General features: G+C 40.6%; 1 protein-coding gene and 1 long non-coding RNA gene across 9 annotated transcripts; one reads left to right on the top strand and one right to left on the bottom strand.

The window, feature by feature from the left end:
- Window positions 1–43395: 43395 nt before the first annotated feature.
- Window positions 43396–48614, bottom strand: LOC143653230 (uncharacterized). The gene is made up of 3 exons (XR_013161181.1): window positions 48239–48614; window positions 45049–45232; window positions 43396–44825 (listed from the first exon to the last, which is right to left on the bottom strand). It is a non-coding gene; the product is annotated as an uncharacterized LOC143653230 (long non-coding RNA).
- Window positions 48615–48682: 68 nt separating this feature from the next.
- XPNPEP1 (X-prolyl aminopeptidase 1) lies at window positions 48683–111919 on the top strand. 8 transcript variants are annotated; one of them, XR_013161736.1, is made up of 22 exons: window positions 48683–48838; window positions 57236–57324; window positions 66489–66613; window positions 81105–81168; window positions 82347–82451; window positions 85232–85324; window positions 85634–85777; window positions 87480–87575; window positions 92488–92569; window positions 93987–94197; window positions 95723–95812; window positions 96386–96436; window positions 98742–98800; window positions 98980–99057; window positions 100927–100998; window positions 101598–101658; window positions 103139–103208; window positions 104795–104968; window positions 106629–106705; window positions 107935–108033; window positions 110684–110828; window positions 111369–111478. XR_013161736.1 is itself a non-coding variant. In XM_077125973.1 (22 exons), the coding sequence occupies exons 4-22, from the start codon at window positions 66497–66499 to the stop codon at window positions 111495–111497; spliced, it is 1872 nt and encodes a 623-aa protein (XP_076982088.1). In that variant the 5' UTR covers window positions 48683–48838; window positions 53147–53182; window positions 57236–57324; window positions 66489–66496; the 3' UTR covers window positions 111498–111919. The 8 variants fall into 8 exon arrangements, 7 of the variants coding, with proteins under 7 accessions (XP_076982088.1, XP_076982087.1, XP_076982086.1 ...); XM_077125973.1 differs by lacking the exon at window positions 110684–110828 and adding an exon at window positions 53147–53182 and having other exon boundaries at window positions 111369–111919; XM_077125972.1 differs by lacking the exon at window positions 110684–110828 and adding an exon at window positions 50394–50517 and having other exon boundaries at window positions 111369–111919.
- The last annotated feature ends 32260 nt before the right edge of the window (window positions 111920–144179 follow it).

The raw sequence follows: 144179 nt of genomic DNA, 5'->3' as shown, positions 1-144179 counted from the left end.
TTCCCTTAATGTAATATTTTCAAGGTCCATCCATGTTGTAGTGTGTATCAGCACTTGATTCTATTTACAGCCGGATAATATTCCATTGTATGTAAATATCATATTTTGTTTAACTGTTCATCTGTTGGTGGCACCTTTTTTGCTATTGTGAATAATGTTGCTATGACCATTGGTGTGCAAATATCTGTTCAAGTCCCCTGATTTTTTAAAATTTTATTTATGTATTAAAAAAATTAACAACGAACAAGATCTTTTTAACATATGATCATTCCATTTTACATATATAATCAACAATTCACACTATCATCACATAGTTGCATATTTATCATCATGATCATTTCTTAGAACATTTACACCAATTCAGAAAAAGAAATAAAAAGACAATAGAAAAAGAAACAAAATGAAAACAGAAAAAAAAGATTATTATACATACCATACCCCTTACCCCTCCCTTTCATTGATTACTAGCATTTCAAACTAAATTTATTTCAACATTTGTTCCCCCTATTATTTATTTTTATTCCATATGTTCTACTTGTCTGTTGATAAAGTAGATAAAAGGAGCATCAGACACAAGGTTTTCACAATCACACGGTCACATTGTGAAAACTATATCATTATTCAATCATCATGAAGAAACATGGCTACTGGAACACAGCCCTACATTTTCAGGCAGTTCTCTCCAGCCTCTCCATTGCATCTTGAATAACAAGGTGATATCTACTTAATGTGTAAGAATAACCTCCAGGATAACCTCTCAACTCTGTTTGGAATCTCTCAGCCATCGACACTTTGTCTCATTTCACTCTTCCCCCTTTTGGTTGAGAAGGTTTTCTCAATCCCTTGATGCTGAGTGTCAGCTCATTCTAGGATTTCTGCCCCACGTTGCCAGGAGTCATGTCCCACGTAGACAGGGAGAGGGTGGTGAGTTTGCTTGTTGTGTTGGCTGGAGAGAGAGGCCACATCTGAGCAACAAAAGAGGCTCTCTTGGGGGTGACTCTTAGGCCTAAGTTTTAAGTAGACTTGACCTATCCTTTGTGGGTTTAAGTTTCATATGAACAAACCCCAAGACTGGGGGCTCAGCCTATAGCTTTGGCTGTCCGCACTGCTTGTGAGAATATCAAAAATCCAACTTGGGAAAGTTGAATTTTCCCCCGTTTTCACCATTCCCTGAAGGGGACTTTGCAAATACTTTTCCACTTACTGATCAAATCACTCTGGGATTCATCGGGGCATCACTCTGGCAAGTCCCCTGATTTGAATTCTTTTGGGTCTATACCAAGAAGCAGGATTGCAAGGACATATGGTAATTCCATGTTTAATTTTTTTTGATGAACCACCAAACTGTTTTCCATAGTGACTGCACCATTTGATAGGTATTTTAAGTTAAATAAAATAATGATTAAATGAATGCTCTGAATGCAATGCTGCAGTGTGCACTGGTGTTCAAAGCTACACCCTCACCAGACCTTCCCCAAAGTGACCTCGAAGTGACCTGTCACCTGGCCGCAGACAGACACACCTGGTCACACATGAAGCTCTTGGCTTCTAGATACTTATCTCTCTTCTTTTTTTCTTTGTCAGAGTCACCTTGGTGCTTCTCATACTCTCTGGTTCATATTGTTTATTACAAACATCAGCAGCCTCAATTAAATTTCAGGAATCAAATTCACCTGCATGAATATTTTTTTCTTCAGAGATAACAGTAAATGTGATTTATTTTCAACATCAAAATTGATCCCCCCAAGGGACAACCCTTGCTGAGTGAAAGAGAGTAGATAGATTCATGGTTTGCCAAACAGTAAGTTTTATTTGCTCAGATTCTGTACAGTCTTGTGCAAACAGGTTCTATGTGCACAGGCAAAGGCAGGCTCCAAGAGATCATTCAAAACAAGAGCCAGCCCATGGCAAAATACACCTAACAGTGCTCGCAAAGAGATCAAGCTGTCAGGACATCTGAACTCCCTTTTACATTCAGCTGAGCATTTTTAAAAAAACACCTATTAACTGTCAGATACTGTATCTCTTTGTATAATATCATTCCATATATAGAAAACTCTTATATTAACTTTAAATCTCTGTAAGTAGAATATTGTGATAATTCAGGTAGATACCAACCTGTATTTGACTATTTCACTAACCGTGCAAAAAGGATTTACTATGCCAATTAATAGGTCACCAAGTTTGCCCCCAAAAATGACTTAGGTTAATAAACGATTTTCAGGACCACTCAAATGCTTTAGAAAGGCATGTTTAGGCTTTGAGATGGAGTCACTAATTGATCGATTGATTAATAATGTTGAGTGTTTTGCTAATTAAAAAACATTCTTCTAAATGCTATGTGGTATCCTGGATTCAATCTGAACAGAAAAAGGATATTAGTGGAAAAACTAGTGAATTCTGAATTAAAAAGTGTTGAATTTACTTGATAGTAAGGTATCAAAGTTGATTTATTAGTTTTGACAAAAGTACCATGGTAATGTAAGGTGCTAATATTAGGAAAAACTGGGTAAGGAGTAGATGGGAATTCTCTGGACTGTCTTTGCAACTTTTTTGTAAATGTAAAATTATCCCAAAATAAAAAGTTTATTTAAAAAAATGTTTGCGAGAAGGCATTTGACAAGATTCAACATCCTTTCCTGCTGAAAACACTTCAAAAGATAGGAATACAAGGGAACTTCCTTAAAATGATAGGGGGAATATATGAAAAACCCACAGCTAATATCATCCTCAATGGGGAAAAATTGAAAACTTTCCCCCTAAGATCAGGAACAAGACAAGGATGTCCACTATCACCACTATTATTCAACATTGTGTTGGAAGTTCTAGCCAGAGCAATTAGGCAAGAAAAAGAAATACAAGGCATCAAAATTGGAAAGGAAGAAGTAAAACTATCACTGTTTGCAGACGATATGATACTATATGTAGAAAACCCAGAAAAATCCACAACAAAATTACTAGAGCTAATAAATGAGTACAGCAAAGTAGAAGGCTACAAGATCAACATTCAAAAATCTGTAGCTTTTCTATACACTAGTAATGAACAAGCTGAGGTAGAAATCAAGAAACGAATCCCATTTACAATCGCAACTAAAAGAATAAAATACCTAGGAATAAATTTAACCAAAGAGACAAAAAACCTATATAAAGAAAACTACAAAAAACTGTTAAAAGAAATCACAGAAGACCTAAATAGATGGAAGGGCGTACCGTGTTCATGGATTGGAAGACTAAATATAGTTAAGATGTCAATCCTACCTAAATTGATTTACAGATTCAATGCAATACCAATCAAAATCCCAACGACATATTTTTCAGAAATAGAAAAACCAATAAACAAATTTATCTGGAAGGGCAGGGTACCCCGAATTGCTAAAAACATCTTGAGGAAAAAAAACGAAGCTGGAGGTCTCGCGCTGCCTGACTTTAAGGCATATTATGAAGCCACAGTGGTCAAAACAGCATGGTATTGGCATAAAGATAGATATGTCGACCAATGGAATCGAATAGAGTGCTCAGATATAGACCCTCTCATCTATGGACATTTGATCTTTGATAAGGCAGTCAAGCCAACTCACCTGGGACAGAACAGTCTCTTCAATAAATGGTGCCTAGAGAACTGGATATCCATATGCAAAAGAATGAAAGAAGACCCATCTCTCACACCCTATACAAAAGTTAACTCAAAATGGATCAAAGATCTAAACATTAGGTCTAAGACCATAAAACAGTTAGAGGAAAATGTTGGGAGATATCTTATGGATCTTACAACTGGAGGTGGTTTTATGGACCTTAAACCTAAAGCAAGAACACTGAAGAAGGAAATAAATAAATGGGAGCTTCTCAAAATTAAACACTTTTGTGCATCAGAGAACTTCATCAAGAAAGTAGAAAGACAGCCTACACAATGGGAGACAATATTTGGAAATGACATATCAGATAAGGGTCTAGTATCCAGAATTTACAAAGAGATTATTCAACTCAACAACAAAAAGACAGCCAACCCAATTACAAAATGGGAAAAAGACTTAAACAGACACCTACCAGAAGAAGAAATACGGATGGCCAAGAGGCACATGAAGAGATGCTCAATGTCCCTGGCCATTAGAGAAATGCAAATCAAAACCACAATGAGATATCATCTCACACCCACCAGAATGGCCATTATCAACAAAACAGAAAATGACAAGTGCTGGAGAGGATGCGGAGAAAGAGGCACACTTATTCACTGTTGGTGGGAATGTCAAAGGGTGCAACCACTGTGGAAGGCAGTTTGGCGGTTCCTCAAAAAGCTGAATATAGAATTGCCATACGACCCAGCAATACCATTGCTAGGTATCTACTCAAAGGACTTAAGGGCAAAGACACAAACGGACATTTGCACACCAATGTTTATAGCAGCGTTATTTACAATTGCAAAGAGATGGAAACAGCCAAAATCTCCATCAACAGAAGAGTGGCTAAACAAACTGTGGTATATACATACGATGGAATATTATGCAGCTTTAAGACAAGATAAACTTGTGAACCATGTAATAACATGGATGGACCTAGAGAATATTATGCTGAGTGAATCCAGCCAAAAACTAAAGGACAAATACTGTATGGTCCCACTGTTGTGAACGGACATTCGAGAATAAACTTGAAATATGTCATTGGTAACAGAGTTCAGCAGGAGTTAGAAACAGGGTAAGACAATGGGTAATTGAAGCTGAAGGGATACAGATTGTGCAACAGGACTAGATACAAAAACTCAAAAATGGACAGCACAATAATACCTAATTGTAAAGTAATCATGTTAAAATACTGAATGAAGCTGCATCTGAGCTATAGGGTTTTTTTTTGTTTTTGTTTGCTTGTTGGTTTGTTTGTTGTTGTTGTTTTTTACTATTACTACTACTTTTATTTCTTTTCTTTATATTAACATTTTATAGCTTTTTCTGTTGTGTTGCTAGTTCCTCTAAACTGATGCAAATGTACTAAGAAACAATGATCATGCATCTATGTGATGATGTTAAGAATTACTGAGTGCATATGTAGAATGGTATGATTTCTAAATGTTGTGTTAATTTCTTTTTTTTCTTTCCGTTAATAAAAAAAAAAAAAAAAAAAAAAAAAAATGTTTGCACAGCCATGGAATCTGGTTCTCCAAGAACTCCTAGTAGCAACAATAGAAACTATTCCCTGAGCCCACACTCTGGCTGTGTCATTGTCAAGTGCCCCCAACGCATGATCTCAGCAATGTTCTGAAGTAGGTATGATTATTGCCCTCATTTTTACAGATGAGAAAACTATAGCTCAGTGTGATTAAGCAACGTGCTCAAAGACATATAGATAATAATTGATGGTGTCAGAATGTGACACGGTCTAATCTCAAAGCCTAAAACCTCTCAGCAACTCCATGCCTACACAGCCTTGCCTCTCCTAATTTTAGTTCTCCGTGTAAAAGAGAATTGTGACTTTTTCAGATCGGCCCTCCTCTTTCATTTGATTTGGCGAAACATGTGAACCCAATAATTTGCACTGCACCTTTGAGTGAATCAGGGAATCATTTTGAAAGCACCCATGCTTAACAGAAGGTCAAATCCTCCATTCTTCTACATTTTCAAATTGGGCTGTACTTTTCCTGGAGATGAGGGCAGGGAGGAGGGGCTGGGACTGGCCTCTATTCCAAGGAGCGTGGAATGCTTTCAGAGCAAAGCAAGTGGTTCTGCCCCATGACTTCCGTCTTCTTTTGCTCATCATGTGCTTACCTTGGGATGCTGGGCCTGATGCCTGCAATTCTCCCAGCAGATTCCATTTAGGCCTTAGCTGTGGATGGCTTAATCGGAAATGGAAGAGAGTAGTGAACTATGGAAGTTAGCCTGGTTCAGGGGCCAAGAATGCCAGCTCTGCATGCAGAGGGAGCAACTGGCTGCCATAACAATGTTACTGGAGAGGCCCTAGAATGCTCTCTGTCTCCAAACCTCACTCCCACTGGTCTAGCCAGGTGCCTGAGATTCCCTCATTCCTGCTACCTGCACCGTTTGCCGTGGCACCCACATGCTCATGGCCTCCTTGAGATGCTGCTCAGTTACATTTCTTGGCACATCCCATGGGTCTCTGCACACTGACCGGGGCTTGGATTGGCTTAACTTTGGTTTCATTTAACCCATCATTCATTCATTTGTGAAGGGACACGAGTATTATGCAGCAGGATTCCCACTCTTTTCTCTCTTCTTGCCAGCCAAAGCGTGGGACCGTGGCTTCCTGAGCCCTTTTCCCGGGACTATCTCAAGGTAGGACCAGAAATCTGCGTTTTAGACAAATGCTCTGGGGGTTCTGATACATGAGGAACCACACTTTGAGAAACATGAAGCTTCCAGCCCGTGTGAATCATTTCTCTCTGAAAACAACCCTGTGATTGCAAGGCTAATGGCTCTTTGGGTTTTTTCAATACAGGATCAGAAGGGATAGGGGTAAAGAAGGAAGAGGCATATGTATATTTATTTTTAACATGTTTTATTGTGAAATATAACATATATACAAACAAGCAATACATTTCTAAGTACATTGTAATAAGTAGTTATAGAACAGATTTCAGAGTTTGGATTGGGTTTCAGTTCCACAATTTCAGGCTTTTCCTTCTAGCTGCTCCAGGACACTGGAAACTAAAAGAAATATCAATCTAATGATTCAGCAGTCATACTCATCTGTTAAATTTTATCTTCTCTTTTATAACTCGTCAGAAGAGGCATATTGACTAGTAGTAAAGAACTTTTGAAGGAGTTTTTGTGAAAGAAGCACAAGGATAGCAGCAGACTATGAGGGAAATACATGAGAGAGAAACAGGATATAAAGAAATTATCACTCTGCACCATATATCCCCTTCATGGTTTCCAGAAAATGCAGATAAAGGACAAGAGTTCTGAATTTTCTTCCTGGTAGCCAGAGAGTATTTCTCTGACCAAGACTTTTGCCTACTCTGAGACTGGACTATACAGTCCATAGCTTCAAATATGATGTGTGTATTCAACCCCAACCCCTCTGTCTCTCCTCACCTGCCCCCTCATCACCCTCCTTCTAGGTCTGGATTCTGCTCCCAGCACTGTGCTGAGCTCTGGGGCGGAATCTTCATTGATCTTCTGACTGCCAAAGTCAATGAACACTTCCAGGTCTTATCTTCCCTAACTTCTCTGCAGCACTTGTCTCTTGGCAACACTCTAACGCCTTGCCTTGTCCCACTGATAATCCACCAGCTTCGAGATCTCAGGTCCTTTTTATTCAATATTTATTTAATTCTCACCAACCACTCCATGAGGGAGGTTTTAATTCCCACCTCACCCCTAGTTTTGGTAAATGAGGAAGCTGGCTCAGAGTAATTAGTAATTTAGCTAAATACTTAGAGCTAGAAAGGGAAAGAACTAAGATTTAAATTTAGATCCAGTTGATTCTAAAACGGCTTGTATTGTGCCAGTGGCTTCAGCTTTCAGATTTCATGGACTAGATAACATTTAGAAACCTTTTGAGGAGCCTATATAGAGTTGCCAAATATGTGTGTGCACGTGTGTGTGCATGTGCGTGTGGGATCTTTAGGACACTAAAAAAATGACCAACTGCAATATATCATCACTATAAATTAATTTAAAAAAAAGATTCCAGAAATGTACTGACATGAAAGTATCTCTATAAGATCTTATTAATTGAAAAAACATGTGGACTGCTACCTGCTTTATTAAAAATAAGCATCAATAAATGTAGCTGCTTTTATATGCATAGAATATTTCTTGAAGGATAAGAAATCAGTAACACTGGCTGCTTCTGAATTTGGGAACTAGAACTCTGGGGTGGGGTATAATCAAGATAGGCAGTCTTTGTGCATTTTGAATTTTATATGAGGTAAATAAATAAATCGAAAATAAATATTCAAAGGAAAATATTAATACCACCAATAAGATATGCCTGACATAATCATGAAATAATTTGAAAAAATTTAGCTTTGCCCTATTCTTCTCTTTTTGACACAGGTTGGTGAGAACCCTGTCATGTCTGATAGTCCCCTTTGGGCTGACCCTACCTGATAACAGACTAACCCTCCACCCCCCTCAGTAATAACCCTCCAGGGATGCATGGCAGTGGTGTCCTAAAGCATTACCATACCTGTGAGCAGAGGCATCCCTCTTAGTGGTTACTTCTAGATGCTGCACAGTCAAAACAATTTTCCCATCATTAGAGGATAAACAGGGGGATTGGGTCTGGCCCGAGTCAGCAGCCTGAGATGAGGAACCTGGGATTGAGCAGTTTCTCTCTTGCAGCAAATTCTTGAACTTGATTGCACTTCAGAATTACCTGGGACATCTGTTAGATTTAACAGTTTCCCAAGCCTTCTTCCAGAGGCTTTATCTGAAGATAGGGCCAGAAATCCGTATTTTAAATAAGCATCTTTGGGGGTGAGGATGGTTTTGATGCACCAGGGACCACACTTTGAGAAACACGAAGATCCTAGAATATGTATCCTTCCAGACCAAGAATGATGTCTTGAGTTTTATTGTTAATCTGAGTTTTTCAAAAAAAAAAAAAAAAAAAAAAAAGTGGAAGACTTCAGTGACAGTCAAAAGTCAAGCAAAAACAGTTCCCCTCCCCCACTACGCCAGAGGTCAAACAGGATGTGTCTCAGATGGAGTCCACTGATGCAAACAGGATCTGGAGAGAAATAGCAATTTTTCCTTTTCACTCTGAACCTCTGTCTGACCAGTTCCGGAAACAGCCCTGATTAGAGCGTAATTGATTTGGACTGGCGAGCAGAGCAGCCAGGCCTGTACACTGCCTTCCTTCCCGCGCAGTACATGCTGTGCAGTATCATCTGACTCTTTACAGCATTAAAAACAATATGATATGACATCTGCTGGTTTCCTAACAACGTTTGCAAACTAAGTGAGATTATCTAGTCAATGAGCGTGCCAATCATACTTCAGAGAAACAGCAGGGTATTTCCATCTAGTTCCTAGCGACAGCAGACCAAGTCAAAGCATCTTTGTTGCATAAATATTACCTTTTGGGTCACACAGGATTTGGGGTCTTTTGTTGGTCAGGAAATGATCACGTATTATTTTCAAAGCTGAATCAGTTATTCCAGTTGAAACAAGGATTCTAAACAGTTTGCTTTTTTTTTTCTTCCATAGCACAGATCACAGAGTGACTATAATTCAGATTTATCAGGGATCAAAAAGACAAACTAAATAAACTAAACAAAACAGAAAAACCACGGGGCCAGAAAGCTGGGAAGAAATGCATTCAAGTAAGAGAAGAATTCCTGCGAGGATTTTTTTGTTAGCATATTAGGCTCCTTACTTTCAAGTAGTTGTTTCCTTTTTTTGCCACAGCCTATGTTAGGACCCCACTGAATTGCACATGGGCCACCAACCAACCAAGCAATAAGTGCAGTCCTGAAGCATCTCTTAGATCCACATCATAAATTCTATTTCCTGAATTTATTGTAATTTATTCCAAGATTTGGTCCACACAATCCAGTTATCCAGATAACTGAGAATAATACCAATTACAGTAAATAGGTGTTGCATGTGACTTCACAGGAAAGAGCAGTTATTCTGCTGAGAGATATTCAGCTTTATTCCATAGCTCCAAATGGCTTAAGTTTACCAGTTGGCTCTTTTATTTTGTAGACCTGGAAACAAATGTCTGTTTCATCCTCGAAAGACAGACATTTCATCAGATAATAATTTATTGGTTTTGTTTTTTAATGATACAAAATGAATGCACCTCTGACCCCTTCTATTTAAACATCTTTTTTTATGGATAATTTCAAGCATCATATGTGGAAGTGGAGAGAAGAACATAATGTTCCCCGAGCTTAAACAACTATCACTTATGGCCATTGTCCAGCCCTGGATTATTTTGAAGTAAATTCACATCATAATTTGATCTGTTCAGAATGTATCTCTAAATATTCTTTTAGAAACATGAACACAAAATCATCATACTCAAAGAAATTTATATTACTTCCTTAATATCAACCAATATCTAATATCTACTGATTTTTTTAATGCAGAAATCTTACAGAAAGTCATACTTTCTGTAATGAAATCTCAAAATTCCTGCATTGCTACAGAAACTGAATGATCTCCCACCCACCAAATCTTCCACTGGCAAGGGTGCTCAAGAATCATATGCACAAAAGTTCTTTCAAGAGCTTGAGACTGAACTCACGTTTTAAAACCTCCCTGGCTGCAGAGACCGGGTTGGATTCTCCAGATCTGTTGACTTTGGTCTGGATGTTTATCCATTCATTTCTCAGACCTCCAGTCGCTTGTTTATCTTGGCCATCCCTTTCCAGCCCGAGACTTCCCACACCCTGCCATCTGGCATCCTCTCTGGTTTCATTCCCACAGCCTCAGCTCTGAGCAGAAACCTCAGCAGTAAACCAGATCCTATAAAAGGTCCAAGTTCTGGACACATGTTTCTGTACCAAAGTCCCCCTGAAGCAAAGAAGGGGGCAGAAAGGATTTTTGGAGGAGATTCTCATGGTTCATTACCAAAAGAGCAACTCTTTTCATTGTTAATCAATAGATTTCTATTTAGTAAATATCTCTTTGATGACTGTTATCTCATTGTGATAACCTTAGAAATGAGACACATTGGCTAATATCAAGTGTCAGAACTACAAACTGCATGTTTCTTTTTTTTTAACCGTGATATCACTGAACATTCAACTTGTGTTCTTAAACCTATAAATTGCTCTAGTCAAGATAGCAAAGCTTTTAGTTATTGAGACAAAATTTATTTAGCTTCACAGGGCATTTTGGACAATACAGGAGAGCTCAAATTAATTCCATGCAAATTGAAGCAGCCAACTTATTGATTTTTGGCCAATAAGTCCATGAACCATTTCCTAAAAGTGCCTCCCACTTTCCGGCTGTCCTGGGAAACTCCCCTGACTTGTCAAACTTACTGGTACTTGAAGTTTCAACTGAACATCCAGGCCAGAGCTCCCTTCTCTAAGTTACAACAAGACTGACTCCATCCCCACCAACATCTACCAATTCCTGAGAATTTAGGATGTGCCGGTGTTAAATCCTTAGTGTACTATCTCATTTAATCCTTATAACATCTCCAGGAGAAAGGAGCTATTAGCTTCAGCATTTTATGAATGAGGATGAAAAGAAGAAATTAGGTAAGCACCTAAGGTCACAGGAGCCATAAATAACAGCTGGGCTCTATGGCTCAGAGTGCCTCCCCCAATCTTTAAACTATATTGCCTCAAAAAAAAAAAAGTCCACATTCTCTGTAATGTCCAAAATAGGCAAATCCAGAGACAAAGGGCAGATTAGAGGTTGCAGGGACTGGGAGGTATCAGTGGGGGCAAAGGGGAGTTTGGTTGGGGAACAGTTGCTAATAGATATGGGTTTCTTTTGGGGGTGATGAAATATTCTAGAATTAGATAGTGGGGGTTTGAATTAGATAGTGGGGGGTTGAATTAGATAGTGGATGTTTGTACTAAAAGCCACTGTATTGAATGCTTTACAGTGGTTGAAATGGTGAATTAGATTTTATTTGAATTTTATCTCAATTAAGAAAAGTCATATGCTGCCTTACATTGTCAGTGATGTGTTTCTGTGTATGCTCCCTTTTCTTAACTTAGGTTATGCAAAACTGTCAGGATGGTATCTGGCAAATGTAAGTGCTTGATGCTTGGCATGGGTTAGTTATTATTATTGCCGTTGTTGTTGTCAGTAATTATTTACAGTGTGACCCACAATAGCCTCTCCTCCAGGCTACGTCCTTTCACAGATGCAGAAGCACAAGGGTCTGGTCTTACTTTGACAGATTTAACCAGTAAAAATATAAGATGTAATACTTGGGACATACTTACACTAAGAAACAGTCCTTGTTTATCTGAAATTCAATTTAACTACGTATCCTGAATTTTATCTAGTTGAGGGACTGGGACTTAGCAATCAAGAGAACGGAGGAGAAACGAGCCCAGCACTATGGAGCAATAGGGTAGGACCATCCCCTGCTAAACCATATGGAGCTGGTTAGCCGTGTTGGAGGAGCAGGGAGGAGGGAGTGTGCAGTGGGTGCTGGGGCAACCAACAGGGCTCCACAGAGCAGGTGGGGCGTCCGAAACTGGCAGAATGGGGGATTTCAAAGCCTTCTGAGCCACAGGAAGGATGACTAGAACTAGAATTATACCAGGTGATTTCTAATGCTTTTTTTTTTTTTTTTTTTTTTTGCATAGGCAGGCACCGGGAATTGAAACCAGGTCTTGGGCATGGCAGACGAGAACTCTGCCTGCTGAGCCACCATGACCCACCCACCAGGTGGCTTCTAAAATGCACTTACTATAGGAATGAATTAACAGGAACAGAGCTGGAAGAAGAGGTACACCTTTAAGTTGTTTTTGACCGTGCACAGAACAGTAAACCATGCATGATATTAACCCAGATTTGGTCTGAGTAGCAAAGTTCCTGCAACGCCAGAAGCTTCCACGTTCCTGGTCGCCTATTGGGGAAAGTGGAAGGAGCACAGATCTAACTTCTGAGACCCCATACACCACAGGGAAAAGCAGTTTAGACGTGCTGGGGAATGGGGTAAGTATGAGCTTCATTGTGGAACAGAAAACGAAATATAACTGCTGTCTTGAGAGATGCTCCTTTCAAGCAAAGGTGCTGCTCTAATCCTTTCATTTGGAGACGTGCAGTTATAAACAACCCAATGAGGCATTGCAGAGAGAGCATTTATTCCATGCCTCTATGTGCCGTGTACTGTAAATACATGCTGTAATTTAATTCCCTGATTAATCCTATTTCATATTATAATCCTCATTTTATAGAGAAGGAAAGAAAGGATTAGAGAGAGTAGATAATTCACTGTAGGTCATACAGTTAGCAAGTGGTAGAGCCAGGATTTGAACTTAAGTCGGCCAGATTTCAAATCCTGTTCTCCTTCTCCTTTATCACCCTGATGCAAGTGAGTTTTCTGCCAGTCATTTGGTAGGAAATTCCCTCCTGTCCTCCTCTATGTGACAGTGTTCTCACCCAGTGAACAGATTTCTTCCCGCTTGCGTTGGCTACTGGGCCTTCCTTTTGATTGTGGGCAAGTCAGGAAGTCTTCACTCCCATCTTTGATACCTTGGGAGGGCAAATTCCCTGGCGCTGTCTTCTGGATCCCTCAGGTGTCTTTTTCTTGGCCAGGGTCTGACAACACTGAAGCCCCCTAAGGAGCCTCAGTCTGGTTAGTGACTACAAAGGACCTCTTCCCCGCAGGTCCTCTGTATTTGGTGTCTCCATCACAGAAAGGAGGGGGATAAAAATGCATCTAATTAAAGGCCCTTTCCAGGTGCAGGGAACAAAATCCAGGCAGCTTGCAGGCCTGGGCAGGCTAGCTGTTAGCTGTTGCAGATGTGTAGAAGGAGACGGCTGACGACCCAGAGTAGAGGGAAAGACACTTTGTACTGTAAGAGGAAAATGTTGAAGTTGAAGGGCTAGGAAAACAATCTATCTAATTTATTGGAACATGTTTTCCTAGCAGATTTGGGTTAGAGCCGCGCTTGCCTCCTGCAGGGATTTGTGACCTCATCCTTTTTTCCCCACCTTCCCCAATTGTAGCTATAGGGTTTTCCCATTATAACCTAGCATATGGTTTGCAGCAGGAACTGTGAAATCCCAGGAATGAGTGGAGGCTCAGGTTTCAGACTCAGAGAGACTCAGGTGAGTATTAAGGAATGGCCTTTGTTTCATATGAAAACGGAGCTGAAGAGAGTGTTTAGTGACCTCTTGGTTCAGAATGAGATCATTAATTCTCCAGAAACTCCCACCAGTTTGCTGGGCCACAGAATAATAAATACACTGGTTTAAATTACAGATTTTCTTTCCTTCTTTTAAAATAGGGATTTCCTCCCCACTAATCCAAAATTTAAAGCAAACCAAAAATCCCAGAACACACACACACATGCACACACATGCACACATACAAACAATCCCAATTCTCCCTCTTCACCCTTTGACCCTCCCTTACTCTTTTTTTTAAATCTTAAATTCAATGCTGTGGGAAAATTAATATGTTTGAGAAGCTAAGAAAAGAGGAAGATGGGTCATACCCCGTGCATAAATGTACACGGAGTATCTTTGGATAAGCTACAGGCCAAAGATTCTCACTGAGTGGGGCGTGGATAGGGTCAGCATATCAGAATTCCTGAGATGGTCAGAGGGAAGGAACTAAGATGAGGTTTTTCATTTCTCAAAAAGCATTGAGGAGGAAAAAAAAAAGAAGAAGAAGAAGAAAGGTTGAGAAACTGGCTTAGGCTTTTCCATTTCAAGATCAACAAAGTAAAGCTCTGCTTTTTTAATGACCAGTTTAAGAGCAAGGCAAATGGTGGGGTCTTCTTGGAACTCTTGGTCATAGCACTCTCTGGACTCCCAGTGAAATCAAAGGCCATTTCCCCCTTCCCCTTGTCACGGGGTGAGCTGGGAATCTCTTATCTCACAACCCTGGCCTGAGAACACAGCCTCCGGAGCCAGACTGCCTGGATTTTATCCTGGCTCTTCCACTTTCTCATCAAATCTCAGATGCCATTGACTATAAGACACATTATTTTATTTTAAGCATCTCTGAGAAAGTAAAAGGTGCCAGTGAAATTACAGCCCAATGCTAATGCACCATTGATGGTAAGATACATCCCAGTTTCAGTGATATTAAAATGTGATGCAGATTTTGTCTCAGAATTGCTGACATATATACCAGTTTAGGTAATTTAATCTTTTTTTTTGACAAACTCGCGACGTTTCATCTTCCCCATTTAAAAAATGAGAAGAATAATGGTACCAACCTCGGGGCAGTTATGAGGATTCAATGAGTTGGTTTATGTAAGAGGCTCAGAACATGTCTTGGCCCATAATAAGCCCTCAATGAGCTACTATTATTCTTCAATACATACCACTCAAATTGACAAATACTTGCTCATTTGAAGTGTGGAGGATTTTATGGTTATTTCTGTTAGGGGGTAAAAAAACCAGCATGGTGACACCCACGTATGTTGCAAACTGTGATTTTTGAGAAATACAAGTGGGCCATATTGGGAGGGTGGTAACTGCAAGTATCTCTCTGCTTTGGTCTCTGGGTGATTTCTTCAAGTACACACTGGTTCCCAAAGAAAAGTGCCTGGCTTGTCTTGTAACTGTTCCGTAGTGGGAAGAGGTTTTGCATTCATGATACTCTTGTGGATTATTTTTGCCAAGTTCTTTGTTGCTCCAAGCACTTCCTGGACTCATCCCAGCCATAGGAGGATTCTGACCTCAGAGGATGCTAGGCGGGTTTCGATAGAGACAATCCATGCTATGCGGGAACCAGATGGTTCCACACAGCATGCATTGTTATTTCACTCACAAAAAGTCAGAAACAAGCTGATTTGGCCATTTCAGGCCCAACGGAAAATGAACAACCCTATCTTGATATGCAGACCCAGATTGATGCAACTCAGCTTTGTAAAGAGATCAACATAGGTGTAAATGTGAATTCCTCAAGTAATCCCTGGTTGGACTTAGATGATTCAGAAATAAAACCCATCAGGGCAAGGCTCCAAGTCCAAATACGTTTTCCAGTCTTTTGAAAACTCTTGCATTTTGTTGTTGTCCTTAGCCTTCTGTTGACTTTAATGTCCTCCTGAGGTTGGTGAAGAAACATATATTTGGATCGTTAGAATTTGATCTAGCTGGCACTAATTTAATGGCACATGGCTGTTTTTACACCCAACTAAGTTTGATCAGAAAAAAGAAACTGCGTGGGTGTTGGCACACGGGGGCTTAGGATGCCTAGCTCCAAGGTTTGAGAAAAAGCACGATAGGGAGTAAGGAGATTTAAGCCTTGGCTCTTTTGGGTGACCCAAGGGTCTATTTTCACCATTGTCTGGTTCTCAGATTCCTCATTCCTACTAACACTGTATCTCTGTGATATAAGGAATTTAGTAAATCTCTGGTTTGTTTGGACTCCATTAAATCCCATCATACAGAAATGGGCATTGGAGTTCTAGGATTAGTTACAGAACTGATCTTGAACCATTTTTCCTGACTCACCTTACATTTGACCTCGTGACCTGACCTCAACTTCTGGCTTATTTTTTTGCTTATGAGATTGCCTCTCCCATCAGCTCTACATTTCCAGTGTTTCTCTCCTAGATGGCTGTAATTTACATTTTATTTTTTTGGCTCTGGCTACTGTTTATTTGCCTGAATAAAGCTTCCTCTGATCTGCTTCCAACTCTGAGACCTCACAGATTGACCCAGAGGGACCTGGACAGGTATGAATGAGGTCAGGTAGATATGTGCACAAATGTCAGCATGCTCCTGGCCTCTAGGGTTTCTGCCTTTTTGCTGTAACAGCGTTCTTGCCCTACATATTTTTGCTCAGAAATCACATTCTTGACCTGGTAGTTCCATACTTTTACGAAGGGTTAAAAAAACAGCCAGGCTCATTGCTGTCCCCTGGGTGTTGTTTTTCTTATTCATGTCACAGGAGACCTGTGGTTAGAGGAGGACATGTTTGTTAATTAAATAGGAGTGTGTATAATCACGCTTTGCTTATTCACAAGGGTAATTTTAAAAAGTAAGCACAGTTGTATGTGTGCACGTGTGTGTAAAGTTATTTCACAGCAAATGTTTGCAAAGCTCTTTGAGATCCATGGAGAGAGGCTGCTTGGCCGATGCCAAAAATTATTAGAAGTACAGACTTTGCTATTGTTGGATGTGCTCTGGGAGACTCTTATCATGTAACAAGTGTTTGCCTTTATAAGGGGCACCTCGCAGGAATTCTAGGGCATGTTATGACCTCAGCGTATTGCCCATCTGGCAAGGTCTTCAGAGTTTCTTCTGTGGTTTCTCAGGCTGTGGTGTGTTTAAGACATTTAAATATTTTGCTCTCCCTTGTCGTCTAGCAGAGCCAGGCTGGGCTCGTGTTATAGAACACCAGCTCCTCACTCTGTTATGAGTAACTTCTAAGGAGGAGGCAGCAGGGGAGCAAGGCACCTGCCCTTTGCCAACCCCTCCGTGCTTTGCCAGTGCACCTGCAGAGAGCTCTGAGGGCTTAGCCTGGAAAAGAGACTGCTTATTATGTTTCATTGTTTGAGATGACACAGGGCCTTTCTGGGACAAGCCAAACTGAAAAATCTCTAGCCTTTTTTCCCTGGCCAGGTTTTATCCAAGGTCTCCAGGGCTCAGGGATCATTAAGCAGCTGCCTCACTGAACCCCTGCCTTTCACTCTCACCTGCTTTGAGAAATCTGATCAATCCAGATAGAGTCATAGAACATTTTAAGGACATTCCCGGAGATCAGTGTCTCAACAGCTTGTAGGGTTAAACTGGGGAGGTGTCACATGTTGGTTATGCCTCAGTAGCACTTGTCCAAGGGCCAAGCCTGGCCTATTAGTGTTCCAAGACAGAACGAAGTTTCATTACTATATTTCAAAGTATAAGACAGGCATCATGTATCCCCCAACTTCCTTATTATTGCTGAGGTTGGAGAGGGTTTTAGGACCCTTTCTGTTGAGATGGAAAACCCAATTCAAGTAGGTTTAAGTGAGGAAAGAAATGCATTGTTTCACCTAATTAGAAAGCCCCAGGGTAGGCTGGCTTTGGGGGTGGCTGGCTTCCTGGCTCAAATGAGGTCACCAGGACTTGGTTTCTCTCCATCTCTAGACCCGACCTTCTGTTTGATTGGCTTCGTTTTCAGCCTCCAAGTGGTGGGCTTCAGCAGTTCAGACGCCCCCTTGTGGTATCAAGATGACGGCAAATGTTCCCGCCTCTATAGCATAAAGTATGGATTGGCAAACTTTTTCTGTAAAGTTGCCAGATAATACATATTTTAGGCTTTGGGAGACATAACAATCTCTGTTGCAACTACTCAAATCTGTCGTTATTGTTATAGGGCAAAAGCAGCCCAAGGCAATATGTAAATGATTGAGAATGGCTGTGATGCAACAAAACTTAATTTATAAAAGCAGGTAGAGGGTCATATTTGGCCCCCCAGGCTGTGGTTTGCTGACTTCTGATACTACAGAGTTGTTTTTGGAAAAGTTCAGCTTCCCTTGAAACTGGATATGGCCATGTGCCTGAGTTTTAGCCACGGGATCATGAGTAGAAGTGATATAGACCATTTCTGGGTTAAAGCTTTTAATAAGCATGTACATCCCTTCACACTCTCTTTAGCTTCGTGGTTGAATGCAGATAATGAGGACGTTGTAGGAAGTGGTAGAGCCACAGGATAAAGGAGTCTGATTCCTGAATCACTTTATGGAGGATAACCACCCACCTAGTAAGGTACAGCTGCCTCAGACTCTTATGTGAATGGGCAAATACATTTCTACTGTACTTGAGTTTTTTTTGCACCATCTACTTATATTAACTTATAGAGAAACTGGTGTCAGAAGGGGAGTGCTAATATAACGAACACCTAAAATACGTGATACTAGCTTAGTAGTTTTGCAATGGGAGACAAGTTAACAGAGTAGGCTGCAAAAATGCTGACCCATGTTCTACAGTGACAAAATATTTGTTCGAAATGTTGCTTGCAGTCATTTGGAATACAGACTGTTCTAGTTTGCTAGCTGCCAGAGTGCAATATACCAAGAACAGAATGACTTTTTAAAAGGGTAATTTAATAGTTGCCAGTTTGCAGTTCAAAGACTGAGATAGTGTCCCAATTAAAACAAGTCTATAGACATGTCCAATTTAAGGCATCCAGGGAAAGGATACCTTGGTTCAAGAAGGCCAATGACGTTCAACATTTCTCTCTCAGCTGGAAGGGCACATGGTGAACATGGCGGAACCTGCTAGCTTTCATGTGGCTCTACCAAAAAAAGAACTCTCTCCAAAACGTTTCCTCTTTTAAAGGATTCCAGCAAGCAACTCCACTTTCAGTGGGTGGAGACACACCTTCATGGAAATCATCTAATCAAAAGTTACCACCCACAACTGGGTGGGTCACATCTTCATGGAAACAATCAAAATGCTCCCACCCAGCAATATTGAATGAGGATCAAAGGGCATGGCTTTTCTGGGGACCACCGCAGATTCAGACCGGGACACAGACCAAGTAACAACTGAGCCTGTAGTTCTAGAAGAGGTCAGTGGAAAGAGACAGAATGTTACTGTGTGTTAGAGTTTTGAGTTCCTTGCTGCATATCCTAAGTTATTATAAGGAAAATAAGATTCCTGGCATGAATTGACTGGTAGTGAAGACAGTCCCCAAATTTGAAAAAGCCTAACAATTAGGGACACCAAACATAAGAAATAAGACTGGGAAAAAGGAAAGAAAACACAAAGTTTAGAGAGAACAAAAACCCATTAAAAATGCTCGGTTAAATTTAGGACCTCAACCCTGCAGCTAAGCTCAATTTAAGGGTACAGGCTTTTCATTCATGCCTGCCTATTGTTCAGATGGCCTCAAGTCCATTGAGAAAAAATCTTGGAGATAAGGGAGCAAATAATTGGGTTTTAGAATATGTCTAGGAAAGATCTTTGTGTGTGGTTAATGGCATTGGGATTTATTAGAAGCAAATCACTGAGAAGCTGACTAAATTTTTGAGGGACTTGTATTACTAAAGAAGTCACAAGCTTGTATGGAATAATCTTCTATTGGTCACACCTTACTCTTGTGTCCTAAATCCACAGGAGCAGGAAGTGGGCTATGCAGTGTCCAAGGAGGGCACTCCAGAAATGGCCGAAAAGGATAATGGAAAAGAAAGAATATCTCAAAGAGTGTGGAGTCATGGGTCCCAGAGAATGGAAGGCGCTCCACCCAGAGAGTAGATTCAGGGACCAAACAAGGAACTCACCCTGTCCCACTCCCTACTGCCAGGCATTCTTTGCACTGCCTATCCAACGGGGTACCATAGCTGCTAGTAACCAAGGGACTGCTGCGTTCTCCTCCACCCCGTCCACACCCATACTTTTTCTTTTCAGACCAAAGACCTCATTTTATTGGAAGGCATTTATCATTTAAACACAATAAATAGGGAAAGATTTATAGAGTCTAATGATACTATGTTATGGTACAAGGTACTTTATAGAGGTAAGATACAACAGCTGTTAGAGAATAATGGGTGAGTTTTTCTTTTAATTGCCCCACAAAGTGAACAGTCAAGAAAATCCATAAACCTATCCCTTTGGCATGCCAATATTTTAAAGATTTTCTCCCCTTGCCCTCCCTGCATGTGTGAATAGCAGAAGGTGCTACAGCACCATGCCATACTGCCCTGAGATAACCTTTTTGGTTTTAAGCAATATGACAAACAGATCACAACTCTTCAAAGCATGGCACGCACCAACCCCCCAGCAGCGTGTTTCAGTGCAAAACGTCAATTAGCCCCCAGAGTGCTTCTTTCAGACATAAGCAGAGGCAAATTTTGGCTCAACAGGTTGCTTTCCATGCAGGTAGACCTGGGACATGGAAGGGTGCCATGAGTGTGCTTTGGGGCAGCAATTGACCACTGTGCTTTAAGCTTCTGCAGATGACCACGCCTACTTCTCTGTCCTGTCACCCACAAACCTGGGAGGACAGGCGTGGCCAGCTCTTCACATTCTCTCATTGCTTATCTCCTGTTTCCAGCCTTCTTACAAATGATGCGGTGGGCAGGAGGACTAGCACCAGGGAGCTTCTTCCCAGCTGTAGCTGGACAGACACCATTCTGGCCTCAGGCTGTGATCTATGGCCTTTATAGTCTGATCCTGATCCCTGAGCTGTTACCCACTGGAGATTCTAATCTAGCAGGGCTGGGGTGAGTACCATGTGGTTTTGATGAGCAGCTAGTCTGGGAACCTCAAAATACAGCAACTGTTGCAAGGACTTGAGAGTCAGGGAGACCTGGGTTCTAGTCCCAGCCTGTTTCCTATCTGGCTGTGCAACTTGTGGAATTTATAAAATCTTTCTGGGTTCCAGCTACACCATCCATACAAAAAGGACAGTACCCCATAGGGTTAGTATGGAAGAATTAATTAGGACAATTGATAACAAGTTCTACATCAAGTTTTTATACTTTGTGTCTGATGCAAACTAACAGCTAAATAAATATTATTATCATCATCATCATCATCTCGCATTCCTTCCATCCCCAGTGCTAAAATGGGAGGCTAGGATTGTTATCGCGTTCTTAGAAGAAGGAGCATATAGGGCCTGCTCCTTTCCAGCAACCCTACCTCACCCTCATTGGCTTGTACAAAAATGTCAAGCCACTAATTTTGTCTGTGATAGTAACTGAATTTATTAGCACCCACCCTGCCTTTTTCAGCAGGTGAACTGAACACAGATCTTGCACTGCTTCTGACACTTGGATGTGCATGCCAATTCCCTAAGGATCTTGCTAACATGCAGATTCTGATTCAGCAGGTCTGGGGTAGGACCTAACACTGCATTTCTGACAAGTTTAACACTGCAGGCCAAAGCTGTTGGTCTGCAGACCTTGAGCAATAAGAATCTAGAGTTCATATGCAAATACAAATTCCTGCATCCCATCTCAGACCGCGGGATCCTAATCTCCATGGGAGAGGCCTAAAAGCTGTTATGTTTAATAAATAAATGGAAAACTATTATTTGAGAGTCAAATTAACACTGGTCTAATGGTTAAGGTCAAGAGTTGGCAAACTTTTTCTGTAATAGGCCAGGTAGTTAATAATTTAGGTGTTTGTAGGCCTTATGGTTTTTGCTGCAACTCCTCAGGTCTGTCATCGCAGATCATCTACCATATCTTTTTAAATGGAAGTTTCATTGCAATTATCTATTCTCTGCACCACCTTGGTAGGGTGGCTGTGTGTAAGAGGGGTGGGGTCTTTCAGTTAGTGGCTTGCAGGACCATGTAGCCACATAGAGACCTGAGTGAGAAGAGAGTGCATCCTCAAGCGTCCTGGACTTTGAGCTGGATGGAGTGACTGACTGGGACTTTGGCTTGTCTTCCTCGAGGAGAGCATGAATGCAGTTTCTACGTGGGAAGAAGGGTGCAAATGGATGTTTAGTGTCCAGCAGAGCAGACTGTGATACACTGACAGCCATTTCCTAAACATCTGCTTCCTCTTCTTCTTCAGCACAGAGCTGAACCTCACTTCCTGGGCCGCACACACAGGAAGGGGTGGCTGTGAGTGAGTTGGGGCCAAGAGGATGGGAGCCGGTGTGCCCCCTTCCTCTCATTCCCTCCTGCTGGCTGTGAGGCCCTCGGTCCTGGGCAGCCACAAGAGGGAGGCAGCCTGGATCATCACATGGAGGAGAACAGCCTTCAGACAGTGGTGTGAGCGAAAAATAAACGTCTGTTGTTTTTGAGAATTATAGAATTTTGTGTACTTGTTCCCACAGCTTAGTCTACTTAATTAATACAAGAGGCAATATGGTGTCTCTCTCTCTCTCTGTCCCCTTAACCCATTTTGCAGACTGGCTTTCCTTGCTGTTTCGAATGTAATCAGATGTTACCTACAGCCTCTTTTTCTCTACATTAAATTGGAATAAACTCCCAATTCCTTGTCCAATGAGGGTCCAAGGTGCTCCTAATATGTCTCTGAATTCCCAGTGGAGCTTCTTTTCTTCTGAATTTCTTTTCCTCCCAAGTTCTTGGGCTCGTATGGTCTCCATTCTGTTCAGCAGTGACCAAATATGAAATACAGGCTATTTTTTGAGTTACACATACACAGACACACACATACCTCACTCACATAGATCATTTACAAGTATGAGAGATTGTATTGAGGAATTGGTGAGGGAGAAATAGAGGAAGATCTTACAACTGCAGCAGAGCAGACTTCAGATGAAACAGGTGTCACCATTCTTAAGCCACCCAAACCCAACCACTGGTGAGTTTTTTGCTGGCCCTTCATTTCTCCTAGACCCAACATGTCTCCCTATTTTTCACTCTTCTCTCTATCTTTTTCTCTGACCTTTAGTTGTACCGAGGACCAGACAAAATCTCTTGGAAACTGTACCATGGGCAGAGTAACAATTTGGCACCCTGGGAAGACTATTAATTGGGTGTCTTTCAAATCAATATGTGGAAGGGAGGCAGAGACTTACCAGGGCCACATGGGGAGAAAGCAAAGGAAGGGGACTGCGCTCAGCGTCTTCCTGCTATCCCAGGCAAGGCTGCTCCAGCCCCCAAACATGCACACCTCACTTAGTAAAATAAAAGAATCGCATTTGGCATGACCCATCCTCCATAGAATTGCTATTGTTGTTTTAAGCCAACTCTCTGTTTTTACGCAACCCCCCAGGGGCTCACCACCAACCACATGTAGCTTGTCAAAGTATCTATTACAAACACACCCTTCTCTTTCTGAGAGACGTTTTGGCACCTCCAATTTCCCACTTCCTTTATATTTCCAGTGACATTTCTATCACCCTAGTGAGGTTTCACTACTGTACATTGGCACCCCAGGCCGTGGCTCCCCAGTCTCTTCCTAATGTAACTTTGCTCAACTCTTGCTCTCGTTTTAGGAGAAAAATGAACAAATGTTTTCTTTTGTTTCAAGCAGGGTTGCCTCTTCCTCTGATGTCTCAGCACCAACTTATATTTGTTATTGAAGGATTCCCTAAGCGTTGTATCAAGGTACGTCCCAATATAAAGATACTTCTTTCCCTAAAATGAAATCTGATGCCAGTTGGCAAATCGTAAAAGTGTTTTTCATCTTGTTGCACATGCACATGATGGAATATGGTCATGGTAGCCTGCAGGTAAATTGACTTCCAACTCCAGGGGGACTGTTAGGTACAGTGATTCAAGTTACACAGTCAGCACTTCTAGGGTCACCTTTCACATCATAGTCTATGTGATTGCTAATCCTAAGAGCTGTGCAGTCTATGACTTGCAGAAGCCTGTGCTACAAATCCTTTCTCTCCAGGACAACTGTGCTGGTTTGAAAGGATATATGCCCCCTAAGAAAGCCATGTTTTAATGTAAATCCCATTTCGTAAAGATAGAATAATCTCTATTCAATACTGTATGTTTGAAACTGTAATGAGATCATCTCCCTGGTTGATGTGATTTGGTTAAGAATGGTTGTTCAACTGGATTAGGGGATGACAGGTCTCCACCCATTTGAGTGGGTCTTGATTAGTTTCTGAAGTCCTATAAAAGAGGAAACATTTTGGAGAATGAGAGATTCAGAGAGAGCAGAGAATGCTGCAGCACCATGAAACAGAGAGTCCACCAGCCAGTGACCTTTGGAGATGAAGAAGGAAAACGCCTCCCGGGGAGCTTCATGAAACCAGAAGCCAGGAGAGTAAGCTAGCAGATGACGCTGTATTCGCCATGTGCCCTTCCAGCCGAGCGAGAGAAGCCCTGACTGTGTTCACCATGTGCCTTCTCACTTGAGAGAGAAACCCTGAACTTCATCGGCCTTCTTGAACCAAGGTGTCTTTCCCTGGATACCTTTGATTGGACATTTCTGTAGACTTGTTTTAATTGGGACATTTTCTCAGACTTAGAACTGTAAACTAGCAACTCATTAAATTCCCCTTGTTAAAAGCCATTCTGTTTCTGGTATATTGCATTCCAGCAGCTAGCAAACTAGAACAACAACCATCCAACTAACTAACATTTCATACTTCCAAATATATGGGAGAGAACATTTGATCATCTGTTTTGGGTCAGTTGTCCATTTCTGATATGCTGTCCAATCACATATTGTGCAGACTGGAAACGTCATGTTGTAGAAATATGGCTCTAGAGCCTCACTCCTTTTGGATAGCCTATGGAGTGAAGTAGGAAACAATTCTCAGAGAAAGGAGTTAGGCAGTGGGTAGATACCTCAAAATGTGGCTTCTGCTAAAAGAATTTGGCAGTGCCAAGGGCTAGCGACAGAAAAGATGAATAGCCAAAGGGTGCACATGAATGTAATCTCAGCAATGTGTTTCAGATTGAGAGTTATGAGTGGATTATGAAATAAATGTAGTGGGTCACACTTTTTAAAAAAATGCATAAAATGAAATAAAAGAGATTAGAAAATATCAACATGCAAGCCAACTTGTAAATAAGCATTGTTTTGTGAAATTGTGTTTTAGTTATTTTAATGCACATCCTGCGTCATTATGTAAAATGCAGATTGTGGTGCAAAAAAGATCAAAAGCCTCTGGTCCAAAATAAACTGTGCCCTGACCTGCCAGTGCTCAGGTTTGATGTAGCCTCTTTCCTTGGGGATAGTGATCATAGAGGGTCTCTCTAACCCTTGCCTCTACAATTGTTCCCTCAAACTTGCTTGATCTTCTTGGCTAACTCTTTGTTTTGAAATTTTTTCTTGCTCCACTCATCTGGGTCTCATACTTTCCTCTCCTCAGCTCCATACTCAGTTGCAACTCTGGGAAGCCCATCCTGGTTAGCACCCACTCGCCAGGAAAGGAAAGTTGGGCAAATTGCTGCAGTCTGAATTTCCAGATCCAGCCTTCTCTTACCCACTCAACAGTCAATCTAACCCCTCCTTGCTTTTTGATCCATGCTTCCCTTGGCAGGCAGTATGGTCAGAGTCTCCACCTACAGAAGTAGGGCTTCTGGTTAGTCATATTCATTTGGGTTCAGTATTCTGATGGTGTATAGTAAGTTGCAGAGACTCACTTGCTTCCTGAACTGCAGCTTTTGATTACCTCCAGCCACCTTTGCCCAACTGACACCACTAGGTTTTCAGTTAAACTTTCCTGCTCTGTGCTCTCTTGTGAAAGAATTCTGTGATGCCTAATCTTGTAAGGTGAATTGTACTTAGGTCTGGACTCAGGCCCACTCACCTACTACTTCTTCTATCTGTGCATGCCTTTTCTGGAATTCTGGGCTTACAAATCCTAGTTTCTGATACGTGCATCTAGTTCTTTGGTTCTGGTTACCAGTTTGGATATCCTGGCCTTAGCTCTCTTGCCTACTCTCTTTTTTGAACTGGCCAAGCCTCAAAAGGGCATCCTCAATTCCTCCTAAAGGGCCCTAATCACATTGGGTTGCCAGATTTGATGAATAAAAACACAGGATACCCTGTTAAATTTGAATTTCAAATAAGCAAAAACTAATATTTGCATGCCTCATGTAATATTTGGGACATATTTATACTAAAAAAAAACGCTTCTTTTTTTATCTGAAAGTCAAATTTAACTGTGCATCCTGTGCTTTACCTGGCAACCTTATAACCACAGTTCCTTGTTGAGCAAATGGTTTCAAGCTTTTCCTTATGCATAGATAGGTAGTCACATTCTGAACCGTAGGACCCCACCCCACCCCACCGTGGTCATAGCTGACTGGATCAAGGATGAGCACTTGACCCAAAGGCAGCTAGTCCATAGGCTGCCTGGTTCACAGTTTTGTCAAGAAAAATAATAACTTGGCAAAAAGATAATAAGAAAGATAATAGTGATGAACCAATCAGATGTTCTCCCTCAAGAGTGTGACCTCAATAAGAGAAAACGGAGAGTCAGTTGCTAGGAGGAATAGCAGCCAAAAGCCAAAAGCTACACTGAGAGGAAGAAGTAAGTAGGATTCATGAAACTGCAGAAGCCACGCATGAGGGGATGTGGGGCAAGGAAAGCAGAGTAGAGGAGTTGGTCGGTAGCAGCGTAACTGAGAGATTAAGATTGAAGGGATGATTATGATTGCTGAATCACTATATAGATATTCCTTTTTGCTTTCTGGTATATTGGAGTAGATAGAGGGAAATCACTGTACTGTAATCCAGCTGCCTTGATATCTGACAATGATTGTATAACCTTTATCTTATACCTTGGTGATTGTAAAAACCTTGTGATTGACCTTCATTTGTTCCCATTTATTCAGTTTTTGACTTTAGAATCTTGTGATCACTAAAGACGGTCCCTAATGTTTATTAATGAAGAGTCTTGGGCCTGCCCAGAACTATCCCACCTCAAGTCCAAAGTTATCCTGACAACTAAAACTGGATCTAATGAAAATGGGCCTGCCTGACAGGCAGAGTAGCTTAGACTTGAACCTATAAGTGACCTTTACCTCATTGTAATACTAAAAAATCATGCCCATAATCATATTAAGGCCACTATTTTCTCACATACATTCTGTGTAATCAATTTGCACATGTTTAATAATTAAATCACCTCTAATTATATCATGTGGACCCATTGTGCTTATTATCTTAAATGCCCATTTTTTTGATTCTATGAAACTATTAGAATTACTGCAGTTCATGAAGACAGATTTTTGGGCTAATGGGCCATCTGGTCTCCTGCTTTCTGCCTGGCAATAAACTCTTTCTCTCTTCACAACCCCAGTCTCAGGAATTGGTCATTTGAGCATGTGGGACAAAAGAATCCATTACCTTTGTCCAGTAATAGCAGCAGGAGAAGTAGAAGGAGAAAGAAAAGAGTCAACTCATGATAATGACTGGAGACCAGTAAGCACAGTTCTGAGGGGCTGAGAGATAATCGGGCAATTTGAGCCATGACCTTCCAGTTCTCAATCCAAGAACTCATCTCTCCCTAAGGCCCAGCCGGACCATGGTTCCTTTTCTCCCTGTGCAGTGTGGTGGGTCAGGTTTCCTTTGGTTCACATGAGAAGCCTGACTACCCAGCTGACTTATCTTCCTTATTTCTATTTCTGTCCTTACAATGAATCTCCATAATTTCTGGTAAAGAGTTAGCCTAACAGAAATTGAAGCACTCTCAGCCCCACTTATGCTCTTCAATACTCCCAGCCCGGAGAAGGGGATTTGCACCCCAGCCTCGTCTTTTACTGCCATGAACATCATTGATAATGAAGCCTGCTGGAATCAACCTGGATTTTGGTACCTGTACTTCTGCCTCTGCAAAATCTCCATTCTGGCATCTTCCTGTCACCATCTACTGAGTGCCCAGCACAGTACCTGATGCATATCTAGAGCTCAATGAATGCAGGCAAGGATGCTCTCCATCTTATTTGGCTGTGGGGTAGAAGACTTAGCAGCTGAGTGTGTGAGTTTCAACTCTGCAACCTCCTACCTATGTAACCTCCTGCAAATTACACAGATCCTCGAAGCTTACATTTTTCCTCTGCAAAATGGAGCTAGTATTATCTACCCTTCATGGCTGGTATGAGGTTTAAAGTAGCAGATGCATGATATGCCCTCTAAAATCTTGCTGCTGAGTATGGGGGAAATAGCATTTTACATAAGCGCTGCATTTTATAAAACTTCATATAAGTAAAAAAATAAAGCAAACAAACAAATCGCATGATGCAAGACTCCTCCTAGTAAGGGACAGCAGCCATTTACATTGGCCAGCTGGCAAAAATAAGCAGAGTTAACAATTCACTGGGCTTTCAGGTTGAAAATTTTGACAAAATTTTAAATATTTGCATTCTTTTCAAAATTAAAAAAAAGAGTCTTTATTACTGCTTTCATATTATACTCTCTTAAATATGCCCACATCAAAGTTATTCACAATGCCCCTGCACTGAACTCCATTATTTGAGAAGGAAAAAGATAAAAAAAATTCACTCTGTAAAGCAAAATGGATGATACTTTATAGTCCTGCACAGCTGCAGCTTCCAGAATCACATTAGCCTCTGGATCTGCTCAGCATTCAGTCTGGAATTTTTAAAATGTCATAACAGTGTGCTTTCAAAATAATATGCTCATGCACCCCCACCCCCAAGTGTGTAATATTGTCAGGATGTTTTATCTGGTGCCATTTATCTTGCACATGACAAATCCATTTCCCCAGACAAACCATCACACATGTCCACCTTGTCTATAAATTTTGAATCTTGACATCTATGGTATTACCATCTGATGTTCAGATTGGCCTGAGTTGGGCATAATGAGGGGGTAATGTTTTTAAAGAATGAAGGGGATATCACTGTTTTCTTCCTGATGGGTCCCTTTGGAAGAAAGTGATGTCAGGGAATGCTAGTCTTGACCCTGCTGGAGAGAGTCCTAGATTCTCTCTCCAGGTTACTAGGAGATTAAGCAGGCCCTATCTGTAAGCATCTGCACCTCTGGGAGTGATAACAAGGTCACTCTGTACTTAGTTTTGGCTTTATAACACATCTGGCATTGATAGAGTTTCTTACTTTCTAAAGTACTTTCCTATTTATGATCTCATTTCACCCACACGGAAGGAGGAAATGTTGCTGTTTAGGACAAGCAAACCTTAGTTTCCCCTGGTCTGTGGCCGGGCAAGTCACTTTCCTTTTCAGGTTCATTTTCTCATTTATAAGGTAGTTTAACAAGCTTTTGACTGCTTAGGGTTGTATAAGTGCAAATGTGCCCTTAGGTTGAGCCAGGAAGTGCTTTGGGAAATACAAAAAGCTATAAGCACAAATGCATTTTGATGGCAAACAGTTATTTACAGGCCCTGGAAGTTTCAGAGCTGGAAGGAACCTAAGAAATAAGAGAAAAGAGAAAAGAGGTTTCACCTTTTATCTTAGGAAGGCACACAGACCACTCACAGTCAGAGCAGGACCTACTATCTTGGTAGGCTCAAATGTTTGGTTTCTCACTTCAAGAAATACCTGAACTGAATGCCCTTGCTGGCACTGGCTTTTTCTCTACCCCATTCTCTTCTACTCCAGAAAGCTTGCCGGTATGCACGTGAGAGAGATGTTATTATAAGGGTAATGTTGATTTCATTCTAACTTATTTTTCAAAAATAATAAAACTCAGGATTCTTATATGCAACAAAACCTAATTCAAACTGCATCAAGCAAAAGATGAAATTTATTGACTTTTATAATAAAATAATATCCGGGAGCAGATGCTTCCGTTATGGCTGGAACCAGGGGCTCAAATGGTGTCATCAGGACTTTGCGTATTTATCCATTTCTTTGCTCTACTTTTCTTTGTATTGACATCATTTTCAGACAGGGTCTCTTTAGGAGTGACAGATAGCTGCTAGCCTCCTTAGACTTACATCCTCAATGCTTAGCATCCTCTGTGGAAAGAGAAATTTTCCTAATAGTCTGGCATAAGTCCTGGGGGTAAGACTTGCTAGATTGACTTGGAATCACTGCCCCCATCTCTGAACCAAACACTGTGTTTAGGTCAAGGAGATTTGCCAATTAATCAGCTGGGACTGTTATCTTGAATCTCTCTCTAGAGCCAGAATGGGAGTTTGGAAGGTGGAGGTGGGGTCAGCCACGTAAGACCAAGAGTGGGTGGGAGGTGTTCTTCAAAGGAAAATTGAGGGGCTGATACCAGACAATAGGAGAATGGTCCCTGGGTGGGCAAAATCAGCAGATGTTCACTTCATTAAACATCATACGTGGACAATTATTAGTAAAAAAATTATATTGGACACACCTTACAAATGGGTTGTGATTTACCAGTATGCTAGAACAGTGTGGTTGAAAACCTCTGATCTACTTAATTCTCCTCATTTAACAGATTTTATCGTAACTTGGTAAGTTTATTTTGGCCATAATGAGTTGAAGAAGATTTGCAATTTTGTGATATTAGCACCTCATTAGAGGTTTTTGCATTGTAAAGAGCCAACCCATGGACTGTTCTGCAAGTTGCCTGAGAAAGAATTTGCCCTTCCAAAGGTGAGGAAGGGATTATTACTAAATCCTGCTTTCTATAGATAGCCATTAGCAGCCTTATTTTTTGATTAGGAGAACAAAACCTTTCCAAATGTAATAACTCTGATTTTCCAACTTTTTCATGAACCAAGGACAGCAGAAGGAAGAGTAAGTTTTATCACCTGGGTTTAGAGACAAAGAAATTGAAATAAAGAATCAGACTCTCAGGTGTAGGCGGAGTGGTTAGTGACTTCCATAGTGTGATTTCAAGTATTCCACAAGGTCCTGCTATTTCTGGAAACCTCTAAAAAATGCAGTTTCTGCTATCAGAGTCATAGTTGAAGTGCTTTCTTAGCGAAATGTGTATCGTTTAACTGGATTGAGGCATAACATTATCAGAAGGCCACTGCACAATTAGTGCATTTTTTAGGGGTCAGTTCAATTCAACCGATAGTTATGGTAGTTATTAAAGACCTATCACTAGCTATATGACTTAGAGGGCTTTGGGTTGCAAGTAATGGAAACCTTCATTCAAACAGTCTTAAAATACAAAAGGAATTTATCGACAAGCCCAGTGTAAAGTGGCCTTCCGGTGAGGCTTGATCCAAAAGTTCAACAATGTCACCAAGGGCAGTTTATTCTTTCTTTTCAGACTTCCCTTGTGTCTGCTTCATCCTAAAGCTGGCTGTCTCATGGCCATAGGATGGCTGCCAGATGTTCTGGGAACTATGAAGCTTCCTTTTTTTACATTCATCAGGAGAAAAGCAGCTGTTCAAGGAGTTTATAAGGGTGAGAAAACATCTCACATCTCACTGGTTCAAATTAGGTCATGTACTGCCTAACTATAAACCAATTACTGCAGCTAGGAGAATGGGAAATGCTGATAAACAAGGACCATGCTCAGCATCATCTCCCCCAGATGCATATGAGCTACGTGGGTGAGGGTTTTTTCCTGAATGGAAATGCATGTTCTGTCAACAGAATGAAGGGGAATAAATGTATATATGCATCTGTGTTAGGTTGAATTATGCACCCAATTTAGACATATTCTTAATCTTAATCCACATCCCTGTGTACTCATTGTAAACAGAACTTTTGAAGATGTTATTTTTAGTTAAAGCATGGTCTTACTTGAACCAGGGTGGGCCTGAATCCATATTGCTGGAGGCCTTATAAAGAGAAAGTCAGAGGGAGGTGCCAGAAGCAGGATGCCAGTGGAAATCCAGAAGAGAAGGGACGGGACATCACCACGTGAAGGACAGAAGAGGTTCAAGCTAAGGAACTCCAAGTACTGCAGCAAGTCAGCACCAGAACACTGCCAACCCCAAGAGGCATCAGACCTTCTTGCCTCCAAAACCATGGAGCCATAAACTCCTGCTGTTTAAGCCAACCGATGTGTAATATTTGTCATAGATCTCAGGTAAACTAAGATCTTAGAAAAGGTGGCCTTTACAAACGAATAGACTGGTACTGGATATTCCTAAATACAGCAAGGGAATCAATTTTCAAGGAGAAGAGTGGATGATTTTAATTGGGCACCTGTTGAGTTGGAAGTGAATGCAGAATATCTAGGCAATGCTTTTGATAGAAATAAGGACCCAGATATCAGAAATTCAGGTTTGGGCTGGCGATATAGATATGAGAGTAAAAATCATGACAGTAGAGGTGAGCACTGAGGTATAGGTGCAGAATGGGTGCCCAGGGGTGGTGCAGGGTGAGCAAAAAGGAGCCCTGATAGTTACAAAAGTGGGAAGAGAAGGGGGAAGGTCAAGGGGCTCAGAGGAATACAGAAAATACTGTATCAAGAAGGTCCAGGGAGAAGAGCATTTTATGAAGAAGTCATCTCAGAGGCCAAGTAGACGCAGGGTCAGCAGTGTCTGTTCACTTTGGTCATTGGCAGGTCATTAGTGACCTCTGTGGAGGTATGCAGAGTGGTGGAGGGAAGGAATCAGGGGGTACAGAGTGGGATATGAGGCAACAGAGGCCTACGGTGATCACATTCTGCAGAGCCTGGCTGTGGAGGCCAAGGGGATGGGAAAGAGGGCAGAACTGAGAAAAGAGGGAGAAGTCTACCTTTTCCCCAACCAGGTTTAGCTTTTTTTTTTATTCCCTTCAGGCCACTTAACCTGTTAATGCTCCCCTCTCTACACAGGGAGAGAGGGTATGGGCATAAGAGGAGGGGTCTGGGGTCTAGTGCAGAATGCAGCCCATAGCATATAGACCCAAAATATTTCTTCCTCCTCCTAGACTGGGTGAGACTGCTGTCACCCCTGGGGAACCATCTGCAGCAGGCCTGGGTATCTGGGTAACTTCCTGCTTTTCCCCTCTACCACTAGCCACCCAAGGCATCTTCAAGCTGCAGCTTGTGCACCTGGGTGATAGTGGTGTCTCTGCTCCTCTCCACCTCCCACCTCACCATAAATGAAGGTCCTGCAAACTCCATGCAAGGACCTCTCGGACTGCCTAACCTGTAGAGTACTTGACCTCATGTCCATACCCTCTCCCTCCCACTTGCAAATTAACCATCTGTTTCAGAATCCCTGTTTGGCCTGTGAGTAAATCTGATAAAGCCCCTTTATCTCTTCTGTCTTCCTTTCTCACAGGATCCAGGTTCCTTCTCCTCTCTGTAGCTGACAGGGCCCCTGCTGACCCCTGCTGTCATTGCCTGCTCCCCAAGTAAACACCCTCGTCTGGTGGGGCAGAGCTTAAGGACAAGTTATGGTGACAGGGCCTCTGTCTAAAGGGTCCCTGGCCCTGGCTTCTTCTCTTTCAGCCTCTGTTGTTCAGGCATCACTTCAGAGCACTCCCAGTGAGAATGCTTCTGAGGCTTAGAGAAGGGAAGGGAGAGCTCTTGGATTTACAGGAATCTTACAGTTAATACCTCTAATTAGCACGCAGAGACACCACTGCTCCTGCTGGCTGCTGCACTGCAATCACCTCTCTGCAGTCCCTCAGACCTGGGCGTTTTCTGGAACTGTGAGCCTCTTCTGACATGCAAGAAGAGGACTGGAGGAACTTGCAGGAAGGCTGCGGAGGACTTTAAGTACTCAGCTTGGGCTAAAGACTGCCCTCATCTGGGCCCTACATACTGGCTTCTGGAACTGGAGAGATTTAGCTTCTTCCTTGGAATCCACACCCCATCCCATATCTCTAGTGGAGACACCAGCAGCTCCTTAGGGTTCAAGTGCTCCAGGGCTTGTGTTCCATTGCTGCCTATTTTAAGCCAGCATTGATTTTAGCAGGAATTTATTGAGACCTACTTCTTCTGTGCTCAGTACTTGAACCAATCCAAAAGTAGACTTTTTCCTACCTTTAATTCCCTCCTCACCTTATACTAATGATCCAGCTCCAAAGAGATGCTATTTAAGTGTAAAGTAAGTGTAAAAATTCAGTTTCTCAGTCATAAAAAGCCATAGTTTAGATGCTTAATAGCCACATGTGGCTAGCGGCTACTACATTGGGCAGTGTAGAATTAGCTGTTTTACCATGCAGGGATTTCAACTGGGCGGTGTCTGCCTGAAGTACTAGATGCCAACTTCAGAGAATAGGTCTGGCTCCAGCTGGCATGGAATAATAGCAGAATTAGGTAAGAGAGGAGGGCCAGGGTTCAGAAGTAGGAATGAACCTGGCACATTGTGAAAACCCCAAGGAAGAGAGTTCCTTTGAGGGATGGAGGAAGATAATTATCATGCTGATGATAACAGATGCAGGGACAGAAAACCAGAAGAAGCCTTCCACCCGCATCTCCCCTTCTCTTGGAGTCTCAATCCCAGAATATCGCCCTTCACAATTTACCCTGCCCCCCTGGGAGGAGAGTGCCCACTGGGCCTTGGGTTCCCAAGCTCAGCTGAGCAGTTTGGCATCACACTGTAGTTGTTCACTCCATTTGAAAACAATGCTGGCAGTGGACTGGGCTGGAAATAATCTGGCTGATAAAATGACCTATGACCTTCCAGCCTTCTTGGCTTTGGCAATCTGGTCTCTGAACCTGCTATTCCTGGGGAATGGAGAGGAGCCCAGGAGGCAGAACTGCCTGAGTTCAAGCACTGGCTCTTCCATTCACCAGCCACGTTCCCATGGGCAAGTAGTTTCACCTCTCTAAGCCTAAATGCGCCCATCAGTGTAGTGCTTATCGCCGTCTCACATTCTATATAATTATTTCGATATCTGTCTCTCCTACTAGAATGTAAACTGTGCGTGAGCCAAGACTTCTATTTGCTTTCTGCTCTATCACCACTACCCTGAATAGTGCCTGACACACAGTAGTACTAAAAAAAAAAAAAAAGCTAAGTACACAAATGAACTCAGAAGTTATCTGGTGTTTTGGCTCTGCTGCCTCTCCTTTTTAGATTCTCAAACCCAAAAGTTCTTATCTTACCCTCTTTCTAATACTACATGACATTACCTAGCTAGACATTTGTCACATACAAGATCTGTTTGTAGGTGATTTTTTTTTAGATGGGGGGATAGGTGGGTTTGCAATTTCTCCATTTCTGCCCTGAGAACCTGGGCTTGTGGGTGGAGAGGAAGGGGTTACATTGGCTGAAACATGGTTGGTTCACTTTTGGGTGAAGCTGGAATAAATGAATTCCCAAGTTTAATAACCACTCAGCATTCTGCTGTGAGGTAGAGGCTGGGCTGTGTCTTCTTTGACTCCTCTGTGGGGCTCAGAAAAGTAGGTACTTAATAGATACTTAGTAGGTACTTAAAAAACAATGCCAGAACCAATATACTGAACAGGCATTCAGCAGATATTTAATAAATACTATTTATATATTTATTTTTGGCATGTGCAGGCTCTGGGAATCGAACCTGGGTCTCCAGCATGGCAGGCTAGAATTCTGCCACTGAGCCCTTAATAAATATTATTAACCAATCTTCCTTATGTATTCTGTTCACTGCTCTTCTCCACCAGCTGAGCTTTGTGAAGAAGTGGTTATTTCTCTAGCTTTGCATACCTAACCTTGGATACCAATGTTTCTTGGAGAAGGAAAAAGTCCTGAGTAGCATGGATTCTTTGTGCTATCCACACATTCATTGCTTTATTCAATAAAATTGAGCATCTATTATGTATTGGGCCTCTGCTAGGCCTGAGAGGTAGTGGGGGACAAGAATGAGACAGCTCTTGCCATCAGGGGACTTGTAGTTGAGGAGGGAGTCCAGGCATAGATGATACCATGTGGTTGGCAGGGTAGGGATAGCTTTCTCATGAATGGACACTTTGCCTGAACTCTGAAGATGGTAGAAATTAGCCAGGTGAAAGTGTATATTGGGGCAGAGGTGAATAGAGTGGGGTGAGGAAGTGTCATTCTAAGAGAATGGGATGTGCAAAGATCCTGAGGCACAATGGAACTTGTCTCCTTTGAGGAACTGGGGGGGAAGGTTAGAGCCCTGTGAGAGAAGGATATGGATGAGGTAGAGGGTTATTCAGAGCCTGTTCTGCACAGCAGCTTAAGGTTTTTAGACTTTTAAAGCTGTCTGCAGTTGACTTGCCCTGGGAATTGATGATCATTATTTTATAATAAAAAAATGTCTTTCAAGATTTTTAATCAAGAACCTTTTTTTCATCACTTCACACCCACACCATTCCAACCCCAACTAACTTCAAAGAAAAGAAGAGAGACCTAGCTGGTGATGAGGTCATACGATAGCAATTTTTTGTTTTGCTCTCCTTTCATTTAAGAGCAGCTCTTCCTTTGCTCTCACTTCCTTAAGCCCCTCATAGGCCTCTTTGTGCAAAAGAGCTGGGGGGAGGCAAGGGGACAGGTTGTTTTTACAGCTGTGCTGAACTCCAACTCCAGAGCTGTCCACCCCACTCTGCACACACTTGGGTGACTCTGGCAAACAGGGAAAGGATGTAAATCATGCCCTCCCACATGTGTTCCAAGCTCATTAAGTAGTGGGCCAAAAATGCCAGGAAAGGTGACTCTTTAGCATAACAGTGAGCCCTACCCCATGGGCACACCTACCCTGGTATCTACAGATGTGCCTTGCTTTATACAATATAGGCATTGACAAAACCTTAGATGATGGGACCACATGCTGACCAGGGCCACCAACTCATCTAACGGAAGAGGAAGCTGCTTTTTTCAAGTTAGTGAACTAGAAGTTTTTCAAGGACTTCTCCATTATTTGACAGTCCATTATTTTATGGAGATGTGTAGAGAGCAGATTTTTTAAAGGCACTGTGGGAACTGAGCAACAATAATAAAGCCAGCGTTTACTGTGGTCTACACTACACACGCAGTGCAACGTGCTGTTGTTGTATTCTTTCATTTAGTCTTTGAACTAACCTTCAGAGGCAGGTATTCTTTGTACCACTCTACAGACGAGGCTTAGAGAGGAACAGCAAGTTGCCCAAGATTTCACAACTAGTAAGTGGCACAGCAGGAATTTAAACTTGGAGGTAACGGAGGTTTTGTGCCCTCTAAGGACTAAAAGCTTATGGAAACTTTAAAAATGGACAGCTTGCTTTTCACACCCAACCTGAGTCCATGGATAGCAGTAATCGAATTGAAGAGCTGAGATGCTGCAGAGCAAAGTGCACTAGATGGTACTTTCTGGAAACAAGTAGGGCCCAGCTCCTTGCACCCGGGAAGTGAAGGCCCCGAACTCCCAAGGCGGCACATTGCTCCCAGACTTTCTCATTGTGGGAAATTGTGCTCTAAGGCAGCATGCCCTTTTTACTTCTCTTCGAAATCTGCAGAGGTCTTTCTGCATCTGCTGCTTGTTTGGAGAATTTAGGCCAAAGGGAGGCCCACAGAGACCCCACGGCTTCCTTCTCACTCCCCTTCTCAGGGAACTCTGGTGTTCCTACTTTGATCATCCGCCTTCCTGATAAACCCTCCAAGCCTGCAAAGATCTCAGTTGCCTCATCATGTCTGTTTGCTGTTTGTCTCTCCCAGTTTCTCTCTTTTAACCTGGGCCATGCAGAGTGAGGACAAATATACAAACACCTCATGCAAATCTCAATAATCTGAATTAAGAGGCCCAAATTCAAATGCTTTCAACATCTAGGCAGCAGTATGATGAGTGAAGCCCCCTGTGTGGATTCTGGGCAGTACTTCTCAACTCCAGCCTGTTTGTTACAGAATTGAAGCAGGAACCATGGGCCCAATGCTAATATATATAAACGCACACACACACATATATATAAAAAATTTATTTAAAAAATTTTTTAAATACCTGTAAGTTAAGCTAAACACATCTATGGGTTAGAATCAGCTCAAGAGTATGCAATTTGCAAACTTTGCTCCAGGTTTTTCCCTTGAAAATGAGTTTTATGCTGGCAATTACCAAGGTATCATCTACTTCTGCAGTTTGCTTGGTGTGTGTATAGATGCAACCTTTTACTCTTGAAATTACAACTGCCTCCATGTTCACTAAGCACAGCTGGCTGAGAGACTTGGGGTGAACCAACAAGGACAATAGAGGGAAATCAGAAGACCAGGCTTCCAGTCTTGTTCTGCAATAAACCAGCTGTGTGCCCTGTGCACACAAATCTCTTGGTCTGCATCTCATCTATAAAATGAAGGGATTGGTGAGAGAATAGTTAGGAATCCTTCCAGTTCCAAAATTCCACAAATTATAGCTTTAATTTAAATACTTGAATCACATTATTTGTTTGTATCTAAAATATCTAGACTAGATCCGTAGAGACTCAGGTTTAAGCCAAACTGTGAAACAAATCTTATTTACAAGGGTGTAGGAGGCTTTTTTTCTGTGAAATTTTTTTTTTTGCATGGGCATGCACCAGGAAATGAACCTGGGTCTCTGCATGGCAGGCAGAAACGCTGCCTGCTGGGCCACCGTGGAGGGCCCTTAAAATTTTTTTAAACATAACAACATACAAACACGAACATTCTTACCATATGATCATTACATTCTCGGTATAAAATCAGTAACTCACAATATCATCACATAGTTGTATATTCACCACCATGATCATTTCTTAGAACATTTGCATCAATTCAGAAAAAGAAATAAAAAGAAAAAACAAAAAAACCTCATACATACCATACCTCTTACCCCTCCCTCTCATTGACTGCTAATATTTCCATCTACTCAATATATTTTAGCTAAAGGAGACTTTGAAGTGTAATTTTTCTAATGGCTTCCCTAAAAAGAGAGGCTAAGTAAGAGTTCCCTCTAAAATTAAATGTCACTCTACTTCCCCAATGGCAAAAGCCATTAGGAATTTCATTTGAAATCTAAGAAACGTTGATGGAAGAAGGAGAAGAAATACAGTGATAAAGAATAAGGGTAGGCAGGGATGTGGAAAATCAGAATCTTCCTTCATTGCTGGTGGGAATGTAAAATGGTTTAGCCACTTTAGAAAACAGTTTAGCAGCTCCTCAAAATATTAAACACAGAGTTACCACACGATCTAGCAAATCAACTCTGAGGTATTCAGCTAAGAGAAACAAAACATATATCCACACCCTTGTACATGAATGTTCATAGCAGCAGTATTCATAATAGCCAAAAAAGTGGAAACAACCCAAATGTCCATCAACTGATTAATGGATAAATACAATGTGGTATATCATACATAGAGTAGCTTGGCAATGAAAAGGAATCAAGTACTGATATGTGCCACGTTATGCTAAGCGAAAGAAGCCAGTCACAAATTGTATAATTCATTTTATATGAAATGTCCAGAATAGGCAACTGTGTAGAGATAGAAGGTACATTAGTGCTTGTCTAAGGCTGACATTGGGGTACTTGGGGAGTGATGGCTTCTGTATGAGGGGTATATTTTCGGGGTGATAAAAGTATTCTAAAATCGATTGCTGTGATAGTTGCACAACTCTGTAAGCACTGAATTGTACACTTTACATGGGTGAATTTCAAATGAATATTGAATTATATCTCTGGGCTGTTTTTAAAAAAAGAATAGTAAAGATAAGAAGAATAGTTAAATGACAGGATGGGTGAACACAAAGTCAAACAAAGGTTAAAGGAAAACAGGAAAAGAATGTTACATGATTAGGTTAAGATACTAATATATCTTTTTAATGATACTCACTTTATTCTGAGAGGGGGCTGTTTTTTAGCAGGCAAATTGTGTTCAGGGAAAGGGATGGTAAACAATAAGAAATAGAGATTTTCATTCTGGGCTGTGGTCCTAAGTACTAAGTTGTTTTTCTGAGTATTTTTATGTAGTGTTTTGTAGCTCAGGCAGCCTGTTACTCTGTTTTCTGACTCCATTTGTTTGAGTTTGGCTGGTTTGAGTTAGTAATGAGGATGCATTATGGCAAGGGACACTCATGACATCAATACCGACAGGGCTGCCAAAATTCTGGGGGCCCTGCCAAGCCTCATGAGCTGCCCCAATGCCTTGCAAAATTCAAACTACAAAACAGAAAGAATGGACGACTTGCTAGCTTGGTGCTAAGCCTGGGGGGGATTATACTTTTAAGTGCCAAAAGTGAAAAAATTCTGGCAAGGAGTAGTTACTTTAACTCAGTTGCAAAGGTAATCTCAGTGCAGTTGAAATCCAGGCCATGCTTTACAGATTCCTTAGGAGAAGGATTCACAAAGTCAGCTGTCTACTGGAACTTGGCCCATAAAATATAAGAGTCTAAGTGGTCAGATGAAGGGTTCCTTGTCCCAGCAAAAGGGGCAACTCTTGCTATGTTCCTCCTGCATGTTGCTGCTGAAAAGAAAGGACCAGTATTACCAAAAAAAAACCTTCTGATTTTTTAAGAGGAGCTGAAGATATGGATTTTTAAATTGTGAAGTCTTCCTTTTCAAATATTGGCATCTAATTAGAATAAAAATAATACAACCCACAGAATGAGTATAATATTTGCCAATCATATATCTGGTAAGGGTCTAGGATCCAAATATATCAAGAACTCTTACAACTCAACAGTAAATTTAATAACCCAATTTAAAAATGGGAAAATTATCTAAATAGATATTTTTCCCAAAATATATACAAATGACCAGAAAGCACAGGAAAAGATGGTCAACATGATTAGCAATCAGGAAAATGCAAATCAAAACCACAGTGAGATACCACTTCACATCCACGAAGTGGCTATAATAAAAAGTACAGATGATAAGTGTTGGTGAGGATGTGGAGAAATCAGAATCCTCAAACACTGCTGGTGGCAATGTACAATGGTATAGCCACTTTGGAAAACAGGTAAAATATAAGGGTCACCATATGACTCAGTAATTCCACTCCTATGTATTAAATACTTAAGAAAAATGAAAACATTGTGGCCACACAAAGACTTGTACATGAATGCTCATAGTAGCATTATTTATAACAGACCCAAAGTGGAAGCACCCCAAATATCCATCAACTGATGAATGGATATTCCATGCAGTAGAATATTAATTGGCAATAAAAAAGAATCAAGTACTGATACATGCTACAACTTGGATGAACCATGGAAACATTATGTTAGTGAAAGAGACAAGTCATAAAAGACTACTTATTATATGGTTCCATTTATATGGAAATGTCCAGAACAGGCAAATTTATAGAGACATAAAGTAGATTGGTGCTTGCCTAGAGCTGGGGGTGCTAGGGAGATAGGTGCAGTGACTGCTAAAGGGGTGACTTTGGGATGATGAAAATATTCTAAAATTGGTTGTGGTGATGGTTGTACGACTTTGCGAATATACTAAAAAACCACTGAATTTTACATTCTAAATGGATTAATTGTACTGTATGGGAATTGTTTCCCAATAAAGCTGTTAACAACAACAACAAAAAAATACAGTGAGGGCCACACTGCCAGGCTTCCAACTTCAAGTCTTCTGCATAAGACCTCTTAGGAAACCAGAGAAGAGGATGCACAGTGACACCTATTTAGTAGCAGAGCCTGGGCCAGAACTTGTCTCTTGACTTTGACCTCTAGGCTGTGATTCCTCTGCTCAAAGTCCAGTATTCAAGGCACAGCTAGGAAGGGACTATGAGAAGTCAACATCATGAACCGCTGGATACAGTCCATTCCCTTTTCCACATTTTGAGAAGGGGATAAATTATAGTAAAAAGGGATAGTCCTTAAAGGAAATGACAACCAGGGAACTTCCTTGAGCCTTTTTCCTATAACATGGGAGGGTCTACATGTTTCAGAGAACACTTTGTATGTTTCTCATTCATTTACGCTTAGCTCATCAATATGTTGTTAGTGCGAGAATCACTTGATGTCCAAGAAACCCTCTGGGCCTCTTCAAGTTTTTTTTTTTTTTTTTTTAAATGTGAAACAGAGAATTGAACTTTGCCAAGAGTAAATGGAACTCAGATATCAAAAGGTCTGAGTTCAGCTTTTAGTGAACACAAAGGGTGAGTGGATTCAGAACTGAGCCAAATGCATTCTCCTACCCTTAATTTACAGTACATTACTTTGGCAGATCCTACAGTCCTGAAAGTTGGCATATCTTCTCCCATTCCTTTTTAGGGTGTAACCACAAACTAATCTTATAGTTAACTTTATAAAAATAAGAAAAGAACTTGGCCATATTATAACAATTTAGGTCATCCTTACTAATCGCTGCTCTTATAACTACCAATGTTATTAGAACAGATTGAAATGTTTGACAAGGCTAAAATTCCCTTCTGCAGTTGTAACTCTGATCGCTTATAAGAATCAATATTTTTTTAAATTCTTTCATCTGAAGATTTATCAAAGGCGTTGTTGCTCCCTGCTCCAAAAATGGTCAGGCCAGCAATCAGTTCTGAGGTTGAATACTAGAGGGCTAATATTGTTTGTAGTGCTCAGATTTGGAGGATGGAACAGATTTTTTCACTGTGCCTTCAAAGGAGAAAGGGTGAGGGAGATGATTAGTACTTTGAGTTTCCTTTACTTTTTTTTTTTAACTTTTTATTTTGAAATACATTCAAATTCACAGGACATTTGCAAAAATAATACAAACCTCATACAGAGAACTCCAACATATCCCACTCTTCACCCCAGATACTTACATCCGCCAATTCGCCAGATAATTCTATCTATCTATCTGTTTGTCTGTCTGTCTGTCCATCCGTCCATCCGTCCATCCATTCATCTGTCCACCCATCCACCCACCCATCCATCCATTTATCCATGTTTTGAACATCTGAGAGCAGGTTGCACACATCATATTCCTGGAACACATAATACTTCAATGCACAGTTCCTATGAAGAAGGATATTCACTTATGCAATGTAAGTGCAGTTATCAAGTTTCAAGAAATTTATTATTGATATCAAGCTTACATTCTGCAGTCTAATCTTTTCTAATGTCCCAATAATATCTCTTTGAGCCTTTTCTTTTCCATCCTTAGGTTTCATCCACTTTTCATATAATGCATCTAATTGTTATTATTGCTTTTCTCTCTTCCTTCCTTCCATAATTCCTTCCCTCCCCTTTCTTCCTCCCTCCTTCCCTCCCTCCCTCCTTCCCTTCCTTTCTTTGTTTCAATTGTGGAAACATATATACAACATAACTCTTCTCACCCCAGCCCTTCCCAAGCACATTCAGTGGGATTAATCACATTTACAATGTTGCAGAACCGGCACCACCATCCGTTATTAAAACTTCCCTTTCATCCTAAACAGAACCCTTTGCTTATTTTGCATTAATTCCTTATTGTCCCTGTTTCCACCCCTTGTAACTTGCCCTCTACTTTCTGTCTCTGTGAGGTTACATAGTCTCAGAGATTTTCTTTGTGGTTACCTTGGGACTTAAATTTAATATCCTAAATCTATAACAATCTCAATTGCTTTGATACTAACTTAACTTCAATAGCATACATGAACTATGTTCCTATACTCCTTCATCCCCTGACCTTTATGTAGTTCTTGTCACAAATGACATATTTATACATTACGAGTCCGAAACCATTGATTTATCATTACATTGTATGCATTTTCCTTTCAGATCTGTAGGAAGTAAAAAGTGGAGTTACAAACAAAAAACATAGTAGTACTGGTATTTATATTTATTCATAGAATTAATTGTCTTTACTGGAGATCTTTTTTTCTTCATATGGCTTCAGTCAATTGTCTAGTGTCCTTTCTTTTCAACCTGTAGACTTTCCTTTAGTATTTCTTGCAGGGCAAGTCTAGTAGTGACAGACTCCCTTAACTTATGTTTATCTGCTAATGTTTTAATTTCTCCTACATTTTTGAAAAACAGTTTTGTAGGATATAGAATTCTTGGGTGGCAATTTTTTACTTTCAGCACTTTAAATATGTCTTTCTACTGCCTTCTTACCCTCATGAATTCCAGTGAGAAATCAGCACTTAATTGTATTAAGATTCCTTGCACATAACTCATTGCTTCTCTCTTGTGGCTTTCAGAATTCTTTCCCTATCTTTGGCATCCACAGTTTGAATATGACATGGCTCGGTGTGGGGCTATTTGGATTTATCCTGTTTGGAGTTCACTGGGTGTCTTGGATGTGTACATTCATGTCTTTTGTTAAATTTGGGAAGCTTTCAGTCATTGTTTCTTTGATTGTTCTCTCTCTTTTTCTTCTCCTCTGGGCCTCCCAGAGTGTGTATATTGGTTCGCTTGATGGTGTCCCACAGGTTCCTCTGACTCTGTTCACTTTTCTTCATTCTTTCTTCTTTCTGCTCCTCAGACTTGATGATTTCAATTGTATTATCTTCAAGTTCACTGATTCTCTCTCTTCTGCCAGATCCATTTTGCTGTTGAATCCCTCTAGGGAATTTTAAATTTCTGGAACTGTATTCTTCAGCTGTTTGCTCTTTCTTCATAAATTTCCATCTCTCTATTGATATTGTTATTATGCTCATCTATCACTAGGTCTTTGAACATATTTTCTTAGCTCTTTGGGCTTATTTAGGACCATTTCTCTCAATGACTTTGTCAAGGATAGCCTGGATCTGAGCCTCATCCTTGATGGTTTCTGATGCTTTTATCTTTTTCCCTGCCTATGCCTTTGCATCATATTTCATTGTATGTTTTATAATATTTGGTTGAAACTACGGCTTTTTGATATTTTAATTCCGAGGCATTTATTCCCTAAACTTGCATCCAGCTGCTATTATGACAGGGATTTCCTTGAATGCCAGGAGCTAACAAAGAAACAAAAGAAAGGAAAAATAGAAAACACCTCTCCCAGCCCTTGCAGTCTGACCTGTGAGCCCTATCCTTCAGAACTTATCCATATAATGACTTCAGAGAACAGCTCCAAGTCAAAGCATAGGGGCCTCCCTGGTTCTTTTCTGTGCACTAGACTTGTCTTGGTACTAGGACTTCCCCTGTTTATGCAGATAGGAATGTTACCTCTTTCTCAGGAAACAGTTTCCTCAGGTTCAGGAGCATTACTCTGTGTGTCCCACAGCTAGCAGTCCCTTGCCTCAGACAGCAAGACCTGACTCTTCTCCCACAATGTCCTGTAGGAGAACTCTATGAGCTACCTTTTTATAGGCAGGGCAAGTTCTAGGATAGTGATCTCTCAGGCCCGCCACCAGACAAATCGGACCAGACATACATGCTCCCATAGAATGCACAAGGATTACTCTCTTCCCTCTGGAACCAGGACCAGGGACCCACCCTGGGAGCTCTGTGCCCAAAAGGGGTAGGGAAGGGACCAGCCAGGGTGCCAGAAGGTCCTACCACTTTAAAGCAGCCTTTTCCTTGACTCAGTCAGTGCTCATTCTGTTACAGAAGTCCTTTAGCTGGCTTTTTTTTTTTTTTTAAGCTTTGAGAAAGATGTTTCTGCCAATTCTTGTTGGTTGTTGAAAGTTTCTGTGGAGGGATGGGGCCCAGAAACATCTCACTCCACCATCTTCTAAGTTTCCTTTTAATAAAAACATTTGCAAAAGAAATGAAGAGGCAGAGCAAAATTAAAATCACCCCAAATTCTGCCATCTAGAGATAACCATTGTTAACAGTTTGTGCATCATTTTCTTTTTATTCTAAAAAGTATATATATATAAATCTGTATCTCTATGTTTATAGATATATATGTATCTATAAAAATTAAATATGTTGTTTTGTAATCTAATATTTCCATTTATTATTTCATGGTTGTCTATATTAATAAACTTATATCTTCATGTATAAAATTCACTTGTACAGATGGAACATAACTAGTTCAACGAGGAATCTTTTGTTTGCAAACAAAGGCAAACCCATGTCAAACTGACTGAAAAACAAAAGGGAAATTTTGGCTGACCTCTGAAAAGTCTAGTGGGAGATCTGGCTTAAGGTGTGGCTGGATTTAGGGCTCAAATAATGTTATGATGTTTCTGCTTTTTTCCTCCCTCTGTTCTTTTTTCTGCTGCTTCAGTGCCATTCTGATGTTGCATGCACAGGCAGCAGTTCCAGAGTGTTTGTATCCAGGTTCTGGCCTGGCAGAGGAGGACAAGGTTCTGCTCCAGCACTCAAAGCAAAAATCTCTTTGCCTTGCATTAGTCCCCTAACAATCTCTCTTAGCCTATCGTTGTGGTTTATGCCTGGGTCATATGATACATGCCCGGAATCTGAGTGTCTCACCAGCATAATATAGACCAAGGATGGGGGAATGAGGAAAGCAGAGTGGAAAAGAGTGGTGGATCCACAGAGGGAAATGGTCACAAGAAGGAGCTGAATGGATGTTGGATGGCCAAAATAACAGGTTCAGTTGTACATTTAGAGCTTGTTTCCACCTTCTTCACATGCCTGGCTACATCTAAGGCCCACCCAGTTTGAATTTGAATGATGAAACTGGGTTTTTCCTCTTTTCCACTGCATGCACTAGAAGTTGGATGAGTGACCTCTAGGGTCCCTTATGATATAACTTAGTGATTTTGTTGGAGACAGGAATCCATCCCACTGCCTGAACGTATGTGGCAGTGTCACCACTTACTAGCTCGTGGAATCCTGGGTAAGTGATCAATCTCTGTAGGCCTCCTCCATCAGTAAAATGAGGACTTTGGTCATTGGTTTGTTGTGGGCCAGGCACAGAGTGCACAGTAAATATTAGTAAGTATCACTGCTACACCCCTTAATAGATATCAGGGCTCTACCTCTTAATAGATATGAGGACCGCCAGAGCCAAGAGAGAAACTTGACCTCAGCAGTATTCTCACTCTCTAGAGATAATTCAGTTCAACTTCTCAAGCGGGGGAGAGGGAAGCTTGTGGTTATCCTACAGATAGGAATTCAAATAAGGTTCCGGGAACACAAAAAATTTCTCTTTCTCCCCTAAAGCCCAGATGCTGTAAATTCTGAGCCAACGCCTCTTCTCTTAGCGTGATAACAAAATATCTGTCCCCTTTAGGTCCCACCTATATATCTCTTTGGTCTCTCCTTTACTCTCTCACAACTTGCTCTTTTCTACTGTTAAAAGAAAAACTTTCTAGCAACACAAAAATTAGCAGTTCACAGCTTCATTGAGCTATTTCCAATTTACAAGAGAGGGGTTTTCTAAATGGGGGAGGAGAGATATTTGGTTAGTATAGCATACTTATCCCTTTTTAATGGGCTATCTCTACCAGACCAAGATGAGCTAAGCATTAAACGTTGCAAAAATTGTAACTTTGTTGGGACTGCTCTGCTCTGGAAGAAATTCCTGTCCTTGGTCAGTTTTTATCTTTGAAAAAGCCCCTGTCATGTCTTGGAAAGGGGCCACTCCGGGCAACTCCCAATGCAGGTGGTCGTTTTATTTTTATTTAACACCACCATCTCTCAGATTAGGGCTAGAACCAGTCATTCCACTAATCCTCTTCTTCTTTTTGGCCCCATAAATTTGGGGAACAAGGAACAGAGTCCTGCTGCTTTTCAAGGAGCCATATTTTTTAGTTCTTTCACACTTTTCTTACAGGGTTTAATTTGGCTTGTCAAAATGTGCTATAGGGTCTAATTTAGCTTGTCTAATTTAGCTTTTCTGAATTGAATAATGCTTAGAACTCTGAATTCTTGTAGGCAGCAGAACCTATTTGATTTAGGTATGGATTCACATTTTTAAAAATGTGGCTACTTTAATTCAGCAAATATTTCTTAAGTGCTGATTCTGTGCCAGGTGCAGTTTTACGTACTTAATGATGAACTGGAGAGCCACCATCCCTGCCCTTAAGGAGCGCACATTCTGGGGACATTCATTAATGTAGAAAATATGTATTGAGAATGTACTACCTCATTATTCATTGTTCATCATTAAACAAAATAGGCACAATCCCTGCACTGATGGTCATGTGGGACACAATACAAAAAACAAATTTTTAGCATGTTAAAAGAGGATAAACGCTATGGGCTAAAAAGGAGCAGGGTAAAGGGGATTAGGAATATATGCAAATATTTTAACAGTTTTAAATATGGTTGTCAAGGAAGGCCTCATTGAGGTGCTATGTGAGCAAAGACTTAAAGGCAAGGCGAAGGCCAGGTGAGGAAATGAGCCCCCACATTTGGGGGAAGAACTTTCCAGACAGAGGAAAGAGCAAGTCCAAAGGCCCAGGGCATAAGGGTGTCCAGCTTTTCCAAGGACTAGCAAGGAGGTCAGTTTAGCTGGAGCAACATGAGCAAGGTGAAAGCAGCAGGAAATGAGGAACCATGGAAGAAGTGCTGAGCAGAGAAGTAACGTGATCTAAGACTTCACGGGATCCCTCTGGCTGCCGGGTTAGGCAAGCCTATATGGGCAGGTATAGGGTGGCAGCAGGGAGGCCAGGAAGCGGTAAGTGACACAGACCGGAGGGGTGACAGTTGGAGGTGGTGAGAAGTGGTTGCATGACGGATCTATTTTGAAAACAGGGCCAAGACTTTCCAGCTGACCGCATGCGGGGGATATAAAGAGAGTCGGGAGGCCTCTCAGATTTTTGGCACGAACCTCTGTAAAAATGGAGTTGCCATTGACTGAGACCGAGAAGATTTTGGTGGAGCAGGTTTTTGTTTTGCTTTGGTGCGTTGGACTAGGGGTTCCGTCTGGCAGGTTCAGTTTGACCTGCCTATTAGCTATCTAAGTGGAGTGGGCACCTGCGTTTTAAGGCTGTCTGGCGAAATATTTTGGGGACATTTCTAAAGCCCTCAGGGCCCTGTCGAAGTCCTTCCAGAACTGGCCGCGTCGCCCTCCTCTCCGGTCTCCTAAAGGCCGGGACATCCCTGGGCCAGCAACTCGGGCCGCCACCGCCTCTTCAGCCAGGTCTTTGGAGAACGGCGAGAAAAAGCAGCAGTAGGGACGACGCGCCGCCGCGCGGCGACCTTTGTCTCGGACCCCGAGCCCGCGGCGGGTGCGCGGGGCCGCAGCGTGAACTGACGTCACAGAGGAGGCGTGGCCGCCGCCGGGCGGGCCTCTGAGCCGCGGCCTGGTTGTGCGCGGGCTTCTCTCCCTCCCGCCTTGGATCGGTGATCAGCTGGTCTGCGCTCCCCTGACGTGGGCCGGAGCACGTCACCGCCGAATGGCAGCCTCCAGAAAGCCACCGCGAGGAAGGTGAGGGCAATCTGCCGGGGAGCCGGCGTCCGGGCAGCGTGCGGCCCGCCGGGCCCGGACGCGCGGGTGGCATCCTCCAGGGCAGGGACTAGCCGGTGAGGAGCGGCCGGCCGGCGGGAGTCGGGCGAAGACCCGGGCGCGCGGGAGCCCCCGGAGCGGGAGCTGGGGGAGGGAGCCATGCAGCCCGGCAAGTTATGGTGCGTTTCCGGCGGGGCCACGGGCACCACCGAGCAGCCCGAGCCCGGTCCTCGGCGGAATGTATCTTCGGTGCTGCCCCGCGCGGCCCGAGGGAACAGTGGTCATCGCCCGGCCCCCGGCCCCGCAGGAAGGCCCTGCTGTTGCAGGAAGTTGATCCCTCAGGGCCCCTCCTCCGGTCGGGAGAGGTGGGCGAGCCCCTCTCGTCGTCTCCTTTCCCCGAGAATCTAATCCTCAAGTTACAACCCTGACATACTGACACCTGCTATTCGCCTTAGTGATCTGTCACCACCACAGCGAGAGCAGCGAGACCTTCCCCACCCACATGATTTCAGAGACCGTGTAAGGGAATATTTTGGCATCATCTCCAGGAAAATCCCACCAGTAGCTTGCCCAGGGCTCTTCCTGGGCACAGGGAGGTGAGAAGGAAATTTGGCATTTGCACCCCCCTCCCCCAACGGGTCTGACTTTAAACACGTTTCAGCCAGTTTTCACCCCTAGCAGGGTATACTTCTCAGAGCTGCTAACAAAACAGTAGACTAAGAGACAAGATCAGAGTTCACAAAGGCCTAAGCCAAACTTCTAGGCAATCCACATGGGGTCACCTAACCTTCAGCCAGTTGAGAGCTGAATGAACACAATTAGCAGCAAGGCCAGGTTCACTTGCTAAAGACAGGCCATGGGTGTGCATGTGTTTGTGAGTGGACAGATCCCAAACAGACACTGACCTGTATTTGATCTTGCTACAGCATGTTAGGGGTAGCAGAGAACCAGATCTGCCCTGTGGAATGGTGTGGTGAGGTGTGACAAACCTCTGTGAGGAAGGAGCTGCCTGTGAAGTGCTGACAATAGGTTCAGGCTAATGGATAATGATGTGTTAGGCTTTACATGGAGAGGCAGCCTATGAGGACCAACATGGTCTTTGCTAGATTCACAGAATCACAGGTCCCAAGCCCTGGTGGATGAGCAGATGAGAGTCACATCGACCATGTGGACAGAAAGTGGAGAAGGGGTGTTCTCCAAAGAAAAACCAAGGTGCTCTTATCAAAAACAAGGAGGGATGTCTTGCCTGGGTAGTCAAAGATAACACTTACCCCAGCCTGGAACATGTTCCATTCTACCCTTATCTCACCTCGCTAGGCATGATTGGTCCTTGTCTTGCCCTGTTCTAAGTGCTAAGTGTGCATGACTCTCATCATGGACTGGGAGGGTACTTAAAGGTGGGTGGGTGATCTAGCACCTAGCTGGGATTTCTTAAAAAAAAAAAAGAGGCAGAAAATTGGGTAGTTTGTGGCAGTTTTAACATAGCCATTTTATGAAAGACTGAACAAGAATTCCTCTTTCCTTCTATCTGCCTCAGCACTCATCATGATCTTAAGACAGTGCAGGCCAAGAAAGTCCTGGGAAAGGAAAGAACACTGTGCTGGAAGGTTGGAGGCTTTGCCTCATTCTAGCTCTGTCACCAACTAGCTGTGAGGCCTTGAGTAAGTCACTTGATCTCTCTGTTTCTTAGTCTCTTTGTCTAGAGGAGGGAGTTGAGTTGAATGGTCCCTGAGGTCCATTTTTTTCTATTTCTGATGCTCAATAGCTGTGCTTTGACTGAGAGCCTGTTAGTGTATCTGTCAAAGTGAAAGAAAGATGAATGGATCTTGGACTCTACAGAGACCAGGTGTGACAGCAGCAGAATAACTGATGTTCAACTACTTGATGGCTCCTTTGATCCTGCAGGAAGGGAAAGGTGAAGGTGATGCTTATTTGGAAAGCTTGAGCTCACCTATTGAGAGACCTGGTTTCTGGTCTTGACTTTATAGCTACTGAGGTTGTTTGGCCTGTGGTGAGTTATCTTTATTTCCTTTCCTGTAAAATGAATGAATAATATTATTTCTAGTACTAGAGAGCATTAGAGAGTCCCTCCACCTCTCAAGTGCTTTGTCTGGACCAGTCATTGGGACAAGTTAACTTTGAATTTGTAGGGAAACTAACTTTCTTGGCTCACCATGCTGCAAACTTATGAAGTCAAAGGAATATCGAGTGAGAATATGTTGTTTGCTTGTTCAAGAAAAATAGAAGTCTTATTTTTAAAAATTTATAACAGCTTTATTGAGATGTAAGTCACATATCATACAATTCACCTATTAAAGTATACAGTTCATTGGTTTTTAGTATATTCACAAAGTTGTACAACGATCATCAGAACAAATTTCAGAACATTTTCATTATCCCCCCAAGAAACCCCATACCCTTTTGTAGTCACACGCTATTTTTCCCAATTCCATTTCAACCCTAGGCAACCAGTAATCTACCTTCCGTTTCTATTGATTTGCCTTTTCTGGACATTTCATATAAGTGAAATCATACAAGTGGGTTTTTTTTGTGACTGGCTTCTTTCACTTAGTATAATGTTTTCAAGGTTCATCTATATTGTAGCATGTATCACTACTCAATTCCTTTCTATTGCCAAATAATATTCCATTGTATAGATAGACCACATTTATTTATCCATTCATTAGTTGAGGGACATTTGGGTTGTTAACAATTTTTTTTGGATATTATGAATAATCCTGCCATGATTACATTTACAAATTTTTGATCTCTCTTAGCCACTGAAGCCTTATTTTATTATACTTCTTATCCCCTTTTTGGTCAGAAAGGCTTTGTTGATCCCAGGGTACCATGGCCAGACTTATCCCCTGGAATCAAACCCCATGTTGTCAGGGAGATTTTCACCCCTGAATATCATGTCCCGCATAGTGGTGAGGATAATGGTTTTCCTTGCAGAATTGGGTTTAGAGAGAGAGGCCACATCTGAATAACAAAAGAGTATACCTGGAAGCAATTCTTAAACCTCATTATAGGTAGTCTTGGTTTCTCCACTACAGAAATTAATTTCATAAGGGAACAAACTTCAAAATCAAGGGCTTGACCTATTTTCTTGGGAGTTCCCAATGGTTGTGAGGGTACCTGGGGTTTCCCAAATGGGAAGGTTTATTTATTTATTTTCTTCAGACCCTCAAGGGACTCCACCAATACTTTTTTTTCTGTCTCTCTCTCTGTTTTTTTTCACAGGCAAGTAGTGGGAATCGAACCTGAGTCTCCGGTATGGCAGGGGAGAACTCTGCCTGCTGAACTACCTTGGCCCGCCCTCTACCAATACTCTTTAATTTTCAGCCCACTGTAGCCTCAGATATATCCTGGTATTACATTAAGCTATACAGAATTACAATACCTCCTTCCTGTTCTGGACTGCAGAACAGGAGTTTAAACAACCCAGGAGTTTGGATTGTTTAAATGACCTATCCAGACAGGTTGATTTAGATTGTATGTTACAGGAAATTTGGGTTCTAGACCTAATAAACCTCCCTGTCTTTGGTCTCATACAAATGAGATGAAGGTCTATATTATATACATTGTATCTTCTACCCAGTGTTCTGATTTACCTTAGTCCCAGCCAGATTGGCTTCATTTTTATCTCTAATTGAATCTTGATCTCTTTTTGGGTGACTTCAGTTATTGTGTATAGCTATGCTAAGTTTCAGGGCTGCAGCACTCCACTTCTGGGTCTTTTGTATCACAGAGTTACAGGGAAATATCAGCTGATGCACATATAGCTTAGTGTCTCAGAATCTAGAAATACACTTACAACTTCAGACCAAGTGTGGCTAAGGTCATGATAATATGTACTTCTATTTTCTTATAAGAGTTTTATAGTTTAGTTCTTATTTATGTAGGTGATCCATTTTGAGTTAATTTTTGCCTAGGGTGTGAGATAGGGCTCCAATTTCATTCTTTTGCAAGTAGATATCCAGTTGTGCCCACACCATTTGTTGAAGAGACTTGCTTTTCCCATTGAATGGTCTTGGTACTGTTATGGAAAATCTGTTGGCTGTAAGAGAGTTTATTTCTGGACTCTCAGTTCTATTTCATTGATCTATACGTCTGTCCTTATGCAGTACCACACTGTCTTGATTACTGTAGCTTTGTATTAAGTTTTGAAATTGGTAAGTGGGAGCCTTCCAACCTTGTTTTTCTTTTTCAAGATTGTTTTTGGGTCCCTTGCATTTTATGAATTTTAGCATCAGCTTATTAATTTTTATTTTTTTTTTGCGTGGACAGGCACCAGTAATTGAACCTGGATCTCCGGCATGGCAGGTGAGAACTCTGCCTGCTGAACCACTGCGACCCATCCCAGTGTATTAATTTTTGATTAGAAGCTAGCTGGACTTTTGGTAGAGACTATATTAAATCTATAACTCAGTTTGAGGAATAATGCCTACTTAACAATATAAAGTCTTCTGATTCATAAACAATGAATGTTTTTTTTTTTAAATTTTTTTTGCTCTTCCTTAATTCCTTTAAATAATGTTTTGTAGTTTTCAGAGCATAAGTTTTGTACTTCTTTTATTAAATTTATTCCTAAATATTTTATTCTTCTTTTATATTATTATAAGTGGAATTTTCCTAATATCATTTTTGGGTATTCACTGCAAGTGTATAGAAATACATGTGATTTTTTTACAATTGGTTTTTTGTAGATTAATCAAAATAAAATTTGATTTTTGTATATTGTTTTTGTATTCTGCTTAACTTACTTATTAGTTCTAATTTTTTGGGGTGGATTCCTTAGGATTTTCTACATTCAAGACAATGACATTTATAAATAGTGGTAATTTTACTTCTTTTCTTATCTGGATGCCTTTTATTTCATTTTCTTTCCTAACTACCCTACCTAGAACCTCTAGTACAATATTGAATAGAAGTGGGGAGAGCAGATATCCTTGCTTGCTCCTGAGATTAGGGGAAGAACATTTAGTCTTCCAGCACTAAGGATTAAATTAGCTGTGGATTTCATAGATGCTCTTTATAGTTTGAGGATAGTCTCTTTTGGTCTGTGGAGTACATTATCATGAAGGGCTGTTGGATTTTGTCAAATGCTTTTTCTATGTCTGTTGACATAATTGTGTATTTTTTCCTTTTATCCTATTGACATAGTATATTAATTGCTTCTCATATGTTGAACCAACCTTGTATTCCTGGAACAAATTTCCCTTGGTCACAGCCTCTGATTCTTTTTTTTTTTTTTAAATTTTTTTTCTTTTTTCTTTTTATTTTTTTACATGGGCAGGCACCAGGAAGCGAACCTGGGTCCTCTGGCATGGCAGGCAAGCGTTCTTGCTTGCTGAGCCACCATGGCTCACCCTCTGATTCTTTTTATGTGTTGCTGGGTTCGGTTTGCTAATATTTTGTTGAGGATTTTTGCATCTATATTTTTAAGAGATATTGGGGTGTCTTACTTGTTAATGAAAGAGTATATTGTTGCCCTAGTAGATAACATTTCTTTCTGTCAAGCAAAACTAAAGCAGCAGCCACTTGATAATACACCTGGACTGACTGACAGAAATGCCTTGTCTTCTGGTTCTGGCCATGTCGTAGACTGAGCTAACAAGGTCCCCTCTCCCTCTACCAACACGTAGAAAAATTATTAAATTATAACAAAATTACCTTTAAGTTCATAGCCAAGTAAAATCTGAAGTCCTTTCTGTGACCTACAGTAGGCTCCTGGTACGTCTCCAGCCTCATCTCCTAACTACTCACCTCCTCATCCCCCCAACACCCACAAACACACCACACTGGATTGCTTGCTTTTCTTCAGCCATACCAGGCATACTCCTGCCTCATGGTCTTGCATTTGCTGTTCTCTCTCTAGACATCTACATGGCTTGCTCCCTCATTTTTTTCAGGTCTCTGCTCAGATGTCATCTAAGAGAGGCTTTCCCTCTCTACTCACTTCCCTGACACTATCTCCCCTTGTCCTGCTTTCTTTTTTACTGTTGTTATGGAACATGTATTTACTGCCTGACATACTGAATACATGTTTGTTTCTTGTCAGTTGCCTCCCATGTGAACTTCTTGAGGTCAGACATGTTGCCTGTTTTGTTCACTGCTATGTCTAGAACCGGACCTTGTTTATATAAGATTCTCAGTAAATATATATTGATTGAATGAACTTGTAAAAAAGGTAAATTTTCAGGTGCCAGAAATTAAGAGATAACTTCATGTCTGAATGGTTCACCTAATCATATGAGCCTAGGGAGGTTCTCAGATGCAGATGGAGGTCCTCCTGTCTGGTATCCAGGACCTCAGACTGTTCCCAAAGGGGGCAGGGGACTTTTTTTTTTTAATTAAAATTTTTTTTTAAACATACACAAACAACGGACATTCTTACCATATGATCATTCCATTATTGGTATATAATCAATAACTCACAATATCATCACATAGTTATATATTCATCATCATGATCATGTCTTAGAACATTTGCATCAATTCAGAAAAGAAATAAAAATAAAAAAGAAAAAATTCATACATACCATACTATTTACCCCCTCCCTTTCTTTGATTACTAGCATTTCAATCTACTAAATTTATTTGAGCATTTGTTGCCCTATTTATTTATTTTTAATCCATATATTTTACATATCTGTCCATAGGTACATAAAAGGAGCATCAGACACAAGTTTTTCACAATCACACCGTTACATTGTGAAAGCTTTATCATTGTACAGTCATCTTTAAGAAACAGACTACTGGAATACAGCTTTACATTTTCAGGCACTTTCCTCCAACCTCTCCATTATACCTTAACTAAAAAGGTGATATCTATATAATGTGTGAGAATAGCCTCCAGCATAACCTCTTGACTCTGTTTGAAATCTCTCAGTCATTGACACTTGATTTTGTCTCATTTCTCTCTTTCCCCCTTTGGTCGAGAAGGTTTTCTCAATCCCTTGATACTGAGTCCCAGTCATTCTAGGATTTCTGTGCCATGTTGCCAGGAAGGTTTACACTCCTGGGAGTCATGTCCCATGTAGAGGGGTGGAGGACAGTGAGTTTACTTGTCTCTCTCAGTTGGCTGAGAGAGGCCACATCTGAGCAACAAAAGAGGTTCTCTGGGCTTGACTCTTAGGCCTAAGTTTAAGTAGGCTTAGCCTATCCTTTGTGGGGGATAAGTTTCATATAAACAAACCCCAAGAATGAGGGCTTGGCCTATTGCTTTGGTTGTCCCCACTGCTTGTGAGAATATCAGGAATTCTCCACATGGGGAAGTTGAATTTTTCCCCTTTCTTGTCATTCCCACAAGGGGACTTTGCAAATACTTTTTTATTCACTGTTCAAATCACTCTGGAATTAATTGGGGCATCACTCTGGACAAACCTACAAAATCTCATGTACTGCTCAAGGTTTGATATACTTATGGTGTTCAATTAAATTGTCCATATAAGTTATATTAGGAAGTGCACTAGTCAAAATATAAATTTTGTACCAAATAAACATATTGCTTTAGTCTCACACATAAGTTAAAGTTTTAAAATATTAATTACCATCTATTTTCAACACCCTGCAGTATTGACATTCCTTTGTTCTTCCTTATGCAAAAACATTTTAAAATTTGTACATTTTGTACTATCATTGTACACTCTAGGCATTCCTAGATTATACCATCTCAGTCTTTATTGTCTATCTTTCCTTTGGGCAGGGGACTTTTGTAAAAATCTTTTAGCTAGGAAATTAGTGTAAAAATTAGTCTTAGAAGCAAACAGCAGTGACAATAATGCTTGTACAATCCAGGCCATGTGACATTATAATAAATAAAATAGTCTTCGTCTTAGTAAGCTCTTAGTGAAAGATTAGAAAATACACAAGAAAAGAATCACCAAGAAAGAAAGGCCACAGATAACAGCAAACCTGAGGATGATGTCCCAAGACTTTTGAATGGAACAGTCTGAAATAAATTATGAAATAAGTACTTAAAATAATTAAAGAGCTAAAAGAAGGAATAGAAACAGTAAAAGAATAAAACATTGTAAAGAAAGAAGAGACAGATTTGAAAAAGAACCGAATAGAACCTGTATAAGTGAAAAATGGCCATAAAAATAATCTTCACAGACTAAACAGGAAATTAGACATACGTGAAGAGAATTCATGAACTGGAAGAGAATTCAGACCTGAGAAAGTTTGCTTGTCATGATAATGTTTTACCTGCCAATGTTATCTGAAAGTTACTTATTCTGGCACTGATATTGGGGTAAGGATTCTTCTGGTTCGGGAGAAAAATGGCTAAGTAAGTTGATTTCCTCTCTGAGTAAGCTTTGTCACATTTACTGTGGTCAAAGTCTGCAACGTCCTGTTCTTTCTCTTCTTAAGGGCGAATCACCAGGATTTTCAGCTGAGAAATTTAAGAATAATTGAACCTAACGAGGTAACAGATTCAGGAGACCCTGGGTTGAAAACAGGTAATAATTTTGCCTATACAGTAGGTGGGACACCCCAAAAGGATTTCAGGTACCCTCCTCCTTCCCCAAGTTGGGAGAGAAGAGAGGGTAAGGAATTATCATGGCTGAGGGTGAGGGAGGTGTGTATCTGGAAATAAAAGACAGTTTGTTCTTTGGCTTTCTGGTTGGTTACTGTTTCTATATGTTTGCCACCTTTTTAAGGTAATAAGCTAGAGAATTGGATTTTTTTTTGCAATTCTTATTAGAATTCTTTTTTTTTGTGTATGTGTGTGATTCCTATTCTGGAGGTGGTGGGGTGGAAGCGATAGGTTATTATTGAAAAAGTACCATTTTAGTTTTTCTAATTTCTGATATTGTCCTTTATTGACTGATAAACTTTCAGTCGTGTCATCATAAGATTATTAGATGAGAAAATTTTATATTTTTGTGTTTTTTAAACTGAGTGTACATTTGGGAAAATTTTTATGGGGAAACATTTCTGGGACCATCCTTTTATTCCAGAGCTGGTTATTTGTTGAAGAACAAACAAATTACTCAAAATTCAGCCAGAAACCTGAATTTTGAGTAAGTTGTGTATTACTATATTTCTAACTCATGTAAACCAGGGCTTTTCTATGGATTACTTCCTTTCAATTAAGTGAAAAATTGACCCTTTGAAGCAAGTAAGAAATTGTGACTATTTAATCTCTCTTCAGAAGATCAAGACTGTAACTGCATGCAATTTTACATTCTTTCTTTAAAAATGTAGATGTACCCAACACATTTTTTTTAAACTTTTTTTATTGTATAATATGACATGTATACAAAGCAAAGAAAGAATAGAGCAGTAATTTTCAGAGCACTCTTGAGCAAGTAGTTACAGGACAGATCCCACAGTTTCTCATGGGTTACCATACCATCATCTCAGGTTTTTCCTTCTAGCTGATCTAGAATATAGGAGTCTAGAAGGAATAATATTTTTTTATTATCACAGTCGACTTTTTTTTCTTTTTTGTGTAAAATAACGTATATACAAAAAAGCAATAAATTTCAAAGCACAGCACTCTTAATTAGTTGTAAAACAGATTTCAGAGTTTGTTATGGGTTACAATTCCTCAATTTCAGGTTTTTACTTCTAGCTGTTCTAAGATACTGGAGCCTAAAGGAAATATCAGTATAATAATTCAGCAATCGTATTTGTTTGTTAAACCCTACCTTCTCTGTATAACTCCACCATCACCTTTGATCTTTCTGTCCCACTCTTTAAGGGTATTTGGGCTATGATCATTCTAACTTTTACATATTGGAAGGGGCTGTCAATAATGTGGGGTAGGGAGGCTGGGCCCTCTAGGTTTCAGGAATTGTATCCGACACATTTTTGGGTCATATTAGAGGGTAGGAGAAGAAGACTGTAGAAGAAATGGGTAAAAGGGGAAGGAAGGAAAGGGAAAAATTGATAGTATCTTCAAATTTAGAGTTGAAAGATAATTTTTCCTTCTAGTTCTCCCACTTGTTATATATGAGGAAATAAAAGTTTAGGAAGCTATAGTTGTCAGAGGTTGAAGATCCCAGCTGGAGACTGGAACCTACTTGTTTTAATTTGGTTGGCCTTAGAGCACTTTAAACATGTATTATCTCCCTTAGTTAAAGTGGTGTAATAGGGCATGGACTTGGGAATTGGATAGACCTTGGATTCTTATTCCTCATGATCGAGCTGACTTGGGCAAGTTTTTATTTTTTAATATTTTTATTGAGATATCGTTATGTATAATACAGTCCATCCAAAGTAAACAATCAGTAGCTCTCAGTATCATCACATAGCTATGTATTCATCATCATGATCATTTTCAGAACATTTGCATCACTCCAGAAAAAGAAGTAAAAAAAAAAACAAAACACATACATTCCATACCACTTACCCCTCCCTCTCATTGACCCTTAGTATTGCAATAAACTCAATTTTTTTTTTTTTACCCCTTATCCCCTCCCTACTATTTATGTATTTTTTTGTCCTTATTTTTTTACTCATTTGTCCTGGATAAAGGGTCCATCAATCACAAGCTTTTCATGATCACACGGTCACATTGTAAAAGCTGTATTGTTATACATTCATCTTCAAGAATCGAGGCTACTGGGAATACAGCTCAACAGTTTCAGGTACTTTCTTCTAGTCACTCCAATATACCATAAACTACAAAGGAATATTTATATAATGCATAAGAATAACCTCCAGGATAACCTCTCAATTCCGTTTGAAATCTCTCAACCATTGAAACTTTATTTAGGCTCATTTCTCTCTTTCCCCTTTTCACAAGAAGACTTTCTTATTCTCTTGATGTTGGGTCCAATATGGGTCCTGGGAGTCATGTCCCACATTGCTAGGGAGGTTTACTCCCCTGGGAGTCATGTGCCACGTGGTGTATGTGGAGGAGGGCAGTGAGTTCACCTTCCGAGAGAGAGAGGCCACATCTGAGCAACAAAAGAGGTTCTCTGAGGGTGACTCTTAGGCATAATGATAAGTAAGCTTAGCTTCTTCTTTGCAGGAGTAAGTTTCATAGGGTTGAACCCCAAAATTGAGGGCCTGGCCTATTGAATTGGTTGTCCCCACTGCCTGTGAGAATATCAGGAATTGCCCAAAAAGGGAAGTTGAATATTTCCTCCTTTCTTTCCAGTCCCCCAAGGGGACTTTGCAAATTATATTTTATTTTCTGCCCAGATTCCTCTGGGATGTATCAGGGCACTATACTAATGTGTGCAAACCAACATGATCTTACTCCCTATTTAAGATTCTGTGTAATTATGGTATTTGAATAAACTGACCATACAAGTTAAATTAGATAATGTTCTACTCAAATATAAATTTTCCACCAAATAAACATGTTTTCCTTTGGTCTTACACAGAAGTGAAAGTTCTAAAATTTAGACCATATCATCCTTTAACCTGTATTCTGATTTACTTTTGTCCTATCCAGATCAGCTTCATTCATATCTCTAGTCAAAGTCTAATCATTTTTTTCAACTTTTTAAACAGTTGCTCTGTGGGCTAATGCTGACATTTCATAGCTTCAGAATTCTAACTCTGAGTCTCAGGTGTCACATAAATACCCGAGGTTCCAGGGAACGACCAGGTTAAACACAAATAGCTCAGCATGTCAGAATTTAGAAATAACAGTTACCACTCTGGAATAGATGTGACTGCTGTAAGAGCTTACAGTCTAGGATCCTTAACAGTAGCCCCCAACCTGATAACTCATGCTTTCGACTTCAGTTCTCCATGTTTGTATATTGTAGTTAGTCCATATGAGTGAGGCATGATAATATTTCTGTTTTTGTTTCTGACATTTCATTCAACATACTGTCCTCAAGTTTCATTCACCTAGTTGTATCCCTCACAACTTCGTTCCTTCTTGCAGCTGTTTAATATCTAGTGTATGTATATACCACAGTACCCCCTTCCATTCCTCAGTAGATGTACCCTTAGGCCACCTCCATCCATTACAAATCTTGAACATACCAGTGTGTGAATGTCCATTCATGTCCCTGCTATTAGTTCCTCCAAGTATACACCTAAATATGGGGTTGCAGGATCATATGGCAGCCCCACCCCTAGTCTCCTGTAGAACCACCACATTGCCCTACAGAGGGGTGCACCACTCTGCTTTCAACAGTGAATAAGTGCATCTCTTTCTCCACGTTTTCCCCAGCACTTGTATCTCTCTGTTCATTTTTGAACAGTTTTATTTGCATATCATCTAAGTAGAACTTTGCTGGTTCTGGGTATAATCACAGAGCCATGTCTTCACCACCACAATCTATATGAGGACATTTCCTTTTCTTCTGCAAAGAATCCCATACCCCTCCTCAATATCCCCTGCTTATTGACATTTAGTTTTGGCATATTGCTTTTGTTACATTCAATGAAAGTATATTACAATGTTATTGTTAATTATAAACCTTAGCTTGCATTGATTGTATTTTTTTCCTGTAAACCATCCCATTTGCAATACCTTGCAAACGTTGACATTCATTTGTTCTCCCTTATGCAAAAGAATTCTTGTATTTGTACTTTTAATCACCATCATTGACCTATCTAGGCTTTATCCTCTACCTTTCCTTCTGGTGTCATATATGCCCCTAGCCCGTCTTCCTCAACCATGGTCAGATTCTACTTCATTCAGTGTACTTATATTATTGTGCTACAATCAGATAGTATTGTGCTATCCATTTCTGAATTTTTACAGTCAGTCCTGTTGCACATTCTGTACTCTTTCAGCACCAAATGCCCAGTCTCTACCCTCTTTCTATCTCCTGATAATCTGTGTTCTTAACTTTAACGCTCAAAGTTTATTCATTAATGTTAGTTCATATTAGTGAGACCATACAGTATTCGTCCTTTTGTTTCTGGCTAATTTCACTCAGCTTAATTCCCTCAGGGTTCATTCCTGTTGTTACATGCTTCATGATTTTATTCTGACTTACAGCTGTGTAATATTGCATTGTGCATAATGCTATAAACATTGGTGTGCATAGTCTGTTTGTGTCCTTACCTTCAGTTCCTCTGAATATATACCAATTAATGGGATTGCTGGATCATATGGCATTTTGTACTTAGTTTCCTGAGAAACTGCCAAACTGTTGGGCAAGTTTTTAATTCCTCTTAACTCTTGTTTCTTTATCTGTTAAATGGTAATAGTGATACTTCCCTTGGAAGGATATTGTGACAGGTAATCACTAGTGCATGTAAAGCCTCTGGCCCTCACTCAGCTGTGGGACAGAGTGAAAAACAGCCATCTCTAAAGCTGTTGACCCTGGAAGAGCAGCTTGGCATCTGTGCATGTGTTAAGATGCTGAAATCAGAATAAGCCAGCCCCTTCTATTCTTATATCAAGGCATGTAGGAATCCCAGCTGGTTCTTCAGATCCAGATTCAAATAGTATTTCTAGAACACCTAGAATATACCAGACACAGAGCTTGGTGCTTTCACACACGTAATTTTGTTTAATACTCCTGACCACCCAGTGAAATCAGTATGTTGTGCTTTTTATGTACTTACAAGCACTGAAAAGTCTTGTTTGTGATTAAGGCTAAAGATTTGGGAACTGATTTCTACAAGCAGACTCACATATGCAAGTGACTTTTAAATGAGTCACTCTCTTTAAGGCATACTTTAAAAATACCTGGCAGTATGTGGATAATGTTACATCATGCACTAGTCTGTTGCTCTTGGCTTCCCACTTCCCTTCACATCCTGCTTAGCTCTTGACTGCTTCTAACATTTATAAAGAGTAGTGAGATGTGAAATGAGCAGATGCTATAATATAGCATCTTCTAAGATTCTTTTTTCTTTCACTGAATATTCTTTATTGTTCATTATGTTGGTTCTGAAAAGATCACAAAGTGGTGACATGCATTCAACTGTCTTTGATTGAGTGTATTTTCTGTGTTAGATGCTGTTCTAGATACATGTACACAGACGCAGACATGAAGATGACATGGCCCCTGACTTAAGAAGCAGCATACACACACTTGTTGCACCATTTCTCAGATTGCACTCATGATTAGTTAATTGTGTAATAATCTAACAATAATTGCAAATGCACAACATTTGCTATGTGCTAGGTACTGTTTTTAAGTGCTTTACATATAGTAACTCATTTAATACTCATAAAAGTTACTCTCTGAGGGTCACCAACCATGGCGTTCACCTCCTTCACCTTGACTGCCTTTTCAGCTGCTTCTTCCTCAGTGGCTGGGTCTTTTAATTGCGTCAGCTTTGTCTCTTAGTTCTCAGCTGAAGTTATTTTCTAAGACCTGTTGTTCTTGTGGCTGTAGCTGCCTCAGCTACTTTGCCCCATATTCAGCTCAGTAGCAGCTGCCACAACTGTCACAACCCATTGCCTTAGTCATTGCCTGTTGCTGGCCCTTTCACCTTTGCTGACTGTTGCTGACACCGTTCCTCACCGCATCTAAACTGTTGGTTGCAGTATTGAGAGATCTTTCAATATGTGTGATGTAGGTGACAAAGAAGTAGCTGCATTTGACCAAGGAGACCATCCAGATATATTGGGTGTGAAGAATAAGGAGGAAGGAGGAGAGGAAATATTGAGATGGGAGCAGGTGGCATTGTGGAGGGAAGTATGAAGATGCTGCAGTAGTTGAGTGAAGCTGATGATTCTGATGAGCCAAATATGCTGTTTAAGAGGAAGAATGTGGTGATGAAGTAGAAGATAGTGATGAAGATCAGAGTTTAGTGGTTAGAAGGTAGGTTATGGTGACCAGGAAGCAGAATATATCTTTGACCAGATCCATTTGTCTTTGATGGTTTTCAGTTTATAACTCAGGATTTTGTACTTGACATTGATTATGTTGACTTTAGTGATAAAATTAATAACTGATAATGTTGATATATACCGTCAATGCTTGCCTTATGTAGATAAACACCCAGTCAGTGCCATCAAAATCCTTCAGGCAGCATGTGTCCAAATAGATGCCACATTCTATAAGGAAATTAATGATCTTGGAAGGAAATACAGTTGATTCTTGTTACTTGTGTATTAGTTATTCTCATTTTAAAGGTTAAAAAAAATGAATCACAGGGAAGATAAGGAAGTTGGCCATCGTCACTTGGCCCGTAGGTGGTAGAGCTAGGTCTTCGAGCTCTAAAGTCCATGCTGTGAACAATTTTGCTGTGTCATAATTCTGGGTGCTTGATGAAGAATTGATTAGTTTTGCCAGGAAGGATAATGGAAGGTTTGGGGAAGTGTCATGGAACCATTCTGGCTGTGCCCAGAAGATAATTTTCAGCTAATCCTTTGCTGGGGTGAAGAGAAGGATGAAATTCCTTTAGCTTTATTCAAGAGGATGCTTACAGGGAACAAACCAATAGCTAAAACAGATAAATGGGCTACTTCTCTTAGATAGTCAGAGGTTAATATTCAATTAACCTAATTTTCTAATTTTATTGGAGATGTGAAGCTTTTTGGGGCCCCTGGGCACCTGGTTGGCTCAGTTTGAAAACCCTGTGTCTAAATCTCCACTCACTGTGTTTTAGAGAGAAGAGCACTGAGGGTCTAGTACCCTTCTTTCTGAGGTTGCACAGTTAGTTAGTAGTAGGTACGCACTAAAACATAAGACTAAGACTCTCAACTCCCCATGATTCTACTCCAAATTTGTGGTTGGCTATTTAAAAAATGTTTATAAAACACATACTTCTTATAAAATAGCCAAATTTATAAAGCAGAAAAACTCAAAGAAGAGAATAATAATTACTCCAACTCCTACTGCCCGAAGGTAACCACTATTACTATTTGAGTGACTGTCCTTCTGGAGACATCTCTGTATATACATGTACACAATTTTAAGTAGGTAAGAACAACAATCTATACATGTTCATTTGTAATTTGTTTTTAATCACCCATCAGTGTTGTCTGGGCATCTTTCTGAGTCAAATATATTCCTACACGATTTTTTTGGTGTTAATGTTGAACAAAAATTATTTTATGTCTTTCAACAAGAGAGAAAGTTCAGCGTGGAATGTTGGGACATTTAAGTAAAAGGTATAAGAAAGGCCTTTTTGGGCGGGCCGCGGTGGCTCAGCGGGCAAAGTGCTTGCCTGCCATGCCGGAGGACCTCGGTTCGATTCCCGGCCCCAGCCCATGTAAAAAAAACAAACAAACAAACAAAATACAATAAAACAAGAAAATGTTTAAAGATGTTTCCCTTCCTTCCTTCCATCCTTCTCTCTGTCTTTCCTTCCCTTCCTCCCTCTCTCTTTAAAAAAAAAAAAAAAAAAAAAGAAAGGCCTTTTTGTAGGATTTGCAGTTGTGTTAGTTGACTTAGAGTGGATTGAAATTATTGTGGGTTTGTTTAGGATTGTTTGCTATTAAAAACGGAAGTAATTTCATGATTGGTATCTTAATAAAATCATGTCTAGGGAGGTCAGACTAGAGAAAGACTACTTGGTAAAGAAGCAGCAGTTGCTTAGATAGGCTGGACAAGGAGGAGAGTAGGTATTTTATGGAAGTGGGAGGTGGAGGAGGAAGGAAATATATTCATGTTTTGCCTGTATTTAGACAGGATTAGTGAGTGGTCTTTTTTGCATCTTGATTCATTATAGTTATTTAAAGGACTTTGTCTGGTGTTGATGTTCTGTAAAATTATATTATCCAGGGGAACACCATGACTTAGCTGAGGTTCTGGGCCAGTTCCCGGTTGGGAAGGGTTACTTTATTTCTTTTCATATATTTAAATGATACTTGGGGACAGGAGGTGAGCTGAAGAATCACAGCTTGTCTGCTGAGGTCATCTGATATCTGCTCTAGAGTCTTGTTTTTTAAGTTGTAATAGTAGGCGTTTTAGCATTGTTCAGTTATATGGAGATCTTCTCACAGGTTTTTCTTTTGAGTTCCAGACATGATCACAATTGATCTATCATTGAATACTGCTCCTCTAAAACCTGAGGCCTCTTGCTGGCTGTGTGTTTTGGCCTTGCATCCATCACAGCACACACTACATTGTCCATTAATGAGGAAAAATCTGGTGTAACTCTTTTTTAATATACTGGTTTTGAGGCTAGGAGAAGTCCAAACTCAGGGCACCAGCAAGGCAGTGCTTTCTCCCCAAAGACTGTGGCATTCTGGGGTTGGTTGCTAATGATCCTTTGTCCTTGGCTTTTCCATCACATGGCAATGCACATGGTGATGTCTTCTTTCTCTTCCAGGTTTTGTTGACTTCCCACTTCTGGCTGCTCCCCAGGGCTTCCTACAATTTTAAATGATTGTATAGTGAACTGTTTATGTATTACAGTTTATTCAACCAATTCCTTATTGTTAGACATGCATTTTTTTCAAAGCTCCTATATATAGGCAAAGATAGAAACCTATGTCTTCTATACACTTGTTTGATTGGTCTCCTTAGGATAAAGTTCTAGAAGTGAAAGAGGTAGACAAACAATTTGGAAATGAATATTGATATGAGTAATCTTCGCATATGATAGCCATTTGGAAGTGCTATTTAAGAACTGTAAACATTAATGCTTTTGGCAGCTTTGGACTTGTCTGGTGGTAGGGTGGTCAGCTGGATGTGGGGCAGAAAGTGGAAGATTTTTCTTTTTAGGGCGTCTTTTGAACTAGCATTGAATTACGTGGGCCAGGGTGGTTTTGGAACAAACTTTCCTGTTGTTACAGACTGCAGAATGGCTCCAAAGGTAACTTCGGAGCTGCTTCGGCAGCTGAGACAAGCCATGAAGAACTCCGAGTATGTGACAGAGCCAATCCAGGCTTACATCATCCCGTCGGGAGACGCCCACCAGGTATTGAGCAGAGATGGACCTGGTGATGAAACCATTCAGCCTCTCCTTTTCATCCTCCCACCCCCACCCCCTACTGTCATTATATTTGCAGGACTTCTAGTTGTCAACCTGCAACCAGATGAATCCTTCCTGGCCAGTACGGTCTCACTGAAATCTTGTTGATTTGGCCCAAGCTTTCTTGTTTTCAGTGAATATAACCAGTTTTTAATGAGTTCTTTGAGAACTATTGATTGAATTCAGTGTACAAGTCTTGGGCCTTTTTGTTTGCTGATGCCCTTCCCCTCTCCCCCACCACCTCCTATTCCTAGTAGAATTGGTCATTTATCTTGCTTCCATTCTGCTCAGCCAGACTGCCACTTCTTTTGGTGTCCGGGCATGGCTAGGAGAGCAACCAAACTGAGGCATCCTGATTCAGAAAGGTCATCGAGAATCTCCATCCTAGAAAGTGTTAGGGATGATTCTGGATCTCACCCCTTTTTCCCCCCATCCCCTAACATCTTCTATGGAAGCAACTCAATAAGTGCCAATTCTCTCTTGGACCACTAGTAATCTAAAGAGGAGGGAGTTGGGTTTGGAGAAGTGGATACTTCATGTGATGGGGCTGAAGGGCAGGAGGTCATTCTTATACGTTGTTTAGTCAGGAAGTAACTGAATGTCTATACCAAGAGCACAGTATTATAGGGATTACAAAGATAAATTTGAGATTGAGTTCATACCCTCACTGTGCTTATGGTTTATTAGAAGAGATGAGACAAAATACATTACTATTATTCCAGAGAGCCATCTCTATGTATGTATTTTTTCTAGCCTTTGCTATGACAAGGCACTTCCCTAGATATTGTACAGGATACATGGATGAGAATTGTCCATCGTCTCAAGAAGCATACAGTTTAGTAGTGGAGTTACAACATATATAGGTATACCTGTATTGCAAGATAGAATATGATAAGCGCAATCAAGAAAATCTGGAGTAAGAACTGTAAAGGTTTGAAGATGAGAGGGGACAATGAGGGAGGGCCTCATGGAGTATAGGAGGCATTTGAACTTTGACTTTGAAGATTGATAGAGTTTGGATAGTAGGGAGTGAAGGAATAAGTGAGTGGGTGGAGGAAAGGAAGGAATTCCAGGTTGGGGGCAATGGGTGGTGGGTTAGTAGAAGCAACGGCAGATAAGCAGGAAATCTTGGTGAGTTTTTCAGAAAAAACTTGGCAAGTTTCCCTGGCAAGAACCCAAGGAAGTGTAAAGCAGTAATGGGAAATAAGGCTTGTGTTTTAGGATTCTTACATTGTAGGTAATAGAAACACCCTTGAGCTAACTTGAGGAATAAAAATGCTTTATAAGGGACTAAGAGCAGGCCATTGCATTGGCACAACTCCAGGTAGTAAATGGTATCCTCTGTAGTTGTGAACGTTGGGGCCCCAGAAAGGGGTGGGTTATGGAATCTGAGGGCAGGAATGCAGCTGACGCCCAGTATGGGAGGGTTTTCAGCTCTTGTTACAGATCAGCTTCTCCTTTTCTCAGACAGGATAGGTAGTAGGTGACCACCCGGTGACTCCCATATTTCTCTCTTTATTTCTTTCTTTCAAGACAGCAGATTGAGCCTGAACCTTAACTCCAAGTCCAGAGTCCTGGGTGAGAATTTGATTGTGTAGTAGCTTGATGTTTACCTTGATCTGGGTAACTGTATATGTATGTTGAGGGCATTATATGGTGCAGAGCTAGCTGATGGGATCCCATTGTTATAGAGGGGGTGGCAGATAAGGACATTACTATAAGCTGAGCAAAGATCTCAAAAGGTGCCGTGTCATCATGATGGAATGCCAGGCTGGTGTTAACCTGGGGGCAGTTTCAAGCTTGGGCCCCTGCCTGGGAACTTGAGATCTCCTATCCTCAGGAACAAATGAAGGGCTGAAATGAATAACCAAAGGAATTGGATTTTCTGATGTGTAGATGTGCAGTTTAGGATATTTTAACGTCTAGAAGAGCATTTCCCAAACTGTGTTCTGTAGAATTCTTGTTGCATTTCCTAAGATAGTCTGCAAAAAAATGTATTCAGTGGTCAAGAAAATAGTTGAATTAGCTAAGCTGTTTCTTACTCTAGGACTTATCAGAGGGTTTCATGTGCTGATATGTATTGTGGAACTCTAAGGAGAGGATGAAGAAGTCACCGTTTTCTAAACTTAAATGTTCATGGAATCCCCATAATCATCTTGGAAGTGAGGTGGGGGTCTCTACCATGGGATACCTTTGTCTGTTAATCACAATAGCACTTCTCATACCACAATCAGAATCACTCCTCCGAGTGACTAGAGTCAGGGGATATTGGTTTATGGAGAGGAGAGGCCACTGATTATGAGGGTCTCTTGCATGTAGAGGTGGATAAAGGGAAATAGTGAGAACACGAGGAATGTTTGGGGAACAACCAGTGTGTTCAGCCCAACTGAATATAAGAGAAGTAGACAATGGAGCTGGAAAGGGGGTTGACGACCCCCGAGGAAGCTATGGAGTCAGGGTACATTAATGTTAAATTTAGTGGCTAAATGTGAGGTTTAGAGTAGGGTTTGATACCCAAATTCCTCCACTCAGTCCTGTTCTGTAGAACAGGCAAATAGCATTCTCCAGCTTCAAGGGAGCCAATGTTTCCGTTTGACTGAGGGCTGGTGAGTAAGTAGATCTGCCAACATAATTTGGACCTGAGTCATGGTGGGAGCTTGTAGGTAGCAGAGCTGATCATCCTACCCTTTCAGAAAGGCAGGCCCTGGCCTTGTCCTCAAGGAGTTCTGTTTTTCTTTCCCTGCTCAGGCCCCTCTGGTGGGCTCTTTTACTATTCTTACTGGTCCCAGGCCTCAGCCTTTTGGATTTGGGCTCCATGTAACATGAAATCTCTGCTGGATTCACCAATGGTGTTTTTCATTTCCTGCCATTCAAACATTGCACAATTGTCATGGGCTGATTTGATGCAGCTGTCTTATCTCAGTCTTAGGCAGGATAGTGGTTCCTGTAGCTGGGGCACAGTTTTGTAGCAGTCGGTTTGGGGCTTTTGTTGTTTGAAATTGGGTCTCTCCTCTGAGAGGAATCTCACTGGTTATGGAAGCTCAGCTAAAGATTTCTAATAGCTCTACTTTGTGAACCTTGACCTTCAGGGGAGGCTTTATTATACAGAAAGTTCTTTGACCTGTGAGTGTTATTAGAATTAAAAGTTGAAGGTTTCTAGTTAAGGATGTATTGGAAGCTTGTGAGCTTGTATTTTGATTTTCTTTTGCCTGGAGTTATGATAAAATCTGTATGTTTACCTAATAGAAGGACCTGGTTCTTATAGCCAAGCCAAGTTCATCTTGGCATTCTTGGTTCTGGGTGATGTTCCTGAGTCTTTTTTTTTGTAATCCTAAAGCTGTTTTTCATCTTAATACCCTGATTGATTTTTTTTTTTTTTTTTTTTTTTATAGGTAGGCTCCAGGAGTTGAACCCAGGTCTCCAGCATGGCAGGCGAGAATTCTTCCACTGATCCTCTGTTGCCTGCCCCCCTGATTTATTTTTAAAAAGTCTCTGCTTTGACATTAGGTGTCACCTAATACATCCAAAGCAATTCCTTGTTAAATTTTGGTAATGGCAGTGGGTCTGGCCAAACCACAGGTGATGTTCCAGGCTTTTCTTGGCTCTTTATCTCCTACTTATAATCCTGGAATATCAGATTTAGATGACTTCTCCGTAGATGAGGAAACAGTTTGTAATCCCAATCAAATGTGCTTTCCAGCAGTAGTCTGAAAACAGAAAGGTTGGGTGTGCTGGACATTAGTTGTAGAAGTCACTGTTTAGGCTTTGCAAACTTTTTCTCCTAAATTCTTGCTGCTCTTCCATTCTACTCCCCCTCACCATTTTTCCTTTGTAATATTTAGCTGCCATTCTTGTTGCTGGAGTTTAGCTCTCTGCCCTGCATCTGTGGGAGAAATTGTGTTTTGTCAGTTTGGTGCTTGTTTCCAACTGTATGCTCTCAGGGCCATGTACTGAGACGAAAGCAGAGGGCAAAAAGGTTTGCATATAGGTAAGATCCCAGGTGAATGTGACATTTTTTTCAAATGGTGAATGTGACATTCACATTGAAAAAAATGTCACATTCACCACTTGCCAGCTACTTGACCTCAGGCATATAATCTCAAATTCCTAAGTGGTAGTTCAACTCTGGGTATCCGTTTTCCCATCTGCAAAAAGGGGATATCGACTACTAATAGGGCTATTGTCGGGATTAAATGACTTAGTAGATATAAAAGGCTTTTAAAGCATGTCTGACACCTATTAAAGCTCATCATATTAGTTGCGCTTCTTCTTGTTGTTATTGCAGTTATAAAGATGGATGAGGGCAAACATTCTCTTTAAAGAGATTTAAGAATAGCTAAGTCATACTCACACATGCTAACACGAACTGGAAAGTGGTAAATGTCATGGAAAAATACTTAATTAGCACTGTCCAGGGAAAATATAATGTGATCCACATATGTGATTTTAAATGTTCTCATAGCCACATCAAAAAGGGTAAAAGAAACAGATGAAATTTATTTTAATATATTTTATTTACCCTATGTCCAAAATACTCCCAACATACCAATATAAAAAATTATTGAGATAGTTTGCATTCCTTTCTTTTATTAAGTTTTTAGAATACCAGTGTGTATTTTATAATTACAGAACATTTCAGTGTGGATGTGAACTTTTCATTGGAAATACTTTATCTGTATTTGGATTTCATAAATTGTACAGTTAAAAAAGTGGGCTCACATACTTAAAAGTTTTTCAATAACTGAAACTTAAGTATCAGTTTAAAAATTTATATTTAAATTGATTAAAATGAAAAAAAATTCAGTTCCTCAGTCACTCACATTAGCCAAATTTCAAGTGCTCAGTAGCCACCTGTGACTCGTGGTTATTGTAATGGATAGTGCAGATTTAGAGAGGGAATATGTTAATCTGGCAGAATCAAGGACAGCTTCTTGGAGTAAGTGGAAGTTGAATTGAAATGTATACAGGTAGAATTTGGATGTTTGGAAATAGAGAGGAAGTATAAGATATGCCATGACCAAGAAAATGTGAATAAACTTCAAGAAAAAAGTAAAAGTAGGGACCTGGTCATGGAGGCACTTGGACTGCCAGAATCCTGAGCTTAGGTATCATGGTGATATGATCAGAAAGTGCCCAATATGAAGAAGGGAGACGCTAGGAACTGGGAAATCTGCTAGGAGGCCATTGGGGTAAAGAGAACTTGAATTTGGGGGCTGGTATTAGGCACAGAGAAAAAGGGAAGGAATCAGAGGAGAAACAGCAGAACCTGAATCAATTGTGGATTTTGCAGGTGTTGGCACAGGGGATTGGGAAATACAGAACCTGAGTGTGTTTGTGCTACCATCAACAGAAAGAGACCAGAAATCTTGCTTTCCTTGTTTCAGTTCCTGTATGGAGGGAAGGGATGTGGTTGGGGTGATACTATTATTAAGTGGGACTCTGGGTCTTTGCTGGGATTGCAAGAATAATGAGGAACGGTTGGTTTTGGGTGTGACCTGCCATGGCAGCCTCCATAGTAATAGAGAGGCTGCTGTTTTGTGCAACTCTTGCTCCTAATTGTTTCATTTTCAGGATAGGTTGACGGTTGATTGACTTGCTTCCATGGGTGGGGAAAGAAGAGTGTTGGAAAAGTGAAGGAGAACCTTGAGTTCTGTCCTTTGTGTACTTTCCAAAAATACAAACATACACCCATGTAAACTGTTCCCTGTTGGAGAGAAAATGTACCCCAAATGTGTAATTATGCAATATCTTGACACTTTGATGGTTTGCTTCTTTCTATCCTCTGTAACCCTTAGGTCTTAAACTTAAACAAAGGTTGTGTTGTTAATGAGTTTGGGCCGAGGAGAACTTTCATAGTGAATAGTTTTCTATTCTCTGATAATCTGGATGCACTCGTATACTATCTAAGCCACACATTGGGATTTGTGGACACTTCTTCCCCCAAACCAGGGGAATCATTGGTTGCAACCAGAGGTGTGCTAGCATTGTCTTTTAGAAATCCTAATTCCTCATTTTCTCCATCCCTAAGGCACCATTTTCTGCTTTGGGGCTTGGCTTAGTCAAAGGCTCATTTTCTGTCAGGGATGACTCTGCCAATTTGAATTTTTGGCTGTGTGTATGGTTCCTTTTTGTGGAAGACATGAATCAGATTTTCCTAGACTTGGACCCTAACTCCCACTCCTCCTGGAGTTGGATTCCTGTTTTATTTTGTATTTCTTAGGCAGGCTGTCTCCTGGGGTGGGGGAGTGATTTTTACCCTATAGTGCTTTATTTTGTGTGTGTTTCACACAGTGCTTTTATCCATTGTGTTAGAGTTATGCTGACTGTGCTAATGTATCTCAAGGCTTCAGGGGCCTGTACTGTGGAGGTTTATTTCTTGTGCATGTAGCAGTCCAGAGTGGGTGTACCTGGTTGGTGGAGGGCTCTCTTCCATGAAATGGAAAAGTGATTCAGGGATCCAGGCTCTTTTTATCTTCAGGGATCAACATTCCAGCTGGTGGAAGGGGAAGAAGGATGGAGAGGGCACACCCTTTTATTTTTTTTTTTTTGACATGCCCATTTTTAACTGTCCTGGCCCAGATATCGATTCCTACCCACATTCCTTGGGTGAGTACTAAGTCACATGACTCCTCCTAGATGTAAGAGAGACTAGGAAATGGAGTTCTGAGTGGACAGGACTTTTAGTGACTGTTCTACATTCAGGAAGGGGCATGAATCATTGGACAGCTGTCTGTTTTTTTCCACATACCTTGTCTTGTTTTCATTTAAGAGAGAAGAAAACTTCCTAGGGCTGAGAATTGCCTTAATATTTTTGGAAATATGGGAGTTGGTTCCCATTGACAACTGTAACTTCCTTAGAACAACTGATTACCGATTTGTTTTCATTTTTGTTGACAACCTCATGTGTCTGAGGCACTGCACCAGGCTCATTTTATGGGGTTCAAGGGGAAAAGTGTCACCCTAGCATGGGCTCTGATAATTTTAGTCACCCTCATGTTGGCACTCGATGATCAGCCCTATTTGCCATCGTGATGACTTTGTTTAAAACCCAGCTCTGGTCATGTCACCACCCTTCTCTTGAACATTTAGCATCTTTCTAGAACCCGCAGCATTAATTCAAACCTGTTTGTGTGATGTTTGGGGTCCTTGATCACTGGACTTCAGATTGCCTTTCCAGACATGTATGTTGCCATTTGTTTTCTTGAATATCTTCTCCCTGCGCTTAGGCTGATCAGCTTTCTACTTCTCACAGGCCTCTTGCCTTCTCTTTCTGGATCTTCTCATACCTTTCCCTTTTGTGGGATGGGCCTCCCACTCCTCCTCACCTATCCATGGTGCCCCAGGTGTCCTCACCTCTGAGCTTGGCCTGATAGATTCAAGGCTGATCTGAGCTTCTTTGACTCTATAGCAAATGCCATACTGCTTAGTCAATATAATTTATGTGGCTGTTTACTAGAGCTAATATTTCACAGATAACTTTATTTTGCTGGCCAGATTGTCTGTTCTGTGAAGGAATTTTCTTAAGTTTTTTACTGAGCCCAGCTCAGTGCCTGGTACACAGTAATAAGCACTGCAGTTCATTGACTGCTTAGCATGTGCTGACTGCTTTATGTCACACTGCAGCCCTCCTGGGTGAGCATTATCTTCTCCGTTTTAGAGACAAGGCAGTTGAACCCAAAGTTACTAAACTAGTAAGTGGGGGAATCAGGCTTGCAAATAGATCTGACTCCTAGGGCTTGGAGGAACTTATTACATTGTTGATGAAGGTAGAGGTAAATGTGGGGTATGCTTGTGTTCTCTGTTCCCTCAGAGTTTATAATCTGAGTGTGCAGACTAGAAAGAATTAGTCTCTGTACAAATTACAAGAGGCGCTTGTCAGTGTGGCCAGGATATATATATATTATTTTCATTTTTAGATAATTTTATTTGCACATCATACAGTCCAACATAAGTAAATAGACATGCCTTCATCACCATAATTTATATGAAGACATTTCCTTTTCTTCTACATAGAATCCATACTCCTGCCACTTGTTGACATTCAGTTTTGGCAGAATGCCTTGTTACAGGACACGGGCTTTTGAAAGTCAGACCTGCGTTTGGATCTCAGCTCTTCCAGCACTGCTGTCAGGATTAGAATTAGAGAGAATGAAAACAGTGACTGGCAGCTAGTAGATGGTCACCCCACGGATAAATGCCGACAGGGATGGTCCTGTAAAAACAGTGATGCAGAAGGTCTCTTTGAGCTGGAGTGGGTCAGAAAGCTTCATGGAAGAGGGTACTTTTGAGCTGAAATTTGAGAGATGACTAAATTTGTCTTGTAGTTTACAAATGTGCTTTATCTGGCTGTGTAATATTTAAAATTTGTAGCTTCTTCTGAAATAGTGAAGATTGGTAATGTGGAGCCCACTTCCAGCATAATAGGAAACAGCTGAGTAGGAGCTACACTCTTTCAAAAAGACATCCCCTTGTCTGCTTTTCTCAGTTTATCTGCCTGTACCCTGAAATATTTGAATTTAAAACCCCAATTGTAATCCCTTCTGTTTCTTTTCGGTTGGATAATGTGTTAGTTTCCTCTTGCTGCTATAACAGATTGCCACAAATTTAGTGACTTAATGCAAATTTATTATCTTCAGTTCTGGATGTTAGAAGTCTAAAACGGGTTGGCAGGACTATGTTTCTTCTGGAGGCTGTAAGGGAAAATTGGTTTCCTTTTCTTTTCTAGCTTTTAGAGGTCACCCACTTTCTTTGGCTCATGGCCCCATCTTCCATCTTCAAAGAGATGGCTCAGATTTTAACTAGGTAGAGGGGAAAAGGTTCATCTCTCCTGTTTGTTCACAAATATTGGTTGATGACCTCTGTGTCACCTGTGCTATGTATAGGGACGTGACAAACAAGACAGACAAACACTCTGATATCATGGAACTTATATCTAGATGAGAACAAAATGTAAAAAGCTCATTAATAAGACACATCTTGAAAACTATGTTGTACTGAGAGTTAAAAGTAGCTGGGTAGCTACTTTAGCTTGGCAGCCAGGGCATGTTTCACTGTGGAGGTGGCATATAAGCTGAAATCTATTGATGAGAAGAAACTAGCCACGATCAAAGAAATTTTTATAGGCACAGGAAAGTTTTATAGGCACCTTGTAGGACTGGGTTCGGGGTTTGAATTTTGTTTGAAATAAGATGTGAAGCAGTTGGAAGGTTTTAAGGAGGACTACTGTGATCTAATACATGTACATTTTGAAAAGCTCATTCTGATGTATGTGAAGAGTAGTTTGTCGGGGCAGGAATGAAGGCAGTGGATACCATTGTCCAGGTGAGAGATGATGAAGGCCCGAGATAGATAATAGAGGTAGAGGGGAGTGGAGGTTTTGTAAAGCCAACGACTGTGTCTTTCTCTCTTTTTCCTAGTGTGCTTTGGCTTTGGCTTATTTTAGCCCTATTGCTGTTCTCTGGGGTGAATGTTCCTGGGCTTTGCCAGCTTCATGGTTGGGAGGCACAGACCCAGTGGTTGTCTGGCTTCTTCTTAACCTGTCAGTGTGGAAGTGAGACCATGGCCAGCTTTGGTCAGTGATGTCTTTGAATACTTAGGTCATGTCTGGACATTCTTACCCCAGACGTTGTCTCAGTGCCAAACCAAACATGTCCACCTGCTGCTAATTCTACCTCCCTTTGGAGTAACCCTCCTCCTGCCTTCACTGATAGGCCACTCTAGGTTAACTCTAGGGTTCCCTGTCCCTCCTCTCAGGCTTGCCCACATATGGGTGGGGCATTCCTAGAGATCTGTGTCCCCAGGTGGTACAGTCCATTATCTACATTGCGTTCTCCTGGTATTGTCATCCCAAGCTAGTGGAAGCACTTTGTTGGTTGAGAGTGCTTCCCTCCATGTATTGTACACAGTGATTTTTTTTGCATGGGCAGACACCAGATATCGAACCTAGGTCTCCAGCATGGTAGGCAAGAATTCTGCCACTGAGCTACTGCCACACTGCCCTGTACGCAGTGACTTTTAGCACAAGAATTATTTTTGTTAGCTTAGTTTTCCCAGCCTTAGATGCATTTTTACCATTCAGAATGAAGAAATTGATAATATCTCTTTCATTACATTTGTGCAGCATTCTCAGGTTTCTTGTGAGTTTTAAAAAACATTAACTTACTTGTTCCTTATAACAGTCCTAGAAGAGTTCTAGACTTTAAAATTTTTTTTAAGTTATGCAGCCAGTAGTTATAGAATTAATAACAAATGAGGATTCTGCAATTCATCAGTGATGCTGGTAGCTATTTCTTTCTATTTCCCTAGTGCTATCTCTTCAATGATCTTTTATGTTTTGAGGATAAAACATGGCATTAAGTAATCTAAAATGACCCAATTTTAAAGGTGAGGAAATCGAGGTGTAGAGAGGTGAAATGACTTATTACAGACTTCACAGCTATACATGTGCTAAAAGGCAGGTATGGCCCCAGAGCTCCTTCATTCTGTCTGTGGTGCTCTCTGCTGGCCTTCTGGCATCTCCCTGGTAGCAGGTCTCTGGCGCTGCTTTGAGGGTTAGAGCTGAAACTGTGATTGCAGCTGCCTTGGTGAAAGGGGCAGTTTTTGTTTACAGAGCAGGAAGTGCAACATGGACTTGTTCAGGTCCTCCCTAGCCTTAACCAGGACAGTGGGAACCTCAGATCCTGCTGTCCCCTCTAATTGGATTCTTTCTTTTTCATTTTTCTTTTCTTTTTTTTTTTTTTTTTTATGTATGGCACTTAAATGTAAACCTTAGGTTTGCCCAATCCCTGAAACTCCAGTCTTGGTTCTTTATCTCAGCACGATGATCTAGTCTCTGCCCTCCTGGAGTCTGCAGTGTGGAAAAGGAGGCTGCAGCTGTACACACCTACCAGAACAATGCAAGACAGCATTAGCATGTTAGCAAAGAAGGTGGTTGAGCCATCAGGAAGATGTGAGTTGAATTTAGGAGCTAGTAGAACTTTTGAGTTTGTTTAGAAAGGATATTTTTAACAAGAAAAATCTGTCTAGAAAGAGGGCTAGAATTTGTAGCCTTGAAGGTATAACTGTGGTGTTGCCCTGCATCGTATAGAACTCAGTCTCTCTTGATTTATGGATTTCTTATCCTGTTACCCATCTGTTCTAGTTTGCAAGCTGCCGGAAGGAGATATACCAGAAATGGAACAGCTTTTAAAAAGGGGGATTTAATAGTTGCAAGTTGATAGTTCTGAGGCCATGAGAATGTCCAAATTAAGGTAATTCTATAAAGTGTCTGAATAAAGGCACCAACAAGAGGTTACCTTCACTCAAGAAAGATCAATGAAGTTTAGGGTTTCTCTCTCAACTGGAAAGGCACATGGTGATCATGACAACATCTGCTAAGTTTCTCTCCAGGCTTCTTGTTTCATGAAGCTTCCTCCAGGGGAGCTTCCTTCTTAATCTCCAAAGTTCTCTGGCTACCTGGGCTCTTGTGGTTCTCTTGGCTCTAAAGATTTGTACAAGATGTTTCCTCTTTTAAAGGATTCCAGTAAACTAATTCTTCTAGTTTGCTAGCTGCTGTAATGCAACACACCAGAGATGGATTGGCTTTTAATAAAAGGGAAATTATTTCATTAAAAATGTGTAGTTCTTCAGAGAAAAGGAAACTTTCAATTGAGGTTCTTTGTTATGTGGGAAGGCACAGGGTGATCTCTGCTGGCCTTCTCTTCAGGCCTCTGGGTTCCAACAACTTTCCCTGGGGTGATTCCTTTCTGCATCTCCAAAGGCCTGGGCTGGGCTATGAGTGCTCAGATGAGGTATGCTGAGCTGCTTTTGCTGTTCTATGTCGAGCTCTCTCATTTAAGCTTCCAGCCAGTTAAATCAAACATTCCTTGCAGCAGGCACACTTCGTAGCTGACTGCAGATGTAATCAGTAACAGATGAGGGTCACATGCCATTGGCTCATGCCCACAGCAATAGACTAGTGTCCTAGTTAGGCACCTTCGCCTGCCCAAGTTGACACCTGAACCTAACTACCGTGCTAATCAAGACCCACCTGGAATGGGTGGAACCACGTCTTCTAATCAAAGGTTAATACACACAATTGGGTGTGTCATATTTCTATGGAGATAATCTGATCAAGTTTCCAACCTACAGTACTGAATAGGGATTAAAAGAAATGGCTGCCTCCACAAGATGGATCAGGATTAAAATGTGGCTTCGCTAGGCTACATAATCCTTTCAAACTAGCACACTGTCATATTAGAGTTTAAGAACGTTTTGCGTTGAGGCAAAGTGCTTTATATAAAATATTCTAGAAATAGAAGAGAAGATCTGAATTCAATTAAGGTGTTTAAGAAGGCTGTAGTTTTTCAATGGGCTATGTTGTGTAATAGATGAACTTTTCTAAGATAATTTGAAACTCTCATATTGCTTCTGTCTTAGGAAGATGTGACATGGTACTCCTTGTCTAATCCACAAAAAACCTTCAGATCAACCATAGTGCAATCTGATTACAGTGCTGGTGGCTTTGGCCTTCATTCTAGGCCCTGGGACAAGAGAAAGAGCCTCTTTTAGGTCAAATCTGAACACAGACCTTGGTATTCAAAGGGCTCCCTTCACATTTCTCTCTGCAGGGCCTTCTGTTCCTAGTGGTTCTGTCCCATGGGGTGCTTTGACCCCTGGGCATTGTCTGCTAATGTTGGGAGAATTGTACCCTATCCTGATCTCCCATTCCCTTCCTACCTGATCTCAGAACAAATAATTTATCCTACCAAAAACTGTTATCTAGAGTGCATGGGTGGTTCAGTGGTAGAATGCTTGCCTTCCATGTGGGAGACCCACATTTGATTCCTGGACCATGCACCCCCCCACCCCCGAAAAAAACCAAAAACTGTTATCTGGAAGCCTTCTGAAGAGGTAAGAATTAAAACAAAATGAGAGCTTGTTAGCCTTCTATTTGGTGAATTTCAGATAGAGAAATACAGTTAAAGAAAAGATGGAGACATTATGAGGGAAAAGATTGAGACATTATTTCGCTACCAGATAGGCAGTGAAAATGTCTTAAGCTATTCCTCCATTTCAGTATTTCTTTTCTTTCCTTCCAACCTTCCAAATCCACAGATTCTTTAAAGCTTAATATTTATTTATTTATTTTTTATATACGGCTGCAGGATGTAGAGGGAGTTGCCACATTATAATCCACTCACGTTTGAGGGCTGGAAGGGCCTTATCAACTCCAGCCCAGGTCTCTCCTTGATATGATGAGCAAATTGAGATGCAGAGAATGCTATATCTTGTTTAGGGAGAACCAGCAGGGTGGAAGCAAGTAAGGGCTAGAGTCCAGGTTCCCTGATCCCTATTCCACCTATGTTTTCCTGCATCACACTGACTATCTTAAAAATGCCTTGGAGTTCTTGTCAGTAACCCCCTCCCCATCCTAAGCATCACTTAACTGTGCTGGGTCCTTTGGCTCAGTGGAAATCTGGTGGAAGGAACAGTGGCTCTGTTTGAATCAGATCTGGCTTCAGATTCTGGCCAAGCCTTTGGGAAATTTTAAGATTCTGTCTTTGAATCTTAGTTTTCTCTTTTGTTATTGGTCTTATCCTGCAGAATCGTATGGAGATGAGAGAGAGTGTCATGGGGGCAACATGGCATAGGGCTTCAGAGCCAAGACTCTGGAATTCACTGCTGGATTTGAATCATGCTTCTCCTACTTCTGCCTATGTGACTTTGGGCCAAGTTCCTTAAACTCTCTGTGCCCCACTGGCTATTACCAGAGGTTGCACACCTTGCCTTGTCTTCTTTGTCCAGGAATGAGAATTTCTTTCTTCAGTCCCCAACCCTCTTCCATTTAGAGGCAAGAGACTTGATATTACCAAACTGATGATGTGGTTTTGGGCATAATGCTTTATTTTGCTGATAACTTTTGGGTTGGAGGAAGCATTTCTACTTGATCCCTAACGGGAAAGGACAGAGTCTGCGTGGGAGAGATTGGAGATGCTACCTTGGAGGGGGACACAAACAGGAAATTTGGAAACAAGCTAATGTCTACAGAGACTTAAGTTAGAGAGTTATTGGTACTTAAAACAGAAGTCTATCCCTACTTTTCAGAAAAATAACAGATGCTCAAATGTCAGTGGCAAGGAAGGGAGAAGTCTATTAGTTTTTTGTGTAAGATCTCAGTGAGGAAAGAACAGGTTTTTGTCTCTTTTCCTTGACTTGCTTCATTCTCCAAATGAAGAAATACAGAGAACAGCTCTTTCAGCCCTTAATTAGAGTCTCCTGCAATGTGCACTCATTAAAAAAAAGTTGTATTTTCAGCTACACTGTTGGCTCCTTGAGGGCAGGTAATAAGGAGTCCACGATGTTATTATTCCTCATTGGGCTGAGCCCAGATCTGAGCGTGGAAAGCAGTGTGCACATGTCTGATTGAGGTCAGTTCATTGTCGTCTTTGTTTTCCAGAGTGAGTACATTGCTCCCTGTGACTGCCGGCGGGCCTTCATCTCTGGATTCGATGGTTCTGCGGGTGAGTCATCAATTCTGTCTCTGTTCTTGCTGTACCTTTGTTCGCTTCCCCAAAATAATTAGACTAGGTTTCAGCTTGTGATACATAACCAAAAAGAAAATGCAAACCAGATGTTCTCCACTGGCCTCTGCAGAAAGGATATGAGTTCCCAAAATCTCCCAGCTTCCTAAGGTCAACTTTTATGACCCTGTTTTCCTTTCTATGCTTTTGCTTTTAAATTAAAAAAAAAAATTTTACATAAAATTTAAAAAAAGTTGTTTATTGAATTTAACTTAGATACAGAACTATGTATCAAACTGAATATACCTGAGTAACTAGTACCCCAAATAAAAGATGAGGCATTAATAGCACCCCACAACCCTCTGCCTTAGCTTTTACATCCATCCTGTATAGTTCCTTAAGTGCTTGGCTTTTGGTTTTCCGATTTTCATTTTAGACTTAAATAACAAGGTTTTATGTTAAGCCACATTGGTGCCCTGCCCTAACTTTTTCCAAAACTATTGTGCATTTTAGTTTTAGGGCTCTAGCCCTGCCTCAGGCTTCTATCACTTTAGCTAGTGAGATTTGGCGGAGGCTGCTCTCTTCTTGCAGTTAGTACACTGCTTCCTTTGGGTGTAAGGGTTTGTGTTTGTTGGCACATTGTGATTGGTTTTGGCTGACGCCTCTGCTGAAAGTCCCCAATTCTACCAAGCCTATGGGAACTGAGGGCATTAGAAGGAGAAGGCACAGATTCCTTGCTGTTCACCTCTGAGTCACTGAACGTCCATAGGGTCTGTTAAGTCTCTTTCTGGGAAAGATGAAACACCTCCCTTAGGGTTTCTAGTGGACCAGAAAAATGGCTTGAGCACCAAGCAGGAGCTATTCTCACTCAGTCTTATTGATCATGAGCCCATGTGGCCATAGATCCACAATCCTGTTTTGTTGGCCTTGACTCGCCTGGTGCAAGTTGGGCCCATTCTGTGCAGGGACAAGTGTCCAGGCAGCATGAGGCTGAGAATTGTTTTATTCAGGGTTTGATTGACAACTGATTCTCCTTGGCATCTTCCTCCTGTTTGGAGGTTTCCCTGGAGTCCAGGGCCCATCTGCCCTCAAAACAGAGTGCCTGCTTGATACCACTTTGTATGGCTTCTGGATAGTTATCAGAAACCTTTATTTTTTCCGTTGCTTCCTTGTCCTAGGCACGGCCATCATCACAGAAGAGCATGCAGGCATGTGGACCGATGGGCGCTACTTTCTCCAGGCTGCCAAGCAGATGGACAGCAACTGGACACTCATGAAGATGGGTGGGTGGAGGCACATGCAGCCCAACCTTAGATAGCTAATTCTGGGACTCTGGAGTTCCTCAGGGTTCCTGGATCTTAACCCTTTTTGGGGGTCATGGACCCTTTCGATAATAGAGAGAAAACTGAGAAAATGTCATGCTTATACATATATACCATTGCATATTCAAACAATTTGGAGGATCCTGGTTCAGGATACTCATTTGATTGACAGGAAAGTAAGGGCCAGAGAGGACAATTGATTTACTGCAGATCACATAGTTGCCATGCATTTGACTTGTGCACTGGGAGCTTTTCCACTACTCTTTGTTGCCTGATTTGAGTGAGCTAAAGGCAAGGGGCCACTTGTGACAGAACCTAGGAAGTCCCTCCTTGGAACTCTCTCTGAGGGATCCTGAACTCACTTCTGGCAACTCAGCTTTGGAGAAAGAGCAGTGTGCAGGGCAAAAGAGTGTGGGTCCTGAACTTTCTCGGGCAAATTACTTTTCAGTACTTCAGTTTTCTTATCTGTAAAATGGGAAAATAATATTACATAAAGTTGTGAGGATTGAATGAAATAATATGTGAAAGGCATATAGCTCAGTGTCTTCTTTAATAAGTACATAATTGTGTACGTATGCATGTATATTCTACTTTTTTCATTTAACTTTGTACTATGCATATTTTCCATGTAATTAAAATAGACATTAGAAACTTGGTTTTGGTGGCTATACAAAGGCCAAATTTTGAACCTAGGGAACAGAAGATAAGGAAGGAGAAATAAGGTTATGCTGCCAGGGCCATGTGAAGAAGAGAAGATAAAGCAAAATATTTAATATATCTGATTTGTTGTAAAAAGTAATGAGGATAGCAAGCTGTCAGCAGACTCATAATTCAGGAAACACAGGGCTGGACCATGATACTGGAATCCAGATGACCAGCAGATGAAGAATTTGTGTGTGCACTCATGAATGCATATAGTTGGGTTGTTTGTTTTAGAGAGGAATTATTTAACATTTTGGCCTGCCAGTGGATTTATTTTAAATTTCTGTTTATGAAAAATCTTTTTACATTTTTGGGATTATAAAAGCACCAAAGCTAAGATTGACTGTTGCTGTAGTTATTTTCTCTCAACCTCTCTCTCACTCATACAAACATGCAGGCATTTGGGACTGTTATAAAGGGATAGACCAGTGGCTTTTAAATTTTTTTGACTGCATCTCACCATTAATGGAGCATGCACCCTCAATATATGTGTGTTTGTGCATTATATCCGTGTCTATCTGTATTTAAAATATTAGTGAAGATTAATTTCTTATTTTTTTTTTTTAAGAAAATAAATACAAAAAGAAGCTCTGATACTTTTGTCTTGTACCCCATTGGATCATCTTGCATACCCCTCGGGTGTGGGGAACCCCTCTCTGGGGCTCAGAGACTCAAGCTGTTAGTTTTATTAGTGCTTTGGGGGTCAAGAGTTTCAGAGGAGGCAATGCTGCCTGTTTACTCCCCAGAGTAGGCATGTGGCAGCCTGGAGGGTGGGAGTGAAGGTGGGGATGAATGTGAGTCCTCTGTTCCAAGCCCCTCTCTGGTTTGCTGTCTTTTTCCCTAAACCCACCTTTCTGGAATGACTTTGGTGTAGGTGGCTTTGGTGCATTTGGTTGGCCAGCAAGTGATTCATCCATGGGGTTTTGCCAAAGATCTGCCTTTTAGGAGATGACAAGACTTCATCCTGTGAAAGTTATATAGGGGCACTAAAAGAAACTGCACTGATAGTGGCTTGTTTGACAGTTTGAAAATAAAAAGGAAAGAATCAAATACCAAAATAAAAACACGGTGACTGTCAGCTTCTAGGCAGTTTTTTAGAACTGGGATTCATGAACTAATTTCCTTATAAACTTTTGACTTTCACTTCTGTGGTTATGTGGTTATTAGTGGTCAGTAGAAAAAATAGTTAAGGTATCTACTGTGTTTAGAATATATGAACTTTCATTATAAATATACATATATTTTTACCAAGGTGTTAATTGTTTGGTAAAAATCTGATTAAAGAGTACATTCCAAACATAGAATATATTGGCTTAGATTAGAGGAAAACTGAAGTATAAGAATAATTTTAGTTCCTTTTTGATGATTACTTAGTTTCCTGTGACTAGTTTCTCAGAAACAGAAAGGACCATTTAAACTTGGGAATTGAAAAGCCCATGGAGTTATGTTCAAGACAACGATGGGGTGGGGGTGGGTTGAATCCTGTGTGTTCTTGTAATCTGAAAAGATTATTTTGCTGCCAAGACATGTACATCGTCCTCCAGTAAGAGGCCTGGTGTTGGGGGCAGGGGCCTTCTCTCCAGGGGCCTACCCCTTCTAGATGAGGGGATCTAGGTGTGCATTGTTCTGCTCACGGATGTGTGATGTGAGGGAGGCTCTCAGCTTCCATCCTTCACCACATCACCACCAGAGTTCTCAACAACTTACCAGTAATGGCCAAGTGACCAAAGGATGTTGAGGTGACCTTCATGATGATGCCATGTGCTTATGTTGAAACAATCTCCAGGGTGACATTTTTATCCAGGGTGGAATGAAAAGCATGCTTTTTTGTTGTTTTTGTCTCACCCTTCTCTTTTACTTTCTTTATATAACATGTTACACTTCTCCATCTTTCTGCAGCATTCTAGGATTGAGGGAGGTTCAGATTTTCTAAGTCCTGCCAATCTACCTTAAAGAAGGTGCTTAATAAGACTGTTCTATCATGATGATGGTACTTGGGCCCACTGAAAATTGTTTCTTATGAGTTCTTCCCTCCTTAGGGCTGAAGGACACACCCACTCAGGAAGATTGGCTGGTGAGTGTACTTCCTGAAGGATCCAGGGTTGGTGTGGACCCACTGATCATTCCTACAGGTGAGTGAATTTGGTCCCTTGCAGCTTGGGTAAGGAAGTGAGTTCTAGACGCTTTTCCCCTCCTCTTTGTTTATTTGTGGGATATGTGGAGCATTTGGGGGCTCAGCATAATATGATACCACGATAAAGATCAAAGAGAGAAGAAAGAGTTCTGGGAGGGAGGCGGGGGAGGGCCATGATGAGGTAGACATCCTTCATCCTGCACACCTAGCGGTGGGCCACATGGAGGTGCCAGGCTCTCAAGGCCCTGCCCCCTGCCTTGGCTGAAATGGATATTAGTTCATGGCTGTGCCACGTATGTCTTCCCAGATTACTGGAAGAAAATGGCCAAAGTCCTTAGAAGTGCTGGCCACCACCTCATTGCTGTCAAGGAGAACCTCGTGGACAAAATCTGGGCAAATCGTCCTGAGCGCCCATGCAAGCACCTCCTCACACTGGGCCTGGATTATACAGGTCAGAACCCTGACTGTGCCCACAGGGCCCCTGCCCCTGTCCCTGCCATTGTTTCCCTTCTAGGCCTCTGAACCAAAGTTGAACTTGAGCTGATGGGAGGATTTCTTCCACCCTGGCCAGAGAAGCATTTAATGAGAAGAGGAACTGTATTTGTTGTAACTCATTTTGGCTCATTTTTTTCTTGCTGAACTCTTCTGGCAGCTCTGTGGGTGCTGTGGGTATAGTGAGTTCTTTACCACTTGGTTTCTGGCTGCCACTCTATTGTGTCTGATATTAGACTCAGAGGCAGAGGTTTCTAGTTTTCATTTCATTTTTTAAGGCTACCATTTAAGTTTACCTTCCTACCCACTCCCATCTTTTGCCCTCTGCTTTAGAGGTTTTAGGATGTGGCTGAGTTTCTTTAGCCAGTGTGATAGTGGTGGGTGAGGAGCAAGTTCTGTGAACCTTTTGTGAAGATGAAATTGGATTTAGAAAACACTGAAGAGTGCAGAGGGAGAGGGCTAGAGGGTGGGGCTGCAGGGGAGGGAGCTTTGCTCTAGAGACAAAAAAGAGAGGTGGGTGGGGATGTCTGTGGAATACAGGCAGATTGCCCAAAGAGATCCTGAGAAGGAAGTCTTACAGCCTTAAACAACCTTCCCCAGATGATCTTCAAAGCTGTCTTTGGTTGTGGGGGCAGCTCCCATCTTGCTTTCCTGGGCAACACCCTCATTGGAGTAGATTGCACATTGGGGATGATGAGTCTAGTGAATGGCTCAGGGTCAGCTGAACATTTCCCAGCCATGTGTTTTGAATATTTTACTGAAGCAGAGACTCTGACCTATTCCTTGTTGGAGAGTGAGAGCTAATGTTGCTGGCAGAACTTTTGTTCAGAAAACATTTAGTGCCTCTTATGTGAAGACACTATACTAAGTGCTGGGTGAATAAGACAAATGCTGATCCTATTCATAGGTGGCTACAGCCTGATTTCAAATGCCCATTTCATTGTGGGGTGGTGGTGGTGATGAGGTGAGCTCATTGAGGACCATAGGTTAATACTGAGGAGCATTAGGAAGGCCAAGGCTGTGTCTGACTGGGCAAGGGTAACTTGGAAATGATAGTCATAGCTAATCAGACCACAGGGAATTCCCAGGTGGTAGCACTGAATGGAGTATCTCAACCCACTCAACCCAAAGATATATTGATGGGTGATATTCCCCTGCCCTCTAAGACTGGGTGAGTTTTGCTGTGGTGTGTTCTTGTAAGTTCCTGAATTTTGCCTCTTGCATATGTCTTTATATAGTAGTGTAATTAATTGTCCATTTTCCCTTTTAGGGTATAAACCCAATGAGGCAGGGACTGGGTCTAGCTCAGAACTCTAACTGCAGTGGCTTGCATAGGGCAGACAACCAAAGACAGCTTTGAAGATCATCTGGGGAAGGTTGTTTAAGGCTGTAAGACTTCCTTCTCAGATACTGCCTAGACATTTGTTGGCTGAACTAATGAATTTTGTTGGTGAGGCCATCAGGTCTTACCACAGCCAAATGTCTTGGACAGAGGCACACCTTCTGTGTAGGTCTTGAATCCAGGTCTCTTACCTGCTCAGGCAACACACCTTCTATAAGATGTAATGCTAGTTAAGAATGCTTGGGATGGTTTCTTTCACCTGGCTCCCACAGGTTCCCAGGACCAGAGCTGGGGTTGCAAGCATGTTTGTTTATTGCAGGCATCTCCTGGAAGGACAAAGTTGCAGACCTTCGGTTGAAAATGGCTGAGAGGAACGTCGTATGGTTTGTGGTCACTGCCCTGGATGAGATTGCGTGTGAGTGCTATGGTTTCACAGTCTGGATGTTACCTGATCTCTCCTTTGATTCTATGGGACTCTTGTGCTCATGACATTCAGCTTTCTGAGTGGTCAGGGAACAAGCAAAAGATTGTGTTGTCAAATGGGCACAAGAGATACAAAGTAGGATGAAGGAGAAAGGATCCAGGGAGCTGGGGTGGGGTGTGGGGGTGGAGGAGAATGTATCCTTGCCAAGACCAGGAGCAGTTTTGCAGCAAGCAGCTGATGTCCACCTCTGGCTAGTGTCTTCAGGACGGGCATCTCTGAGGAAGAGCATTCTCTTTGAACATTTCATGTCTGTTGCCCTTCTATAGGCATAGAAGTGGAATCATAGGAGATATGATTTATACTTTTCGTGTAGTTTCCCAAGATCTTTACAGTGAGAATGTTCTAGAGAGCATTTTTTTTTTTTACCTCAGAAAACTGAAAGTTCCTGACCAAGCCTTCTGACACATTGGCAATTTCTCAATCTTCAGACTTTGAACTGCCCTCCTGCAACTGTTCAGTACCTTCTATTATCTTTTAGAACTGGAAGAAATCTGGTTGAGCCCTCCTGTCTGTTTCAGTTTCCTGACTGGATTTGTCCCAGGGCAACTGAGAGGAGGCACTGTCTTATCTTTTTACTTTCCCACTAGAGAAAAAGGCCCATCTTATTAATGTCCGTTTAACATATAAAGCTAATTTTTCCTCCTCTTTATAACAAAACACATTCTCATTGTGGAAAACCTGGAAAATGTAGAGGAAGTAAAAGAAGAAAGTAGGAAGAAGAAAGAAGAAAAAAATCATCCATAATCCTGCTACCCGGATACTCAGTGTTAATATTCTATACATATATAATTTTATAGCTTTGTTTTTTTAATGTATCATTATACCATAAGCATATAGAAGCATAACTTCAAATGATTAATTATTCTATTATATAGTTACCATAATTTACTTAACCATATCCTTAAAGGTGGCCTTTTGGGTTATTTCCATTTCCCACAATTTTATTCATATGATGCCATCAGAATGTTGGTGCATACAGCCATGTCTTTGTTTCTGATAATTTTTTTCTTCCCATTTTCTGTTTGGCTTTTTGGGCTAGTATTATGAGGTAAAGGAAATGTGCACGGTAAGGCTTTTGTCCTATCTTGCTGTTTACCTGCAGAAAGGTTGTATAGAAGTACATGCTCATCTTGTCATACACTTGCCAGCCCTGTATGTTATCATTTTAAAAAATGTGCTAGTATGATAAGTAAAAAAGTGTTGCCTCATTGCTTCACTTTGAAAGCCATAATTTTAAAATTGTGCTAAAGATAGTTCATTTTAACATAGGGTCTTTTTGCACTCTGAACCTCAGTAGAACAAGCTTTAGGGAACTGGAGCTCTTGGACCCGAGCTGCATTCTCTGCTAATGCCCGCCCCTCTCACCCCCAACCCCCATTTTGCTGGCTCAAGGCTGGTTCTTCGCCCTGCAGACTGGACCCAGGGGCGAGCCAGAGGCTCTGGTTTCATTCATGGCCCACAGCCCTGCTGACTCACTGCTTTTCTTTTTGCTTCTAAGAGAAGGCCCGCCCCTGTGGGGCTGAGTTGACCCTTATAGAGAGGGCCTCATTTGGCTTCTCTTGTGGGTGAGTCTCAGTTTTTCTACTCTAGGTCGTTTGCCTCTGAAGGGAAAAGAAATGATTATATATATTTTTTCCACTGTGCTGTATTCCTTCCCCTTTATTTAGGAGCCCAGAGGTTTTTCTGATGCAAGACCAGGTATGGCACGTCACCACCAGGCAGGCCAGTTCAACTCTTTGTTTGGTGGGTTATTCTGCTTTCTGACTAATGATTCCTTCCATCTCCTGGGGACAGTGCTGTGGAGGCATTAGAAACAGTTCTGGTGCCATCATGTGGCAGACATAAGCAACTGCGGCACGGAGGTGAAACCAGGAACAAGATGGTTTCTGAGAAATGCCACAGAATCTTTTTTTAAAACAGTTTAAAATTGTGAAATATAACATATATACAAAAAAGCAATACATTTCAAAGTACATTACAATGAGTAGTTAAAGAACAGATTTCAGAGTTTGGTCTGGGTTATAGTCCCACAATTTTAGGTTTTTCCTTGTAACTACTCTAAGACACTGGAGGCTAAAAGCGATATCCATATAATGATTCAGCAGTCATACTCATTTGTTAAATCCCATCTTCTCTGTTATAACTTCTCCTTCTCCTTTGATCCTTCTCCCAGTCATTGGGGTATTTGGGCTATGCTCATTCTAACTTTTTCAAGTTGGAAAGGGTTGTCGATGATACAGGGTAGGGACATGGAACTAGTTGATTTTCTTAGAGAGCTGGTCCTCTGGGTTTCAGGACTCATCTGGCCTAGGAATCATCTGGAGGTTGTAGGTTTTTGGGAAGTAATCTTCATGTGTTCAACTTTTGTAGAATCTCAGATAGAGCCCTAGGTGTTCTTTAGGGTTAACAGGGATGGTTGGTTGGGGTTTGGCAAACTGTGGTAGTTAGTAATATCTAGCTGAAGCTTGTCGAAGAGTAGCCTCCAGAATAGCCTCTCGACTCTCTATTTGAACTCTCTTAGCCACTGGTACCTTATTTTATTGCATTTCTTTTCTCCCTTTTGGTCAGGAAGGCATTGTTAATCCCACTGTACCAGGACCAGTTTGATCCCTGGGAATCAAATCTCACTTTGCCAGGGAGTTTTCACCCCTGGATGTTATGTCCAATGTAGTGGGGACAGTAATAAGCTTCCTTGAAGAGTTGAACTTAGAGGCCACATCTGGGCAACAAAAGAGGTTTTATGGAAGTAACTCTTAGGCATAGCTATAGGTAGGCTTAGCTTCTCCACTTTAGAAATAAGCTTCATAAGAGCAAGCCTCAAGATCAAGGACTTGGCCTATGATTTGGGAGTCTCTAATGTTTGAAATAGTATCAGGAATTTCCCCAGTGGTAAAGCTTAACAGTTCCATATTTTTTCTTCAGTCCCTCAAGAGATTTTTGCCAATATTTTAAAATTATCTGCCCAATATGCTCTGGGATGTATCCAGGTATTAAGCTATTAATACCTATTCTATTAAGCTCTATAGAATTACAAGTATTCCTATCCTGGACTCCATGTGTTTGGGTTATTTAAATGGTCTATCCAGACAGGTTAGATTATGTGCTACAGAAAATTTAGGTTTTCGACAAAATAAACCTTTCTTCCTTCAGTCTCATACAGTAGTGGAAGTAATGCTGCAGAATCTTTTGAATCCTTCCATGGCAGCTGAACTCCAAACAGGTGCTCTTCTCTCTCCATACACCAAGCGCTTTAAAATCCCAAATCAGGCAGGGACTTTGATTTTATTTATTTATTTATTTATTATTTTTATTTTATTTTATTTTTTTATTAATTAACAGAAAAAAGAAATTAACCCAACATTTAGAAATCATACCATTCTACATATGCAATCAGTAATTCTTAACATCATCACATAGATGCATGATCATCGTTTCTTAGTACATTTGCATCGGTTTAGAAGAACTAGCAACACAACAGAAAAAGATATAGAATGTTAATATAGAGAAAAAAAATAAAAGTAATAATAATAGTAAAAAAAAAAACCTATAGCTCAGATGCAGCTTCATTCAGTGTTTTAACATGATTACTTTACAATTAGGTAGTATTGTGCTGTCCATTTTTGAGTTTTTGTATCTAGTACTGTTGCACAGTCTGTATCCCTTCAGCTCCAATTAACCATTATCTTACCCTGTTTCTAACTCCTGCTGGACTCTGTTACCAATGACATATTCCAAGTTTATTCTCGAATGTCGGTTCACATCAGTGGGACCATACAGTATTTGTCCTTTAGTTTTTGGCTAGACTCACTCAGCATAATGTTCTCTAGGTCCATCCATGTTATTACATGCTTCATAAGTTTATCCTGCCTTAAAGCTGCATAATATTCCATCATATGTATATACCACAGTTTGTTTAGCCACTCGTCTGTTGATGGACATTTTGGCTGTTTCCATCTCTTTGCAATTGTAAATAACGCTGCTATAAACATTGGTGTGCAAATGTCCATTTGTGTCTTTGCCCTTAAGTCCTTTGAGTAGATACCCAGCAATGGTATTGCTGGGTCGTATGGCAATTCTATATTCAGCTTTCTGAGGAACCGCCAAACTGCCTTCCACAGTGATTGCACCATTTGACATTCCCACCAACAGTGGATAAGTGTGCCTCTTTCTCTGCATCCTCTCCAGCACTTGTCATTTTCTGTTTTGTTGATAATGGCCATTCTGGTGGGTGTGAGATGATATCTCATTGTGGTTTTGATTTGCATTTCTCTAATGTCCAGGGACATTGAGCATCTCTTCATGTGCCTTTTGGCCATTTGTATTTCCTTTTCTGATAGGTGTCTGTTCAAGTCTTTTTCCCATTTTGTAATTGGGTTGGCTGTCTTTTTGTTGTTGTTGAGTTGAACAATCTCTTTATAAATTCTGGATACTAGACCTTTATCTGATATGTCATTTCCAAATATTGTCTCCCATTGTGTAGGCTGTCTTTCTACTTTCTTGATGAAGTTCTTTGATGCACAAAAGTGTTTAATTTTGAGGAGCTCCCATTTATTTATTTCCTTCTTCAGTGCTCTTGTTTTAGGTTTAAGGTCCATAAAACCGCCTCCAATTGTAAGTTTCATAAGATATCTCCCAACATTTTCCTCTAACTGTTTTATGGTCTTAGACCTAATGTTTAGATCTTTGATCCATTTTGAGTTAACTTTTGTATAGGGTGTGAGATATGGGTCTTCTTTCATTCTTTTGCATATGGATATCCAGTTCTCTAGGCACCATTTATTGAAGAGACTGTTCTGTCCCAGGTGAGTAGGCTTGACTGATTTTTTTTTTTCTCCCTTTTTAGGGCTGTTCAATCTCCGAGGATCAGATGTGGAGCACAATCCAGTATTTTTCTCCTATGCAATCATAGGACTAGAGACGATCATGTGAGTGTGTCCCCACAGCCCCTTGGAGACCCAGCATCCCTTTTCTAGCCAGGATCTACCCGAGGTTCACTGTGATGCTTTTCTCTTGCCTGTTTTGACTCTTCCTTCTTATTTTCCTTAACAGTAGGCTCTTATTTATATCTGCCTCTCTTTTAGCACCCCAAAAGTAATTTGAAATCTTCTATGAAAGAATCTATAGTACTATAAGATTAAAATAAATTAATAGGCAAGAATATCAGCCAGAGTGAGGTTGTGCAATAATTCCTAGTGTAAGGTGTTGTTCAGACCACAAATTTCATTCCAAGCTCTCTAGCAGCCAATGTAAAGAGGTATACAGTTTCAGCCATACAATTCTGGGTCCATAATACAGAAACCCCCCCTGAGCTGAGCCTTATCAGATTGGCAGTATATGTTTCTAAAGCATTGCTTGTGGCTTTCCCATCAACGTTCTCCTGTTTGGATGGCTTTCTTCATTCTGACTATACATTTGTTGAGTACCTGCTATATGCCAGGGGTTTCAAGCAGATGTTGGGTGCTATAGTGTTGAACAGGACAGATTGGGTCTCAGGTTAGGGTTGGGGAGGTGAGGGTCTCCTTGGGGATTTAGGCACATAGCAGGTACTGAATTGTTGGTGGGATAGGTACAGGTGTTATAAGAGGGGCCTAATCTATACTTGGGGGCCAGAGAAGATTTCTGGGGAAAGTGATATAGAAGCAGAAACTAAGATGAATATGAGTTAGTGGGGTGGGTAGGGGTGGGAAGTGTGTGTGTGTATGTGTGTGTGTGTGTGTGTGTGTGTGTGTGTAAACAGTGATCCAGGCAGAGGGAGCAGCATTTCAGAGGCTCTGGGCAGGAAAGAGCACAGTACATATGGAAGGCCTCAAGTGTTTCAGTGTGGTTGGTCCAGAGTGTGGGGCCAGAAGGCATGCAGGGACCACATCAAGATGGGCCTTGGGGACCATTGAAGAAATTTGGAGAGAGAGCCACATGATAAGACTTGAAAATTATAAAGGACTTTAGGGTTGTGAAAAATAGGATGGATGGGCAGAACTTAGGAGGCTCTAGCATTAAACCAGGGGGTGGTGCATATAGATAAAGGTGGACAGATTAGATGCAGATTTAGGCTACAGAGCCAGAAATCTCAATGATTTGAGGAAGGAGGACATTAAGGAGGACAATGCCCAGGTTCTTAGTGTGGGGAATTGGGTGGGTGGGATAACATGCACAGGGACAGGGAACACGGCTTTGGGGAGCAGGATATGGGAAAGGACTTAGAGGAAGAAAAAGTGGCTTGGTTTTGAGTGCCAGGAGATAGAGACGTGTATGTGCGTGCACACATGTGTGTGTGTCTCCATGTACTTGCTTGCTCATATATGTGCCCTCTTTTTCTGTCATCCTGTTCTGGCCCCTCCACAGGCTCTTCATTGATGGTGACCGCATAGATGCCCCCAATGTGAAGGAGCACCTGCTTCTTGACTCAGGCCTGGAAGCCGAGTACAGAATCCAGGTGGTTCCATATAAATCAATCCTGAGTGAGCTCAAGGCCTTATGTGTCGACCTCTCCCCAAGGGAGAAGGTGTGGGTCAGCGACAAGGCCAGCTATGCCGTGAGCGAGGCCATTCCCAAGGTTGGTGACCTCACTAAACCCTGCCATGCTCCAGCTACTAGTTCCCTCCCAGCTCCAGCATCTTGCAGCCTTGTCTTAGAAACAGGCTATTCTGGCAGATCCAGAACTGGCTGTTGGATCAGCACAGTTGTCACCTTGGCTGAGCCCTTTGGGCTGGAGCCAGACTAGAGAGTCCAAGGGTCCTGAGAGCTTATCTGGTCTTGGCTTTCCCAGAGAGTGGCACCAGTGACGATTTTGAGTGGTATATGTTCATGCTAAGGGTTTTTAAAAAAATGTATTTGCTTTAACAGCATTTTGGTATATGCCAGGAGAATATGTAACTAGCAGATGAGACCATGATGTTATAACAATTATTTTTGAGACACATTGAATTTAATAAACTAAGTTGATTAAAGGATGGTCTAGAGGAGAGTCTTAAGTGTGTCAGAGTACAGAGAGTAGGCAGCTACTGCAAAAGTTGTTTAGGTGGTATGACAGTGCTTGAATTTGGGAATCACTTCTTTACTTCCCCCACACCACATTTTATAACTAAGGAGATCTGAGATTCAGAAAGGTTTGGTGAGTTGGGGATTTATAAAAATTCAGATGATAGTGATAGTTCCACCCTTTACTGAATGCTGCTGGATGGTGCTAAGCAGCTGACACCTGTACCCTCGTTTTAATTAGGGCTAGGATCTCTGCCTCCTTAGGTGTAGCCTTTCTGCTGTCCTTCCCTGAGCCCCTGGGCCTATGGCTGCCTCATGCATGGCCTTGAGCCAGCCCAGTGATGTCCCTTATCCAATAACCAACCAGTGGCCATCCTGGGAAGAGCCCAGATTGGCCTGGAGACCTGACTTCCAGTGCACCCCTGTCATACTATGTATGATTTTTAGTGAGCCGCTCAGTCACTCAGAACTTTTCTTCCTTGACCTAAATTGGAAGCACACCTGCCTTTCATAGTTCATGTCTATGAAAGGGAGAGAATAAGAGTGAAGAGAGTGTAATCCCTATAAGAAGCAAGTAGAAAGATAAGATCCCTTCCCTGTCATACAGGGCTGGATTCTCCCTTATTCTGAAATTGGGAAGGGTCTTCTCAGATCATTAATGATAGCTGAGGTTATGATCACTGAGTGTGGAGAGGAAAGGAGCAGGAGACTGCTCTCATTAGGCCATGTGTGTATCTCCAGACAGTGAGAAAAGCCTCCTTTGTGTAACAGGAAAGGAGTTATTTTAGTTAAGCTTTGATTGGTTAATGAACTCTAACCACCAACTATGGAGCAACATGGCTGGCAGTCAGCAGAGTGAAAGAGCTTAGTAGGTGGGGATAGAAAAGGAATATCATATCTCATGTACTTTTTCCTTTTTGATGAGCTCAAGCCCCTTCTCTGAGATCTTGTGGCCCCAGAGGACAGCTGGGTGGGTTCGGAGCAGGAGTTGTTCCCATGAGTTGCCTTAAGTGCCATATGCTGGGCAATGAGGTGGTTTCTTTGGTCTTGGGCAACTAGAGCCAGGCTGGCTTTTCCATACCACTGTTCTTTTCCCTTAGGATCATCGCTACTGTATGCCTTACACTCCCATCTGCATTTCCAAAGCTGTGAAGAATTCAGCCGAGTTAGAAGGCATGAGGCGAGCCCACGTGAGTAAAGTAGCCTGTGCAAAAGAAGGGGTGTTGGTGGTCAGAAGGCCTAGTGCCCTCACCTATCCTCCATCTCCTGGTCTTCCTGTACTCCAGAGCTAATGAAAGAAAGAATTGAGATTCTTGATGGGCTAGATTTGTAAGAAGTGTAACACATAACACAAAGGGATATTTATGATAATAGTGTAAATGATGGTGATGATAATGATGATAAAGCCTCTTTTAAAGGGCCTAGGTTGTGTTTCAAGGCCAAAGGTGGGTCTAGAAAGATCTGGTACCCAGAGACGGCTTTTGACAGTGGCCTGATTTCCTGATTCATTCCAGCCCTCTGGGGCAACAGCCAGGACAAGCCCCTTCCTGATTGTGTGTGAAGTATGGAATGGCAGAGGAGCCCTTTCCCTGGCAATGGGGAACACTGCCAACTAGCTTGTAGGAAATGCCCAGGTGTAAAGCCCTGATTGCTGATGGTTCATAACCCGCTCAGTGTCACATTTGTCAAGCAGGGCTGACCTCTGTATCTGGCCATATTATTTTCAGTACTAACATTAAAAAATGTCTCCATTGTTTGTACAGATTAAAGATGCCGTGGCCCTCTGTGAACTCTTTAATTGGCTGGAGAAAGAGGTTGGTTCTTTGTATCATGTGGATGTAGATCACCTCAGAAACATCTACATGTGGCTCTTACTCTGTACTATGTTGACCATGAGAACTGAGATCTTGATCTAATTTTGTGCTTTTTTGAAAGTTCTTTCTGGAAATTTGGTATATATATGTTTAAAAATTCTGTTTTAATTGTACAAAATAGTAGTAAGGATAAAGAAAGAAATCCTGTAACAGTGAATCCTTTTTTGGGTTAGAAAATTGTCTTGTAGCTAACTGGAATTTCATTGTGTGAAAATGACCTTTATAATATTTTGGGAAAGTGGATTGTTTTAGGAGAAAAAGATCTTTGTGTACATTTTGAACTTCACATTAAGCCATGAAACTTTTTTTATTAAATTGACTTTTAACCATTAGTTTCTTTTTTTTAATCTTTTTAAATTGATAAACCAAAACAACATACAAACACGAACATTTTTAACATACAAGCATTCTATACATAGTGCACAATCAATGGCTCACAATATCATCACATAGTAGTATATCATCACCGTGATCATCTTTTAGAACATTTCCATTACTCCAGAAAAAGAAATAAAACAAAAAAAAGAAAAAGCTCATGCATACCATACCCACCAGACCCCTTACACCCCCTCTCATTGACTACTAGTATTTCCATCTACCCAATATATTTTAACTTTTGTTCCCCCTATTTTTTTTCTATACCTCTTACCACTCCCTTTCATTGATCAGTAGTATTTCAATCTAGTCAATTTATTTTAACATTTGTTCCCCCTATTATTTATTTATCTTAATCCATATTTTTTACTCATCTGTCCATACTATAGATAAAAGGAACATTAGACACAAAGTTTTCACAATCACATAGTCATGTTGCAAAAGCTGTATCATTTTTTGATTTACAATATAATAAAATATATATACATATAATATAATTATACATTCATCTTCAAGAAGCATCGCTACTGGAACATAGTTCTACAGTTTCAGGCCCTTCCCTCTAGCCTCTAATACACCTTAAAAAGGGGATATTTATATAATACATAAGAATAACCTCCAGGATAACCTCTCGACTCTGAAATCTCCTAGCCACTAACACATTACTTTGTCTCATTTCTCTCTTCCCCCTTTCAGTCCTCAGTCCCTTGATGCTAAGACCCAGCTCATTCTAGGATTTCTGTCCCATGTTGCCAGGTTGCTTTACACCCCTGGGAGTCATGTCCCATGTAGAGAGGGGGCAGACAGTGAGTTTGCTTGCCGTGTTGGTTGAGAGAGAGAGAGGTCAAATCTGAGCAACAAAAGAGGTTCTCTGGGGGTGACTCTTAGGCCTAATTTTAAGTAGGCTTAGCCTATCCTTTGTGGGGATAAGTTTCATGTGAACAAACCCCAAGATTGAGGGCTCAGCTTATTGATTTGGGTGTCCCCACTGCTTGTGAGAATATCAGGAATTCTCCAAATGGGGAAGTTGAATTTTTCCCCTTTCTCGCTATTCCCCCAAGGGGACTTTGCAAATAGACCATTAGTTTCTTGCCCTTTCACTCCATTATTTGGCAGGAGTTATTTCTTTGTGCTGTTGTTAAATTATATCATGTTCCCTTTAAACATTTTATTATATGAACCACTCTTTAAATGTAGCTTACATTGGAAACAGAAAATGTTGCCCTTATTTTCACCAGTGTAACAATTCTTTCCCCATATTTCCTTCTGGCTATTGTTTATATAATTTCTTTTTATATCTGTCAGTATATAGATATGATTTTGTGTTTTGTTTATTTTTTTCTTTTGGTAGTATCATAGCATAATCATTTTCCATGTGCTGTGCGGCCTTAAAAAGTGATCCAAATGAATACTCCATCTAATTGCTAGACTGGTTTACTTCTCTTTTTTCAAATGTTTAGGTTGTTTCTAATTTTTTGCTATTATTAATAACCCTGCAATAATATTTTTGCAATTATTGTTTTTATTTTTTTAGAGTGATTTTCTTAGAATGATTTCCTAGGAGGGGATGCTTTTGAATTTTTAAACTTGGATCTATTAAATTTTGGGAGGTTTTGGGATATAAATACTGAGCCAAAATAGTTGATTGGAAAATTAAATGGATAGAAACTCTTTTTTTTTTTTTTTTTGGTAAGAACCTTTGGAAAATCCCTCCCTGCTAAAGTTAAGACATAACCTGTGTTCTGTAGATTGTACAGGATATGGGAATTAAGGAAAAAATAAGCTTTGAATTTGTTCCATTCACCATGTATAAGCATACACATGAATTTAATTTATTTTGGCAGATGATATATTAACGACTTCCTTGTAGGTTCCCAAAGGTGGTGTGACAGAGATCTCAGCTGCTGACAAAGCTGAGGAATTCCGCAGGTAAGGATTGGTTTGGGGGACCCATGAACCTTGTGGTCATTTCCATGGTGCATTTAAATGAGGCTGGTAGGGCCTGATTCTCAGCACAGTAAAAACTATTAAGTGGCTGTGTTGTGTGTATGTGGGGTCACAGTGGGAAATCACCCCACCACCCCTCAACCTTGGGCTTTCTGTTGCAGACAACAGGCTGACTTTGTGGATCTGAGCTTCCCAACGATTTCCAGTACGGGACCCAATGGCGCCATCATTCACTATGCGTAAGGCATGCAGAGGAGCACGTTGCCTGGTTTTACTGTTGCTTCTGCAGAGGAGCCTGAGCAGGGGAGAGACATTATTTTGTCAGAGGCCCCCCTCCCTCCGAACCCACCTCTGTGTACTTGTTAAGACCATATGATTAGGGAAAATTTTCCGGCCCCAATTTTTTGTTTATTTGAAGTCTTTTCTTTTCCTAATTTTCTCTGTTCCCAAGTCTCTGCCTTTTGAGAGCTTCCCTTTAGGCTCAGATGTATGTTGCTGGCATTCTCCATGATATTCCATATTGCAGTTAGAATGGGTTGTTGCTCTTTCCTTTCTGGGGCTGCAGAACCTGTATTCATGGCCCTCAAATCTAGATGATCAGAATTTTTTGGTGTTTTTCTTTCCTGATAACAGCAGCCTTCTGATGTACTAGTCCAAACATCTTACTATTTCCCTCATCTCCATACCCCAAAAAACTCTTATTTCCTTGGTTGGTGTGGTGCTCTCTGTGAGTTTCTGTGTGTAGAGAGATAAAAGCCTTCCTCTCCCTCCTTTTCCTGGCCTTGAGGTCTGGCCTCACAGTCTATGGTGATTTTACCAGATAATCTAAAGGAGCCTTTGGACCCAGATAACTGTACATCTCAGAACCGTGAGATGAGAGAGCACTGGTATGCTTTAGATTGATGGATCTGCCTGTGGATATGATGGGAAATGTAATTAGGCTTGGCCATTGAGCACTATTAGTGTCATGCAGCTCAAACCATTTGCCTTGGACATTTTGAGTCCAGTGCTTCCCCATCTGTGATGTCCAGAGTCAGTGAGAGAACATTTTGTCTGTCTCTATGTGCTGTACTTGGTTAGGTACTGTCCCCCCCTCCCCCCTTTTTTAATAATTGTTTTAGAGGTTTTAGTCTTGGGATGGATTTTGAAGCCATGTGTGGGAGACAGGCCTGATGCAACAATCTCTCACATGGATGCTTTTGTTCCAACCTAAAATTATCAGAGGGACTTTAGTTTTTAGCTCATGTTTAACTTAGATGATGAATTTTCTGGCTGAATATTATCATAGAATTTTACATATAATTAAAATATTAAAAACTTTGATCCAAGAGACAAAATTAGCTTCTCATTTGGAGATTCTTTACTATGGTCTGCTGGAAGCCTGCTTAGAGGCAGTGTCCTGGGGAAGAGTGGATTGCTATTTAAAAATACCTCACTTTCAAAAGTGTTCCAGCCTAAGATCATCATGGGTTATTCTTTTTCTCAGAAAAATCCCTTTATTTTCCTCCCAAATGGAGACATTCGCTCTCTGCTTGTCTGGTAGTCTGGGAAACAAGTGGGGAGCATCTGATGGGGTCAGGACTGGAAAAGGGAGCTGGACGTTGAGGCAGGGGTGTGGGAGCCCCAGAAACAAGCAAGTGCCGTGATGACACTGCTCTCATCTCAGGCCCCAGGACTCTAGTTCAAGCCTATTGATTCTACCCATTTCTGTTATCGTAGCTCCTACAATTATCTCTGGAATACCTGTTTTGTTCCAGATACAACAGAGGAAAATGTAAAGAAATAAAAGTTCTTCTTCCTTTCCTTGAGTTCTTTATCTTTAAGGAAGATAGGTTGATTTAAGTCTTTGAACAGTAGGAGGTTAATATTTAAGTTAAAATAATTTATGGGGTAGCTTTAATTTGTGATATAATTTCTAACTTACAAAAAAGTTGTAAAAATAGTACAAGGAACTCTTGGGAACCCTCTTCCCAGATTCACCAGGTGTTTGTATTTGTGGGGTAGTTAATTTTTTTTGTGTGTGTGTATGGTGTGGGAATCAAACCTGGGTCTCCTGCATGGAAGGTGGGCATTCTAACCACTGAGCTACCCTTAATTAACTTTCTTAGGCCAGTCCCTGAGACGAATAGGACCTTGTCCTTGGATGAGGTGTACCTCATTGATTCGGGCGCACAATACAAGTAAGTGAGCAGGAGTTGCCTTAGAACTTGACTGAGTTGAATTGAGGCAGTTTTACCCTTTACCAGAGCAATGTCTGTTAATGCTCCATTCCCTAGTGCACTTGAGACTGTGGCTAATTTAGAACCTGATTAAGAAATGAGTTCAACCAGTTATGTGAAAAATACAGCTTAGACTTGGTACACATGGGTTGGTATTAATACTAACAGCCTAGAGCAAATATGGGATCACCTGGGTAATGGAATATTGCATTTTTGGCAGAATTCTGGATGTTCTCCTTTCTGTGAGGATGTTCTAAGAATGTACCTCAGTATGTTAGGGTCTCTGTCTAGTAAACTGCCTTGCCATCCTAACAAGAGAAATTAGATTTTACCTCTTTTCTGCTAGTCCCCTGTTTACTTTGTCTTCCTACCACTGGTTCATAACTCCAATGTTGGTGTCTTCTATGAAACAGCCCTTGCATTGTAGACTGAGAGACTCTGTGTCAGGGGCTGGCCAAGTCCATTTCCACCATACCAGGCCATCCTTGCATTCATACTTTGTTTCATTTTAAGCAGAAGCTTATTTTTACTGAAAATTAATTTGTCTTTCTTTTGGGAAGGGATGGAACAACAGATGTGACCCGGACCATGCATTTTGGGACCCCTAAGGCCTACGAGAAGGTAAGGTGGAGGTAAAAGCCTGAGGGCTTAAGAGCATTGCTTTTATGAAAAGGGATTGTATAAATAAGAAAAATTATTAAGTGGGATAGTAAGATAGTTTATTATTGTGGAGTTAGGCTTATCTGCTTTGTGAGGTTCATTTAATTAATTATTGAAGGGTAAGCCATTTGAAGAAATTTAGAAATTTTGTTAGATCAGGATAGCTCAGATTCAAGTTTAAACAGCTTTAGTCTTTCCCTTGAGTCAGGAAATCTCTTTGGGGATTGGAGTGGCACAGTGGACTGTATGCTTTAGATGCAGAGTTTTTATATGATTCTGAAAGCACCCCCTACACTCTTTTCATTTCAGTGTTTGTTTACAGGCTCAACTTTCTAGGAATCTTCTGAAATGACAGATGCTGTTAAGGTTCTCATTTGTCTGGCATAGAAACCAGGAAACACCAGTGGGATAGAAAGATCATTATCAAGAGTCCTGAGACCTGGCTTCAGGGTTCTCCATGACCTTAAATGAGTCACTTATGTTTACAAAAATGGGACCAAACATACTCACTTCCCAGGCTTAGTGTGAAGAGTCCATGGCCCAGGAAATTCCTAGCTCATAGTCTCTGCTCAGTGAACATTTGTTGGGTTTCTAAGTGAATCTTTTTTCCCAAGAGAATGCCTTCAGGAAGTTCTTCCAAAGAAGAGGGTTTTGTGAGATGCAGTGAGGTCAGATTTCAGAGTCTTTGCTGCTTGTCTTGCCCATCTGTGGGCACTGGCATGTTAGAGAAGTTTGGACCTTGGGTCCAGAATACTTTTGTAACTCATTTGTATTGTGGAAAGAGACTGGATTGAGGAGTGCAAATCTTGCTGTCAAGCCATCCAACCTTCCAGACAGCAGTTTTCTTATGTGAGCAGTGGGATATCCCCTGCAGTACATTGGGTGGGAAGGAACACTGGTGCTAAAGCAATACTGTTTGGTTGCGAGTGCAGATGCTCTTATGAACTACATGACTGAGGCAAGCTACTTAAGTGAGGATAGCAATTGTGCCTATCCTAATCTGAAGTATGGGATTAAATGTAAAGTACCTGGCACAATACCTGGCATAGGGGAATTTCCCAGTAAGTGCTTGCACGTGCCATCGATATGCCTTCCAGGGAGCCAGGCTTAGGACTGGGCCACTGGGTCAGCTGTGTAGTCTCCCTCTGACCACCTGTGGTGTTGGATTGAACTGGTCATGAAGGCCTTCGGGCCTGAGCGAAAGTTGGTTCAGCCTCCTGTTTGCCCTTTGATGCTGACTACTACTTCCTCCCAGGATCCTGTTGGGACTTATTTTATAGGCATCCTAGGTTTAGATATATATTACATTACATTACATTTACTATCAGGATTTTCTGGAAATTAGTCCCATGGCCAGGCCAGAAAATAGAATTAAAACATCTGCCCCATCCACCTCCCTACCCCCTCTTCTGCAACCTGCTCCCTGGTTTTTCTTTGGCAGGAATGCTTCACATATGTCCTCAAGGGCCACATAGCTGTGAGTGCAGCTGTTTTCCCAACTGGAACCAAAGGTAGGTGGTTCCTTCTGCCGGTGTGTCTAAGTTTGAATGGAAGAAATTGTCCTTTTCCTTTCTGTGTCAGCCCCCACCTGTTTCAGACCCAGTCAGAGCAAGTGGAGTATTGAATAGAGCAAGTCTCCCAGGTCTGCTGACTGAGCTCAGTGGGCCTTCCAGGGAGCCAGGCTTAGGACTGGGCCACTGGGTCAGCTGTGTACTCTCCCTCTGACCACCTGTGGTGTTGGATTGAAACTGGTCATGAAGGCCTTTGGGCCTGAGTGAAAGTTGGTTCAGCCTCCTGTTTGCCCTTTGATGCTGACTACTACTTCCTCCCAGGATCCTGTTGGGATTTATTTTACAGGCATCCTAGGTTTAGATATATATACCCCTTTGCTTGAAGACTGTTGGGTAGGGCATCAAATTGGGAGTTAAAGCCTTGTCCTTGAATCTGATTAGATCTGGTAGGCACTCATTTCTCTGAGTCTTAGTTTCCTCATCTGTCGTGCCTATCTGCCTGCTTGCAGACTGCTCAGAATCTCAGCTTCAGACTCTCTAATTCTGAAACCTGTGGCTGTCAGAGCTGGGAAAGGAGTTTACATGCCATCTAATGCAGCCATTGTCTGCTGCAGGCATATGTCCTTTCATCAGTGTCCTGCAGAAGTACCCCTCCAGCTTCAGACTGAATGCTGATGTGACTGGGGAGCTGCCTTCTCTAGGAGCTTGGGTCATTAGAAAGTCCTTCCTTGTGTTGGGCTGAAATCTGAACTCTCCGTTAACTTTTTTTTTGTTGTTAAGTGTATTTTTTTAAAAAATTATTTTTTATCAACATACAAACACAAACATTCTTACCATACTATTATTCCATTCTTGTTATATAATCAGTAACTCACAGTGTCATCACATAGTTGTATAATCATCATCATGATAATTTCTTAGAGCATTTGCATCAGTTCAGAAGAAGAAATAAAAAGAAAACAGAAAAAAATTCATACATACCATACCCCTTACCCCTCCCTTTCATTGATCACTTGCATTTCAATCTACTAAATTATTTTAACATTTGTTCCCCCTATTATTTATTCATTTTTAACCCATATGTTTTACTACTTGTTGATAGGGTAGATAAAAGGAGCATCAAACACAAGGTTTTCACAATCACACAGTCACATTGTGAAAGCTATATCATTATATGATTATCTTCAAGAAACATGACTACTGGAACACAGCTCTACATTTTCAGGCCATTCCCTCCAGCCTCTCCATTTACCTTAACTAAAAAGGTGATATCTATATAATGCGTAGGAGTAACCTCCAGGATAACCTCTTGACTCTGTTTGGAATCTCTCAGCCATTGACACTTTATTTTGTCTCATTTCACTCTTCCCCCTTTTGGTCGAGATTTTCTCAATCCCTTGATGCTGAGTCCCAGCTCAGTCTAGGATTTCTGTCCCACATTACCAGAAAAGTCTCTCCATATACTTTTGCCCATTGGTTCCTCTTTCACCTTCAGGAGCCAAGTATAATAAATCTAATCTCAAAAGTGTTTTGTAAGTTAAAAAAATATTGTACAAATACCAGATGGTTCTCTCTGTGTTTTTCAGGTCACCTTCTTGACTCCTTTGCCCGCTCAGCCTTATGGGATTCTGGTCTGGATTATCTACATGGAACGGGACATGGTGTTGGGTCTTTTCTGAATGTTCATGAGGGTCCTTGTGGCATCAGTTATAAAACATTTTCTGATGAACCCTTGGAGGCAGGCATGGTTGTCACTGACGGTAGGTGTCCCTCACAGAGACGGTGTGATGGGTCCTCAAGCCTTTGTTGAAAGCCTTTTTGTTGTTCCTTATTTTAAAATTATTTTAAGGTAAGGTGAAAATAGGGCCCCCACCCTTGTCACTTTGAATTAAGCAGTAACAAGTTTTTCTGATAAAAGTGGCATGTTTTCATTTTAGAAAAAGTGAGACTATGGAGAGTATGAAGAAGAAAATGAAAATCATTTGTAATCAAACTACTCAGGGGTAACGTGATTTAATATTTTGATGTATTAGGTTTTGTCTTTTATATGTGTATGTGCATCCTTGAGATCTTAATGGACTTATGGTCTATATTCTGATTTCTTCAGATATTGCCTTTTTCCATGTCAATATCAGATCTTTGTAAATATATTTAAAATCTGGCACCATAATTTATTTAATTAGAATATGCACCATAGTTTATTTAATGGATCCGTTGTTGTGTTCCCTACTTTGTAGCCAGTTTTCAGGAACTTTGGGGCTTTCCTTTCTGTACTTCAAGTGCCTATTAAAAATGGCCATGTCAGAGAATAAAAAAGTATTTGCAAAGTCCCTTTGGGGGCTGGGGAGAAAGGAGAAAATATTAAATTTCCCCATCTGTGGAATAACTTATATTCTTACAAACAGTGGGGACAACCAGTTCAATAGACTGAGCCCTCAATCTTGAGGCTCACACCTATGAAGCTTATTTCCTGCCAAGGAAATCTAAGCCTACTGATAATTATGCCTAGGAGTCACCCCTGGAGAGCCTCTTTTGTTGCTCAGATACGGCCTTTCTCTCTCTAAGTTCAGTACGTGAACTCACTGCCCTCCCCTCTGTGTGGGACATGACTCCCAGTGGTGTAAATCTCCCTGGCAACATGGGACAGAACTCCCAGGATGAGCTAGGACCTGACATTATTGAAATGAGAAAACCTTCTTGACCACAAGGGAGAAGAGAGAAATGAGACAAAATAAAGTCTCAGTGGCTGAGAGATTTTAGAAAGAGTCAGGAGGTTAACTTGGAGGTTGTTCTTATGTATTATATAGATATCCTTTTTTAGTTTATGGTGTATTGGAGTGGTTGGAGGAAGTGCCTGAAACTATTAAGGTGTGTTCCAGTAGCCTTGATTCTTAAAGACAATTGTATAAAGATATGATATTTACAATGTGACTGTTTGATTGTGAAAACCTTGTGTCTGATGTGTCCGATGCTTATTTTAGCCAGGGTGTGGACAGATGAGTCAAAAAAAAAAAAAAGAGAATAAAAATAAATGAATAATAGCAGAGATAAAGGGTAAAAATTGGACAGATACTGTGGGTCAATGAGAGGAAGGGGTAAGAGGTATGGGATGTATGAATTCTTTTTTATTTCTTTTTATTTTTTCTGGAATGATGCAAATGTTCTAAAAATGATCATGGTAAAGAGTACGTGAATATGTGCTGATTCAAAAAAAAAAAAAGAAAAAAAAAGTGGCCATGTGGCAGAAGTGGGCATCTCTGGGCTCTTGCACGTGGATTGAGTGACCCTTACCTGTTTCTTCTTCATGGCCAGGATTGAAACAAGACTCTGTCAGGCTTTCATTTCAGGAGTGAAAGCTCTTCTCTGTATATACATTCTCATCATTGACCATGTCTCATTTGGGGGTTTGGTTTGTTTTAGAACCGGGGTATTATGAAGATGGAGCTTTTGGAATTCGCATTGAGAATGTTGTCCTGGTAGTTCCTATGAAGACCAAGGTGAGGGATTATTTTTCAGTTCCTTTATTCCTCATTGGGGGAAGATGAAGATTTTTGTCTTTGAGGTCAGGAGTGTGCCCTTCTGGGGTCAAAATGGAGCCACTGAGTAGCAGAGCTGCATCTTTCCACTGCACCTCTAACTTTGGTTCCTATCACTCTTTCCCCCCTGCAAAGCCAGAAAGAAAATTTTTAATGAACTGGGACTCAGAATTGGAATTCATGGAACCCCAGGCAAGCCTGTACATGTGATTTGGGGGTCTGTGTTTGTTAGAGGTAGCTTGTAGTCCTGAAAGTCTCCTCTACTGGGTTGAGCTTGTTAAAGGGGCTTATTCTCAGGCTTCTCCCAGACTCTGAATCAGCTCCAGGGCAGAGGCCTGGGAAGCTGTATTTTCAGTACTCCCCAGGTGATTTCTATCAGGTAAATTTGAGAAACCTTGAGTTTTACCATGGGTCAGGCCCCATAGGTGATAAAAGATGGTTAGGCTGCCTGGCTTGGAAGGCACGTGTTCTGTTCTCTCCTCCAGCAAGTATTTCCAAGAGGTCCCAGGTTCTTAGGTAGTAGACTTTACTTAAAAGACATGATCCTCTTTTGTTGGTGATTATGGAACTCAAACATTTGGTGGGAAGTTGCTTTTGTAAGCCTGCCAGGAGGCTGACTGCAGGAATCTTCTCTCTGCTGCCAAGCTGAAGTCACGGTTCCTCAAAGAGCCCTCCTGCCTCTCTCCCAAATATTCTGTAATGAATGGAACCCCAGCAAACCAGAGTGCTTTTTGTGCCATTGGCTGACTCACTACCACATGGTGTGGTCAAGACAGTCCACATGGTTGACTATTCCAAAAAATGATTTGGAAGACTTACACCCCACAGTAGTCTTCAGAACCAAAAAACGGAGCTGCGCCTGAGTCCAGACTCCCGTCCCCTTCCCTTGCTTCCTCTCTATTGCAGTAAACATTAGTCTTGTGGACCCACTACAGTGACTCAACACCCTTTCTTTGGGTTTTCCTGATACACAGGCTTGCATTTGTGTAGTGGGGCATCCCCTTGGAAAGTGGCATTGGCTCTCTTCATGGTGCACCTCATGTGCCTGTTTGAAATGGTGACCAACTAAGCAACTCTGTCCCATATACCTGGCTCTGAGGGGTAGCATATCTGGTGGGCATGGCCTCACAGTGGGCCTGTCTCCATTATAAGGAGGTGTAAAAGCTTCTGTTTTCTTCCTTCTCCTATAGTATAACTTCAATAACCGGGGAAGCCTGACCTTTGAACCTCTAACTTTGGTTCCTATACAGACCAAAATGATAGATGTGGATTCTCTTACGGACAAAGAGGTAACAGGAAGACTTGGGGGAGCAGAAGTGTTGGGGGTCAGGGGAGAGCCACCCTAAATTCTCTACCCCATTCTCATTTTAGGTCTAGGCCAACTGTCTCTGAAAACCCCAGGTCTCCTGAGGACCATACTTTCTTTATTTGTTGGGCTGATGGGTAGAGGTAATCCTGCTCCCCTACTGGGGTGGAGCTGTAGGGTTTTGTGGGTAGCCATAGTATATGATTGCTTTCTGGGAGGGCAAGAGCCATAGCTATACTGAGGCATATTTAACAAACATGGCCCCATCCCCATGTGTCTTCTGTCTAAAAAGCCAGGTGGATAGTGGGGGATTTTGGTTCCTACGCAAACCAGAATGTTTTCCTTTATTGCATGAACCATTAAGGAAATGAGAAGCAAAATCCATTATCTTCTCACCGTTCATGTGGGAGACCCAGGTTTGATTCCCAGACCATGCACCTAAAAAAAAAAAACACCCCAAGAAACCCAACAAAAAACCCAAAAATCCAAGTAATAAAATCCATTATCACATATCCAGTTTTTGCACAGGTAAGGAGAGAGATATTACTGACCTCTTTCTTTTACTACTCTATTACCTCTGGGGCCATGAAACATTTACAGAGCCAAGAGCATGACTGGGCTTACTGCTAAAGTCCAGAGGCTGGGGGCCAGTCAGGGGCCTGAAACCCCTTTAAATCCTATGTCTTCCAAGACTCCCAGGGCCAGGTGAGGTGGCTGAGGACTTGGAGTAAGGCTTGAGGGATCACCAGGTGATCAAGGTCAGAGATGAAATGAGGTAAAAAATGGGCAGAAACAATCAGGACATTTCCCAATCCAGGAAGACTAAAGCTGAAGGACATCAATTCTAGAGCACAGAGCAAGGCAGGTGCTCAGAAATCCTGGCAAAAAGCACATGCCTGGCAGGAGGCAAAAGCAGGGCTAAGCAGCTAGGGTTACTCTAGGAGTAAAAGATTTTTATTACCTCCAGGTAGCCACTGACCTCATTCCAGAAGCCTTCATTTGCCTCTAGATGCAGGAATGTATCCTCTGGGCATTCACCTAGGTTTTAAGCTTGCTGCTAGAGGGAAGCATGCAGGAGCAGGAGGAATGCTTCTGCTTCTCATTTGCAGAAATTGTGGCAGGGGAGTCCCCCTGTTAGAAGCCTCTTCCACCTCATCCAGCTCATAGATGGTGACAGGAAACTCATTTTCCTCCTGCAGGCTCATGCTGCGCTTTCCTCTGCTTGTGTAGGTCCATTTGACCATCAGTGTTCTTGGTTCAGCCTCATGTTCCCCCTCACAGAACCCCTTACTCGTACTAGTTTATTCAACTTTTAGGACAGGAAACGTAGCATAGTAATAGCAGTTTCTTTGGTGGGAAGAGTCTATCCGTGATCCAGGGGCTCTTCTGCAGCCCCTGTAAATGATGGCATAGGTGAAGGGTACTCTCCAGTTATAGTCATTCCGTGCTAAGGAAAACTCAAGGTTATGGCTTCTCACACAGTAATTCTAGGTCACTCACAGTCTTTCCTGTCCATGTATAGGAAAGTATACATTTCTCCCATGGACTATTCTTTCAGGTATTTAGTTTTTAATGACCTATATCTTACTATTTGGGGGATCATAAGCAAGTTTCTGCCAAATAACTAGTTGAATATTTAACATACCAAGCATTACACCAAGAGTACAGTTTCGTTTATTATTTTTTTTAGCAAAGGAGTCCCTGTTCCATATACCACTTAATAAGTCTGGGACTTTATCTATCTGAAGCCGCAGTCATACCTGACAAGGTTCTGTCCGTTGGGCTTTAAACACACCAGGTTCATTGCCATTTACTATCTCCCAGTCTGATTTAAGCAGTTACTTTAGGGCGGTTTTGGGTCTGCATTCCCATCATTTGACACCAGAGAGCAGCAGAGGACTTTTGTCCGACAGGAACATGGACAGCCTGTGGAACATGAGAGCCTTTGGAATGTTTCTCAGTCAACCAGAGGGACCTTGGGATTTTCCCTGTGGCCCCAGGGTGGCACTAAGCTACTGTCTTGTCCTCTGCTGACAGAGCAGTTTGCGTGCTTCAGACACCACCCCTATCCACTACCTCCCTAATTCCCTGGCAGGGCCCAGTAGGCTCTCATCAGAAGGAATTGGAGCCCTGACTGGGTCAGAGCCAATTGGTAACACTACCCCAATTGTCTGCCCTCAATACCTGCGGGTTTGTGTGCCCATTGTGACCCCTCTGCCAGGCTTTGGTTCTTGGTTTGGACCATAGTCCCTGAAGCCAGCTCATTTGTAATGCCACTGCCTCCTCAAATGGCATTTGGCTTATATGTAGCCATCACACTGATGGTGGTATCCTTCTCACCAGCCTCACTGCAGCTGGGTGTTTGGTCAGGTCTCCTTCACGGATAGTGAAGAGACTGGGTTGTTTTTCTTTGGGTAAAACTTGTTTCACTTCAGCCTTTATCCCTGCCCCTTACTTCCCATTATGGGGGAGATTTAAGCCTTTTATTGCTATAAAGCATTTGCAGTTAGCTCCTAGAAAGGATCAGCTCCTACTAAGACAGAAAGCCTTGTCAGCACCTCCTTCTTACCTTGTGGTAGTCAAATTTGGTTGAGGGTCTGAAAGTCAAGCTTATTCCCAACACCACTCTGCAGGACCACAGTCCTTGACCTCTGAAGACTTTGAGTTCAGCTAGACAACTACATTCACAAGACCCACATGGCTAGCCAGTCCTACTTGGTTCACCTTTGTCAGCAGGTGCAGGACAGGAAACTCCATGCTTTGGCAAGACAACATCAGGTGCGTCTCTTAGCAGGAGTCTTCAGAAGCAGTCCAGGAGCTTTTTTTCAGAACCCCCTCCCCACTGTCACTCCAAGAGATGCCTCATATATAAGGGAACAAGGCCACATGAGTTTGTGCAGAACGTACTAGCTGAGAGACCCACTGATCTGTAGGAACGCTCCTGAAATGGCCCATGGGTGTGGCTTCCAGGGTCCTATCATGGCAAACACTTGGTTACCAGTTACTCTACACTCAGGGAAGCCCAAAGCCATGGCTTACCTCCAGGTTTCAATGGTTCCCTCACAGTCTTTTCCAGTCCACATGTGTAGACTTCTTAGGGAGCATTTTGCCATAAAAGCTGTGGCCTGCTCACCCAGCTGACAGGCCCTTTTTCAAGTTTCTAGGAAATGGGATGCAAGGAAATTCCTTGTCTAGGAGGGGGGAGAAAGGGTCTTGATTGTCATCTGGTAGTTTTGGCATGTGGGGCCTCTTGCTGTTTGTGTGGCTTCTGGTAAAGGAATGATGGTGACGACGGTGTCTGCCCTTCTCCCCCTGCAGTGTGACTGGCTCAACAATTACCACCAGAACTGCAGGGAAGTGATTGGGAAGGAGCTGCAGAAACAGGGCCGCCAGGAAGCTCTTGAGTGGCTCATCAGAGAGACGCAGCCCATCTCCAAGCAGCATTAATACCTCCCTGTTTCTTGGTTTTGTAAAATGCTCTGGGGAAAGGAAGAAAAGAAACATGGCAGACCCTTGACATCTTTCCCCTTTCCTCTTTTTCCTCCCTACCTCTTTTTATTTTTAGACTCTAAGAAGAATAAAAAATCTTCTTATTCTCTTTGATATTTTCTTGCAAACACTCTTATGATTTTTTTAATTGTTGAGAATGAGCCAAGAATAAAACTGCTACCCAAGAAGGAGGGGTCCCATAAAGCTGGCTACTGGATGGAGGAGACACCTCAAGCAGCTGCAGTGCATTCTCTGGCCAGTGATGGTGAAACAGTGTGTGCTCTTTGGTGGTCCCCTTCCTGGTGCTAGGACATCATTCATGATCACCTTCATGCTCATGGGACTGTATTTATGATCAGTGAATAAAACTGTCAAAACTGCGTTGTATGGTTGTCTTTCTCCTCATGGTGCAGTCCTCACAAGCCAGGAGAGCTGATCTCCAGGGCTGGTGGCCTTGGTGGCAGACATTTCTTGGGTGGAAGATCCCCTTTGAGGAGAGACCCTTGGCTTCCCTGCACTTTTTTTTTTCTTGATCATGAACTCTTTTTTTCTTTTCTTTAGAAAACCTAATATTGTTATTTTTTTAATTTTCTTGTTACTTTTGCTTTTTTCTGATTTTAAAAGTATCATACAAAAAACATCAATAAAAATTTACATTGTCAAAAGTGACAGGCTTCTGTAATCCACCCTCTTGGAGACGCTGTAGGTGTCTTCCCCCATTTGCTACCACTTTCACTGGCCCTTTACTTGTAGACAGCATTCTGTGGCAGCTGCCTGCAACTCTCCATCTGCAGGCACTCTTGACTTGAACACGTGGGAAGTCTAAAGGGCCAAGAGAGGTAATGTCCCTGTGACCTCAGAGCTTGATGGTGGGATGGGAATATAAGCTTCCTTATCCCTTGGCTAGGTTATCTGAGGCATGTCCTATACTATCTCCCAGGATTTCCCAGTAGATTTGGGCCCAGCGGCTCATTGTACTAACTGCTTAGTAATATATGCTTTTTTAACTTCCCTTTTGCCTCACTTCCCCACTAGCTCATCAGTACTTATAGTAGCCATTTCCCGATACACTGTTTGCGTGCAAATATTTGTCTGGGTCTACTTCTTTGGAACCCAATTTAAAACATACCTCTTAGATATAAACATGTATCAACTATATATTTTTGCCAATTTCTTTCTTTATATTCAATAACATAGGATAAATATGTATGAAAAAATGGACACATATGTATATACACGCCTGCATATGCACATATATCACATGTACAGACTGGATTATTTACATATTATCCAATTTGCTTTTTTAACTTGACAATATATCTGAGTCATTTATGCATGTTAACATATAAATTTAATTATTTTTGATGACTATAGACTATTTCATTGTGTGGCTGTGTACTTTTTTAAACTAGTCTCATTAAATCTTAAATCATACCTTTGAGTGTCTTTGAAAGATGAATAAGTATAAGCATACTTTGGCTATTCACCAAAGCATGTCTCACATTATTCATTGCTTTCTCCTTGGGGAGCAGAAAATGAAATGAACTAATCCATGTTTACCAAGGTGGCAGCAAAGAAAATTCTAATAAGATGAGCAGTACCCAAAAACAACTTAGTCAAGAATTTTTTTTTCCTTTTTTCTGTGTAAGGATCATTGATTCCAACCTGCTATGTGGGTGGAAACAAGATATATGATTAATTCTCATGTTATATTTGTAATGAGGCAAGGAAAGCATAGAAACAGTACCTTACAAGAGCAGGATATATTTTGATCTACCAAAGATCAATTCTTCAGTGCCTGTGGTTCACAATTGCTCATATTTCTAATATGTTCCATTAAAGAGACGTTTCCCTTCAAAATGACAACTTCATCTTGATTTTTGTCCATCTTTCCTCTGAAAGTTGGAGGACCTCCCTTTTAGGACCCAGACAGTCTTCTCAGTGATATTCTGAAGTCTTCCTTCTTTTGGGAAATGGGAACCATGAATTGCAGGTGATTTGGAGTTTAAACAGACCATAACTCAAGATGATAACTCTACTGTTTGCTCATCAGACTGTTAAGCCTGTCACTTCCTAAGGCAGCCTCAGAGCAAAATTGGATTTAATGGGTTCACGCCTGAAAGCAGTTAAGTCCAAGAGATGTAAACCTAGGCAAGATGGCTTCATAAAGACTGAGGACCAGAATAAAACTAAGGTGCAAGAGCTCGGGAGGAAGATGGGGAGATAAAAGTGTGGATCAGAAGAATCACTGTTCTTCACTTTTAAATGATAAAAAAGATATTGGGTGGTAAACAGGCATTATACTAAATTTATACAACAATTCCAGTGAAGATGATCTTATTTCTTTGTCTCATTCACTTTATCCCCTCATGAAGTTTTATGCACAAGGTAATGAGGATTCAAGGAAAGGTAGAGATGTGGGATTCTGGCCTTCAACACCCTGGGGACAAACTTCTGGGAAAATTGCTCACTCTTAAAAAGTCCATCCACGATTCTTGGTGCCAGTGAGAGACGTCTACCACACCGTCCAAGCCTTTAGCACTTCTCCAGCCAAAGAGTCAGAGCTTGGCCTCTGAATGCCCAGCAATGATAAGTCATTTCTCATCCAATGAATTTTAGAGTAGAAGTGGGCAATTGTGAAAGGAATCCATGCTGCACTAACAAGGCATGAGGGAGATTTTGACCTTGGGGTTTCCTAATTGGAGGATTTGTACCAGGGATGGCATGAAGACTCAACTTCAGGCACTTTGTGACACCTTTCACCAGCCTTAGTACTGTTTGCTTTTAGGGGGAGATGGGATGGTCAGTGCAGGGTTGTGGGGTCAAGGAAGGCTCTCTTTATCAAGTCAGAATGCTCTGTGTTCTCACTGTTGAGGTGACTCTAAATGTCATTTTTTTTTAAGAGTTAAAACGAACCAGCCAAGGAAACAGGTTCAGATTGAAGGACCAGACTGACATCACATCAATTCTTGGTCACCTGTCTCTCAGGCCAGGGCTCTTTCTACCTGGTAGTGCTTCTTTCCCAACACTTGCTCCACGAGCTGGTACATCCATGTCTCCAAACTCCCTACCTGTATGACGGCCTCCTGCCATTCGTCCTTCTAGATCCTTTTCTTTGGAGGCTAGTTCAAGTATTGCCTGTCTCCCTGTGTTTCCTGATTGCACTAGCTGAAACTTTCTGAATTTCTTCTGCATTTACTTTCTTTATGAACCATAATCAATGTTCCCTTTTTTTTAAAAAAAATTGTTTTGTATTAGAGAAGTTGTGGGTTTACAGAAAAAATGATGCAACAAACTATAGCTCCTGAATGATGTTAGTGCTAGTTTTTGTATATATACTTTTCAGATTAAGGAAGTTTTTTGTGTTGTTAGTTTAAGACTTTATCATACACATTCACTGAATGTTTTTATGCCTCTGCTGAGATGACTCTATGGTTTTTCTCTATTAATATATTAATATGGCAAATTAAAAAAATGAAATCTTAACTCCCCCCACCCCAATAAAACCCTCAAAATAATTAGTTCCTGTACAGTCTAGAAGTTTTCTAGTTTTGGTTCTTGCATTTAGGTCTTTGACCCATTTTGAGTTAATTTTTGAATATGGTGTGAGGTTGAAATCCACCTTCATTCTTTTGCATATGGATATCCAGTTTTCCTAGCACCATTTGCTGAAGAGACAATTTTTACTCCATTGAATGGACTTGGCACATTATAAAAAAAATCCATTGACCATAGATATGAATATTTATTTCTACACTACCAGTTTGATTCTGTTGGTCTGTATGCTTATCCTTGTGCCAGTACCATGCTGTTTTTTTGTTTTTTGTTTTTTTTTACATGGGCAGGCACTGGGAATCAAACCTGGGCCTCTGGCATGGCAGGTGAGAATTCTGCCACTGAGCCACTGTCCCACCACCCAACCATGTTGTTTTTATTACGGTAGTTTTGCAAGAAGTTTTAAGGTCAGGAAGTGTGAGCCCTCCAACTTCCTTCTTCTTTTTAAGACAGTTTTGGCTAATTAAGGCCCCTTGCCTTTTCATATAAATTTGGTGGTTGGCTTTTCCATTTCTGAAAAGAAGGCTGTTGCAATGTTGGTTGGGATTGTGTTGACTCTGTAAATTGCTTTGGGTAGAATTGATATCTTAATGATATTTAGTCTTCCAGTTCCTGAACATGGAACGCCACTCCATTTATTTAGGTCTTCTTTGATTTCTTTTTAGCAAAGTTTTATAGTTTTCTATGTATAATCCTTTACATTCTTGGTTCAATTAATTCCTAGATATTTGATTCTTTTAGTTGCTATTGTAAATGTAATTTTTTTCTTGATTTCCTCTTCAGATTGTTCTTTACTGATGTATAGAAGCACCACTGATTTTTGCATGTTGATTTTGTACCCTGCCACTTTGCTGAATTTTCTTATTAGCTCTAGTAGCTTTGTTGTGTATTTTTCAGGATTTTCTGTATATATGATCATATCATCTGCAAATAGGGAAAATTTTAGTGGTTTTCCAATTTGGGTGCTTTTTATTTCCTTTACTTGCCTAATTGCTTTAGCTAGAGCTTCAGTACAATGCTGAATAAGAGTGGTGACTGTGGACATCTTTGAGCTGGTCTTGATCTTAGAGGGAAAGCTTTCAACCTTCTCACCATTAAATAGGATGCTAGTTGTGGGCTTTTCATAAATGCCCTTTATCATGCTGAGGAAGTTTCCTTCTATTCCGTGTTTTCTGGGTGTTTTTGATAGCAGGGTGATGGATTTTGTCAAATGCCTTTTCTGTGTCAATTGAGATGATCATGTGTTTTTTCCTATTGTGTTATTAATGTGGTATATTATATACATTGATTTTCTTATGGTGAACCACCCTTGTGTACCTAGGATAAATCCCACTTGATCATGGTGTATAATTCCTTTAATGTGATGCTGGATTTGGTTTGCTATTATTTTATTGAAGATTTTTGCATTTATATATAATCATAAGGGATATTGGTCTGCAGTTTTCTTTTCTTGTGGTGCTTTATCTGGCTTTGGTATTAGGGTGATGTTGCTTTGTAGAATCAGTTAAGAAGTGTTCCCTCCTCTTCAATTTTTTCGAAGAATTTGAGCAGGATTGGTATTAATTCTTTCTGGAATGTTTGATAAAATTCACCAGTGAAGCTTTCTGGCCCTGGGATGTGTTCTGTGTTGGGTGGTTTTTGGTTATTGATTGTTTCAGTTTCCCAGATGCCAAAATAAATTCCATATAATAGGTTGGCTTAACAACATGAATTTATTGACTTAGGGTTTCAGAAATTGGAAGGCTTTCTTCCTGCTGGGCTCAGCAATTTCTGACTGGCCAACAATCTTCGGGGTTCCTTGACTTTTCCATCACATAGTAATGGAAGTGATGTCATCTTCTCCTTTCTCTTCCAGGTTCCATTGACTTCCAGCTTTCAGCTGCTTCTATGGCTTCTTCTCTCTGTGGCCTTCTCAATAAGGCCTCCACTAATAGGATTAAGACCATTCTGATTCAGTTGGGCCACATTGTAACTGAAGTAATCTCATCTAACAGTTCTATTTATTGTGGGGTTCATGTCCACAGGACTGAATTAAGAGTATGCTTTTCTGGGGTACATAATTCCAAGCTGCAATACGGATTCAATCTCTCAACTGGTCTGTTGAGATCTATTTATTCTTGAGTCAGTGTAGGTAGTTTGCGTTTTTCTAGGAATTTGTCCATTTCATCTAGGTTATCTAATTTCTTGATATACTGTGTCTTCACAGTATCCTCTTATAATCCTTTCCATTTCTAATTTTAGTTATTGCATCCTTTCTCTCTCTTTTACAAACTAAAGTCTTGTTGATTTTATGGCTCTCTTCATAGAACCAATTTTTGGTTTTGTTGATTCTATTGTGTTTTTATTGTCTTTCATTTATCTCCACTCTAATCTTTGTTACTGTCTTCTTTTTGCTCATTTTTGGTTTATTTTGCTTTTCTTTTTCTAAATCCTCCAGTTGTGAGGTAGATCTTTGATTAGAGATCTTTCTTCTTTCTTTAACGTAAGCATTTAAAGCTATAAATTTTGCTCTCAGCACTGATGTTGCTGCATCCCATAAGGTTTGGTCTGTCGGGTTTTGTTTTCATTAGCCTCAAGGTATTTGCTAATTTCCCTTGTGATTTCGTCTTTGACGATTTCATTGTTTAAGAGTATATTGTTCATTCTGAATGGAAGCAAATGTTCTGGGAAGTGATCATGATGATGAATGTGCAATTATGTGATGGTATTGTGAATTACTGATTGTATGTGTAGAACAGAATGACCAAAATAGGAATGTTTGCACTTATTTGGTGTTTTTTTGGTATTTTTTTTAAAAAAGAGTATATTGTTCAGTATATAGTGATCTTCTTTGTCCCTCAAAACAGTTTTGCCTTAAACTCTATTTTGTCTGATATTAATATAGCTACCCCAGCTCTCTTTTGGTAACCACATGCATGATATAATTTTTTTTCCATCTCTTCACTTTCAACTTACTTGTGTCTTTGAATTTAAGGTGAGTCTCTTGTAATCAACATATAGTTGGGTCATGCTTTTAAATCCATTCTGCTGATCTCTGCCTTTTGATGGAGAATTTAATCCATTTACATTTAAAGTAACTTCTGATAATGCAGGACTTCTCTCATTTTGCTATTTGGTCTTTGTAAGTCTTGTATCTTTTTTTGTCCCTCAATTCTTCCATATTTATTTGATTTTTTTATAGGGCACCATTTTGAGTCTCTTCTCATTTCCTTCTATTTTTTCAGATATTTTCTCTGTGATTACCATGGGGCTTAAATTTACATTCTTAATTCTATAACAATCATTTTGATTTGATACCAACTTAAGTAGCATACACAGTGTTCTTATATTCCTCCATCCCTCACCTTTTTCTTGTACTTGTTACAAATTTTATCTTTATACAATTTATGTCCCAAACCATAGATTTATCTTTACTTTTTAAGCATTTGCATCTTAGAAGTTGCAAGAAGTAAAAAGTAGTTTCATATCAATATATATATATAGTATTGACATTTATGATTATCCATATGTTTATCTTTACTGGAGGTCTTTCTTTATGTCACTTCGCGCCACTCTCTTTTCAGTCAGATCCTTCTTTTTAGTACAAAGAATTCCCTTTAGCATTGCTTGTAGGGTAGGTCTACTGGTGTCAAACTCTCTTAGCTTTTGTTTATCTGGGAATAACAACCTCTTAACCACTCCCTCATTTTTTTTTCTTCAAATAAGGCTGTTCCTTATCATTCTAGGGCAAACAATGGAGGTATGAATTTATCAAACAAGGAAACATTTCCTTACATTAGCAACATTATTACAGAGTATTTTTTTCAATTGATATGATACCAGGCTGGATCTCATAGTTCAAAAAAAAAAATTTTGGATCACATCCTCTCCTCCCTTCCTTGGGACTTTGTGTTATTGTCCCTTCTTGATCTTGTATATTCAACTTTATTCCTAGCACTTATCATGTTTAAGTCTCTTCCATATTAAAATGACAATTAATTTTTGTTTAGATCCCACAATCCCCTTTTATCTCTTCCCTTTCATAGCCAAGTTTCTTAGAAAAGTTATGCATAACTTGCTTCCTTAATTTCCAAATCTTACAACTAATTCTTCCAGCATTTCAGTACAGCTTCGGCTTTGATTGAACTACTGAAACAGATTTCACTATCATCACCAAGGGCCAGCTTGTGCCTGATCTTTCTTGACCTCTTGGCAACATCAAGGCAGTTGACCACTCCCTCTTCCTTGATACACTCTCTTTCTATGACCTCTATGGCATTACTCACTGATTTTCCTTTTATCTCTCTTGATAGTTCTCAGTTTCCTTTGCACTCTTGTTCTACTCTGTCTTCTCCCTTATTTTTGAATACAGTCTTTCTGGATAGATACTCTTGGTTGGCAATTGTTTTCTTTTAGAACTTTAAATATTTTGTCCTACTGCCTCCTTACATCTGTGGTTTCTAATGAGAAATCAGCACTTAAATTTATTGGGGTTCCCATGGATAGAACATGTGACTTTTCTCTTGTAGCTTTCAGAATGCTCTTCTTGTCCTTGGCATTCCACAGTTTGACTTACTATGTATCTGAGCATTTTTTTTTTTTTTTTTTAGTTTATTCTGTTTGGATTTCTTGAATTTGTATATTTACGTCTTTCATTAAATTTGTGAAGTTTTCTACCATTATTTCTTTGAATGTGCCTTCTGTCCCTTTTTCTCATTCTTCTAAGACTCCAATAATGGTATACTTGATGGTGTCCCACAGGTTTGTTAGCCTCTTTTTTCATTCTTTTTTTTCCTGCTCCTTATTCTGAGTCATTTAAATTGTCTTTGAGTTCACTGATTACTTTTTTTGCCAGCCCCAGTCTTATATAAAAACACTCTAAGGAATATTTGATTTCTATTATTATAGTCTTCCAGTATTTCTGTTATTTCTTTAAAAATTTTTTTTCTCCATACTGAGATTCTCATATTGTTCATTCATTGTTTTCCTGATATCTTTTAATTTTTTCTCCATTTTCCCCTTTATCTCCTTGAGCATTTCCAGGATCATTTAAAAAAGTTTCCTTTGTCTCATATGTCCAAAGTCTGGTGCTCTTTGTCGATAGTTTCTGCATTTTTATTTTGTTTCTTTGAATGGGTCATCACTTCCTGTTTCTTTGTTTTATATTATAATCTTTTGTGTACACTATACATTTTAATATATTAATGTGTTAACTCTGGGATTTAGTCCTTGATCTGTCTGTTCCTTAAGTTCATTCATATCCAGCTAGTGATATGACAGGGATTTCCTTGAGTGTCAGGAGCGAACCACAACAAAGAATCCAATGTAAAAATCTCCTTTCACAGTCTTTGCAAATTGGCTCCACATCGACTAGTCTCTCCTTCACATTTTAGCCCTCCTATCAAGACTATCAGCTCAAAGTGAAAGTGAAGTATAAGGTCCTCTTTGTCTTTCCTGAGCCTGCAACTTTTCCTGGGCTTGTGATTGCTTGTGGCCTTAGGAATTCTGTTTACAGGAGTCCAAATGTCCCTTTACTCCCTATGAAATAAACTTTCCTCCATTCCCAGGTTCTCCATTGTATATGTTAATGCTGGTAATCCAAAATGGAATTCTGTCTGACTCTGTACGCTTTCTGGTCTTTTCTTTTGCCCTGAGATTGGAGGAGTCTGCAAAATGTCCAGGTGGAGGACACATGTTTCTGAACAAGTGAATGATTTGAAAAAAGATAATGAGTCCAGGGAAATGTTTGGACCACAAGGAGTAGAGCCTGAGTTTGTCCTAGCTTCCACTGACACAAGCCAAGGGTTAGGAAGGGATTGCCCTGGGAGTCAGGCATCAGAAATTTCCAGTACACCCTTGCAGGGTAGACACAGTGGCATCTGAAGCCCTTCTGTGTGTTCTGTGAAAAGAAGGCAGTGTGGTTCTTTGGAGAGAGCAGAGACCAACAGTCAGGGGAGGAGGTGAGTTAAGTTATACCGGGCTGGCTGGTGTTAAGTAAGACCTGGTGCCTCACTAGTTCTCACACAGATATGGAGTTTGACATCTGGCTGCCATCCACCTGTCCTTCCAGAAGTCATTGTAACCAGTTTGTGACTGTAGGTAGGAATGCAGGTAAAATTAATTTAACAAATATGGAATGAAATGCCAGTTCTGACAGGACTCTCAGCTTGGCATTGGGGGAACAGAAAGATGAACCCCATGGGGCCCCTCACAGAGCAGGCACTTTAACAAAGACATAACACATCCAAACATGACTAGAGCATCTGGGAATGAAGCAGGCAGGTGACATCTATAGAAACCTCTCCAGGATCTCACTTGGTTGGGTCCAGGCCTTTGCACTGACATCCCTTTTGTACCTGGCTCAGAGCTCCCTGAGCTGCTATGTGGGTTCACTTAGGTAGGAAAACAGCCCTCCTCTGACCTCTGAGCTCTCATCATGCTAGAAGGTCATGATAGCCTCGCTGCCAGCCTTTTCATCCTCTTCTGCAGCAGTTTTACCTCCCTTCCTGTTCCCTCTGGGACTCTTTCTTTGCAGACCTTTGTGACTTTCCCTTTACTTTGTCCTATTTGGTATCAAAAAAAAAAAAGCTTTATTGAGACATAATTCACATTCTTTACAATTCACTCCTTTAAGTATATAATTCAATGTTAGCATATTCACAGATAGGCATAAACTATCCCTACAATCAATCAATTTTAGAACAGTTTTATCACCTCAAGAAGAAAACCTTTAGCTATCATTCCTTTCATTTTGTGTTACATGGAAACCAGACTCGGACTTCATTCTTTGTGATAGGAAGGAGAGGGCTAAGGCTTTCCTTTGATTGTACTGTTTATTATTTACACAAAAGCGTTGTGCTGTTACATCACTAGAGGTTTACATTCTCTCTGACCCCAGAATCCTTTTTGCCCTCTCCTGTTGTGTTTTGTACTCTTTAGCTTCACATAGTCTGGATAGCTCAGTGATTCAGATCCAGCCCCAATAAGATTAAATATCCTTTGTTGATTCTCCAGGTGAGCTAGTGGATTTCCTTTGTTCCATGACCACAGCCAACACCCTTAACCTTAGCCCCATTGTCATGGAGTCTTGGCTGCTCTTTCCCGTAGCCCATCACTTCAATCCAAAACTGAGCTCCATTAGCCCCAGATTCAGGATCAGCCCCATCCCAGACTCCAGGATCATTCCTATCCTCTATCTAGCTGACTACTGAGCTGATTCTGAGTAGCCTTTCTTCCAGTCCTGTTTTTCCTTTGTGCCCACTTTTAAGAAAGGGCCTGGACTTCTGAATAACCCTTCTGCCTGAGAACCAGCTTTGGTTTCCTGCCAGGCCTCTGGTGGCTCCTGAACTCTGGGAGGTCAGAGAAGCTGACCTGGTAGAGTGGAGTTTACTTGCTGCTTATCTGTGACCTTGACTTTGTTCCCTGGCTTCTCTGAACCACAACTTCTTTCTTTGAAAGGGAGAGGAATGGTTAATAATGCTGCCCTGTAGGTACAGTGAATATTAAAAGCAATAAGATATGATAAGAATATCTACAAAATAGATATGCAGTCAATGTTAATTCCTACCTTCCCCTAGCTTTGCATTCCTGAGGCCTGGACTGCTCCAATTTAATAGATGTCAACTGTTTGCCTGTATATTTATGTTTTTCTCTCCCCAGACTGCAGAACTCCAGATTCCTTCATAGCTGGTGGGGTATTCCTCTGTTTTGTTGGACTCCCCAGAGGGGCTGCCAGCCTGGACCACTGCCTCTAACCCCACCTTCCAACAGTATGGTTTTGCTGCTGTGTTTTGTGTTGCTGCCTGCCTCTGTGATCATTTTAGGTTCAGATCTTTGATTCTGCCAGTGAGTTCCTGCTGTGATCTACACTTTTCTTTCCAGAAGAATCACAAGACATACTGCCTACCCCTGTGCAGCACCAGACCCACTGGCAACTGAGTGAGGGTGAGTGGGGATGAATCAGTACATCCCTCCCTATCCTGGAAAACTTCATTAAGACACCTGGTAAGGAAGGTGGCTCACCTGCAGGAAAAACCTGGTGACAGTACTGATGGTTAGGAGCATTTGGGTCCAAGGGATTGAAGACAGAGTAAAAACAAACACTTATTTTACTGAGTGCTTCCCAAGTGCCTGGTCCTATTCTAAGTGCTACACAGTCATTGTTTCATTTAATCTTCCCAACAACTCTGTGAAGTAAATGCTATTAATAGACTCATTTTATATGTGAAGAAACTAAAGCTAGTAAGTGATAGGGCCAGGAATTTCACTCAGGCAGCCTGACTCTGGACCCTGCATTTGTATCATGGAGGCCTATTGCTTCCTCCCAGTACAAGCCGATCTGGACTAGGAGCTGCCCTTTGCAGATTTGAACACACTTGTCACATAAACTGGGTATGGTGGGAGAGCTTGAGGAGCTGAGCGTGGGATACTGACGGTCATTCTGTTATGAAGAAAAGCGCATTTGCAGTGACGTGGGTCAAACAATAGCATTTACTAATCCAGAGGTGGATGTTCCAGGACTCCTTTGGCAGGGAGGGGACAAAGGGTGAGGTACCAATGGGCACAAACCCCATGTGCATAAGGTGAGCAGTCATTACTGTCCAGCTTCCGGCTTCTTGGAGTTAGAGAATGTATGTATAAGGGAGAGACCTGTCTCTAATTAGCCGAAATGCTCCTCATTGTCTTGTGAAACAAGGTTCATTAATTAAAACATGATGTTCAGTGTGACTTTAAAATTAAATACCTAAGATATAATATCTCACGAGGCAGACATGCAGTGTAGTTATTTATATTCTTGCACTTTTGTATGTTTACTTCTTATATTATTTAAAACCAAATCCACTCTAGATAATTTTAAGATGCTTCTCTTTGGCCTCTTCTCAGTGAATGTCATACTAAACTTTGATGACTTGTGAGGTCATGGAATCTTTTTCTCTATCTTTTGCCTATATCATCAGTCTATATATCACACTTTCATTGAGTATCTACATTCATTGACAGAAAGGGAAGAAATAACAGAAAATGTGGGCTATACCTTTGAACCTGCAATGTAATGGAGGTAGAATTTATTGGGCAGACAAATGGTCACATAATACACATGATAGAAACAGTGCCAGCTGGACCCTAATTTGCAAGTATTTGCCTATATTTAGGGAAAAAAAAGGATGGAAGGGGGAGAGATTTATGGGAGATGATTCATGGCCTTGGTGTTGGGGCATCAGGAACAGTTGGCATCCATAGGCTGTTGTCACTGTGCTGAATCTATCCTTTAAACATTCTCTGACTTAGCATCACTAGATCAAAGTTCAAAGTCCCAGGAATGAGTGGCTGACTGGTCAAACGTGCCCTTAGTGGTACCAGGTATGGAAAACAATGGGGCCTGGCTTCCACCAGCAGAGGAGGTAGTGAGGGGTGGCTGTGGCTGAGACTCATCTTCTGTGAAGAGCTCACAAGTTGGGGAATTCTCCCAAATAGGAGATGGAGGTGCTAACTAGGATGATAGTTGTTGAATTCTGGACAGCCAACTACAAAACAGGACAATACGAAATAAATTTGTCCCCATGGAAACAATTGCAGAAGCAACCAACTATAGAGAGATTCATATATATATATTTCACTTTATGCAATATATAAGGTTAAAAAAGTTATGTTTATGAGGAATCTTATGTCTGGTGGACACTACCAGAACACTACTTATTAAAAGGATGTAAACACTTAATTTACATCCTTTGGCAAACTAATAATGTAAAACACAGCCTCAGATTGATTTTGTTTTAGGTGGAATTGTCCTGCAATGGATGCTCAAAGGAGATTGAGTTGCATATATAATTAAGCACATCTGGGGAAGGAAGTGCTGCGTTCTCCCAGACACATGAGGCTTCTCTTCTTGAATAGATTTTGATGAAAGATTCCATCACAGATTCCATCATCTCAATAGACAATTCTTCCTTAAGAACTGGGTGCACTAGGATCCCTTTCTTTTCTTTATTTAGTATTTATCCTTTTTTGTCTGTGGTGCCTTCAGGGCAGGGAATGAGCCTGTATGTGATTTTCTTTTAAGGCTTCTCTATAACAAAACCTCATCTGGTCTGTTTAAGAGGGAGGTTAAGATGATTGTTTGTCAGTTTCCCCCCTCCCTCTCTCCTCTCAAGAAAAGTAAGGAGTATTACTTTGATATTTCTGCAGGCACTGCTGAGGGTCTGTGTCCTTCTCCTCTTCCATGCTCAGCCATTAGAGGGTGCTCCAACTAGGAAGCTCAGAGCCTTGAGCTCAGCCCAGCAAATCTCAGCACCCTGAAACCTATAGGCCATTTAGACCAATAGGGCCCAGATTTGGGGATTTCATGTCCTGCCAAATTTCAGGACAATATAATTTAGAGATTGAATTTGCTAAATAGTTTTTTATCCTCTTGGTGCCTCAGTGACCATATGTGTAAAATGGGGATACAAGCAGTCCTCATCTCATAGGGTGGCTATGAGGGGATTACATGAGCTAAGACATGTGTCAGGGCTCAGCACAGGGCTTGGTACCCAGTAAGCACCCAATAAATGTTTATCCCCAGCTTTCTGGGTATGGTATTGATCTTGCATTGATCCCTTCCTCTCCTACACTTACCTTGTAGAATCCGTAGTGGATTTGGTTCATTCTTTCTGTGTGGGACCATTACAACCTCTCCTCTCTCTTCCCACTACTGCCCCTGTTCCTTCAGACTTGTTCCTTTGTTCTGAGCTTCTGAAATAATCTCATATGCCTGCTAAAAGTCTATTCCCTCCCAATACCTCTTCCAAGTCAACATATGAAGCATATTTCTGGTCGTGTCCCTCACTTGCTCTAAAACCTCCTATGGCTCCTCATTGTCAATAAACTAGATCTCCAATCCCCAGTTCTGCCATTCATCTGGATCTAAACAATTCCATTCCTTTTTTTGTTCCTTTCTGTATCTGATAGTCCAGCTAAATGAACTCGTTCCTTCTCTCTCATGTCCTCCCTGTAATTACCCACCTCAAGGCTTTTGTCCCTGCTGTTCTGTCTACCTGGAACACCAGCCATCTCCACATACCCAAATTCCACTGTTCTTCAAAACCCAGAGGAAATGTCACCTTCTCTTTGTAGCATGACTTGATTTTCCCAACTTGGAAGGATTCTTGAGAACTTTGTATGAACTTCTCCAATGGCTGCTTCACTTTCTACCTTGCATTTTGTCCGAAGATAATTTATTCACAAGTACATCACCTGTTACTGTTCATGCTTCTGTCTGCCTCCTGTCTGCTGTCATTAGCTATGGCATCTCCCTTAGTATGTCCAGGACAGAAGAATTGTCACGAGCTCTTTAATGTCACTGTGTGCAAGGTTCAAATCAATCTCTGAGCCAGGAGCCACAAAAACAATACAGTGCTCTTTCTGTCATGAGAGAACATAACGCATGCACATGTACACACAAAAATGACTGAGGAAAATTCTCAAAGCAGCACATAAGCTGGGCACTGGGGCATTGGTCATTGCTTGGAGAATGCAAAGCAAGGAGCACTCAGCCCATGGTATGATGGGAAAGCCTAGACATGGGAGAGATTTTTAAAAAATATTTTTATCAACAAATCTTCAGTACACATACAGTCCATACATGTTATATAATCAGTGGCTCACAATATCATCACATAGATGTGTATTTATCACCATGATCACTTTTAGAACATTTGCAACACTCCAGAAAAAGAAATAAAAAGAAAAAAAATCATACATACCATACCCATTACACTGCCCTCTTGTTGATCACTAATGTTTCAACCTACCCAATTTTATTTTACCTCTTATCCCCTCTATTATTTATTTTTTATCCATATTTTTAACTCATCTGTCCATCTAGATAAAAGGAGCATCAGGCACAAGGTTTTCACAATCACACAGTCACAATGTAAAATCTATAATGTTACACAGTCTTCTTCAAGAATTAAGGTTACTGGAACACAGTTCAACAATTTCAGGTACTTCCCTCCAGGCACTCAAATACACTTTAAACTAAAAAGGTATATCTATATAATGCATAAGAATAACCTCCAAGATAACCTCTTGACTGAAATCTCTCAGACACTGAAACTTTATTTTGTCTCATTTCTCTCTCCCCCCTTTTGGTCAAGAAGGTTTTCTCATTCCCATGGTGCCAGGTTGTGACAAATCTCACGAGTTCTGTCCCATGTTGCCAGGGAGATTTACACTCCTGAGAGTCATATTCCAGGTGGGGGGAAGGCAGTGATTTCACCTGCTGAGTTGGCTTAGAGAAAGAGGCCACATATGAACAACAAAAAAGGTTCTCTGGGGGTGACTCTTAGACATAGTTTTAAATAGGCTTAGCCTATCCTTTGCAGGAATAAGTTTCATAGGCGTGAACCCCAAGATCAAAGGCTTAGCCTATTGATTTGGTTGTCCCCACTGCTTGCGAGAATATCAGAAATTCTCCACATGGGAAAGCAGAATATTTCCTCCTTTTTCCCTAGTCTCCCAAGGGGACTTTGCAAAAACTTCTTTATTCACTGCCCAAATTACTCTGGGATATATCAGGGCATCACACTAACCTGGAGAAACCAACAAGATCTCATGCCCTATTCAATATTCCATGTACTTACGGTGTTTAACCAAACTGACCATACAAGTTAAATCAGGAAATACACTACCCAAAATACAAATTTTGCACCAACTAAACATCTCTCCCTTTAGTCTCACACAGAAATTGAAGTTTTAGAATGACACTGGAGAGCTTTGCATGGAGACTTGAGGGCAGGGTGGCAAAAGGATTAGCTGCTAATAGTGCGACCCTAGGCAGGATACAATCTGCTTCCTTGTCTACCTGTGGGACAGCTTTTGTCCCTGTTGTGGGACCTTTCTAAATCTTGTTTCCTCATCTGTCTTCAGAAGACCTAGTGAAACAAGAACATAGGCTTTATTAGAGTGACTTAGGTTTAAATCCTGGATCTCCTAATTGCTTGGGACCTTGGGAGTCAGCTGAGCTTCACTTTTCTCATCCCCACAAAATTGCATACAGAAGAATGTGGCTAAATGGCTGGCAGATCATACATGCTCAATACAACTGTGGTTGTGTCTAGAGACCCTAACTCTTAATTGATAAAATGGAGACAGCAACCTTCTCTGAGGGATGTTATAAACTAATCTCTGTCAGTGGTGGGCACACAGTCGATTACAAGACAAGTGAAAGAAAATCCCAAAGCCAGATATGTCTGGGGTTAATTAAAAATACTTGATACTATTGTATTTAATTAATTGTTATTCTGTCCTAGAAGTGTTAAAGAATAACTTAAAAAAATAAAATATGACTTTCATACAAAAATGAATGTGTTCAAAGATTTCGTTGAATTCATTATGAATGAGAGACTCCATGCCCTTGTCTGATAGTCTCTACCCTCGTCTCATTCATTGCTCTGGTTTTCTCCAGTGGGTTTTAATTTCTACTGTGGGGTTGAAAAAGAATATCTATTTTTGTTGGGTAAGAGAGGGGAGAGGAGAATAATCTTGGCTTTAAGAAAGTGCTTTTCATTAGAATGTGAATTATAGTGTGTGTAGCTGTCAACTTGCGTAATGGTAAACCCTGATTAGATGGGAAGGTGGGAGGAGGGATGCCCTGAGAGTAAGTTCTATGGGGAAAAGAGAGACAAACAGAAAGGCAGAAGGGTAAGAGATGAGAGCCTACAATCCTACAGATAGGCTAACAGCTTCATTCTTTAGTGTTTATTGAGCACTTATTGCATGCAGTAATGCAATATGCAGTACCAGACAATGCAAGGATTTCAGAAATAATTATGACATGGTTCTTGCTTTCAGCAGACTTTTAGCCTATCTGGGGGATAATGCCACCTTGAACCAGCCTCTTGAGCACTAAAAATGAAATCAAGAAGACAATTCCATTTACAAAAACATCAAGAAGAATAAAATACATAGGTACAAGTTTAACAAAAGAAGTGCAAGATTTGTACCCTGAAAACTATAAAATATTGTTGAAAGTAATTAAAGATCTAAATAAATGGAAAGATACCCCAAGTTCGTGGATCAGAAGCATTGTTAAGATGGCAGTACTCCCCATTTTCAAATATAGAGAACACAACCCTAACAAAATCACAACTTTTTTTTTTGCAGAAATTGACAAGGTGAGCCTAAAATTCTTATGGAAATGTAAAGAAGCCAGAACAGTCGAAGCAATTTTGGAAAAGTGGGACAAAATAGAGAACTCACACTTTCTGATTTCAAGCTTACGGATTATCTATCGTAATGAAGACAGTGTTGGTATAAAGATAACTGGCATAAGAAAAGACATATAGATCAATGAAATAAAGAGAATCTAGAAATAAACCCTTATATTTATCATCAGTTGATTTCCAACAAGCATGCCAAGTGGGGGAAAGCATAGTCTTTTAGACATACAGTGCTGGGATAACTGGATATTCACATGCAAAAGAATGAAGTTGGATCCCTTCCTTATATCTTTTACAAATATTACTTCAAAATGGGTCAAAGACCTAAATGTAAGAGCTAAAAATATAAAACTCCAGAAGAAATAATAGGAGTAAATCATCATGATTTTGGATTAGGGAAAGCTTTCTAAGATATACCACCAAAAGCATAAGTAACAAATGAAAAATAATGAATCAATTGGATTATATCAAAATTAAAGACTTTTGTGCTATAGATATGTGTTGGATTGAATCCATTGTGGACCCCAGAAGAGTCATGTCCTTTAATCCTCATTCAATATTGCTGGGTGGGAGCTTTTTTATTGTTTCCATGGAAATGTGACCCACCCAATTGTGGGTGGTAACTCTTTTTTTTTTTTTGCATGGGCAGGCACTGGGTGGTAACTTTTGATTAGATGGTTTCCATGGAGATGTATCTATACCCATTCAAGGTAGGTTTACTTCCTGGAGCCCTTTAAGAGGGAACCATTTTGAAAAGAACAGCAGAGCCCAAGCTGCCAGAGACCTTTGGAGAGGAAGAAGGAAAATGCCCCCAGGAGAGATTCATGAAACAAAGAGATGGGAGAGAAAGTTAGCAGACATTGCCATGTTCGCCCTGTGCCTTTCCAGTTGAGAGAGAAACCCTGAACATCATCGGCCTTCTTGAACCAAGGTATCTTTCCCTGGATGCCTTAGATTGGACGTTTTCATAGTCTTGCCTTAATTTGGGCATTTTCACAGCCTTAGAACTGCAAATTTGCAACTTAATACATTCCCCCTTTTAAAAGTCGTTCTGTTTCTGGTATATCACATTCTAGCTTGCAAACTAGAATAGGTGATATCATATAGAACGTAAAAACACAACCCACAGAATGGGCAAAAATATTTGCAAATTATATATTCTCACATTAATTTTCTTGTAGTGAAGGTAATTTCCCCCCATGTTTGTCACAGTAAAACTTCCTACACAAAGGATGCATTCAATAATGAAGTAGAAGAATTTCTTAGCTGTTAGCATATTTTTATGTAGTCAGTATCAATGTCAGTCCAATTCAATCCCCAAGGTAAGTAATTCAAATTTAACTGCGATGTTTTCTTGGAATTAAAGGGTTGGGCATGCCTTTCCTAGTCTTAGCACATATTGAGGATGGCCGTGTCTCCCTACCACCGCTGATTGCTCATGTCTGAACTGTTTGGTGAGACAGAATTTAACTTCTACCTTGTATATGTGTTCTGCTTCTAGGTCTCTGTTACAGTAGCTTAACCTGTACTCTAAATGAAAACGTACCCTATATCACACCAAAAGATTCAAATTCCTCTATATAATCTACAAAGACTTCATCAGTCTTTTTGCTCTCCTAAGCCCCCTCCAACCCTTGGCTTTTTTTCATATCTCCCAGTGTGATGCATGCATTAAACTGCTCCCTATTTCCTGAACAGGCCCTAACTGTGATGCCCTGTACTTGTTCCTGTCCTATCTGTTTCTGGCATTCCTTATCCCTGGTCTCCTTCTGTTGAAATCTGATATTCTTTCAAGGCTATTCTCAAATGCCCATCTTCTCAGGAAGCCCCCCAGATGACCCCAATTATGATTAATATGTATTTCTCCATCTCTTTTTGGGTCTGTTATGATTCTTAAACTTTATGCCACATTGTTATTTTTATGTGTGTCTAGTCACCTCTCCTACCAGTTTGTCAGTTTCTTGAATTCAGAGGTTGCTTATTTATCTCAGTGTTGCTTGAAGTGTGGAGCTGAGTAGGGTTTGGGCTGCTGTTGTTGGGTTGTCTTTGGCTGTTTCACATGTGAATCTCTGACCACCCCTTCCACGCACCCAGGACCAGACACTCCATTTTTGTTCATTACTCTCCCAAGTGCTTAGCACAGTGCTCTGCCCCTAACACTTCTGGGACTGATATTGACTACACAAAAGGGGGCTAAGAACAGTCAAGAAATTATTCTCTCTCAGTAGTTAATACATCCTTTGTATAGGAAGCTATGACAAACATGGGGGAAAATAATCTTCACCAGAAGAATATGGTTGTGAAAATAAAGTTGAATAATTGTCTCAGTCAGTACTTGCATACAGTATGTGATCAATAAATGCATTTATCTTCCTTTTCATAAGAGGGTTGGATGAATATGCATGTAGAGGACAAACTGGCATTGCTTCTTGCAGTTAATAACAATTCAGCTCTAGGCTTGCTCAAGCAATGAAGGATCAGTGCTTCCCTTATGTTCAAAGGGTAAGAGCTCATTATCATTATTAGTGTCAATCATAGCAAAGAAAAAGTGTCTCAAGGAGCCACTAAAAGTCATCTTCTTCTTCCATCTACTTGCGGATGGGAAGGATTCCTAATGACCTTTTGGACCATCCTCCTTAGGGAAGGGTTACCCAAGTGAAAAAATGCTTACAACTGCTATGTCTAGGACTTTTGTTTTCTATAAAGAAAAGAGATTCGGATTTGATGATTTCTGAGGCCTTGTCCAGCTTTAATATTTTGTCATTATATGACCTGATTTTTAAAAATAATTTTTGTTTCCAAAATTTGAAAGCAGCATTCATAGTATGACACAAACATAACAAGTTTAGTATCTTTGCATTCTACTTGTCATAGATTTAAAAACTGGCTCTGTCAGCAGGAAGTGTCTAGTTCCCGGGAATGTGAGAGCAGAGGTGGAAGGGCCAATGTCAGGAATGGTATGGAAGGGATTTCAGCCCAGGGTGGAACTTTGGACTAGATCACATCTAAGGCCCATCTTCAGAGATTCTGTGCCAGTAGAACTCCCTAAAAATTGTCTTCAAGCATATATTTCTAACACTTAGAAAATTCATAAGACCTGGAATGATGGATTCCTCCTGTGCAACAACGAGTCACGAAAATACAAATAGAGCTTTGGTTGTGTTTGGTTTTGGAAAGTGTAACAGAATATGGAAATGCCAGAAAGCAAATGAAATAAGACATTTTAATGTTAATCTTTTTGTAAGCTTCACTTTGAGGTGAAATTTACATAACATAAAATTAACTGTTTTAAAGTGATCAATTCAGTGGCATAGGGTACATTCACAATGTTGTATAGCCATTACCTCTTTCTAGTTCTAAAACATTTTCATTACCCCAAAATTAATTCCCATACCCATTAAACAGTTATTCCTCAATCAGCAGTCCTCCCTGGCCACCCAGCCCTGGGCAACCATCAATCTGTTTTTGGTTCTTAAGGAGCTGTCTGTTCTGTATATTTCATATAAATGGAATCAAACAATATGTGATCTTTTGTGCCTGGCTTCTTTCACTTAGCATAATGCCTTTGAGGTTGATCTATGTTATAGTATGTATCAGTATTTCATTCTTTTTTATGGCTGAATAACATTCCTTTTATCCATATATCACAGTTGTTTATCTATTCATCCATTGATGGACATTTGGGTTGTTTCTACTTTTTGACTATTGTGAATAGTGTTTCTTTGAACATTCACTTAGAAGGATTTGTTTGAGTACCTGCTTTCAATTCTTGTGGACATGTACCTAGGAATGGGAAAGCTTCATTTTTCATCTTGAACTTATGGGCAAGGTCATTTCACTTTCACAATTTTTGGTCGCAGATCCAAATTCTTTCTGAAAGAACTCAAAGGCACCATTTCCTAGTTTCATTTGAGTAAGGCTTTATTTAAGGCTATTATTTTCTTTAAATATGGCTTATATTTTCTTCATTGAAAAGCAGTGTAGGGAGGATAAAGGATCCATGATTAGAAGCTTGAAGACCTGCAACCTAGAACCAGATCTACACTTGGTTAACTGGTTGTATGTCCTTCAGCTTAGTTAAACCTCACTTTACTCAACTGTACCCTTCACTCCTCACCAGGTTATGATTAACATCAAGACAATTGGTATTTTGGAAAGTATATTCCAAATACTAACAAATGATCCATATAGATACGTATGTACTAGGTCCTTATAATTTTCAAACCAGAAAGGACTTTTAGAGATTAACTGCCACAAATTTCTACCTTCTTTACAAATCTAAGGCCCAGAGGGGTTGACCATTTAGGAACTGAATTAGAAGTAAACCCCAGACCTTCTGATTCTGAGTTTCAGGCCTTTTCAATTTCACCACATCCAGCCTGTGTCCCAAGGCTCACTCAAATCCTTTCCTTTTTTCCTCTTAGTTAGAAAAAAAAAAAATAACAGCAAAAAATGTACCTCTGAGTCATTCATTGAGTCATTTGAGCTTAGATATATCTCCAAAGTCTTGCTGCTTTGTAACCTTTCCTGTATTCAATTCTTCGGGGGTGGGAGGGAAGTCAGTTCATTCCTAGACCCATTGGTTAGTATTGTTGGTAATTCTCTTATTTGTATTCCTGTCTGTGCCATATTTAATGCACCAAAGCCTGTGTTTAGAGCAATAACCAGCCTGAAATAAAAGATTGATATCAGTTTCATGAAACTCAGGCAAAAGCAATATCTTTTCCTTATCTTGCTATGCCTTTAAATCAAGAAACCTTTAACTTGGAGGCTCCTGAAAAATGAAATAATAATGATGACAATAATAAAAAAAGAAGATAGGAAGAGCCATGGTTTTGAGTAATGTAATCTTTAATTTCTTTATTGATTTAATGACAAGGGAAGATTATATTTCCTAATTTCTTCAGTTCATAAGTACATTTTCACTTTTTAAAGAAAGCTTCATACTATATGGTTTAAAGGTTAATTAACATTTTTGTTTAATTGCCACCTAGGCAAGCATTGGGAGATTAGGCAGCCGAAATACATCACCATGGAAGTGCATCACCATGCCACCCTCTTCCTTATAAGGAAGATAAAAGTCAGGAAATGGGAGAAAGATTTGCTTTTCTTATGAAATAAAACATCTGGAACATAAGTTAGCTTTGTGCCTGTTCTCATTTCACATATTAAGCTATTTATTTATTCACAAAAGGCACATGTGCCTATAGCAACTACAGGATTTGACATATATTACCCCATATAATTTGGCTTCAGTCAAACATTCTAGTTTTATCTTCCTTTACTTTACAAATTGGACACTTGCCAATTCTTATGTGATTATTTTTATTTTTATATTTTTAATTCAGTCTGACAACCTCTACCTTCTAATTGGAGCATTTAGTCCAACTACTTTTAATTGAGTTTAAGTCTCCCATCTTGCTATTTGTTTTTTATTTGAGTCATCTGTTCTTTGCTCTTTTTCTATCCTTTTCTGACTTCTTTTAGGTTGAGATTTTTTGGAAGAATTTTAAAAAATGTTATTTTATTTCCTCTAGTGGTGGTTTTAAAGTTCTTTCTTCTAGTTCTATTATCTCTTTCATTTCTGTCACTTTTTATTGACTGATTTCTCTCTTGGTTTTGGGTCACATTTCATGCCTTTTCACATAACTAGTAAGTTGTGATTATTTGCTGGATTCCATAGTATTGAGTGGCTGGATTTCATAGTCTTCACTAACAGAGTGCTAAGTTTTGTTTTGGCAGGTAGTTAATTTACTTTTGGATCAACTTGATCCTTTCAAGGCTTGTTATATGCATATAGTAACAAAAGTGGGAAAGTGATATGAAGTTAGAAAAATACTTTGGGGCCAATTCACTTAGGACTTTGTAGACAACAGTAAGGCATCTAGGTTTATTGTAAGTAAATGAGTAAATCTATTACAATATAAGATTTCAGTTAGAGAATTATATAACCTGATTTATCTTTCTAAAAAGATTACTTCATTTTCTCAGTTTAGTTAAATGAAAATTTACTGAAGTTACATTAAGAGCCAGGCCACGTGATAGGCACTGGAAACAAGACCATGAATGAATATATAAACCATCCCTGCCTCTGAAGAGCTCACAGCCTAATTGGGGCTATTATGTATACATGTCATGAAGGAGGTAAGCAGTGGGGAGGAATTAGGAGTCAGACTAGGGGCCTCAGGGATGATTTCCTGGAAGAAGGGACTCTCAGCTGACGCTTAAAATTAAAATGACAGGATGTATCCAGGTGTAAAGAAAAGAGGCATCCCACACCTGCAGATACCTTGAGTGAGAGAGCATGAGGTGTGCAGAGAAACACAGAATTGAGTTTGCTAAATTTAAAGTGCAAAGCTTTGCTTATCCATTTCCTCCTGCCTTGAATGCACTTTCCAATCTGAGTTCTACATGAGCATACACTTCCACCCCCTTTCTTGAGGGTTTAATTCTGCTACCACCTCCTCTTGAAGCATTTCCTGCCTGGTACTCACAGAGAAGCAATTAATGTCTCCATTGATAGTATTTCTATTGTGCTTACTCCAGATTATCCATGTATTAACTGACCTGTGTGTTAATTTCAGAGCCAACAGGGATTGGTACATAGTAAGTGCTCAACAGATATTTTCAAAATGAATAAATTTAACTCTTCTAGGATGACAATCTCTAGGTCTATTACAAATTCTGTCTTCTTTCTCCAGCTTCATATATATTTTTACTACCTTGGGCTCAGTCTTACAAAGAGCATATCATATCTATTCCTGCCTCTTTGCCTTTGGTCCTGCTGTTCCCATCATCTCTGATCTCTTTCTTCTCTGCCTCTTCAAATTCTTCAAATTTCATAAAGTCCAACTCAAGCCTCCCTCTCTGTGAAGGCTTCCCCGGCTATTTCAGTTTGTATAAACCTCTTCTTTCTCTGAATTCCAGTGCAAGCAGGTCCTAGAACTTGTCTTAGGAAAGTCTCCATTGGTTAAAAGCAGCTAATTCAAATTAGCTTATGTATGTGAAGGGAATGTACCAGAAGGCTACAAAGGTATCTCTTGAAACCCAAGGGCAGTCACACTGCTGGGTGTAAGAGACTTGAACCAGGATCTGGAAGTCTCAGGAACCTGAGCTGCTATACTCTGTTTCTCTCTTGGGCCTCACGGCTACTTCTTTCTGTCCATCTGCTTCACTCTTTCCTTCCAGAGGATTTACCCTGCTCCTCTATGTCCGCAACCTGGCCAGGACCCCTTCATCCCTTATATAACTGGTAATGGGGTTTAGAATAAAACAAGGAGACCTATCAAAATGCAACAATCTAAGGATTCTTTACATATAAGCTTATCTTTTTAAAAAACATTTATTTCCAGATTACAGCAAGTAGTTGGTTTCCCTCCTTTTCAAAATTGAGGATGGAGAGAAGGGAAGATAAACCGCTAAATAAAGGCAATGTGCAGAGGCAGTCTATCTCAGCTTCCAGGGGCTCATAAAGGGCAGGATCTTTCTCATAAATCACAAATGCACATAAACTTAAATGCACATTACAGTAGCTGAAGCCAAGCCTAAATTGCTGCATTTTTGTTTCAATAACATTTGATTATCCTTCTGATGTTATTACTATGATTACAACAGTCGCAATTTGCCAGTGTATAGAGATGGCTTGTCCAAAGAAATGCAGCTTGAAATCAAGAATAGCAGAGATAATTTGCTCTAAGTATCCATTTGGAGGGCAATTGGTTGGGCAGCATTCCATTCAGGAAACTCCATGCATTAGGAAGAGACTGGACATTTACAACTGAGGATGTGGGGAGAAGGGTAGAAAGAGCACTGACCTTGACCCCAGGCTTTGCCACTGAACAAGTGCATGGCCTTGGACAAATACTTCACTCCCACCCCCACCCCCACTATGAAGTACTATAAATATACTATACTGCTGACTATTTAATGTTGCCAAAACTTTGCATACGCTGTTTCCTCTGTGGAAGACGTTTTCTATTTTATTCTCCAAGGTCAACTTGGTAAATTGTTTTCCTTCAAATTTCTGCTTAAAGCATCTCCTGATTAGATCTCCCCTGGTATCTCCAAGTAGAACCAAAGCCAAAATCTCCTCAATAAGAACAAGGACATCTATTAACTTTTTTTTTATTGTAATGCATATAAAATAGTATGGTGGTTGGGGTTCATTTATCAGGTCATACTACAATTATTTGTCACTATGCTTGCCTGCCCTATCAGACTGTAATTGTTTAAAAACAGGAGGTGGGTCTGGCTTAACTTTATAGCCACAACACAGTGATGGCACTTGATAAATATTGATTAAGTTTCTTCTACAGAAAAATAGGAATATTTCTTACAGAATTGTGGCAAGGATCAATGGTATATGCATTAAAGGGCCTTGTAATAAGTTATACACATATCTAAAGTTTTCATAATCTCAGAACTGGACAGAGAGAATCTGGGTGTGAAGTCAGGTAGCTTCTTGTGAACATAGCTGGTGACTGTGACCCAGATTCCTGAGAATCCAAGTTTCTACTTCAACTGCTCATCAGGAGAAGAAAACAAACAAACAAACAACAATATCTTCCTGTGAGCCCACAGGTAATGGTAAGGCTATTTTCCAAAAAGTAAAGTGTGAAGAGATCTAGTGAATGGCAAGGTAGAACAATGCTTTGTAACAAAACCCACCTTTCAAATATTGTATTTACAAACATCAATTTTGCCAAGTGCTTATATTTTACATGCAGCTTGGCTTCTGAATTCCTTAGAAGGTCTGAGGGAAGGGCCTGGGTTGCTCAGCGGGCTCATCCCCTGACAGGATATAGGAGAAATCAAGGCATCAGGAAGACCAGAGAAAGGGGGTTGGCTCATGGAGTGAGCCAGGGTAGGAAGCCCCTTAGCTAGGGCACCCCAGGATCACCATTGGTTTACTGATGGTCAGGACGGTTACCCGGACATGGGGTGGTCCTTCCTGCCCTCCCACAGCCAAGGTGGGGGGACCAAAGAGAGGACACATTGCAGGGAAAAATCTCCTCAGTTCACAAAAACATGCCTAAGTCTCAGTCTTAGCACTAGACTTGTTCTCCCAAAGTTTGCCAGAGACTTCATAGTCTACAGGCAGATATTTAGCCAAGCCAGTCACTTTTAGAACTTCAGTTTCATCGTTTGTTTTGAATATTTTTTATGGGAGTGGGGAATGACCTGAAAGGAACCTTTATTTTCTCTGGGGAGGGGGACTGGACAGAGCAACTCCAGTAGGCAGGAATGGACAGGTCAGGTCATTTTCTTTGTCATTAAAACTCCTGCTGGGGGTGAGAATCAGGAAGGAAGATGTACAATGTGTGCCAAGTAACATACACTGATTCATGCAGCCCTCCTGCTAGACCAGACTGTAAGTTCCCTGAGGGTAGAGATGATGGCTGGCCCACTTAACGTTGTATCTTTGCCCACATGCATAGAATGAAAGTGAATGAATCAGTGAATGAGAGAATGAATGAATCCACTTAGAAATTATCCATGAAGACTGATGGAAACACCAGCTCTATTTTAGGAGAGTGTGACAGCAGCAGGAGGTCAGAGGGCAGGGAGGGTTGAGACTGGCTCCTAGAACCCAGGGCTGATTTCTCCCTGGAAAGAGCATCCTATGAATGTGTTTCTTCCTTAAAGGGCCAGGTTTTAATCAGGAGGGTCGGGCACTCTCTGCAGGTTCTGTGCATGGACCACTGATGCAGCCCCTTGGCCTGGGTGTGGGTCAGGGGAAAGGCCCTGGAGGAAGGGGGGTGCTCCTTTTTTTTTTTTTTTATTAATTAAAAAAAGAATTAACAAAACAATTAGAAATCATTCCAATCTACATGTACAATCAGTAATTCTTAATAACATCACATAGTTGCATATTCATCATTTCTTAGTACATTTGCATCAATTTAGAAAAAGAAATAAAAAGACAACAGAATAAGAATTAAAACAATAATAGAAAGAAAAAAAAACAAAAAAAACAAAAACAAAAAACCTATACCTCACATGCAGCTTCATTCAGTGTTTTAACATAATTGCATTACAATTGGGTAGTATTGTGCTGTCCATTTCTGAGTTTTTATATCCAGTCCCATTGTACAGTCTGTATCCCTTCATCTCCAATTATCCCTTCTCTTTTTTTTTTTTTTTAATTAACGGAAAAAAAGAAATTAACCCAACATTTAGAGATCATACCATTCTACACATGCAATCATTAATTCTTAACACCATCACATAGATGCATGATCATCATTTCTTAGTACATTTGCATTGGTTTAGAAGAACTAGCAACATAACCGAAAAAGATATAGAATGTTAATATAGAGAAAAAAATAAAAGTAATAATAGTAAAATCAAAACAAAACAAAACAAAACAAAACAAAAACCTATAGCTCAGATGCAGCTTCATTCAGTGTTTTAACATGATTACTTTACAATTAGGTATTATTGTGCTGTCCATTTTTGAGTTTTTGTATCTAGTCCTGTTGCACAGTCTGTATCCCTTCAGCTTCAATTACCCATTGTCTTACCCTGTTTCTAACTCCTGCTGAACTCTGTTACCAATGACATATTTCAAGTTTATTCTCGAATGTCCGTTCACATCAGTGGGACCATACAGTATTTGTCCTTTAGTTTTTGGCTGGATTCACTCAGCATAATATTCTCTAGGTCCATCCATGTTATTACATGGTTCATAAGTTTATCTTGTCTTAAAGCTGCATAATATTCCATCGTATGTATATACCACAGTTTGTTTAGCCACTCTTCTGTTGATAGAGATTTTGGCTGTTTCCATCTCTTTGCAATTGTAAATAATGCTGCTATAAACATTGGTGTGCAAATGTCCGTTTGTGTCTTTGCCCTTAAGTCCTTTGAGTAGATACCTAGCAATGGTATTGCTGGGTCGTATGGCAATTCTATATTCAGCTTTTTGAGGAACCGCCAAACTGCCTTCCACAGTGGTTGCACCCTTTGACATTCCCACCAACAGTGGATAAGTGTGCCTCTTTCTCCGCATCCTCTCCAGCACTTGTCATTTTCTGTTTTGTTGATAATGGCCATTCTGGTAGGTGTGAGATGATATCTCATTGTGGTTTTGATTTGCATTTCTCTAATGGCCAGGGACATTGAGCATCTCTTCATGTGCCTCTTGGCCATCCGTATTTCCTCTTCTGAGAGGTGTCTGTTCAAGTCTTTTTCCCATTTTGTAATTGGGTTGGCTGTCTTTTTGTTGTTGAGATGAACAATCTCTTTATAAATTCTGGATACTAGACCTTTATCTGATATATCATTTCCAAATATTGTCTCCCATTGTGAAGGCTGTCTTTCTACTTTCTTGATGAAGTTCTTTGATGCACAAAAGTGTTTAATTTTGAGGAGTTCCCATTTATTTATTTCCTTCTTCAGTGCTCTTGCTTTAGGTTTAAGGTCCATAAAACCGCCTCCAGTTGTAAGATCCATAAGATATCTCCCAACATTTTCCTCTAACTGTTTTATGGTCTTAGACCTAATGTTTAGATCTTTGATCCATTTTGAGTTAACTTTTGTATAGGGTGTGAGAGATGGGTCTTCTTTCATTCTTTTGCATATGGATATCCAGTTCTCTAGGCACCATTTATTGAAGAGACTGCTCTGTCCCAGGTGAGTTGGCTTGACTGCCTTATCAAAGATCAAATGTCCATAGATGAGAGGGTCTATATCTGAGCACTCTATTCGATTCCATTGGTCGATATATCTATCTTTATGCCAATACCATGCTGTTTTGACCACTGTGGCTTCATAATATGCCTTAAAGTCAGGCAGCGCGAGACCTCCAACTTCGTTTTTTTTCCTCAAGATGTTTTTAGCAATTCGGGGCACCCTGCCCTTCCAGATAAATTTGCTTATTGGTTTTTCTATTTCTGAAAAATACGTTGTTGGGATTTTGATTGGTATTGCATTGAATCTGTAAATCAATTTAGGTAGGATTGACATCTTAACTATATTTAGTCTTCCAATCCATGAACACGGTATGCCCTTCCATCTGTTTAGGTCTTCTGTGATTTCTTTTAGCAGTTTTTTGTAGTTTTGTTTATATAGGTTTTTTGTCTCTTTAGTTAAATTTATTCCTAGGTATTTTATTCTTTTAGTTGCAATTGTAAATGGGATTCGTTTCTTGATTTCCCCCTCAGCTTGTTCATTACTAGTGTATAGAAATGCTACAGATTTTTGAATGTTGATCTTGTAACCTGCTACTTTGCTGTACTCATTTATTAGCTCTAGTAGTTTTGTTGTGGATTTTTCCAGGTTTTCGACGTATAGTATCATATCGTCTGCAAACAGTGATAGTTTTACTTCTTCCTTTCCAATTTTGATGCCTTGTATTTCTTTTTCTTGTCTAATTGCTCTGGCTAGAACCTCCAACACAATGTTGAATAATAGTGGTGATAGTGGACATCCTTGTCTTGTTCCTGATCTTAGGGGGAAAGTTTTCAATTTTTCCCCATTGAGGATGATATTAGCTGTGGGTTTTTCATATATTCCCTCTATCATTTTAAGGAAGTTCCCTTGTATTCCTATCTTTTGAAGTGTTTTCAACAGGAAAGGATGTTGAATCTTGTCGAATGCCTTCTCTGCATCAATTGAGATGATCATGTGATTTTTCTGCTTTGATTTGTTGATATGGTGTATTACATTAATTGATTTTCTTATGTTGAACCATCCTTGCATACCTGGGATGAATCCTACTTGGTCATGATGTATAATTCTTTTAATGTGTTGTTGGATACGATTTGCTAGAATTTTATTGAGGATTTTTGCATCTGTATTCATTAGAGAGATTGGTCTGTAGTTTTCTTTTTTTGTGATATCTTTGCCTGGTTTTGGTATGAGGGTGATGTTGGCTTCATAGAATGAATTAGGTAGTTTTCCCTCCACTTCGATTTTTTTGAAGAGTTTGAAGAGAATTGGTACTAATTCTTTCTGGAACGTTTGGTAGAATTCACATGTGAAGCCATCTGGTCCTGGACTTTTCTTTTTAGGAAGCTTTTGAATGACTAATTCAATTTCTTTACTTGTGATTGGTTTGTTGAGGTCATCTATGTCTTCTTGAGTCAAAGTTGGTTGTTCATGTCTTTCCAGGAACCCGTCCATTTCCTCTAAATTGTTGTATTTATTGGCGTAAAGTTGTTCATAGTATCCTGTTATTACCTCCTTTATTTCTGTGCGGTCAGTAGTTATGTCTCCTCTTCCATTTCTGATCTTATTTATTTGCATCCTCTCTCTTCTTCTTTTTGTCAATCTTGCTAAGGGCCCATCAATCTTATTGATTTTCTCATAGAACCAACTTCTGGCCTTATTGATTTTCTCTATTGTTTTCATGTTTTCAATTTCATTTATTTGTGCTCTAATCTTTGTTATTTCTTTCCTTTTGCTTGCTTTGGGGTTAGCTTGCTGTTCTTTCTCCAGTTCTTCCAAATTGATAGTTAATTCCTGAATTTTTGCCTTTTCTTCTTTTCTGATATAGGCATTTAGAGCAATAAATTTCCCTCTTAGCACTGCCTTTGCTGCGTCCCATAAGTTTTGATATGTTGTGTTTTCATTTTCATTCGCCTCGAGGTATTTGCTAATTTCTCTTGCAATTTCTTCTTTGACCCAGTCTTTGTTTAGGAGTGTGTTGTTGAGCCTCCACGTATTTGTGAATTTTCTGGCACTCTGCCTATTATTGATTTCCAACATCATTCCTTTATGGTCCGAGAAAGTGTTGTGTAAGATTTCAATCTTTTTAAATTTGTTAAGACTTGCTTTGTGACCCAGCATATGGTCTATCTTTGAGAATGATCCATGAGCACTTGAGAAAAAGGTGTATCCTGCTGTTGTGGGATGTAATGTCCTATAAATGTCTATTAAGTCTAGTTCATTTATAGTAATATTCAGATTCTCTATTTCTTTGTTGATCTTCTGTCTAGATGTTCTGTCCCTTGATGAGAGTGGTGAGTTGAAGTCTCCAACTATTATGGTATATGAGTCTATTTCCCTTTTCAGTGTTTGCAGTATATTCCTCACGTATTTTGCGGCATTCTGATTCGGTGCGTAAATATTTATGATTGTTATGTCTTCTTGTTTAATTGTTCCTTTTATTAGTATATAGTGTCCTTCTTTGTCTCTTTTAACTGTTTTACATTTGAAGTCTAATTTGTTGGATATTAGTATAGCTACTCCTGCTCTTTTCTGGTTGTTATTTGCATGAAATATCTTTTCCCAACCTTTCACTTTCAACCTATGTTTATCTTTGGGTCTAAGATGTGTTTCCTGTAGACAGCATATAGAAGGATCCTGTTTTTTAATCCATTCTGCCAATCTATGTCTTTTGATTGGGGAATTCAGTCCATTGACATTTAGTGTTATTACTGTTTGGATAATATTTTCCTCTAACATTTTGCGTTTTGTATTATATATATCATATCTGATTTTCCTTCTTTCTACACTCTTTTCCATATCTCTCTCTTCTGTCTTTTTGTATCTGACTCTAGTGCTCCCTTTAGTATTTCTTGCAGAGCTGGTCTCTTGGTCACAAATTCTTTCAGTGACTTTTTGTCTGAGAATGTTTTAATTTCTCCCTCATTTTTGAAGGATAATTTTGCTGGATATAGGAGTCTTGGTTGGCAGTTTTTCTCTTTTAGTATTTTAAATATATCATCCCACTGTCTTCTAGCTTCCATGGTTTCTGCTGAGAAATCTACACAAAGTCTTATTGGGTTTCCCTTGTATGTGATGGATTGTTTTTCTCTTGCTGCTTTCAAGATCTTCTCTTTCTCTTTGACCTCTGACATTCTAACTAGTAAGTGTCTTGGAGAACGCCTATTTGGGTCTAATCTCTTTGGGGTGCGCTGCACTTCTTGGATCTGTAATTTTAGGCCTTTCATAAGAGTTGGGA

This window comes from Tamandua tetradactyla, chromosome 13 (assembly GCF_023851605.1).
Source record: "Tamandua tetradactyla isolate mTamTet1 chromosome 13, mTamTet1.pri, whole genome shotgun sequence".
NCBI lineage: Eukaryota > Metazoa > Chordata > Mammalia > Pilosa > Myrmecophagidae > Tamandua > Tamandua tetradactyla.
The sequence above is the reverse complement of the archived record's forward strand: the minus strand, read 5'-3'. Positions and strand labels throughout refer to the sequence as shown.

Bases quoted from the DNA above. Each gene is read 5' to 3' on its own strand.
- XPNPEP1 (XM_077125971.1), top strand. From the start codon at position 48,807: ATGGCAGCCTCCAGAAAGCCACCGCGAGGAAG. The intron at 100,999-101,597 runs GTAAGTGAGCAG...TCTTTTGGGAAG, and splicing joins GATTCGGGCGCACAATACAA to GGATGGAACAACAGATGTGA. The intron at 106,706-107,934 runs GTGAGGGATTAT...CTTCTCCTATAG, and splicing joins TAGTTCCTATGAAGACCAAG to TATAACTTCAATAACCGGGG.